Source organism: Passer domesticus, chromosome 3 (assembly GCF_036417665.1).
Source record: "Passer domesticus isolate bPasDom1 chromosome 3, bPasDom1.hap1, whole genome shotgun sequence".
NCBI classification, from domain to species: domain Eukaryota; kingdom Metazoa; phylum Chordata; class Aves; order Passeriformes; family Passeridae; genus Passer; species Passer domesticus.
The window spans coordinates 106799688-106935964 of NC_087476.1; the positions used below are offsets into that span (position 1 = coordinate 106799688).

Sequence of the window (136277 nt, forward strand, 5' to 3'; positions counted from 1 at the left end):
GGTACCTGGTGTCTCATCTGTGACTCCTCAGGCATCCTGTGTGCTATGGCAGCTTTTTTAATTTGCCTGCCCTCTCCTATCAGGGCAGCTGGCACTCACCAGCAGCTGCATTTGCCGTGTGTTTCCCTGATGAGAAAGAGACTGCAATATTTTCTACATGCTTCCCTCCTTATTTACTTATTTTGCACAGATGTCTCCTGCCAGCCGATCAAAGGGACTGAAATCCTTGCCTTAAAGGTACTTGCTGTCTAAGTTTTATACTACTCCAGCTCTCACTTCTTATTTTTCTCTTGGATCTTAAACATTTCACCCTTCATTCTTTCTGTTTCACTACTCCAACGTCCTTTTGCAAATGTCAGTCAGCCTTTTCTCTTATGTGTCTGTCCTCCCAAATAACCAACCTTTGATTTGTAGTAGAGAAGAACTGTAAGTTTTACCTGGCAGTTACACAGAAAGAATTGCTTTTGCAAACCTCTCTCATTCACATTTCATTTGTTTCCCCAGCCTTTTTATTTTGTCAATCAGCATAAATTAAGTCAGGGTGCAAGTGGAGTCAACCACTACTGGGACTTTATCAGAGGCACTGCAAAAGATTTTGATAGTTATGAACTGCTTTGTGGGCTTTTTTTTTCCCCATAGAAGTTTTAGCAAAGCAGCAGAACACCTTTTTAGACATATGTAGCAAACCAGAACGTATTTTGAATGTTTTTGATTTTTATCTAGTGATTTCCAGCACTTCCAAAAAGAGTTATCATGGAAAGCTCTATTTTCTGTGGTTCTGTAAACAGTTATCAACATGTTCATAAAACACCAGATATAAAACTCCCGACACCCTCTCATTCTTCAAGTGAAAAATTAAGCATTAGAAGTTGCAGAAATATCTTGAAGAACGTGGATCTTGATCCTATGACTTAATCATCAAATCATACTTTTCTGCTCTTAACTGCTTATGCTTAGTCTGTGTACTGAATAATCCTTGATGTAGCTGGAGCCAACAGACAATCAATGCCCAATCAATCAATCAATCAATCAGTTTGACAGCTGACAGTCAACAACAGTTAACAGAACAGTTAACCACCAAGAGAATAAAGGTCTTTTAGAGATTGAAAGTTATTTCCCATCTCATTAAGATAATGAACCTTATGGACTACCCCAGATATGGCACAGAGACGGGAGAAAGAATAAAAATATTACACCCAGAATAACCCTTAAGCAGCATAAAACCATCAATGAATGAAAATAAGCACTCCTTCTGATTTAAACTTCACACAGGATGTAGTTTGGGGTATATATTTTAATTGTTGCTTTTGATAAATTCTTTATGTATTTTTTTTAATGCAACTGGCTTATCTGAACAGTGTCAGAACATGACAGCTGATGCTTCTTAAGTAATTTTGGCCCTGCTACTTGGTCTACACAGATCTTGTGGATTCAAAATGAGCAGCTCACATAAATCTGCCAGCAGCTTCTGCCAATGAGCTGCAAGAATTTGAACATGTGAACAAAATCACTCTCCTAAGTAAGTAATGGGTCTTGAGCCATTACAAACAAATAATTACACTCAGGATCCTTGCCTTTCTCCTCTCAGCACATGGTGCCAATTGGTTGTTCTGTGGGAAAGATTTAGGTTTGGCTCTGTAATGACACTGAAAGTAAACATTAACAATTAATGCAATTCATTATCACAGGATTTTTAAATGGGTGCAAATTGATTTTTGAAGAGTATCCAAACCAATCTGTTTTAGAGTAACTGCTAACAGTAACTTACCTCTTTGTGGTGCTTAGCTTTTATTGAAATAAAAATGCACTATTCTAAAATTTATGAGAATTGATATCAATGTTTTAATGAACTTCTCAGAAAGTGCAAAAGTCCTTGGTGAGCTGCTTAGGATGGGCTTCTGACACCATAACTGATATTCAAGAGACAAATTTTATTCCAAGATAGTTATGATAGTCCAGCAAGGCCATTTGAAGGGCCTAAACAGTAGTGTGTAATTCAGTATGAATAAACATAAAAATCTGCTAGTATGAAGTGGTTTTCAGCTACCAGGAGCCTTGCTGTTCCTGTATTGAATCAAAAGCACTCAGAAGTTATGTCTACTATTTACAACTTCAAAATCAATTAGTGCATTATTACTGGGTAATGTGAGAGTTACAGGAAAGCAGTGATAAGGAAAAACAAATGGAAGCAGGAAATACACAATTATTGAAAGTCCCAGTCTGGATAATGGCTATTTCTTATTAAATATAAATGGATGAGAAATGTCTAGCTGTAATCCTCTTGACAGATCACCAAAGGGTAACAAAATAATAAATCATCTCCCACAGGCAAACAGTTTTTTGTGTAGGAAAGAAGCCAGATATTCAATTGACTTATTTGGATTCTGCTGAAGGAAAGGCATCTAAGTGAGTTTGAGAGACAAGAGAAATGAACCTGAACCCTGGTGACAGTTTACAGGAAATATGCAAAGAGCCAGATGAGAAAAATCATAATTTTATCATCCTGCTAAGAAGGTGAATGCTCTCCCTCTATTAAGTCATCAATATAATGAATTATATTGTAGGTTAACCTAATTGATTATACTGTTTGGACCTGGACATTTTGGTAGATTTTGATTTGAAAACATATAAACATGGACTTCTTGTTCCTGATAGTCAATGAGTTATCTACAAGGTGCAGAAGTTTACCATGTGGAGTTGGAACTTATTTAAAACAACATGTATTGGTCAGCAGGGACTGAGCTCCATCCAGAACAGTGTGTAGCAGAAGATAATTGGGTAACACACATCAACTAAATATGACAAGGTGGCACAAATATTCTTCCACACTACATCAAATTTGAAACTGAATAAGTAAACTTGTTATCTCACAGAAACAGACTCTAGATAAATGTCTTGTAGTTCTCTGGTCTTGCTAAGGAAAGCAATAATAAAGCCCCCCAAATTTAAAGCTTTTATAAATCTAGTAAAAGACAGTTGTTACAAGTCTGGTCAGTGTCATTCTGGTCACATTAATTTTTACTCAACATAAAAGCTTTAGCCATTCTATTTCTTCTGTTGTTTCCACATATTTATCTATTTTTAAAAAAGTAAATTATCCTCATGCACATTTTAGATTTATTCCTTTCATTCCAGCTTTATTATTTCTCACCTGGTCCCAATTGCCTTATTACATTTTTGTGTTGCTCTTGCCATCAAGCTGTTGGTGGCGATTACCACATCAAAAGTTAATATTCATGCTGGAACAGAAAAATATAATCTTCTTCAGCTTTTGGTAAAGTCCCCAGTACTGATTTCCAAAGAAGATGCCATCACCATGAATAGGAGTTTGACAGTGAAGGCACACAAGATAATGGTTGGAGGCCAGGACTGGAAAAAAAAGTCCTTAAATGTCTACGTTTGACTCCAGCACTTGCTCCAGTGTGAGTACTGCATGCCCTGACTCCCTGAATTTCCCAAAGGTGTTCTTTTTAGATTCTCTTGAAAATCTGTGATGCTACAGGTGCATCTGGACAGACCAGCGTGGGAGCTACAGGCAGGATAAGCTTTTCTATATGGTCATGTCTTTCTGTGGTTGAAGAACTATTGAGCTGCAGTAAGTGGCACTATGGGGACTCATAATCCTCCTTGGGGCCAAGACATGATGAAGCCTCCCTGGATTGCATTGAAACAGGCCCTGGTGCTTATTTACATCTTGAAAGCTGGAGGATGCTGACAGGTGAGGCAGGTGTGGAAACTGCACAGTTTGTACATCTGTCACTCCAGCTACAATGCAAGAAGCCAGCCTCACCTCCAAACTGAGCGCAGGCACTTCCAAGATCCTTCTACCGCTCAAAGGGTGACTCACAGTATTAGAAATCCTGTTGAAAACACTCTTGTACCCTTTGAATCAGGCCCTTTGTGAAATAAGTCACCTTTTACCCAAAGATATGTTTTTACATGCTATGTGAGTCCATCCCTTTACCCATTCCCAGCACAAGGAGAATCAATTTTTTCTTGCTTGACCTATAACTTTTTGTAAGCATTAAATTGTCCATGAGCAGAGGGTAAAATCAATTGAGCATTTATACCTGGTAAATGAGATTCAAATGCTGGACCTTTCTCAGTCACTATTAGTCACTGATGCTTATGTCACTCCCAGTTAGTTAAACCATGGATTTTTCTGGTATGATAAAAATTGAAATCCTGCTCCTAAACTGTAACTTGTTCCCTGGACCTGTGTGACAGAGAACTCAGCTGAAATCACATGTGAATCTGAAAAACATTACAGTTATTGTTCTAGTTAGCACATGCAAGCTACAGTCCCTGAACAGAAAAACACTTAATATGGGTTTTTAATTAGTGTGACTACAAGTAAGAGATCAAAGTGATAGAAGCTGGCTGCAGTTTTCACAGCATGTCTGTGGAGTTAACACCTGAACTGCTGTTTTCTGCAGCAAAATATCAGTGTCATGTTTCTTCTTAGCAGCACATGACAGATGATGGCTGCTTCTGACTCTTTCTGGAAACCAAAGGGACCAAAGCTCTTCCTAAAGTGCACTCTACAGAGCTCTATAGAGGGTCACATGTTAGAGTTTCATGTTTCCTGCAGCCTCCTTGCACATTTGCTATGTTATTTCCCCCTCTCTGTTGAAGTAATAAATCCTTTGGGTGGGGCAGAAGCCACCTCTCACTGTGGTATAGCACAGGTATTTGCTTCCAGTCTCAGTGGAGGCTTTTAGCTGTTACTGTAAGATAAATTAATAATAGCAGGTAACTACAACATAGATGCTCCGTGGTCTTCAGAAGAATCACCTGTCTGCAAAATTAGTGTTTCACATGTCTCACCTAAAGGTTATTTGTCTCTTGTTTATTTTTTAATTGAAAATACCTTGTGCCTAAAGGTAAAGGAATCAAAAATTATTAGTTTTCATTTGGAGGAACAGATGTAATTTTAACCACAGCTTTTTCATTGGCTACATTGGCAGACCCTCACACAGAGACAGAGCTTTTTGTTTTGGTCAAGTAACAGATCATTAAACACAGCACCAGGCAAACCCAGGGAACTAGGAAAATGTATAGAGAATGCCTCCAAAATAGGTCAGCTGCAAGTTAGGAGTTTGACAGTGAACCTTTCACTTGTTCACTCTGGCCCACTGACTCAAACAATAAATACACTGGGCAATTTAATAGGTAACTGATGCCAGACCTGTGGCTACAGATAGAAAATGTACTTGATGCTACAAAGAGCAAAGTTGGTAAATTTGCTGTAGGATCATAGAAAGAATCTTTCTCTTTAATAATTTCTAACTGACAGACCTCTTGCAAAATACACTTTAAAAAGCCTTTCTCATGAATTCAGGGTTCACAAGTGATAACAACATTATCAGCCCTGCAGCATGGGATGCACAAAACACATTCTTGAAAAACTGAAACTTGAGAAAACTTCCTATTTCCCAGCAGCTCCTCCTCTCCCATCACCTTCACAAAACATTAACCTTAAGGCTCACCCAGACTTCCATTTCTCAAACTGTGAATAAAGGAGAAGCCTCAGAATCTGAGACCCCAACAAGCAGAATGTAAAGGGGCAGTGATGGGACAAGATGGGAGGTCCTGCCCTCATTAGCTTCCCTCCAAAACAGAGGTTAGGGATATCCCTCCACCTGGAAAATGCTCCTGGGGAGGCAGTGGCAGTTCTGAATGCTACTCAGACCTACAGCAAATCTGGCTGCATTTGCACTGAAATTTTATTAGCCATTTCAAACAAAGAGAAGCATTTAGCTTGTTCTAATGTTTTACTAAATTTGAAAACCTGCAGGAGTTTTCCTGTGTGAAATGTCTTTAATTACTGCTGTTTTCTTTTAGCTTTAATTAGAGCATGGAACACCAGCTTTGACATTCATCTCAAGGCAAAATGCTGACACTGTGAATGGCAACATCATCAAAATACTCTGATATGTTTCATCATAGATACTTTTTTATTGCATTCTTTTAAAATGTAAAGAAAAATAAAACCACTTAAATATTCAATTTTTTTTTTAAAAAATGAGGAGTTGTTCTCATGAACTAAAATTCTGACAAAAACTTTGAGGAGCCATGACGTCCTGCAGCAATGAAGCCCACACAACTGCACAGTTTATGTGCAACAAGTCCTAGTATTTATTTCTCTCTTCCAGCAAAACTCACATCCCAAAATCAGCCAAATTTGGGTAGACGTTTTGCACACCTCTTAAGCTTGTAGATAGACAGCTGGGTAGAAAATCCACTTCTTTTGCAGAGTGTGTTACGTTTTCATGTTTTGTTTATGACATTATTCAGAGTGAGAACATTGTGCTGTGAGCTACTTTAATATGAGAAAAAAATAACTTTGTCACTGGAAAATGGATACAAACAATGTATTTTCCAAGTTTCTTTCCACAGGTTGTTATCTACAAACTTGTTTGTTTTCTGTCAGAGGGATGAAGTACACAAAACATCATCATAACCTGGACAGAAGAGGGATCCTGGCTTTGTAGGAGTAGAAAACAGTATCAGTAGTAGAGAAAAAGTTCCATATGAAGAGAGCATGATTTTGCTCCACACTCCTCTGCAGACTGACAGACAGCAGTGTATTTTGGTCACAATAATCCATCACAACACAGGTTCCCATTCCCCCAAATGATAAACCCATTTGAAAGTGCAATTAAAACCAATTTATGCCATGTTTCATGAGAGGTAGCCTAAGGCAGAGGGCTGCACAAGAAAAAAATCTGCTCCACAGCATACAGCACTTGGCTTTTGATATTTTTCTCATTAAACGAAAAGCCCTAGGATGGGTTAAACAAGTGACAGCACAGGAATGAGAAGCAGCAATGTCTCCCTGCAGTCAAGGGCAGCTGTACTCCCTCCTTCCATGCTGAAAAGCAGGGGAACAGCCTTCATTTACCTCCTCTACTGTTTATTTCATGCACTCTTAAAATACACATTCCTTTTGTCAATATTCACAAAAGAGGCAGCAGTCAGTGATGTCATGCATTTTGCGTAGAGAGAAATGTAAATTCTCTCACTTTGAAGCATAACCAAATTCTCACCTCCAGAAGTTAGTAGAAGACCTTTCTTAGAGAGCAATTTTTTGCATAAATGTACAGTTTCATTCTGACCATCTCCAGACCTGAGGATTAATAACTTGAAAGTAGGTAAAATATGTCAAACCAAAGGTCTGCAGAGGTCAGTATTCTCCCTCTAATTGTGAATATGGAGGCAGGCTGTTCTGTAGCCTGTTAATTATTGTTATTTGTTGTCCCTTGGTATCAGTTGTTTTCCCCCTTGTTTTTTTCACTTTTCTCTTTTTGCACTTTCATGCCCCATAGGACTTCATTGTTTCCTTAGGTTCATGCCTGGCCATATGAGGAGGATCCAGCTTGAAATGAATGGAAGAGCATGGGCACAGAGCAAGGAGTCAGACTTTTCCACACGGGATGGAATCCCAGCCTTCTCCTCCCACTGGGTTTGTGGCACTTGGGTTTACCCTTTTAAGCTGCAAAGCATAGACTTGTGCTGCTCTGCATTAAAACAAGAGTGAATACAGACTGCAAACCATGGCCTGAATCTATAATGGATGACTGCTGGAACTGTTCAGAGTTGCTCCATGAATATTTTGGTCAGAGATAGGTCAGCCTATGATTACAAAATACAGTTGCCTGTTACATGGCCAATGAACAGGTATAGAATGGTAAATCAAGAGCATTTGTTTCCATTTTTTCCAAAGAATGCCTGAACCTTCTTTGAAACCTTTGAATACATGTAAGAATTAAGTGTCTATACTCTGATAGGGCAGCTGTCAGAATATATACCCCACTAATTTCAGTGGGGTTGAGAGATCTTCAGGAAATCAAGTCTTACATGGGGTCTTGTATTTGAAATTTTTTCTTAATGTCTATAAACAAAAAAGCTTCATCTTAATCTACACAAACTATACTTTCTCTAATTTTTGTCTGGATATCATCAAAATCAAGGCTTGATTTATCAATATAAAGCAAAACCAGATGAAAATTTACAAACTATGTACATTGTTCCTAAAAATTAGAACAGGTGTAATATTTCTTTCCTACATAGCATACATACATACTACATAGTATCATCACTGGTAGAAGTATCAGTGTTTTGTGACTTCAGTTATTGAAAACTACAGGTAAAAAAATTTCTTCAGTACTTGAATTTTCAGTACTTCACTGGAAAATACTGCCTGAGGAACCAAGTAGAATGTGCATCTTACACTTGCATTCAGGAAATATTGTATATATTAATTTGAACACACTGAACTTACTCTAGAGCTAAGGAATTGATGACTGAAAGAAGTTATGAATACAAACTTTTCAACTATGAATAGAACAGATAAGTAATATTCATAATACAGAAAAATCTATAAAAATTAAATGGGATGAAGCTCTGACTTTTATCTTTTCCCTGTCTGTGGCTTTGGGTGTTCCCCAATGTCTTACAGAAAATATTTTTACATGGCACTTTAGACCTAGGAGCAATCTTCCAATCTATAAACTCCACACTTAATTTCTGCTGGCTTTCATTTGTCTCCTCAAAATTTATTCAGTAAATTATACTCCCTTAGTAACAAAAAGACACCTCTACAGTAGCTTCACTGAAGAGAGCAGGACAATCCCAGTCAGGACCTAGGTTACAACTTAGGATGTTCTTGTCAGTTGGCCCAGAGAAGTCAGGAAAGGTGGGTAAAACACAAATCTGACCTTTTGAACTGAAATCTTGCTCAGAGATTTGAGCTAGAAAGCATTCTCCCATTTTTCGTATTTGACCTAATAACGGGTCAAATGGGAGCTTCAGACAAGCCCTGCCATAGGCTAAGATTTTTGGCAGCAGCTTGAATTTAGGAAGCTCACACCTAAATCACTTCAGCCCACAAGCTGTCAAGAATGGTAGATGAGGTCTACTGTAAAATGCATTACTTACTGAATAGATAGGAGATTAAGATCAAAAGGCCTTAAACAGAGTTACTTATTACACAGTATAAAAGAACCACTAGCAGATTACATGAAACAGTGCACAAGATTAGGGTACCTATATTAAAGCTAGCAAAGAAACAGTTTAGATTAGAAATTTACCACTGAAATGGCAATAGCGTACATAGAGTCCTTCCACTCAATCCCCAGCAGAGTAAGCACAAAGAGCTAGTGTCACGACTTTGGGGAGAAAGGTCCACATGTTACCAGGGAATGTGCAGAAGATTTCTGCTTTGTGAAAGTTTGGTGTAGCTTTTACAGTTTTTAAAGTGAAGCATCTGTCAGTCAGAAATTCCAGCTTATCTTTCTACATGTGCTTCCACAGCAAGATGTTCAGTGTCACCTAAAAGCATCAATTCCATGGTGCTGAAATAACTCACTGCAAGGCAAAGTGTTTTGATTGAGTCATTGCACCAAGGCTTAGGTGAGCATATGTGAGATGCCCTGAGTTATTTCATCAGCTAATCAGCAACAGATATGCTCTCACGTGGTGGGGGAAGATGCCCTGCTACAGACCTTGCTGTGGACCTCACAAACTGAAAAAGCCAAGACAAGTGAGCTGTTGATCACAAGGATGGCTTTTGTTTACTCTAAAAATGTCGTGACCAAACAATGCTGCTGGTCAAATGCCAGTTTTGCATGCAGTAGCAGAGGTAAAGAGATGTTTTTACATTCTGGAAATCACAGCTGGAGGAAAGAGAGTTTAGTACCTTAAAAAGAGCAAAGTAAAGATGAGGCATTTACTTGTATAAATAAGTAAAAAATCTGCATCTTGAAGTCCATATTCCAAGTGTTTCACTTGACTGTTACCTCCACTTTCATATTCAGGAAAGCTGAAAGGACACAAGGAATATAAGCAACAAAATGTTCAAATTAAATAGAATCATATAATATGTAGCAAGTACTAAAGCTCAGAAAAAAAAATAAATCAGAATATGCCAATGTAATTGATATTCCTGTGGATTAAGACATAGCCTTTAAAAACATGATATTACTCTCTTTTATTTAAGAACTTTTTACATATCATTACTTTACTCTTCTCACTAAACACCTACAGACTCCAGACTAAATTACTTGTCTAGGGTGAATACAACACTAAAATTTTCCCTATTGGCACTCCATGCATTACTATAGAACTGCTTGAGGAAGTCATCAAGTTCATAAGTGGAAAGTCCAACATGAAAACTCAGGTCTGTCTGTTAGAACATGGTGTGAGTGACTATCTGTAGGGATAACTGGCATCTCCAGCACTCCACTGAGCTACTTTGAACAAGAAGGACACGTGTGAGTCTGCCAAGAGAGGAGCTGGTAGTGTCTGTCACTGGAAATGTAGGGGAAGGTCCAAGCAGCAGCTCTGACTGTGAGCCCATTTTGCCCCAAAGTACATGACAGACCATGCAGCAGTGGTGGCCCTCGGACAAAAAGCAGCAATCCAGAAGAACTTAAACAATATCCATTTGCCATCTGACTTCCAGGAGCCAGACACCTGCCCCCATGATGGCATCTTTGAAAATCTCTACAAAGCAATTTCTCAGAAGTCTGCAGTTACTAAGCTCCAGTGCCCCCCTTCACAATGCTAAGATGATGAAATGCATTATTTATGGATTCAAATGGTACACTCTTCTCCCAAAATAATTGTTGTATAATTGGGATAATGCCCTTGATTGTCTGCCTAAGTGAAACTTGGGTAGGAAATATATCTTGGCTTTCAGCCATTTGATCAGAGCTGACTGAAAACTTACCATCATGGCATTCAAGAATAATTAATCTCTTCAAATAAACAGAATATTTCACAGTAGTAGTCCTCTTCCTTAAAATATTTTATACTATTTTAGATCAAAATAATTTTAAAATTCCTTTTCCCCCTTCTAAAAATTCTTGCAATAATGTACAAAGCAATTACAACAATATTTTCCACCTTTTCTCCTCATCAACCTCTTCCCATCATCAATTCTCTTGTACAAGTAGATGACTGTCAAGATTGCAATAGGGAGTTATTACCTGTGTAGAGACAACAGGTCTAGTGTTCATGCCACTGCAGCCTTGGGAAGGTTTCAGAAGGAACTTAAGAAAAGGTCTCCAGATTCTGGAGAGCTTTTCAATGTGAAACAGGGGAAACTGAATCAATGCAGCATCTAAAAGAGAGGGTTAAGACTGCGATAAATTTACTGGATGTGTCCACATTCCTGTAGTGGAAGTAAATATACCCAAGTACCACAGTGGGATCTCTAGCTGTACAGCATCAGTAACATGTTTTTGGCATATTAATTAAGTCTGAGTTAATTATCCCTGAGTTAGTTAACTCAGGAGCTAACACAGCTTTCAGATCCAGTTTTGCAAAGAGCACTGAGTCTTGGTTTTGCTGAACTGAAGGAGCAGAGAACTCAAGAAGTTTGAAGCCATTTGCTACACTGGAAAGGATTTTTTCCTCTTGACTTCCATGTCTAATTTGGAGAGGTTCCACTTTTGATAAATCTATGAAAACTACCCTTCTGCCCTGCACTGAAAAATAAAATTTCATATTCGGTCCTTAAGACACCTTGCAGAACCAGACCCAAGGGCAGGAACTGCACCACTGAAATATCATAGATTATGATATATGGAATAGTTGTGAAACAACAGGTCAGCATCAACACAGCAACAGGGCACACCAGCACTGAGCACCTGTGTGAGGGCAAAGGGTCAGGCACCTGTGACTGCATACAGCTATACCTCTTCAGGCTCACCACCTCAGGCACCCTTGGAATATAACAAATCACTGCCTCTCACTGCAGGGTTTGCTTAATAGCATGCTCTCACCTCTTGGCAAATCCTGCACAGTTTCTCATTAGCAGAATTGCAAAGATATTTTCCCTTAAGTATCCAGCATTTCTACTGGCAGGGCTGAGCTCCAAACAAGAGCAGAATCATCTCCTATGAAGTTTTCAGTAACTCAAGGTATTTAACACCTTCTGTTTTAGTGCTCTTGAGCAGTGTGGATCTGTTGCTAGTTGTCTGTGTAGGCTGTATTTCCACATTTGTAGAACATGATTACAGCAATTCCTTGCATCACAGTGACATGACCTGACTAGATTTCAACAGAGTGAGCAGCTTTGTGTTTCAACGTGTTAGGAGAGATTTCCCCAGACAAAATGGTGATTTAAGTACGGAAAGATTCAATGACCAAAAGAACCCCTCAAAACCTAGTTCCATGGGTGATATTAAGGGGAGGCTAGAAGCTCCCTTTCTCCTCTCTTTAATATTTGAAGATGTTAAATGAGGGAGACTTGAGAGGAAGTAGCTAGCAAAAGTGCAAGAGAGAATTATACAAGAATCAAAATATGTGAATGGAGAGTAATTTTCTGAATCTAAATATCCACATATACAAAATGAAATTATTCCCAGAGAATTAAATCAGGATTAGAGATAAAGTAATTTGGTGAAGAAGCAGTAGTAACAGAACATCTATCTAGGTTAGGAACCTGGCTGTACTATTATGTATCAAATGATTGATATTTTTCAGTTCAATCTTCTGATCAAACCAGGAAGATAAACAAAATAAATTAAAAAAAAAAAGTAAATACACTTATTTGTAGCAAAGTATTTCTGTAGGTTTCTAAACTAGTAAGGAAACAGAGAGAGGGAGAGGAACAACTAATTAATGAAGTGTTGTTTTTTGCCTTCTGGTCAGCCAAGAAAAAAAAACCTACCTCATATATCAGATATAATTATTTATATACATTGAGAGTAATGATATTGGAAATTGTCATAAATTTTCCTTACTCTGATCTTTTGAAATGTTTAATACACTCAAATGCAATGGTAAAGTTGTTCTGGCAGGGCTGGGAGCTCAGTGATGAGCTCCCTTACTCCTGGTCCCCTCCACCTCATGTAGTAAAGCTGAGAACTCCTAAGTAAATAATGTAGTGACTGATACACAACCCTTTCTGAGCTGGGTTTTTTATTCCTACTGGGCATGAAAAAAGTTTATACACAATGAAATCACTAAGTGAAACTACAACCTGTATGTGACTTAAGCTTATTAACTTGCCTTTCTATTGGTTTTCCCAATTTTGATAAAACAGATTAATCACTGTAGAGTTCCTCCTTATTTGGAATAAAAGGGCTCAATATCCAGTCTTTTTTATTTCCTGATTTCTCATATTTGTCTTGTTAAACGAGCTCAATTGTTTGTAACCTTACCCCACTGATGTCACAGCAAATATCTATCAGGCAACCACTTTTCCTCAGAACTGCTCAGCCCACAAGATTAATAAAGGCAGACCACACGGACATCCAACACCCATTTCTTGGCACTCTAAAAAACCTCCTGCCCCAAAACACCCTCCAGTTGCTTCCTTTGTCTTCCTCCACTATTAATTTTTCTCCATTTCTGAGCATCATCCACCATCATCTTAGTTCACACATGCTGGTTTTTTCCTATGACTTTCCTGTGACTTCTTATGGTGGAATCATTCTCTTCCTTTTATAGGTGGGGGAACTGCAGCAGAATATGGTGTCAAGATGAGGAAAGGTATAGGCAGCTGTGGATCTCTTCCAAAGTACAGGAGGAAGAGAATGACAAACATTCAGATACAACAGAAAATTAGGAAAGAAAATAAAAGAAAAGAAAACAAAAAAACAATCCCAAAACAAACAAGCAAACAAACAAAAAAATCCCACAAAAACAAACAAACAAACAAAAAAAAAAAACCCAAAACACCCCCATCTAATTTGGCTTGGGCATTTGAGGAATCTAATGCTTTGAATACTTTCAGGGCATAAAAAGCATAAATTGCATAATCACTATTAATAGCTTTTCTGACATCTCAGTCATTCATGTTGAAGCTGTGCTTTATTTCACTAAATGGTAACCACAGAAGCCAGAAATCAAACAAAAAAGAGGTCTCAGTGATAGAAGCATGGTGATATGGCACAGAATGATACTTTCTGCCTTTGTCATCTGTGACCACCAGAAATACAGACAGAAAGAGAGAGAACACCAGGGTCACTTTAAGATGTGTATTAACTCTCAGGTTGTCAAAGCACAACACAGAAATACATCTGCAGCAAACTCCTGAAACAAAGAATTACCTTATGTGACAGCTTCAGAGGATGACACTGTATTTTTTTCTCCATAAATATAGCTTCATTATTTAGTCTCTCCTAAATGTTGAATATAAGTTGTCAGTAGATAGAAGGCTCTAGAAATTAAGTAGCTTTATGTGGTGAGCAGTCTGAAAGCTGCATGTACTTCTCGTGGCAGTGTCTAGCACATGCACAAGAGTCACCCAAAACAAGCCCTCCTGATCCCACAGCTAGCTGGAAAATATGGAAGAGTCGTGTATTCAGTGTATTCCTTAACCTCAACTTGCACAAATACAAACTTTTTTGTCCACTCATACATCAAACCTTTAGAGATAAAACCACCCAGATTTTTGCCGCTTTCTGGAGAGAAGAAACACAAGCAATGTAAGGGCTGCACATTAATTTTGTTTGGAGAAATGTTGATCCTTTTGCACTTCTCTGATTTGGAATAGGACAGTCACCAACAGGAACTATACTAAATAACCACAAAGAAATGTTTGTAACCTGGTTTAATTCCCATGCAGAGAGATTTACTTAACTTCTGTAACAGAGAGATTCCTCTAGCAGAGAGAAACCTTCTTAAATCGACAGATAATTCAGAGAAGCACTTTGAACTCGTGATTTAGTGGCTCCTGCACTCTCTCTTAGTGAGGTCTAAATTTCCCTGTATGTGTGGCAGGGGAGGTGATATCTGTTCACACACATTTGAAGTAAACGACTCAAATATTTTAAAATCTAAAGTACCATTGAAAAGCCAGCCTTGGTCAAGACCATCATACAGTTGTTACATTTTTTCTAGTTTGGTCAGTTTTGCTTTGGTTTGGTTTTGGGTTTTTTTGAGTTTTTTTAATATAAATTTATTTTCAGCAGAAAACGTCTCAACTAATTTTTATCTATTTTCAATTTACCTTTTTGCATTTCACTGCTGCCCTACAGCACTCCCATCTCATTTCAGGGATAATCTTACCTGACATCTTTAATCCTTCTCTCCAGACACAGTAATTATCAGCTCTGAGAGGTCAAGAAGGCAGATCCTCACAGAAACCTTAAGAATAAGTGATTTAAAAAATTGTATAACAAACTATTCTAGATACGATAATTAAATTTCCCCCTGAGCTACAAAGTTTGGGAGCTGAACATTTCTTTTTTACTGTTGAATAAAAAATTAGTTTCTGTTACAGATTTGTATAGAAAGTGCTCTGACAAATATGCTACAGATTTGTGCTGAAGTGATTTGGGTTGGCAGTGCAGCTCATTGCTTATTTTCTTTTCTAATTTCATACCCAGCCAAGATAACTAAAGTATAAAATCTTAAAGTAAGTTTTCTCAAGCACATGGCCTTAGCATGTGGTTCAGATAGACACACAGAATGTTTTCTGAAAACCCCATTTTCCTGATGCAAGATGAAGTGTCACATTAATGGGGATTGCTGCAGCTTAATGGGAATAAATGCCACATCTGTGGTAACCAATAACTTAACCAATGAATGGCTAAAATGCTTTTTAGCTCCTAATCTGGCACCTACTGTTTAGGGTCCCATCAATCCCAAGGATTTTTTTCCCCCACAGCTGAATCGAAAAAACATTTTTTCTATGGAAAGGTCTTATTTTACCTAGGTAAAAAATTGCTCTGTTCTTTTTTTCCTCTTTGAGAGTTTTCAAATTATGAAATCCCTCCTCTGTATTCCTCAGCCAAGAGAACAGAAGTGATATGATGCTGATACATTTCAGAAGGACGAGGCACTCAGAAGGGTGGGTGCTGCCAGCACCTGCCAAGTTGTCTCCCACGGAAAAACCAAGTCAGTGGGAGGGCTGGAAGCACAGGGCTGGAAGACAGCTGGAGAAACTCAAGCTGGCTTCACCCTGATTCAGGGTGTCTTTCATTTCAAAGGCAGAGAAGTTGGAAGGAAGTAACTTGGTTTTAAGAAGCTCATCAGAGACCCCAAGAAAAGATTAATGTTTTGAGGATAAATTGCATCATCAGTAAGCAAAAGGATTTTTTTTCCTAATTTTACACTTAGTTTTACAGAACTTTCAGACAAGCAACTCAGTACTTTATATGTTAATATTTCAGATTACACAGACACTGACTTTCCAGAATGCTGGAAACTCACTGATGTGTTCAGCAGCAGGGCTGAAGTGCAGACTTGTTCAACCACTGGCCTCAGCCTCTTCAGAGCCTATAGACAACCAGATACTGAAATATGCTAAATTAAAGCAACTTTAGGCAAAAATAATTGCTTTAGTTGCAAAGTTCAAGATGTCACCTGCAATTCAATTTCAAAAGAGTAGAAATCTTTTTAAAATCCTGTTCTGGCTTGGCCCTGACAGATTGAAAGTGAAGCTGAGAGTGGGGTTACCCTTTGCACAGGGCATGACATCACTGACTACAACAGTAACTCACAGGAAAAGAAGCAAACGCACGCAGTCAGGTTTCATGTAACTTTTTATTAATATAGTACCTACAAATAACACATCTTATGAAATTACAGAGTCTAATTTTAATTCCTAAATTTTACAGCTCAACATTAATATTGCAACATGCTTACAAATGGTATAAAACAAGTACATTTGGATCTTCAATACAATATAAACTTGTTTGATGGAACAAACTATCTTATATAGCTATAGAGAAGGCAATTTTTTTCCAAACAAGAGCTACAATTAAACCTAGCCACTACCTTAAACTAACTACTATCTAAATCTCCAAAACATAGAAATGGCTTCACATTAAACTATTCCATGAGAAATGGACCTAATCTACGTTACTACTATACTTTGTAATATTAATTATATTACTTATATTATATGGTATTGTATTGTATTATAAACATATACTACCACTACATTACATTATTATTATTATTATTATTATTATTATTATTACTATTATTATTATATAATAACATATATTACTAGAGATATCTATGTGCTGGATTGCAGCTGGCTCCGTATTTTAACATTAAACAGTTGCAGCATTGGAAAGCCCATAATGAAAGTCCATATTTTAAAATTGCAGTTGCTTTTAGGAATCCAGACGAGCTTTTTTCTTTGGTGATGCCTCATCATCTTCATCATCAGGATAACCAAATATTTCAAATATACCTCTCTGATAATTAGAAAAAGGAAAAAAAAATTATATTCTCACATTCAAAAACTACACACTGCACATCTGTTTTGCCCCTAAGTCTTAGGGGTGAACAATAAAATTATTGCCACAGTTTTCTATAGCTGCTCAGAAGCTAAGATTCAAGTAATGCTCAGCTGTAAAAGGCACAAAGGAGGTATCACTTCCTGCATTTTGTCTGCTTAAAAACACTTATTACTTCCCTGATGGGGAATGGATTCCAAAAAAGGCAAACTTATCTGTATATCACACAAACAGGGCACCAGCTGGGCAGGGAAGAAAGCCAAGGATTTTGATCACGCAGAAGAGGCAAAATGAACCTTTGCCCATCAGATGAACAACAGACTCCAGCCCACCTTATCCTCCTTGAACCTTAACCCAAACTAGCCAGGGTTTCACTCTTAGTGAAACCAGTCTGGGATTTGGGTGAATTTGTCCCTAACTAAGGTACCCTGTACAAAGCTATTGCTGACTGTGCCCCATTACACCCAGTAAAGCTCCACAAGGCTGCTCTGCTGTCCTACGTGAGGACAGGAGCTTCCATGAAAGTTCTCTCCTACCTTGGGGGATGTCACCACTGCGGTCAGGGTTGTGCTCGTTGGATGGGAGTCACTGGAGCTTGCTGGTGATGTTGGAGCTGCCTTCTCTTCACCTTCATCCTGTGAGACTACTGCTTTTTTGACAAGTGTCTCACCAGGCAATATGGAGACCCTGCAAGAGACATAGAACAAGTGATTGAAGCTTTGCCTGATGTTTCAGACTCAGACAGTTCATAAATGGCATCCAAAGATTTAGAATTATTTAAGTGACTTTGAGAAGGCAATCCAGCCCCATCCCTGCTTCCTCCTGCAGCATAAGCTTCACAAATACCAAGGTGTTAATGAGGCACAGTGAATCCTAACTCAGAAGAACAAAGCAAAATTATGCTCTTCATAATCTGAGAGTTTTCTGAACAGAACATCTAATCTACTGACCACATCAGCTCTACTCAAAAAAAGGTAGATGGGGGTTTACTCTAACCCAAGAAGTTTTCATCAAGAATGAAATCCAACCCCAATCCCAGCCACCTGCTTCTGCTGCTCTATGGGAAATTAAAAACCAACCAGAAGCCTGCAGAATGGCAGTCACTGACAGCCTCATAAGACAGAAACTGGGCCATACCTGTTCAGTTTCTCATGTTGCTCACATCTTGCTGCTTCTTGCTTTTTTGCTTGCTCATATTTTGTCTTCAGTTCCTCAAATGTGTGAACGTATTTGACAGATTCCAGTGCATCCGAGAAGTTTTCAACTATATGTGCAATAAGGAAATGCATATTCTCCTGAATAAGAACAAAACAGGGTTTCAGTCTCAAATGCTCACACACAGAAAGTCAGAAAGCTTTTAACTTTATTTTGGAAAGCAACTGATTCCTTGTCCAGAACCAAAATATTGTTGTCAAGAACAAACGGGAAGCAATCAGATTTACTCTTAGGAAAAAAGCTGAGATCTAAAAAGAATAATTAAACTTCCCTTAGAATTGGACTATAGACTCAGCAATGTCCCAGTTCCATTTGTGACCCTTCCAGTAAAACAGGATGTTTGCTATCTTGGAAAATTCTGCCTTTTGCCTCTTGCCCCACGAGGTCACGGAGGGGTTGGTGAGAGGCTGCTGCTGAACTCACCTGTTGGATGAATTCAAACAGCTCTATCGAGGCAGACATGAGCAGGTTGCAGCTATACTTGTTCTCCAGCACAGCATTTACAACTGGTTCAAACAGGTTTCCCACAGTGATGTATTGGTTATAAACGTTATCCTGCAGGCCAATTATCCTCCTCATAAAGCGAAGAACACCTGTGTCAAGAAAGACATTCAAGCATTCAACAACCACATGCCAGGCTCTCACCTTCTTGTGGAAGAATTGAAAAACCTGGTGTTACCCCAAAAGGAAGATGCATCCCCAAAGTGCAGATGCACATTCGTTGACAGGTCATCTTTCTTTCCCTTTTGGACTTTCCTGGGTATTTGAAGGTCATCAGGAACCATGGATTTCTTTCTCAAGTCCAATTTAGCTTCATGCAATGCATTCCAGCATGCATGAAGTTAAAATATTAACTCCTTGCTGTGCTTTTGTCCTTGTTCCCCTCCCAGAACAAGCCCTAAGTCTTTAAAGATCCTGGTTCACAGAATTTCATTCACTCTCCGTAAGGAGAACCGGATTTAAAACATCATTAAGAAAGGACACAATTTCCACTGAAATAAAGCAAGAAATCTTATTAAAAGGGATCCTGTCATGAAGACTTGAAAGGATCCCTGTAGACTTCAAAAGAGAAAACCATCCTCTTCCCACAACAAACTGCACTGGTCTGTGATTACAGACATCTGCTACCTCATTTTTTCCAAATTACTAAATTGCAGGCTGTAAAACACAGCAAATGAACAGGAATTCTGGTTCAAATGTACATTTGTACTGGTACATCTTCCACACAGGACAAACAAAGCCTTGAAAAAGGAAATCACAAAAGTTCTATACTCACACAAGGCCAGAAATCTGTGTCTGGTTTTCATCAAAACCAGTGTTCTTCTCAGGAGATCTTTCTTGATGACGAAATTCTTCATGTGATATTTGTGCCGTTCGACACAAAAAGACAACAGCTTCAAAACTGAGGCAAGTATTTCTGCTGTTTGATAATTATCTACAAGAAAAATTAATGCTGTAAGTTGTACAAAAAAACCCCAATAATGTACTGTCAAAGTACACTGGAGTCAGTTGCTATTGCAGTTCCTGACATATTTTTGGTGGACTTTTTGTTTTGCTGGATTGCTTTGGGAAGCAGGACATTGGGTCAGAGCAAAACAACAAACACACCTGTGGTTTTTTTGCCTTTACAGTAAATATTCTTTAAAATTAGACTAGTAAAACTACGGCGTTATTCTCAATACACATGAAGGAAGTGCATCTTTACAAAGTACCCCATCAAGCTATGTCATCATTCACAGCTTCAGGAAAGGGCTATGGAAAGTCCTGCCCCCAGAATCCCTGTCCCTGGAGGAACAGCAGCTTGCAGCAACTGTATTCCCAGCAGGCATCACAGGACCATTGCTGTTACCAGGATTGTAAGGCCCTTCAAGGGGAAAAAAAAATTTAAATTGCCATTACCTATGTCATTCCATTCTTCAGATGTATGAGCCAGAAGCGGCGCTATAAGAACTTCAATGTAACGGTCGTAGAAGATATCGAGAAATTCAAATACTTCTAAATGCTAAAACAACAATAAGTTCATTAAGCACTGGCATTCACATACAACCTTTTAAATAAAAAAAGAGTAGTAACAGAGGAAAGAGCCTACAAAGAATTCTACTGAGTTCTTTGGATCTGCAGCACTCTCTTCACACAAGATCAATTTCTTTATTTTGGGACAAACTTTTATTTCTTTTGTCTCCAAACAACCTACCTATCATTCAAATAATTCCCAGCATGGATGCATATATATACTGGAAAAAACATCCATGATTCAAAGTGCTTAACAAAGTGTCCTTAAACCATTCTGAAATGCGTGTAGTTTTGCCCATAACAACCTGTAAACCATTTTACAGGTATTCTGGTATGTAACAATGTATTAAAATCTTTCAAGATTTATCATCCAGATGTGAGAGCTATGGTCAGACAGTGCTATGGCACTGGCACATGGGATTGTGTGGTTTGATTGTCTGGCATGATGCCCCAGACACATACCTGTCATCAGCAAAATTAGCTTATCTTTTGTTTATTTAAAGTCGCTATCAGACTACACTTGACTCAATTTAAAAAAAAAAAACCTACAATTATTTATCCTCTGCCCACAATAATAGCAATAGAAAATATCAGGCTTTTAAGTTTGCCAAGACAGTATCATGTTTTCTGCCATTCATGTTCTCTTACACTAGCTACAGCCAGCATTTTTTGTGGATTGATCAAAGCACACAAAATCTCCATCAACTTATTATCTCCTCCAAATTCAGGGTCAGGACTACAGACTATCTGCTCAATGATCTCAGTGATGAGTTGGGTATCCTGCAAGAAAAAACCCAAAGAAAGAGATCACAAAATAATTACTCACAAGAATGGAATGAGTTCCCCGCTTTCTGAATGTTTGGGGTTTTTTTAATAGAAATTAAAACAAAACACAGAAATTTAGGTTTTATTTTGCTGGTTATTTTCCTGTTTGCCCTAAAACTTGTATATTCAACAAACTCGAAACCACTTTTACTTACATTCTCATTCTGCTTGGCCTCTTGCATTACAAATTGTTGGACAGTGGTTGGACTAAATTCTACTAGGTAACACAATATATCTGTAGCAGCAGATCTAACTTGCAGATCGTCCTTTTTCTTACAAAAAAAAAAAGAAAAAATTGTTAGAGTAAATAAAGTTTGGTACTTATTATCACGTGAAGCTGTAAAGAGGAAGGAGTTTAAAAAATGGAGAACATTTAGTTGCAAAAAATTTTCATGAGAAACACAGTAATATGTTTACAGAAAAACAACAAGGAACCAGGCAAATCCTTTCCCTACTATTTTCCTCCTTTAGAAAGGACACAAGGCTTCCTATGTGTTTGAGAGCCCTAACTTAGGCTGGAAACATTCACAATGTCCTACTTGCTTGAATATCTCACTGTATTGATATTCTAAGCCTGTTATCCACAATTTATTAATTTTGTACTGAGGGACCAACTGTACAGATCAGGGTGTACCACACATTCTGTGCCCATTTACAGGCAACAAGAATCCAGAACTTTCCTTAAGGGATATGATTTTGTCTGATAAAAAAACAACAATCAATCTTCCACATGAAAAAGTCTTTTTCAGCTTTTGACTACTTTGTCACAAGGACTTCATGGCCCTCAGACTTCTCCATCATGAAGTCTGAAAAGTAAAAATAGTACGAGCAGTGAAGCCAGGCTACTCCAGAGGAGAACTGTAGGCAGCTTTTGGATTCTGGACATTACCAGAAACCTCCACTCTCAGAAGAGCAAAACTCTCCATCAGACTTACAAAAAGGTGCTCAGCAGATTTTAAAAAAAAAAATTAAAAAAAGGCTATATGTCTGTGTGCTTTTCTAGTTTTATTACAACCAGTTCTGTCTTCACTTACCATTAACATTTCAAGAATTGGAAGAAATTTCAGCTTTGCTAGAGTTTGAAGAAATTCCTCTCTTTTCTTAGGTAACATGCAAGAAAAGGCACAGAATTCCTTGAAAAACTTCATCTGGTGCACAGGGAAAAAAAAAAAAAGTTGTGCGTATTTAAGTCAGAAAATTCTCTGAAAGGAGGAAACAGTTACAATTTGTACTGGGGGCTGTACTGCCTGATTCTCCAGAAGTATTTTTAAGACTGCAGAACTCTCAGGACAGTTTCACTTTCTACTTCATCCCTCTCATTTAAAGCCTCTGAGGAACCACCAAGACTGCTGACTTACCAATTCACATTGTTGTTCACCAGTTGTATCTTCATTTGTTAATCGTGCAAAAACTTCAGGCAAAAATTTCTGATCTTTCTGTGGAGCACACAAAAAGAACACAAATTACACAGTGCCTTCTGGAAAGTGAAAATATGATCTTTCTAGGATCCCACACTGCACAAAGTCAAACTTTCCACACTGCCATTATTTTTATCACAAAAAAGGCAAATTGTAGAGTACGCATCCAGCAGGATCATTTCCAGTCTTTCAGCACTCCTCCTGTGCAGCTGAAGCATCTCCAGGACACCAGAGCCACAGATAAAGCTGGGCACAGGGGATGATCCCTAAATTCGTCTCTACAGTGTGACATTTCCTTTCCTTCTCTGCTGTGCCACCCCTACGCTTTGCAGTTCTGCTAAACCCCACAGACTCCCTGAGGGATTTGTTACACCCTCACACACATCAAAGGGACAGAAAAAGGCAGTCCTAATTTGTTTCAGACTCTCTCACAGCACTCTGCACATCAACTGCTAGGGAAGCAACTGGTACACTTCTGATGTAAAAAGTGCTAACCAAGAGAAAACTTTGGCCCTACTGTACCTGCACCACTTGTACTACACTGTGAACATCCCAAGAGGATCAGTTTCCCTCTTTTGGATCTGCAGCATTGCAAAGCACCTTTTCAGTCCGTCTCTGTGAGGAGGACTTCATTGACAGATTGCAATTTGGCTGCAGCCTCATTCTCCCGAATCTTACTCGCAGTAAAACCAGCTCTCCCACATGCAGGCACTCTGCTTTGCCAAGATGGGAAACTTTTGTGACTATTATTTGCTTTTCAGATTCACATCCTCTACCGGTATAATATATTTAAGGATATATAGGACAATACTACACGTCTTGTAAAGCATTTAATTCTTTAGACTCCAAGAAACCCAGGAACATCATAATCTCTCAAGTGTTTTAGCACTTTCTGCCATATCTGTCCACCCATTTCTCTGCACCCCTTTACATGGAAAACAGTGTAATAAATGTCCCAGTGTAATAAATGAATTAAATACTGGGAGTTGCATGTTCCTTAAATACTGACACAAAACCAGCTCCAAAGATTTGCTTGGCAATCAAAGAGAAGGACTTTATTTTGTTACAGGCCATAAAAAGTACTAAGATAGTCACCTGAAAATTATCATTTTGAAAATACAAAAAATCAAGAGTATCAGAAAGAAGGGAAAGCATTCAAAACATTTTGCAAATGAAAGTGCCTGTGATTAACTTACACAGTATTCACCAGCTTTAAACCATTTCCAAACTACAGCCAGAGGGATCTCTACAGATCTAAGCCACAGTAAAAACACTTACCTGCAATGCCTGAAAAATCTTGTGTTTGCTGGAGCTGATGAAGGAATTGAGGGTAGAAAGAGAACCCCCTTTAAAATCCAATGGATTTGGATTGATGATGGCTTGAATGTAGTGTGCCCTGGATGTCTGCCGGATTTTTTGCCTGAGTTCAGGGTTTCTGACAGGAATAGCATCCTGAAGCTTTTCTTTTTTGGTCAAGAATTCCCTGTGCCATCCTGGCTGAGCCAAACGAGGATCATATTCAAGGCATCCGAGAACACCCAGAATATACTCATCAGAAAACATCATCTTAAACAGAATGGTTTTGTCCAAGCACAAAATTCCTTTCATTATCTCAAACAGAAGATGCAAGGCTTCCGTGTCCTTTGCACTCTCACAGACTTGGAAAAGCTGTAGCAGTTTTGGAATATAGCCTTCATTCTTCAAGGCCAGCGCTAGCTTTTTCGTACAGATGAGTGAGACGGGAACAGAAGACATTAGGTCTGCCAACTCCCCAAGACTGTGGAGTTCACAGGCGGGAAGGTCTATCAAATGTCTAATTCTACCCATGTTTTTAGGCATTCTTCTTCTGACTCAAGAAGGCCCTGGGTAACTTCCAGAGAACGGCACCAATACCCAAAGCGGACGAGAGAGAAGCAAGAGAGCAGCCAACTCTGCGCTGCCCTCCTGGTGCTCTGCCCCTCCAACTGCCTCAGGCGTTCTTCAGCCATTGTGATGTAACCTGCATCGGAGCCTGCTGATTGGTCCATCCCTCCAACTCCCACTTTCCAGAATGTTGGGCTCATGACCGTCCATGGTAACAGTAACCGACCAGTAGCTGCTGTCTGCTGCTGACCTCTTAGCATTCCTAGAGCCCCTTCCAGTACCTTCTGGGGCCTGTAAGAAGGCTGGAGAGGGCCTCTTCCCAAGGGCAGGGAGGGAAGAGGGGCAATAGCCTTAAGCTGTTTCTATTGGATATTAGGAAGAAGTGCTGAACAATAAGAGTGGTGAGGCACTGGCACAGGTTGCCCAGAGAGGTTGTGGCTGCCCCATCCCTGGAAGTGTTGAAGGCCAGGCTTGATGGGGCTTTGAGCTACATCGTCTAGTAGATGCCCCTGCCTATTGCAGGGGTGTTGGAACGAGATGAGACTTTAGGTCCCTTCCAAACCTAGCCATGATCAAATTGTCATCATGGAAGCAAGCTGGGACACTTCCCCACTGCACTGCAACTGAGGGCTATGGGTTTTTCAGAAGCAAGAGGCTAGAAAGGGGGTGGGGGGGGTTCAGTATTAAGGGAACTTCCCTGTCCAACCACCCAAGAGTCACTCTGGAGTCACTCTCACATCACCTTATGTGGGACCAAAGGCTTTCCCAGCTGTATCCTCCACTCTCACACAGTCAGACCACGTTTCCTTATCAGCTTAATCCCGGGTTTCCTATAGCAGAGTCTCAGATGCCCAGATCCTCAAAACAGTTTAATCATGATTCAGTAACTAAATAACAAAATAACAACTCAAGCTGGTGCCTAGAAATATAAAACCAGCAATAACTGTATCATGGCTCTTACTCGTGTTGGCTTGTTAACAGCAGCTGTTTTTGTCTTTTCAGTAAGCGCAAAGAATAATTCATGTTTGTGCAAGACCTTAGAAATTTCAAATGACATTCTAAGTGTTCTTTTCCTGTCAGTTACTTTAAACATGCTACATGTCCCTTCATACCACATTCACTAAGGGCCACACTGGCCCTTCCAGAAATACACATGCTGCAATATAGGCAGACATCAGTGACAATGAACAATTCCACTAGCCCATTAGGGCTGCAAAGCCTTTTGAAATCAGATGGCAATGAACAGGTCCAGTGCTCCACAATCAAGGGTATGTCCCAGATTCTTCTGCCCATGGTGATGCCTTAAAAAACCTATGACTATTTTAGAGGTGGAAAACTGACTGAAAGTCCCAGGTTTTGTCTCTTTATGTTGTCAGTGGGAAAGAAAAGAAGGTGTGGGGTGGAGGAGAAGTCCTCTACAGATTTATACTGATCTCTTATAATTTTTCTTTTCATTCTGTTAGTAAAGTTTTCTTTATACCCTTCAAAGTTTGAGCCTGCTTTGTCTTCCTCCTAATCCTATCTCACAGCAGGAAATAAGTAAATAATTCTAGTGGTGCACTGACGATTTGGCCAGCACTGAACCCACTCACAGGAGGGCAAGGTCTGACAATTCAATATCCAGCATTTTTTCACAATTTTTTTCCCATGCTGTGTTGGCACTCTATTTGTCAATAAATGGTTGGCTTTTTTCACTTTCATCTGCTAGTGTTAATCTCTCATTGGCAGAAATGGATTTTTGGAATCTGTTTTTTAGAGGAAACACTCATTCCAGAGTTTTTTCTCCTAAACTTGTCTCTAAACTGAGACACAAGCCAGGCATGATCACGAAGGAAGATCTGCTTACTACAATGGAAGCATTAGTTTTGCAAACTGCAACACTTTTTTTGTTTTCCATTTAACCCTTAAAACACTGTTTAAATGCACATCACCACAACCCAGAGTGGAGATGAGAGACACAAGCATTCCTGGGCTATATAGGTTTTCTATACTTCCAGGAATTTGGAGTCTCTGTTTGCAATTCATGAAAAGTGGAGGAGCTACAGGCTTAGCAGCAGTCCATAGGAAATGCTAGCTGTGGAGATGCATTAAAAAGCACCTCTCTTTCTCAAGAAGGAGAGCTTTGGTGCCTGACCTCAGTGCCCTGATTTCTGGAGGATGTACGACCCCAAACCTTACCCTGAGAAACAAGAACTGGAGTTAGGATTTTCAGCAGCTCTGGCTCTTTCCACTCTGGCAAAGAACTTTCAGTTCTGCTTATGAAAAAAGATATACTTCACTCAAGCACAGGCTGCAATTTAAAAGGTACTTCAGCAGCCAGCAGTCCAACTGCAAGACATTTTCTGATTTTTCCATCCCAGGTACCTGTTTAATGTCACAGTCTGTTCTATCCAAAATCATGGTGCTGTTGTCTTCTGGGACATCAGGGCCTGCTCCATCCACAAGACTTTAGTGCATAATCAGAGAATTAAAGAAAGTAAGTGGCTTCTCCAGAGTCCATTCCCCAGTTCTTGAATGTACTAATAGTCATGGAACTCTTCATTGGTGGAAACCAAGAGTACTGAAGAGAATACATGTTAAAGGAGTTGATATAAAGGTCATTGTTAAAAGAGTTAATATAAAGTTGCAATGTTGAATTTTCTATAGTTACATAAATCCCCCTTAGTTGTTTGTTGAATATTCTATAGTTGTACCAATCCCTCTTGCTTGTTTGTTAGATGTTTTGTAGTTATGTGAATCCCCCTTTCCGCTGGGTATTGCCCCCACTGCTCTCACTGTTATCTAAAATGGCAAAACCACCCAAAACCATAAAGAAGATTACATCATCTAGTAAGCAAATATGAAACTCCCATAAGACTTAGCAGAAAAGGATTACCTAGCGAGAGCCCCTAGAACAATGGACCACCACGCAGATAAAGAATTAAATTAACACCTCTGAGAGACAAAACACAAGACAACATTAAAACTCTGGTCAGAACTTTTTGCCTTCATCACTCTAACCAGAGTGAACCAAGAGGAGTATAAAGACTGTGAACCTGAACCAACAGGCATCTACTCAGAGACTTCTGTGAGAAGACCCAGCTCTGCCGGATGACAAAGCTGACATCCTCCTCGTCCATGCTATCTCGGGAGCAGTGGTGGTTTGTGCACACCCCCACGGGTCCTGTACCTAGACTGTTTCCAATAAAGCTAAAATCACTAGAGCTGGTCACCTGCTATTCATAACAGTCTCATCTCCCCAGTACTACCATTACAAAGAACACATTGATACAAACAACCCAGAAATGCGCTGAGGGTAGGGACAAGGAAAACAGATAGGTCATCTGTATGTTCTCTAAAGTTCTTTACTCCCCGAAAGCCAGGGACTGAAGGATATTGAATCAAGCCCATACACACCTACTTATAAACTGGGGAAGTCCCAGGGGAGGATACAATCTTTAGCCAATTGGGAGAAACTGGGGGTGGAATACAATGTTTAAACCAACAGAGGATTACAGGGGAGGAGAAAAACTTAAACCAATGGGGTTTCAAAGGATACAAAATTGATAGGGACGTTTCCAGAGAAACGGGCAGGCTTGGGGAGGGAGTGACCTTCAATGGAAGGAGGAACAGGGAACAAAAGGCCGGTCTTTGGGCAGATGGACAACTAGGGCAAAACCAACAACACAGGGGGGAAAGGAACAACCTATTGGTTATAAAATATGCTATAACAATACAAAAAATGATATAACAATGTAAATGCCCTGATGTTGCAGTACGTGGTTTTGATTGTAATTTGGTCCTAGTAGTCAGTTTTATAACCCAACTACTGACTAAGACCAGCCCTATCATTAGTATATTTTCCTTAGATATTTTCATATCTTCTCATTAGCTGTAATATTGTAGTTGTATAATTACCACAATTGAACTTTTTTACCCAGAATAAGAAACTCCAGAAACCCACACATTCCAGCCTCAAAAAAATCCCTTTCATGCCCTTTTTAGTCATCGTGATCTGAGCCCTGTATTAAAATCTAGCTACAAGCGTTTCTACATTGAAGTCCTTATTTATTAAATCTGCTGGATCTACAGTTTCTTCTTCTGCATTTTTGCAAATTTATAACAAAATGGAGTTGACAGAAAGAGACACAGGAAGCAAATGTTGGGGTAGATAGACTTTCAGGTGCATTCAGGCAAAAAACTCTCTCACTCCAGTCCAATGAAATTTCAAGTGCAAAAACCTGTGGCAAGGCTGGATAAGACCAGTAAAGCTCATTATTTTGTATTAAGCTATAGGACAATCAAATTTACTTTCTTGCAAAAAAGTGAACATGTCAAGATCCTGAACTGGCACAGAAAAATGAGTGAAAGTTACTGATATAGTAGAAAACAGAGCTAAGGAATGTGTACATTGCCAGAAAATTGTAGCTATCAATTTTGCCCCTAGCCTCAATGACAGTGGTTAAAAGCTTTCCGGGTTTGCGGCGGAAAAGGTTGGAATTAAAAAAAAAAAATTCAGTCTTGAAGCACCCTGTGTGTTACAGTCAAATGGCAGGATAGCCTTTGAGTATTAAACAGATTGAGAAGTTTTAAAGGTGGCATTTTTGGACAACTTTCATGTCACACTTTCTGCCTTTTGTATTTGAGTGGCATCTAGGAGCAGACTGAAGATGAAAAAGCTTTCATTTTAAAAAAAATCTATTTCAGTTTCATGGCTCCCTAGGAGAAGCATTATCTTCCTTAGAAATGAAAGGAATTTATGCTATACATTTATTTTCAGGACATAGCTGGGTTGTGAGCAGGACAACTGAAGGAAATTCATGTGGGATGCAGAGGGTATTCAGCCTCCATCAGTCCTAGCAAGCCAGTATTTAGGGGGAAATGATCAGAACAAAGTAAATTTAGCCTCTCTGCCTACATCAAAAAACCTTCCCAGAAGTACTAAAGTTTTAATTAAATTGCTGTTTTCAGCCATTCAATTTTAAAGACCAACTTGCCTTCTGGGAATTTTGTCTTTTAGCAACCCTAGTATATCAGAGCAGCATACTTTATATAATTAAACCAATCTCATAGCATATTCCAGATTGGCTGTGCATCGCAGCAGTCCCTGGGCAATCAGCACCTTGTTCAAAATCTGCTCTTGGCTTAGACTGTTCTTGGTAATGGTGCTTTGAGCCAGAGAAGGGACAGAAATCTGAAAATGCATCCTTTCCCAGCCATCTGAGCTTTCTGTGCTCCCTTTGAGGCAGCCTTGGGTGCAAATGCTACAGGATAAATATCACTCCCTCATTGGAGATGCATGAGGGTGGTTTACTAAAAATCATGCCCAACATGCAGGTGAAATAGCCCAGTTGTTCTGGGACTCCTGCACAACACAGTTGGAAATAATCAAAACAACTGCCTTGAAATGAACTAGAAGTACATCTATGTAGACAGCAACAAGGGATTTGGCCCCCCTGACTTAAACACTTTTCAGTTTATTTCCTTACTTCTCAAATTCAGAGAGACACCATTTAGATCAAATACTACATTTCAAATCATGTCCCTTCTTGATACTAAAGAAAACAAATCCCTGGCTGCTGTTTACATTTCAGTTCTTTTGCAGATACTACAGTCCTCATTATTCAAATATAATCCAAGGGGGGAAAACTAAGGTTCTTCATGTAATTATATTTCAAATATTTCACTTTCAGGTCATTAAATCTCTGGTATCTTCCTCCCACTCTGCAAGCATCCCCTTGTGTTGTTGCTTTTCAATGGCTGCTGCCTGTGTGACCAGCCTTCCCAGCTAAGGAGCCATTAATACTGCAAATATCACTATATTGCCATTAATGGAACACACAGTAAGGTGCCCAGACAGTTGAAATTACTTCTTCCAAACTGTCATCTCTTGTGTTTATTGACTATGAACTTGAAAGACACTTGCTATTGTGCTGCTTGTTCATTACTGCCAAGAAAGACCATCCCAGTTAAATCTTTCTCTTTAGAACACCTTTCCAGAAAATTATTTTTTTTTATCTTCCACCATTCCACTGCTCCTTTCTTCTTCTCTCCTAATATTCATGTGTAAGGAATTAATATCAAGATCATTGGCTCAAGGAAAGGTCAGGTCTGTGGTGAATGGACAGTAAGAGTGCAGAAATCTGAGTGCAGAAATCTCGCTGCCCTATCCCAAGGAACTACAGGAAGTCAGCACAAGTCACCTGAATTCTTCCATAAAATGAGGGAAAATGTTCCATACTCTGACTCCAGAGATCTTCTGGGAATCCCTCCAAGGAAAGTTTCAGTTCCAGAACATGAACTTTTTTTAAAAAGTAATTTTTCAGAAGTAAACTCCCAGAACATGACCATAGATAGAGATCAGGATGATTAGAACTATGAGGATCAAAACATCTATACTTCTGGGTTATTTTGCCAAAGAGTATTGATGTTCTTGTCCTGAGCTTTCATGGGTATCTTCCACTGTGGTGCTGATGAAGGACAACACAGAATTCCTCACAAGCACAATGCGACAATGGCAACTTCCCAGAACTGAGTGACATTTGATTTGTGCAGTCTTGTATAAGGAAGTCCTTCAAAGAATAGAATTAAAATATACAGGATAAAGAATGGGAGTAAAGGTGACTATTAAGATTTTAAGGTGTTGATACTGCATCTCTGAAGTGGCTTCTAAAACAAGGTGATTGCAAAGTGCCTGAATCCAAAGTAACATACCAAAAAGGTTTTGATTTGAGGGAGATTAGGACAGCATTCATGCAGGAGCAAACTTCCTGCCTGTTTAAGTGCACTATGCATTTCTGGAGGAATGGCTTCACTCTGGCAGTCCAGCTGTCAGTTTGTTTAAATAAACATGCATTCAGCCCAAACAATAATGTTTTCTTCCAAAAGTTGCTAAACATCTCCACTAAGTGGATCAAAATTACTCAGTCAGCAGTTTTCCTTGGTTGTTGATAAAACTCCAAAGTTGAGAGAACAATCAGCAGTTAAAGCACTGTGTCATGTTTGTGTGTGAAATTTGTGAAATCAGGGAGTATAGAAACAAAGTCTTCAAAAAATCAGGATTGTTTTGACTTTTGTTGATGAAAGATGATGCTCAGAAGAATTTGCATAGCTCCCCAGGAGCAGCCCTGATGTATTGGTTCTCTGCGAGTCAGCTCATTACGTCCTGAATGTCACTTGATTTCCTTTCTTCAAAATTAAGGATTGACAAATGTGAATGAAATGAGCTGAAATGTTCTCTAAAAGATGACAAAAACTGATCAAGAGTCTGTGAAAATCATTGTTCTGTACTTACTTTTAAAAAAAATTTGAATACTTACAAAACATTCTGGCCAGCTGTTGTTATTAGTCATAAAGTAGTTATCACGGTTATCACTGTTGTTATGATGAAAATGATAACGAGCTCCCTGATGTCAATACAAGGCTCAAAACAACATCTCCTGAAGTATGCAAAAAGTCTTGAATAAATATTTCTCTCTTTTAAAAAAAGCCATTATATATGAATAGTTAAAAAAAAATATACTGTAAATAGATCTGTATCTTAGCCATGCAAAATGTTGGATCTGTTTTGAAAATGTAGAAGTTTAGAGATTTTAATTTATAGAAAATATTAACAGAGATGCTTTGGTGCAAATATAAGAAGTGGATGTATGTTTAATATCAGCATGAAAGAATAGAAAATAGAGATCAAATGCATAAAATTACTGGAAAAATGAAAAACATTTATTGCCTGAACTTGGTTGCTTGGTTTTACTTCACTCTCTGTATCTGCTATACTGAGTGGTGACTGTTCATGCCATTAAGTTCAAGACAAAAAGAGAAATTCAACTCCTTTACATGTATCTCAGTAAACGTACTTTATTCTTCAGAGCAGGGATGTCGGAAATTACTAAAGCAACATTGCTGGGCTTTGGATTTCTGAGGTTCTCTTTGTTCAGGGAGGCTGATTAGCATTCTGCATTGCTCTGCAATTAAATTTATCTCAGTATACATTAAAAAAAATTCAAATTTGGAGTGTAGGGACTCAGGTTTACCCTAGCAGCAGTCAAGCTGCCACAGCAGAAAGCAGGGAAGTGATACCCAGGGAAAAGCATTGATCAGGATAATAAGAAAATAACTACAGTACTTGTAAGTTGTTTTAACTATAAATAAAGGCTGATTTCAACCATGTCGAGAAGCACTTTCTACAGACACTCAAACATTCGTGTAACTACCAACAACCAGCTGATAGCAACATTTTTTTTGCTTTTTTGCAATCTGGTTCCCAATCCTTAGTATGTTTGTAGGGGTGGCAAATTTATCCAAATAGAAATAAACTTCAGCTGGTTTGATTTTTCATCCCATATTTTGCCAGCTAGTCTGAAGAATTGCTCCATTTAAACCCTTCAGTTTACAGTGATCACTCAGTAATATCCCAAAAGCAAAACACTGGTCTTAACCACAGCCAACAGAGAACAAGGATTGGGACAAATTCTGCAACACACAAGACCACTCAAAGCCAATTTTGAGTAGTAACTGGTACCAGCACTGCACTTTCTTATCTTCTCTGCAGAACAAGGCATATTCAGTTGTGAACACAGGCTTTGGATAACTAGAGAGCAGGGACTGCCACACTGAGTTTCCTAAACTTGATCCTACTATTTTCCAAACCTCTCTGCTAGAAAATTACTTTTTCAAAGAACTGCGCAGGCCCAGCAAAAGGCAGAGCACTCCAGGATCTGGGCTGCTATAGTAGAGGCTGTGAGAATCCATTCTCAGCAGTAAAAAAAAAAACAAAAAAACGAACGAACCAAAACCCTTCTCAACAACTACACAAATTTGAAGATAAGACAAGATTCTCTTTCATTTATAGCAACTTAATCCCACTAACAGCAGAACAAAATTGATTCACCTTTACAACCAAGCCTTTTTATGGCAATCCATCACAATGAGGTTGTAATTTATAAAAGCCCCTGATAATACTGCAGTAGCAGAGAGTCCCTAGGGCCTGAGAATCAGATGATCAGATGTCATACACACATAAATAAGCACAAAATCCCCTCAAGTGCCAACATCTTTTTTATCATCCAAGTGTACAAAGAGATAGCAGGGATGAGTGAAAATAAAACCATGGTCAGTCTACAGCTATCAGGCTCATGGGTTTTGATCAGAAAAGCAACTGAGGTGCCTGAATATTTTTAAGAACTGACACCTAATCTTGATATATATGTGAGAATTGAGAGCAGAATTGGAGAAAACTTGATTTTAGCAAGGGGATGTGTTCAGCAATGGAAAATGTAATATTTGTGAACTTAAATGTCATGGGGTTGTCTTTAGACTAAAGTATGCTATGGCCCTATAAGCTGTGTTTTTTGAGAACTAAATTCATCACTGAAGTAGTGTTTTAATAGAAGCTTTTTGAAGAAGGATAATGAATATATTTTCTTAAATTACTAATCATATAAATAATTTGTCTTCTCACATGAGTAAAGGATTACAAGGAATGGTACCACCTGAGTTTTAGCCAGCGTTCAGAGCTCCTCCCGCATCCAGTGAGCAGTCAGGAAGGCCATAAGACTGAGAAGAGCAACATAGTGTCAACACTTGGCAAAAGAATCTACTAGTGGTAGGTTCAGGCAAATTATCTTGTGGCCACGCCTTATTCCAAAGGGAAAATTCTAGGCCAGATAACCTAGCTGTTACACATCACCCAAACTGTGCTAAATCTGCAGGGGTCAGAGGTGCTCCTGTGGCAGAAAGGGCAATTATGAAGCAGCACAAATTTTATAACTGGGTTTGCTCCCAAGTGATGTACACAGAGCAGCACAGACAACTTGGTAATTTTTTTTCCTTTTCTTTTATATAAATCAAAATTACACCATCCTTTGATTTATGATGTTGTTGGTGATTGGGTTTTTTTTAGTTTTGGTGTCTTGGGTCTTGGGAGGATTTCCTGTTTTCTTGTTGTTGTTGGGGTTTTGGGGTTTTTGGTTTGCCTTTTTTAAAGAATGTAGAAAGCTGAGAAGGAATATTAAATACTTCTTTCTATGAAATACAATTTTTTATTCAGAGGAATGAAAGGAAAGCCATAGCAAATAAACAATTTAGTGATTTCTTATCAAGGTCACAGGAATTTTCTTCATGTGGCCTGATACTGACTGCCAGAAAACCTCACAGTGACCTAATAAATTCAGCATCATTACAGTGCTGCCATCCAAGCATCCTAATACTGAGTCTGTCTGGCCTTAAGGAGGGTGACTAAAACAGAGGGAGGAAGTGAGCTTTTATCCCTGAGAAGAAAGTGGAAAAGCACTGGCAATCTTCATTTTGACTGTCATTTGAGTGGTATTTTTTTCTCTTTTTCGTTATTTTTAAAATAAAGCCATAGGTCTTTTGTTCAGTAGCTGTGATTCATCTTACATGTTGAAGCTCTATCTGAGGCCAAGGTCCCACTCTGGTATATCATCAAAAGCAAGCAAAATGAGGATTTGTTTGAGCTGTAGATGTTGAGGCAGCGTTAAAATATGGGAGCTGGTGTAGATTTCAGAAATAAACTGGCTGTTGCAATGTGCAGCTTGTGAGAAGCTGATTGAAAAGGTCTACATGAGCTCATCCCACTAGTAACACAGAATTTTTCCTCCAGCATCCTATGCTAAGAGTCTTAAGTATATTTGAGCAAAAGTCCCATGCACATCTCAACTAAAATAGAAAGGGATTAAAGCAGAAACAAGAGTGAGATAATCTGCTTATTTCCTGGATATACAGGGATCAAGGAACTAAAATAACAGAGTGCTGTCACCTAGCACGTTCCCTCCCCAGATGCAGCTGAAGTGGAATTAGCACTTCTAACAGGAACAAGGGTGTCTGAAGGCCATGCTCCTCAACATACTTGTCCCCCTCAGAAACTGCTGGTTGATGGGATTACAAGAATATTAGAAACAGAGATAGAAATCCCGAATTGGGACAAGTTTGTTACCACACTTCTGCACACAATCCTTACATTAACGTGTAGCAAAGGCTCCAGATTCTCACTCCCTGTTTGACAAGGCAGCAAAGCTTCAGGGACAAGAGCCAAGGACCACATGTGCATTTTTTTTTAGTGAGCAGGTTGTTAAGTCTCCACCTGACAAAAGCAAACACAATCTGAAAGAAACCATCCTGCATTACCTACCATTACTTTGTGGAACATCTGGCACAACAACAACACAGGCCTGTATGAGGTTATAGCACTCGAGCACTGCAAGGACAATCTTCTTGCTTCCATTGTATCCCTTCCAAGAATTTGAGAAATCATGTCATGGTAGAATTGCAGAATGGAGTGAAGTAGCAGCTAGCGAGGCCTGAGTAAGCAAATAGCCAACCTTAGATAGAAGGGGATTTCACATAAATGTAAGAATCACAGAATAATTTAGACTGGAAGGGACATCAGACCAATCCACTAGCCAAAGTAAGATGGTTTAAACCTAAATTGTAAGAGTTATGATAGATATGTTGTTGAAGACATACACGAAGACAAACAGAAATAGTATTGTACCTTTTCTCACCTCAGACAAACTCTTATAATGTATAAACAACACCCATAACCATCCACTTTGACAAAATCCATGTGCTGCTGTTACTAGAAACACTTACAGAAAGAATTCTTTTTTCACACAGATGTTCGTTTAAAAAGTGTAATTAGCATTTCTATACAAGCAATCTATTCACAATTATACTCTCAAATTTTTTGCTAAAACTATTATTCTTTCACTTGGAAATAGAAATAAATTCAGTCAATCTATCTGATAACTCATAAAATATCAAGTCTTGGAAAGAAAAAAGGTACAGCCTGCGTCAGATGTGGAAACTTGGAAGCGCTTGCATAAAATCTATTCACCCTGCCACCAGCACGTGGAAGAGGCCTTTATTCCCCTTTTGATGTACAAGTAAAGCCTGAGAAAGTGTTTCACATCGACTTTTACATCTCTATATGTATTTACTTGCAGTAATTCACACTGGCTGAAATGAGGATGAATCCAAATCTTGGTTGGTGCTTCTTTGATAAACATCTTACAGATTTCCCCCTTTAAATACACTCAGCCTTAAAAAGGCATGACTCATATCAAACAACTTGAAGACTACTGCTAGAAAGTAAAGGGGGAAAACCATTCCTCTTTCAGTACATTTCAGTATCATGTATAAAGGACCTTCACACTTCTAGAAACCTCCAGTAAATGAGAAGTATCAAGTGTTTTGGCCTAGACACCTGGAAATTACAATTTTTTTTTTTTTTTTGTTGGGATTTGAGCAATTTTTTGTAAAACAACATGAACACATCACTGAACTCCTTCATTACTCATTAGAACCATGCTTGCATTTTTTGCTGGAAGTACAGGCACTTCAGGATACAATAAATTATTTTCTAAAAGGACAAATACACCCTAACCAATCTTACCTTCTTTTCAAAGGCTGTTCCAATAATCTTGCCTGCAAAGTCTCTTGTTTCAGTGCTTCCCACAACTGTTTCTTGAGTGACAGCTTGGCACTGAGTGTTTGCTCTGGACCTGCCTTCAGCTGTGTTGCACTTTGCAGTTTTTCTGCTCTGATTCCACATGTACAGAGTAGGAACTCCTCAATGCCAATTTTAAAATAACAGGTGACTTTTTCCAGCGTTTCTTCTATATAGACACAAGAGAAATATGAAACTGGTGAGTTGTACTGCTGTCACTCAGACAGTGGAGGTGATAGTGAGAGAAACAATGCCAACAATTAATGTTTACAGTGGAAAAAGGCACATCAAGTTGACTTTTAATGGTCTGCTGTAGCATTATTTCTAATTGGCATCTCACTCTGTAATTAGATGATCATGCAGCATACTTGAGCAATAATGCAAAACTGGGTAATTTATGGGAGAAAAAAGACTAGACTGGGTAATCAACATGTGGTCTACACTGAAGTTTGCCACATCTCATTCATATTTTTAAAGATTCCTGAAATGTGCACATCATTACTGCCCTATTATGGGGGTGCCTCCCAGAAACCATCAGCCTTTCTGCCTCTACACTTGAACAGCTCCTGCCCTGAGGGGCTTTTCATAGCAGCTGTTCAATGAAAACAATCCCAAACAAATAAAACCACACATTCACGCATTCACACGTGCACCTCTGCCACAAAAACTCCACCAAGGTTTGGCCTTCTTCAGCACAACCCTCTCTAACTGGTCTCTCACAAAGTAGCTGTAATGGCAGCTGAAGACATCAGAAACAGGCCTTGCCCATGACTTTTCTGTACAGAATTTATCCACATATAGATGGCATAGAAAGACTTTATCAGAAGTGTAGGATTCCCTGGCTCCACTTTACAGTGACAGGTTTGTCAAGTTGTAATTTGGACTCCTTCTCTGCAAAGAACTCCGTGCTGTCAAAACCCCCCAAGTGTTGTCAATAAAAGTGTCTGTTAGAAATTAAACTGCTTTGAATTTGTATTTTCCCCCTGAGTTTCTACTTCCTCGCTGCTTCCCACCCTCCTCCAGCATCTATCATCCAGCAGGAGTCTAACAATGTTGTGAGCTGAACAGAGGGCATAAGCTGTCTTCATCTAAATGCAGGGTGCAACTGCTCCTGTAGTTCATGTGTGTTTCACAGTCATGAACTGCAGAGAAGATAAAAACTTCAATAAAATAACCTTAAATCTTCTCAGCATCGCCCTATGGTAACTCTTTGTCATGATGATAAAAGCTCATTAATTACACAGTCAAATAACTGCATTATATCATTCTCAATAAAAAGACATTAAGACTGAAATTCTTGGAAATAGCATGACAGCTACAATGAAGCTCATGCATCATTCCAACATTATTCATTCCAAATTGTAAGAGTTTCAGATCAGGGTGCTTCAGTGTGTTGAATGCCATCACCCTATAAATCCAGACAAAAGCTTGTGATATACTCCTTCCAATCTATCCTCACTAGTGACAATACAATGCAGGGACTGAATAGAAAAACTATTGTGGGAATAATTTTTTTAAAATTGTCTGCAACACCAAAAAATCTGTTTTAAAATCAAAATTTTGCTAATGATTAGAACGTCATCAGGAGTTACATTGTGCCACTGAATTTTCTTAGGCATTCCTAGGAAGAAGAGTTTCCTCAGGGCTGAGAATATTTGTTTTGCTTTCATCCTAACTAAGAAAAAAGAAAATTGCTTTTAAGACCACATGTACAGCATGGCAAACTCTGCTTAGAAAATCCTCGTGTCTGAACTTCCAACGGGCAGGACGTGAAATGTCTTTTTTGTCAAAGTCAGGATCCATAGAGAGTGTTCTGTGCTTTGCAGAATAGGCTCCTCAGTGCACAGGATCTGACTGACAACAACCTGAGAGGCACAATAACATCCCAGCAACTATAGGAGCATTTCAGCAGGTATATTTCTAGTTTTTTCCCAGGGGAAGCTACTCATAGCTGTTTTGCAACACCTCTGCAACACCCACGAAAGAGTCCTAAACACAAACATGAAAGCTCAACATTTCAAGGGTTTAAGGGTATATTTGAAAAGATGATATTTTCTTTCCCTTCCCCTACAAAAAAGAGAACCCACAGGAAACTCACAATTCCTCCCAGTCTCCCTCATCAAACAGCTCATTCTCCTAGTTCTTGTGTCCACAGTATATACAAATCTCAAAAGACAAATTCCAATTTGTCTGGCACAGACATAACTTCAAGGCTCTCTGCTTCTGAATATCAGATTAAGTGAAAATTTAAGCATCTGTTCTCACCTCAGGGAAAAGCAGATGCCTTTTCCAAATGCACAGGTTAGTTGTTAGTGTCTGTGCCCTTTGTAACAACCACAAGTAATGACAGCAATCAGATCAGTACAAGAAAGTGGGCTGGGTAAATAGGAAGTGCTGAGATTCAGCCTCCCTGGGAAAAACAAAGACACGTTGCCATTGATTTTGGGTGTTTTCTGTATGAAAAGAAATTATTCACCACCAATATACAACATCTGTATGGATTAAAGAGGAGTAAACACTGGATATTAACTGGTCCTTTCTGCACAATTCTTTGGAGACAAGAAGAGTGGCAAATAAACTCTTAAGAGTATCTATTAAATAATGTATCTTCATATAATTAAGTATATTCTAGTCAGAAGCCTTCAGCTCTTAGACTTTTTAGTCAATTTTCAGAATAATTATCTATTATTCATGGTCCCATTTGGACCATGCAACCAGCATGGATTTTAGTTTGTTTATTTTAAACTTATGACTGAGTAATTCTTATCCAATCAGGGCAAAATTATTTCTGAAACTTAAAGAGTAGTAAACTATCATGGTTTTCACTATTATACATATTTTTTTCACTGACTAAAACCTCACATTTCTACAGCCACAGGATTGTTTCTTTTACCAGGAAACTGACCCTGGCAATTTACTTTTTTTTTTTTCCCCACAAGTTTTGCAGAGCATACACTTGGGAGCTGTTGGAAATGTCATCCAGTTAAAAATGCCAAAACAGAGGCCAGTTCCTGGGAGCTTTGACAGTGAGGGAAAGACAGAAGAAACCATTGATGCAATGCCTGTGAGGCTGGTGTTCTGCTACTCCAGTGGCACTCATACATCCACAATTACAATGCCAATGTGGGTGCTGCCTTCCCCTTCTCCTAACTCTACTGCTGCTCCCTCAAACAGCCAGATTTCTCCTCACACCTCACAATCCCATCAGCAGTAACTGGACTAGGGATTATAACAGCCAGAAAAACCAAGCATGGAAAAGGTGGTATTAAGAAAGTTATTTACAGATTGAATCACCGCCTCTTTCAGGAATATCCTAGTTAAATTCACAGAGTCTAGCAGAAAAATGGGAATACTGGTGAATCACACCTGCTCCAACATTAACTATCTTAGGCCACATGAAGCGGTTTTCATAAATTTATTACCCCGTCAGTTTCAAAGCCAGGTAATAATTTGCAGGGCTTTCCATGCTTAAGGCACAAGCAATCCACATCAGCAGGCTCCAAAGAACATCTTTATTATGAAAGAGAAGAACAAATTAATGGTGATTTTCTTGCGACCAGACAAATGCACAGTAGGCAAGAGAACAAATTTCTACTTATTTTCATTATTTTTATCACAAAACTGGTGCCTCGAAGCATGAGATGTTCATTGCTCTGCTCAGCCAAGTGGAAATGGCTTAGAAGAGGCTCAGAGAGCCTGTGCTGATGCCACCTCCCAGGTACCCATGTGATTCCTGGGCCAGGATGCAGGGATTCCCCCATTCCTCCTGCAGGGCACGTCAGCCAGTCAAAGCTGCAGCAGTGCCCCGCTGGACACAGGAGCTATCCTGCAGGCTGCACAGATGCCAGAAATGCTAACAGAGTGTGCTGTGCCTACATCCAGCTGCGAAGAGGTTCCATCTGCACATCCTTTGCAATTTTCCACATCAGAAGAAAAGCAGATTCTAAAGGACTATCAAAGCTGTTCATAAAAATAACCCTTCTAACATGCAGCCTGCCTGCAATTTTATTTCCCCTCTAGCTTGTAGCTTAAGCATTACCATAGACAGAGAACTTCTTTCCTGCTATTTTGATGAATGAAAGAGTCACTGGCAGGACAAGTGCTATTGAAAAGTGATGTTCTGCAACTCACCTGCATCACCCGTAAACCCCAAACCTTCTTAAATAACTGCAGAATAAGGAAGACTTGTGCCCTTTGTGTCTAAAGATCTGGCTAAGCTCCAGTATTCTTTCTTATATCACAGATAAATCTGTTTTCCAAAAAAAACAAGAAGGCTCAGAAAACACAGGTCTGCCTTGAGTGCTGGTGCTCAACAATCACAATACCCCTGAAGCCTTAAGAACCTAAAAATGAAGCAACATACTTTCAAGATAATAAAGGAGGTAATATAAAGGTTGATCTTTTTTGGAGTCCTCCAGGGGTAGATATGAAAGATGTCCACAAAAGCCCACCCCCACAGGGGTGAATACAGTTTTATAGGTTTAGCAAATTGGCATATTCGACAAAAATCACCAATTAGGAGCACAAGTGGTGATGTAATTTCCCCCGCCAGTCCAAGCCCCTTCTAAATCCTTCCCCCTCATATAGGCCTAAACATTCTTGATGAAAATGTGTGTCAAGGAGCTGTTTCGTGGCCTTAGTTCCTAAGGAAAACCAAGATAGGATAAGGGCTTTGGAATATTTTGTCTTTCTGCCTATCAGTGTAGGGAAAAGTACTAGGAAAACTACCTATGAATGCAATAATGGACTACAAAGCTACGAATATATGTGTGAAGAATACAGAGGATATATAAAAGTAAAAAAAAAGACAAAAATCATTAGGCATCACCCTGAGCTGTCACTTTTCTGTGCTGAATTCAACCCTGCCAAAGAGGTATTCAGCCACAAGGCTGCAGAAGGAGAAGTGGTGAAGTTAATTCAGTTTTCTGCACTGCATCTCTGCAGCAGGGCAGAGATGCAGTGCTGCATCTCCACTTAAGACTGCTTCTTTGGTAGATACAGTGCCAACTGTGGGGCGGAGAGAGAAGAGCAAAAAACTTAGGGATATACAGATTTACAACTAATAACCAGTAAGATCACGAACATTAAGCTATTAAAATACAACTACTGGCCAGCTGTCCTCAGGGAGCTGTGTTGGAGTACAGATAAGAAGAACTTAGGTACAAAGACCTCATTTCAGAGCCAGTTAAAAAGTAGCTCAGCTGTGTTTCCAGTCTGGTGTTGAGATGAAGCTGGTGTACCAGAAATCCTTTGTCTTCCTGCCAGATGGCCTCTGAGAGACCCTGGATAAGAGAATTTAGGAGTTAGAAACTGGTGTTACCGGGACTCTCCTGTGGTCATGCAGGAAACTGAGGGATGCACTTCTCCTTAATGACCTTTCATCAACAGAGTCACAAATACAAGCCTCTCACATGTCGATCCTTAAAACTTGGGGGCAAAATCACAATCCAGCTTCTCAGCTATTTCATTCCTGCTCCTCCCTACCTCCTGTAGGAGTAAGCAGGCACAGAATTTCAGCCCTCCTGTATTTCTTTGGTGGTGGAAAGGCAAGTTTCAAACCTAATCAACAACTTCAAACTCCTCTTGCCAAGGAATCTGCTATGTGGAAGGGATGGAAATTTCAATTAGAGCTTATCTGAAGTGCAGGTCTTTGATTTTATTCTCAGGTAACATGGAACAGCACACACAGCTAAACTCCAAACATGCTACTTTGTTCTTTCAATTGAGCAAGTCTATAAAATCTGCATTATAAGTTCAGGGTGTAAGAACAGAACACTAAAGTAATCTATCACCAGTTATTTCTTTTAATAAAGATTGTATTTCTAATTGTTTCCTACCATTTTAAAGCAATTGGCCCTTCACTGAACTTCAACAAATGAGAGCTTTGAAAACACAGCTATTAAGAGAGATTAATAACAGCTTCTCATCTCTTGTCCCAGGAGCCCAAGATACTCTCCCATTATTGCTATTCCTCTCAACATGCAGAATTAAAGAAAAGGGCATGAGGACATGGAAGCCATTAGCAGTTCCCAATTGTAAAGATATGGCAAGACAGGCAATAACATTTTGTTTGAAAGCATAACCCATTTAGTCCAATGAAATTATTGTAGCCTCTAAAATCATAAATCCACTTAAAAGTAGAGGTCACTGAGCATCTAAGCTGCCATGCAGCACTAGCAGTCAGGTGCCTTCTGACACCTGCAAAGTGTGTTAAGAGATCTGTTCTCTAGTGCTTGTGTCTGGTTTCAATGCTCTCTTTCATGAGTATTTATTACTAACAAATATAACCCCTCTATACTGTTTGTGTAGCAACAGTATTTTGGGTAATCAAAGAGTTAGAATTTCCAAGTAAGATTCCTTCAGAGCCAGGTCAGAATAGTGCTAACACAACATAATTGCCCAGAATATATACAACTTCTTGCTGAAGTTGTATATATTCTGTATACAGATTCCTTTTATTGAGGAAGATAAACAGCGAGCAGTTATCAAGCACCTGTATCAGGTATTCCCATGTGAGATAAATACTGAGACTTAAATAGAGCCAGCTATCTGTTTTGGAGGTTACTTGATGTTTACACAGAAATCCTGATAATTTTTCTGTGTGCAGCAGCTAATGTTATACAGTACATCTATAAAGGAGAATGTTCAAAGCAAACTATCTCTCTTTGGTAACATAACTGCTTGTTATAAATCAAGACAAGATTTTCACCTCTTTTGGATCAAGGTTAATCTATTCATAGCCATTAAATTCAGACACATGCATTATGAAGGATCTATTTTACAGCTTCTCACTCTAATAATTTGAAGCGTTACCAGCTGAACATGACGTTTGCTATCGCAGATGCAGAAAAGCCAGAAAGGATTTGCACTGTTATGTCTAGCTTCCAGGCCATGCATTGAGATGTTCAGGAACAAAATCAGTAAGAAATTTTAGACAGGAAAACAAAGCTATATAAACATGGGAAACCAAGGTAGATTGTCCCACTGTTAGGATTTTTCCCCCAGCAGATGATGGAGAATATTTCTGCACAGCAACAGTGTTAACCTAGCGCCTCCAAAAGCCTAGGTAAAAGGTGACCAGGCTAAGCCACACCACTCCCAAAGGCTGGAAATTGATGCATGATGAAGCCCAGCCCATATTCTCCTTGCTAAAAAACTGCAGTTTTATTCCATTTAATAAACTTTGTTGCACTGACACATCTCTAATTAAAAGATACCACTTTTAAGTGTGAAAAATCCTGAACCACAAGGGAAAACCAGAGCCCTATTCCACTGTTCATATTTCCAGGAATTCCCTACAAAAAAAACTAGCAGTAGTAAAATCCATGTTTTGGTAAGAGTGGGCAGATTACTGTTTAGCTTTGCAAACTGAACAAATCAACAGCAGTTTTACACCACTTGTAGATTTATCCCTCTTTCTCCACCTTGCATGCTGCAAACAGCTGGGCACTGCAAATCTCTGCGAGCTCAAATGTCTAAGCAACAGCAATGATAAACACAAGGTAAATGCAAACTTGAAAACTGTTTCCTCCACAATCAAAGAGGACTGCTTTCAGGCATATGAAACCCACGCTAAGTGCATTTAATGACCCACAGCATTTGCTGCCAAAACCAGCTGGATTTGAAATGTTAGTCTCAGCTTTGATTAACTATCTAGTAATCTCTGAGGGCAGCTGCTCTAAGACACTAAACAGATGTATCTCTAAAAGGAAAGAAAAGTGTTTCCTCTGATTAAGTTTTGAAAAAAACTTGACATACACTTTTGCAAACAGTTGAGAGGTAGCAAATACAAAGATCAGACTATCAGGGAGATGAGTCACTGCCTTGTTTTTACAGGAGGAGTAAACACCAAATTTGTGACTAATTATCCCACTTTAATGTTACCAGAGGTATTACTGGTGCTTGACTGAACTCAGAGCAGAGGCACGTTTAGTATACGCATTACATTACTGAATGGAAAGCCAAAGTCAGAGGCTGAATAGTTTTTTTACATGTAATGAAACTCACAAGATCCTCCAAGATCCATCCTGCATGAAATGGCTGTACTGATTACGTGAGCATTCCCTGATCAATCCTGCATGAAATGGCTGTACTGACTACGTAAACATTCCCTGAGAGCACTCGTGTGGATGCAGAATGAACAGAGAGGCAATGAATTCACAGCACCAGGCCCTTGGAAAACTGAAATGTGCCTGTCACAAACAATCCACTAAATCAGGTTTAAAATGGGTTATAAAAGAGATTTCAGAGAACCAGAAGTTCCATGAGTGCATCCACTGACACGTGCTTTCCAAACAGGCATTTTCACAGATTAAAGCAGTGTCACCCACTTGAAATCAATTTCAATCTTCTCTAGTTTGAAAACAGCAGGAGTTCTTATCAGGGGAGTGCCCATTATGTCAGAATAACAAGAGGTGTGATTACCTGGCAGCAAATTAAACATTTTTGTTAAGGAAGATGACTGATGTTTTTTGTGAAGACAGGCATAGGCACCACACAGGGATGAAGGTAAAGTTTCTTAGATTCACAGTGAAAAACAATAGCACATTCAAACATTCCACATAATGCCTCACCTCCCACAGCCAAAGGACCCAGAATTTCCTCACAGGGACCTTGTGAACACAAACCCCCAGGAAAGATGAGGGAAAGCATGGGGGAGAACACATGGCCTCAGCACAGCTGGGAGCTCCAGAAAGGCTTCTCTTCCCAAGGAGGTTCTGCCCCTACTTCTTTCCCTTCTTACAGAAGACACTAAATGGACATGATTTGGAACCACACTTTCAGCCAGACATATTACAGCCCATGTGAAAGAATATATATGGAAATATATATTCTATATATATTTCCATATATATTCTTATATATCTGAAACTATATGGAAATACGTAACCCACATACCTGGCTTCCTTTTTGGAGTAGCTTTTCTGACATAATGGACACTTCCCTGAAAAGAACTCCTGCTGTTTTCAAACTAGAGAAGATTGGAATTGATTTCAAAAGATTCCCTGGGGCAATTTTTCCACAATTTCTCAATGCAAAATTTCCCCTTTACACTTTCTCTGCCAGTTGTGCGTTCATGGCACAGTCTTAACTTACTCTGGTGAAAGGACAACAGCAATAAAAAATATCCATCATTTAAAGCAAAAGCACAGATGACCAAGGCAATCAGATCTGTCCAGGTACTGTGGCAATATCTGTTCTTGTAGAGATGAATCTCAAAAAATTGGTGGTGCTTCCACCCACAAGTCTGCTGAGTGTCTAATTAGGCTGCGTTATAGCAGTAAATGCCAAACTCAAAAGAGGTGCATGGAGCTTTCCCTTCCAGTGGAATGTCTCTAAAAAATGAAGAGAGTATCTATGCAAATTCTACTCCCAGGCCAGAAAAGGAGCGGTGTCTAAGTGCAAATAGAGGTAAAGAAACTTGGACCAACCATATAGACCTACTCAGCATCAAGTGAGTCAACGTGACAGAGCTCTTGCTGTCTGACAGTCTGTTAAGAACGGCCATATACTCTGTCAAGATTTATCTTTAAAAGGATCCTAGTGTAGCGTGAAGTGAACTGCAGCACAAGTGTACTGATGAAGCTGAGGCAGGGATGAGAGCAGCAAGCTTTTCAGCCAGGAGGAAAGGACACAGCTGCACAGCCAGATGCCAGTAGGAACACCACAGTCACAATCAGGACACGTGGTCATCACAGGCCAGCCAGATGTCTAAGCACTATGGAAAGCACTTCATGGATATAATCATGTTATCAAAAGAGCACAAATCTTATTTTCTGCTTATCCCCATGAACTGGTTTGATGGCAAACCAGCAGGAGGAATTAACTCTGCACAAATATATTGTGAGAGATGCCAAGTCAGAACTACAATTTAATAGGAAAATTACAATAAAGGCAATAGCACAGAAACAGTGGCCTATACCAACAAAATCAGAATATGACCCAACACCCTGTTGGTCAGGGTGGTGGCAGCAGTCCTGTTGGAGTGATGGATGTGGTCCTGTTGAAGCAGTGATCCTGTAAAAAGGTCTGGTCCTTCTCTGGAAATCCAGTGGTGGTATTGTGGTGTCCCAAGTCCCAGATTATATACAGGTAGGAATGTTTGGTTCCTCTCCCAGGGCAGGGCATCTCACAATGGGATGATACAATTTTACGAGAAATTCTGGGAGGCCTTAATGGCCAATTAGCAGAGGTGGTCCCCCCAGGCTGGCTGCTGCTTTCCCAGGAGTGCAGGGCTGAGTCATACAGAAGGCAAAGAATACTGCCCACAGCTCATGTAGATGGCAGCAGAATACGTACTTTAGTTACACCTTACATTATAACCCAAGACACCTCATTTATCTGACCTTCATGAAGCTTTCTGAGCTGGCATTTATGCATACCCTAACATCTTTTAGTAACTAAGAGAATTTTAACCCATTTTTCTTAAATAGGCAGAGGGAGGTCAGATCTTCAGCACAGTTAATGCTCCCCTTATTTCCCTATCTCTATACCAACTATTTCAATCAGCCAGGCCCTCCTACAACATTCCTAATCACTGCTGCATGTTCAGAGTCAAAGCCTATTAATCTCAGAATCTGCAGTTCTGAAGGTAATATAGGTTGGAGAGAAGTAAAGTATTTTAAAAGACTAAAATAATGATGAGGGGTTAAATACCATTATCTGTCAGTATTATCTTAATTTTACTGTGTGCACACATAGGCACTGTAGGAATGCCTTTGCCCTTGGAAAGGATTGTAACTTGCCTTAACACTACAATTATTTTCTTAATCTTTCCTCAAAGTGCTGGAACAATCCTATTAATTTCCTGATTTATCTTGCAAATTAATTCTGAAAATACAGCTCTAGAGGCTGGTTCTCCCTATGCCTCTGCTCTGTTAATTTTGCTCAAGGAATAGCAGCAGCAGCTGAGGACAGAACGCTGCTGTTCCCTGCCAGGGAAGTGTTCACCATTCCTGCCAGCAGCAGAAAATGCACTGAGTGTGCCAAGACAAATAGGATCCAGCTGTTTTAACACACACCCACAAACCAGCTGGAGAGGGCACTACAAGTGGAGTGGCAGGTCCATATTGGGTTTTTTTTTTACCAATATTACTGAACAGCTCATGCCTTGACTTGTCTGCTGCTGAACCAAATAGCAGCACCTGAGGTCTTTTCCCCCCAGAAACACTATTTAGCTAGCTGTGGTCACAGCTGAGCACACAGAGACAAGTCCAAGTATGTCCCAAGCTTCAGTCTGAGGTCCAGTGCTTACGGCTGGGGCTTGCTGGTAGAAGAGGGCCACTCCTCACACCTCCCTGTGCTGAAGAAACCTTTTAAAGCGATGGTGAAGAAGGAGGTGGTCCTGATGGAGGGTTTAATACTTTTTTTTTTTTTTTCTGGGCCACATGACCTCCAAATACAATAACAACTACACCAGCACAGATTGTGCTTCCCTTTTAACCCAGGGGAGAGGAGAAGGGGGGGGAGCCAAGGACCACCAACCAGGTGTGGCAGGAGGCGGTCTCAGGTGAGAAGAAGGGCACCTGGATGGGCCAATGGCCCCCAGGGGGTGGAGAGCATCCTTTGAACCTGCCAATTACTCAATGTTCCCATGGAATTTCTGGGTTGATGGACAGTGCCCAGCAGGAGTCAGGATGGGGGGAAAGGGAGGTGATTGACACACCACCTGGGGAAGGAAACTTCAGGGAGAAACCAGGGAAGCTGAGGTATACCATGACAACACACCGCAACAGGTCCAGATACTTTTGTTCTCTAGATATTTCTAAATCTTGGAATAACTCATGGAGAAGAGGCAAATGTTGTTAGGTACCCCAGTTTGTCTGACAGTTTGGACCTTGGCAGAAACCCACATGACTAAAAGCTACAATCAGCAGCTTGGTATTGGACCATCCAGTCATTACATCTGGTCCCATCAGACACCATCCCTGTGAGAGCTATGGGCACTGTAGAAGCAAAGCATCTTTTATAACGCAGATTTCAAAGTCACCAGAAGTTTGACTGCAACTTCTGTTGCAGGTCGTCTGCCTCAAAGGGGTTACAGATTTGTAGTCTGTCCCATTTCCATCATACACAAAATATTCAATTGTCCACACTGATCTCCTGTGCAATACACCTGCTAACAAATCACCCTTTAATATTAGTGATGGTTAAACAACTTTCTCTCTACCTGCTCCCAGCAAAAGCAGATGACTTAATTTCTTCTGTGTATTCAGATTTTTTGACTGCCTGGCTCCAGTGAAGCTTTTACAGTCGCCTATAATTTTGCTTTTTTGGCAGTCCAGAAGGCAGAAACTAATGAGAGGAAAGATGTGTGTTAAGATGTCTTTACAAATACATTGATGGGGGAAGGTATGGCTGTTTTTGAAATGTCTTTGAAATGGGTCTTAATGTCTCTGCTGACTTTGGGCAGCAGGTTTCTTAGAGAGCCCAGACATCTTGGCTCCTGAAACAGACAAGGGAGCCTGCGCAAGGCTAAACTTTGGGATGAAACAGTAGGTTCAGGGGGAATATGTGGTACACGGTTCATGAGTTTAGGATAAAAGGAGGCTGCACCCTCCCAAACCCTGAGAGAGAAAAGCCCAGGGGCATGTGTCCTGGTGGACACTCTCCCTATATTTGAATAAAGGATTCCTCTGGTTCCTTTTTACACATACATCTCTGGTGTTTGTGGATTTTCCTGACAATTACAATAGCTGCCATTCTGCTTTTGGGTTTTTAATTGACTGAATGGCTGCTGAAAATATTTTTAGCTTCTTTGCCTGCTAAAAAGCATAAGATGAAACACTGAAATACACAGCTTGCTTTTTTTTCTGCCCCCTAAATATAAATAATTTTCTGTCAATACTCTTTCCCCAAAGGAAAAGAGAGCCCAACAAAGAATTAAGGTCTTGCGATAAATGAGTAATGAAATAGTTGACTCTCACAATTAAAAGGCAAATATTATGTATATGCTAAAAGAAGTTTTATAGGTTTATAGTTATGTTTCCTCCTTTTGCATTGTTCTCACGAGATGGCTGGGGAAGCTGGGGCATTTGGGAGGGCCGCTCATTACTATGGCAACACCTGACCTCCAGTCAAGGTGTCAGGAACTGATCTCCACAACTGGACAGCGAAGAAGGAGTCGATGGACAGAACTTTAGGAGGGGCCAAAGGGTTAAAAGGTGGAACATCCATTGTGTGGATGAGCACACGGGGGGAAAAAATCCTTTGCTCCCAGCACCATAATATTTTCTCTACTCAGTCTTCTGTTGTATTTTTGATAAGATTTTAATAAACCTTTTACATTTTTTGAAAGGGAATATAATTTCTCGCAGTCTGAAACATGAAAGCACAGCACCATATTTTGGAAAGCCATTTTTCTTATAGTGAGTAAATTAATATGAAGTATTGTCTTGGAGTGTGTGCATTCCATTATTCCATATATTCTTAGATAGTGTATTCCACAACCATCTGCCTTGAGCCAAAAAAATGGTTATTGTACCTTTGAGGCCAGGGACCAGTGTGTGTGGGGCCAGGGGGTGCATTCTGAAGCATCACTGCCCCAGCTAGTTCATGTCTCGGTCTTGTTTAGGTAAGGACTCTTTGTGTGAGGATACGAGGTTTGACTTTATTTTCATCAGAAGGTTGATTTATTATGTTATATATTATATTAAAATACTACATTACAACTATACTAAAAGAACAGAGAGAAGATCAGAAGGTTACTAAGACAAGAATAGAATAGCAATCAATAAAATCCTGTGACTGCTCACAGCCTTGGCACAGGTGGCTGTGGTTGGTCACTAATTGAAAACAATCCACATGGACCAATGGAAGATGCACCTGTGGCATTCCACAGCAGCAGATAGTTATTGTTTACATTTCTTTCTTGAGGCTCTCAACTCCTCAGGACAGGAAAAATCCTAGCAGAGGATTTTTCACTAAAATATCATGGCTACATCTTGGCAACGTGTTTTTTGCTTGACTGAAAAGCGCCTTTTTGGCCCAAGCTTTTCCTTGCCTTGGGGCAGAGAGGCTGCAGTGGTGAGCCCTAGACTGCCCTGAGGTGAGCTGCTGTGTCAGAGATGGGGACTCTGCACTGGCAGGAGCAAGTCGGCGCCTTGCTGGTCCAAAGCCCTGAGAGCTGGACACACTGAGCCTCCAGCCCAGATGTTTCTGTGGAGCCCTGCTGTGGGAAAGATCAATGCTGGACAAGCCACTGGGCTTGTTGCTGTCAAGGTGGTCATGACACAAAGCAGAGACCACAAGCAGTCTCAGATGGCAACTCTTTGTTATTGAACATTTCTGACCTTTTATATACTTCCTAATTGTTTATACTTCTTCTACCCTAACTATTGGCCACAATAAATCAACATAATACCATTGGTGAAAAGTTACAGTGACTTCAACTAACTTTCTAAAAATAATTCCAGCTGCAAAGTTCTCTTCTTATCTTTCTTCAGTTCCTCACTTCTCTTGGTCTCCTTGGTTACAGCCTTGGAGAGAGCTCCTTATCAGCTTCTTCTTGCTTCTCAGCTTCATCTCACTCCTTTGGCTAACAGGCTTGCTGTTAGCCCCTTCCACTGGGCTTACATCTGTTTTGCCATAGCCCCTGGTTGGCTTTTTCCTTTCCTCGAGAGAAAGGCCCCATCTTGCACCACGTGTTGTGAACGTGTATTTCTCTGGCCATTTGGGTCTTTTGTCCCAGTGTTTGTGAATGGGGTAAGGTCTGACAGTTTAATATCTAACAGTTATTACCGTCTTCTTTTTTTTTTTTTTTTTCCCATGGCTTGTGGGCATTCTGTTTCTTAATAAACCATTGGGGTTTTTTTCACTTTCATTTGCTGGTATTCCTTTCCTATTGTTGGAAATGGATTATTGGAGCCCTGTAGAGGAGATGACACTCATTCCAGTGTCCTCTTTTAAATTGTCTCTCAAACTCAGACAAGTGTAAAATTCAGAACAGAACTTGCCCCCAGTCACTAGCTCCTGTTTGCTCAGATTTTTCCTGGGGACAGCTGTAGCTCTCCTGTCAGCCACATTCCTACAGCTCTTTTGCAGATGAGTTATTTAATTTCTATGGTATTTTTAAAAGTTCCATGTGAATACTCTTTTCACAAAGAATAATCAGGGGCTTGGGGGGTGTGGGGGAAGATTATCTTTTGTGTGGACAATACAGTTGATCCATATTCTTCTAGATCAGTATGTCCTTGTGCCACATTTTCAGCCCTGACTTCTAATCCATGTAGTTGCTGTCTTCTCCAATAATTGTTCAAGAATTATGTTGTCAAATCATTGGCATTTACATCAGAGAATCTCAGCAACTTGTCATGCTATGAGGGGTTGAACAATGTTTCCTCTACAAGTATCCTGTCATTGCTTCACAACTCATTTAGGCTCATTGCAGAGGCCACTCATCTTTTCCTTAAGAAATTTCTTTGAAGGGCTATTTCAATAGAAAAATATAATTTGAAGCTTTGAGGGGCCATGAAGAACTTAAAGAAAACAGCTTCTGAAAATTTCCTTCCACAGTCTTTCAAAAGAAAAAGCAGTAACTTCTGCATATTGTGGGAACTGAACTCAATCTCAAGGATAGAATACTGTTATTATCCCAGGCAAAATGATTTTAGAGGGAAAAGTACCTGAAAGATTTAGAATCATACAATCATAGAATATCCTGAGTTGGAAAGGACCCACAGGGATTATCAAAGTCTCAAATCCTGGCTCTGCACATCAGTCCCAACAATCCCACCCTATGCCTGAGAGCATTGTCCAAATGCTCCTTGAACTCTGCCAAGCTTGTGCTGTGAGCACTTCCCTGGGGAACTTGTTCCAGTGCCCAACCACTCTCTGGGTAAAAAAAACCTACTCCTGATATGCCACCTAAACTCCTCCTGACACAACGTCAGGCTATTCCCTGGGGTGCTGTCACTGGACACCATAAAGAGATCAGTGCCTTCCCCTCACAGACACACAATGATGTCTCCTCTCAGTCTCCTCCAGGCTGAAGAGATCAAGTGACCTCAGCTGCTCCTCATGTGGCTTCCCCTCCAGACCCTTCACCACCTGCTGTGGTGCAAAACTATTAGAAAATAAATGTTAAATCAATTTCAGTGCTTGCTCCTGGTATGATCCAGGAATTGCCAAGCTAAGAGTTTACTGACGGATTCCTGTGTTGATCTGATTCAGGATATCATCCAACAATTGATACCTCCCTCTGTGATATTCCAGAGTAAAAACTGTGATATTCCAATCCAAAAGCTTCATTTGAATGATGGTCTCTCCAAGGCATTGCAAAATTTGACTTTGTTTCACTCAAGTCACTACTTCCCAGCTCATCTCTTGTGTCCTGTGGGTAATGGAAGTCAAACAGTACCCATCTGCACTCACACCAGACCAAGGGGTGCTCAGACCTCCCTTATTTTCCTCCACCAGCCACTGACTTGCAATGCAATTACCTAATTCCACGTTATTGTTGCCGCCTTCCCAATGCAAACTGGTCAGGCTCAGTCGCTCTCTAAACCCTGAACCTGTAAACCTCTCACTCCTAAATATTACCACCACTGGAATGGTCCTTGCATTTCAAAGAGAGAAAGCAGTAAAGTGTGTAAGTTAACCACAATTACCACTAAGTAAATAGCTAAGTCAACAGAACAGACGACTTCTAATTCCAGTCCCAAACTTTACATACAAGAACTCAGAGATTGTTGAAAATACAATTTCTGCAACCTTTAAATTTTAATACTAACAGCAGAACTAACAGCAAGGCCATCTGAGCCTCTGTCCCATGCCCTTGACCAGATACTGGTCAAGACATAAGAGTAGCATCATCAAGACACAGAGTAGCAGATTTTTTTAAACTTCCCCTTCCTTGTTATGCAGACTTTGAAATTCATTTGGGAGAAATTTTTGCCTCATACCAAAATTACATGCCAGATTACAAAAAACATAAAGTAATTTTGTATTACTGAGCTTCCTTTAAGATGTAATAATGGGTTTTTTAATATCTATCTTGAGACTAACTATTAATTTCAAAGCATCACAATTCTTTCATCAGAGACTTTTGTTACCCACCTATTTTAATACCATTCCTAAATCCAGAACATGGATATGATTTCACATTTGCTTGTCATTGTAGACATCAGACCAGAGAGCATAAGAAACTGCTTAGAAACGAAGTACTTGAAATTTCCTTGAGCCTGCAGTCAATGGAATCCAAATAAAATCCACTTTTCTAAAGTACACTTCTCAAAGCAAATGTTTTAGCAAGGGTGGTTTGCTCGACAAAAACTCAGGTCCATCCAGAGGAGGAGAGAGAGATCCTAAAGCAGGTCTGGAAATTAATATTTAATATATAGTGGAGGTTTGGAATTTTTCAGTCATTTATGTACAGTTCCATCCAATTCACTGAAATGATATGTCAGGAATTAAGTGGTATTATGACATAAAAAATAAAATTCGATCTTTAGGAAATAGATTTAAATCTTTGATCCAACATTGACAACTTGCAAAAACCTACAGAAAATTCAAGAGTTTGGAGGTTTTTTGCTGTTTGTAAATTTGGTCACATACAAAGCATCTGAGTCATTCCTGAAATCCATTGCTTAATATTTACTGGAAAAGAGTAGAAACGAATTTTCTCTAAATTCTAAAGCACATCAATTTTTTTGAAGACTGATCTTGTCTCTTGCTGTGGATGGGCACTATTTGAGGCTGTCATTGAGAGACAGTGAGAGCTTCAGTGTGGTTTGGAATACATCACTCCATCACATAAATTAAACCATGACAGACATCATGAGTGCTTCAAACAGAAGAGCCCCTTTCCACCTCCCTCTACCCACCCATCTTAACAGTGAATCTTTTGTCTGCCAGAGTGAGTTCTAGAGAGGTTCATCATCTCTGAGTGATCCCAGGCCATCCAATCAGTGTGATTAATTTTTAATCTTTTCCAATAGCTCAACTTTACAAAGCAAAAAAGATCAGTTTGAATGACTGGCAATTTCTACTGCCTGCCATTTCAATTGCAGGATTTGTCTCAAACTCTTGCCTGTCAGCATTGAGGCTCAAGCCTTAGACCACCCCAAGAGCACCAGGAGATGTTCTTTTAAAACCAGCAGGTCAACATGATCTTAGGGTGGCTTTGTTCTGAACAGACCTAAATAATAAGAAGTGGCTCTGGTTTTAGGACCTGTTATCGGTAGAGCTGAGAGTTCTCAATATTTTCTTGTCCTCTCCTGCTGCCTTGCCAGCCATACCTGCAGACTTTCCTATGGCTGATACAAATACAGCTGAAGAGGTGCTTCCATTCCAGAGAGCAGACTTGGCACACTTCCATGTGTCTGGTGTTAAATTTCCTGACTTAAATCTCTTTAGTCAGGTGTACAGGGGCTGGAAGATGCATTATCTTACTATAAAAGAAAAGCACACCCTGAAGACAACAGACACTTGAAGTCTTCTGGGTAGCACGGGTTCTTTGACTTTCAGAGCATGTTTTGGAATTGCTCTTCCTTAGCAGGAGACACAAATAGGTTCCTTGTATCCCAAAGGTAGCTTTTCTCACCATCTGTTGGTATCTTTCTCACTAAGTGGGCTGAAATAAATTTACACGTGCTAGTTTTCTGTGGGCTTTAGCAAATGACATCTTAATCAGCCAAACAGAACAAAAACAGAAACAAAAAAATGTTCCTTTGCTCAAGAAACCAATGCAGAAAGCTCAGAAGAATCCATTTGCCCTGTCAAAAAGAGCATTGCATAATATCCCTGAGTACTAGGGGGCAGGTGACTTTTGATCACCTTTATCTTTCCTTAAAGGCTGTCTCAGGTGCAGCAGAGGGCTACAGATCTGGGAGATGCAGCTGGGTCCAGAAGCAGCAAAAGAAAATAGTAAAATGGTAAAAATCTCCAGTGGTAAATAATAGATCAGCTATTGGATAGAAAAGAATCTGACATGATTTCAGATTGCATTTGCATGAGAAGTGAGAAAAAAACCTTTGGAATAGTACTCAAATATCCTCATATATCAAATATATGAGTCAGTCATTCTTTTCTCTTCCACATGAACTCCCTGCAGCAAAATTACCTAAATTGGGGCACACTAAATTAGGGTACTGGGAAACCATAATTTTTTATCTAGTGTCTTTACAAGTGCATTTCCTGATGACTAATGACAAAAAATCAGTTAATAAAGAATTTAATTTTAAAAGGCCAGCTAGGCTCAGATTAAATATTGCTTTTAGGAGAATTTCGCTCTTAAAATTCCAAGCTCACTTAAATAACAAGTTTGCTCAGAATAGTGGGAAAGAACAGGCTGTCTATCAGCAGGCCATCCTGCTGCATCCCACAGCCTGGGAGCTAACTCCCAGTCTGGAAGGGGGAATCTCCCTTGCCTCCCTCTGCAGTCATGTGGACAGAAACACCCCAAAGGCTCTCTCACAGCAGTTCAGTTATGCTCTGGTTCACAAACAGCATTAGATCCACTATCCTGGCCTTTGGGCATTATATTCCATGGGATCGCTTTTTCCGAGGAGAGGAGAGGAGAGGAGAGGAGAGGAGAGGAGAGGAGAGGAGAGGAGAGGAGAGGAGAGGAGAGGAGAGGAGAGGAGAGGAGAGGAGAGGAGAGGAGAGGAGAGGAGAGGAGAGGAGAGGAGAGGAGAGGAGAGGAGAGGAGAGGAGAGGAGAGGAGAGGAGAGGAGAGGAGAGGAACTAATTTACTTTGGGATCCGTAGTCAGGAGATACAAATGACCTCTGAACAGCTGAATTTCTTCCATGTGTTCTTGCTGATTCATCCATTGTCATGGTTTTGGCTGGGATAGAGCTCATTTTCATCTTGGCACCTGGTACACAGCTGTGTTTTGGATTGGGATGAGGACAATGTTGATAACACACTGTTTTGGTTGTTGCTGAGCACTGCTTGCCCTAAGTCAAGGTCTTCTCAGTGTCTCCTGCTCAGCCAGCGAGGAGCAGCACAAATGAGGGAGCACAGCCAGGACAGCTGACCAGAACTGGCCAAAGGGATATTCCATCCTACAGAGCATCATGCCCTGTAGACAAACTGGGGGAAGTTGGATGAGAGGGGCTGACCACTGCTCGAGGACTGGATGGGTTTGGTCAGCAAGTGAGTAGCTGTATTTCTTGGGATTTAGTTATCTATTCTTGCTGTTATTGTTATTATATTTAAGTTTGCTGCCATTATTAAACTGTTCTTATGTCAACCCACTAAGGCTTTTTTTTAATTTTCTTTCTGATTCTTCCCCGCTTCCCTCTGGGAGGGGGCAGGCCGTAAGTGAGTGTCTGCAAGGGGCTTTATTGCCAGCTGGGGTGAAACCATGACATCCCCAATGCTGAGAGATGTGACTTTGGGCTGAACAGCTCATTGCTCCTGAGCTACTTTTGTGGCACTGTGCCATAGACCCCGGGGTTTTTTTAAGATCACAATTAATGGGGTCTGATTTCAAAAGGGCAATTCCCTGCCAATTTACGTCTCTAACAAATAGAAACAATTTATAAGTAGGTCCCTTAGAAGAGGCTTGGACTTAGCATGCCTTTTATTCCTCAGGAACTTTGAATTCAGGAATTGAGGAATACCCATTCCCACACAGCTCTAGCCATGCCACATTCTCCTGTTGCCTCTAATTTGTCCACAGCATTTCTAAATATTCTGGGGAAAGCACCACCACTGCTTTGAGCCAGGAGGTGCTAATTCATTGTGATTCTAAGCAAGGCATTCAAACTTTGTACATTATCACCTAAAGTGCCTTTATTACAGCTAATATGACAAAAAGGAGAGCATGGATCATCTTCCCTGACTCAGGTGGGACCCCTGAGCTGTACCTTATTCAACAGGTCTGCAAGCACATCACCCTGATGGATATCCATAGGAAGGTTTCCCCACTTTAGTGTTTTGAGCTTTGACAGGATTTTCTCAAATCCTACTCATCAATCCTATGACTGAACAAAAGGGATTTTTACACAAGAACGTGTGGCTGCACTTTTAAAGACAAGAAACACGGGGGTATAACTGCCTGACAACTGTGACCACCAGCAGAGAGAAGAGAGGGTTTTCCTCCTCACCACTACCAAATGGTAAAGAGGTTCCTTTCACAGTGTGGGGGCTTTGTTATTCCTGCCCCAAAGTACTACACCAGTCTATGTATCACACCAGAAGGGGGGTCCTGAGCCCTTGGCTCTAACATCCATGCCCCTGATCTGTCCCTCTCAGAAAAACCAGCATTTGTCTCCTTTTGACCGTAAATAACCCATATTCCACAAGAGCCTGTTCCATCACTCTGCCAGCCACATGGCCAGCAGTCAGCCCTGGAGTGCCTGGGGGGACACAGACTCTACCCCAAAACATGGATGGACATCTTCTGGCATGGATTTGATTAATCTCCACCTAGTTTGGAGAGCATGGGCATGCCTTTTGTCTCCTGTCCCTTCTACAATGCTACTCTCAGTCTTCAAAAATAGGAGGAGGAGGAAGATGATGAAGTCCAGCACTTTTGACACCATATCAGAAGTACCACAAGGCCTTTTTTATGTTAGAAATTGGGTGACACCACCTTTTCATGACTCATCCTGATACCAAGATTATGTTTTCATGCTCTGGGTAGCCTCAAATGAAACCATCATTAAGCATTATTCTGTTGAATTAGAATTCAAGAAAATCTTGGAACCATTCTGTCTGCCATGGTGAAATACCAAATTGTCAATGACAAATAACAATGCCAAATTCACCACAATATTCCAAAGGGGAGACGTGAAGGAGCAGGACTCTGTCCGCAGCAAATTAACAGAAAGTAATGACCACTGAATACAAAGCAGAATAAAGATGCTGCAGTGATGATAATCACTTTGTTAACAGAAAACAGCAATGGCAAAGTGCTGAAAATTGAGCTTAAATTTGATACTGTAGCTGGAATGGATAACACTTAATTTTTTTAATTAATGCAGCATCCATTTTTTCCTACTTAGACCACCAAAGAAATTGGCAGGTTTTTGGAAGGATCTATCTCTTAGTGAGACACTTCAATTAAAAAGCTGGTTAATTTCCAAAAGCATTCCACAGCTCATAGTACCCACTAAAAGCAAAGAGGAACCAAGTGTGTCTCTGAGTAAAATCCAAAGTCAACAAAGACTGAAAATCCAAAGGAGTGATAAACCTGAGTGGGATATAGGACATATTAAGCTCCTTATGGATATTTCTAAATTCAAAAGCTTTTGAATATGGGGCCTTTATAAGCCTGAATAAACCTTGAGGAAGAGGCCAAATGCAGACTTTAGATCTAGATCAGATATAGTAAAATAAGGAATTTAAAATAGGACCACTAGTGTTCTATCTGATGCAGCTAAGAAACATTTAATAGTTTCATATAGAAGCTATAAGCTCTACATTAAAAAACTTATTTGCCATCAGGCCAGGACCGCATTTTTCACAAATTATTTGTTGTCTTGGTTTGAAAGACAGGTGTCTGCTAAGGAAGATAGGAGCCTCCCTTGGAATGGAAAATATGGCCCCCTTCCCTCCAAATTATTATAATTCTGAAATTAAGGGGCATTCAGGCAAAGATACGAGAAAAGGAAAACCATTTCTTTGGCAGTAACAAGGCAGACAAACAGCAGCAGTGGCAGCGACAGCAGAACCACAAACGCCATCGCGGCCTTCCCTTCCCCTGGATGCAGTTCTGCTCCCGGCCAGCGGGGGCGCTGCTGGCTCGCGGCCGGGCGGGGTGGGCGCGGTGATTCCTCCGCGCCTGCAGGGGGCGCTGCGGCGCCAGCTCGGCCGTGTCTCTGCCCACAGTGATGGTGGCACAGCCGGCAGGAAGGGATGGAGAAAAGGCTTCCTTTAGGAATCACAGGGGAGCCCTGTGCCCCTTCGGGACAGCAAAAGCTGGAACCTTGGAGTAGCAAGCTAGGAAGGCAGGGATCAGATGTATCAGAAAGGTCTTGGCAGGGCGGGAGGTGAGTGCTTACAGTGCAGCAAACACACCTCAGAGCAGAGGCAAGAAACGGTGGGGCTGGGCAGTGCCTGCCTGGCTCCCGAACAGGGCCAGCAGAGGCTCCCTTGGAGGGTGAAGGGGCTCGGAGATCCCGGGATGTCCCCTGAGGCACCCGGGGAGATGGTGAGGGCTCCTTTGTTCAGTGAGGTCAGGTGTTAATAAGGTCCCAGTGCATCGGCCGCTCTTATGAGCAGAGCTCTGCTCACGGTAGAAGGCAGCAGAGGACAGAATCCTGCCGTGGTGGTGAGCTGTTCCTCCAGCAACTGCAGCCTCCTTCCCCTCTGAATGCTGAGACCAAGAAGGAATGCTCCCTAGCAGCTGCCCCAGCCCCATTTTCCCCAGCCAAATTCTTTGGTATCTCTGCCCCTCCAAGAGAAACCCTCAGACAAGAGGAGTGCAGCCAGTGCCCTCTTCCTCTGAGCTTTTATCTCTCTTAAGTGCCCGGTCATTATTGTCTCCTAGCAATATGGGGGGAAATTCCCTGAGAGAAAGAATCCCCAACCCCAACATTTGTGTATATGTAACACAGCCCAGGAACAGCAGTACAGATTAGACAATAATCCTGAGGTTTATAACATTTGCCTTGCAGAGGCCTTCTGCTGAAGAGAAGGGTTTGTGCTAACAGACATTTGTTCTAAGGCAGGCAGATTTAAAAAAAACCCAAACACATAAAGCCTGAAAAATACATCCAAAACCCCCAAAGGAATAGTTAATAATTAAACAAAAAGTTGAATGTTTAAAGACTGAAATGTTTTTCTTGTGGTCACTCATGTCATATACTGTGGCATCAAGACTCATGCACAGTCCCTGGGCTGGTCCTTGTTTCCTGCCCTGCCCCAAATGCTATTATTTTTGCTTCTCTAGTGAGGGTGACAAGCAACAGTCAGAACACCAGCTTGTTAGAGATATTTTTACATATTTCATGCACTGTTGTTGAGGTCAGGAATCACAAAATTCCATGCTAAGCTCAAGTGAGCAAAATAAACATCATCTTCCTACACAATCACAAAAGGATGAACAAAGATTAACAAAGCAGGAAATAGACACTGTCAGAGAATTATAAAGTAGGGGAAAAAACCCAAGAGAAGTGAAAACAAAGGAGCTTCTACTTGGAAAAGAGCTGCTGATTGCCCCTGTGTCACCTTGAACACGAAGTGAGCCCTGAGCAGCCCAGCTAAATCTTGTGTCATTTGGCTGTGAGAGCCCCCGAATGGCCTTGTTCACAGAACCTCTGCTGCCCTGAAAGGAGAAGACCTTTGGGATGGAAGTGCCACATCTGCTGTTCCTGCAGTGCTGACAGCCATCCTGGCAGAGTGTCACTGTGGTTGTTGACAGCCTGCTTTATGGTTCCTTCACATGCCTTGTGCCTTTTCCCATGACACAAAGCGATGTACGCTCACAAAGGAAGCGGAAGAAGTGATAAAAGGAAACTAACATAGCGACATAATCCAGTAATAAAGTAAAATTCTTCTCTAGTCACTGCTTTCCAGGACATTTCCACATCCCAAGTTACCATTGGAACAGCTGAGTAGGGTAGGATTCCTTTGTTGTGCAAAGTATTTTTGCCAAACCCCATCCAAAAGTCACTTTCCTCTTGTGCCACAAGGCCCATTTCCATGTATTAAAAATATGTATATATATATTTATACCTGACTTTCTGCACGCAAATGTAGTGCTCATTAACACTAGTTACAGACTCTCAGACTGAGTAAAGCCCCTGGGCCAAATGCTGGGGATCCTGAGCAAAAATACACATGGTTGTAATCCATGTGTGCCTGCACCATTTGTTTGCTTGTTTTCCCAGAAAATCACAAGTCTGATGGCTTGTCCCACTTCACCGCCTGATTTAAATCAGCAACCTTTGGAAAACCCCAGCCATGCTTTATGCAAAGCTTAGGTAAGATTAATTACTTCACTCAGAGTCCAATTTATTTAACAATTAGGAAAAAATAGACAGTAACTGAGTTTGCTGTTTTGAAATGAAGGGCTTGAGTCCTCAGGTCTGCTCCCAGACTAAATTCTGGGTTTAGAACTTAATGATTTCAAAGTCTCAAAACAAGTACTTTACACTGCAGTGCAGATTTTCTTTAATCTATTATCACAGAGCCATTACCATCATCTCTATTTGGCCCAGTCTTGGCCAGCAGTGTGTCCATCTTCAGAACCATCAGTGATTGGCTCTGCTGGACATGGTGGAAGCTTCCAGCAGCTTCTCACAGAAGCCACCCCTGTGGCCCCCCCACTACCAAAAACCAGGCTGTACAGAACCAACACAGTATTTTCCATTATAGTTTTCAGTAGCAACTTTTCTTTCTCAGCCTGAATGTGTCACACTGGTAACACTGGTCCCAGGAAATGCCTTGTGATGCTGTGTTGAATGTTGTGACACCATTGGGGAATCATCAGTTAATGTTATTAAGAAGAAACCTTGTCCTCTGCAGAAATGGTGCACCCGAACCATGTGCATACACTTGATGCATATACCCCATGGCTTTAGAGCCCTTAGACTCCCACATCAGCCCTTGCTGCAGTGGGACAGGTGCTGGGACAGTCATTGAGGCTCCAGACCCACCCCTGAACTTCCGCTCTGCCCAAGGACAGTTCCCAGCCCCACTGGTTTTGTTCTCTATTCAGTGACTCCCAGTCAACAGCTACAAAGCACTGCCTTGCACAGCGTGTGTAAATCTCTTTCTTTCACAGTGCTACTGGAGTTCTCTGAGAAACAGCTTGACACATACAGCACAATTCCTTGGAGCACAGGAGACGAGCTACTGCTGTACAGAAGCTCTCACTGAGCACACAGTGCTCATCTGGAGTTACCAAGGCTCTGATGCAGACTTGCTTTGAGTCAATGGGGAGAGACATTTCTGCAGCAGATGAGGTTTTGGCCTAAAGGAATATAAATATCTGGATATCATATTGCTTGATTAGCTCACTAGATAATTTCATGTGAGACAGCTGAACAAAGTCTTAAAGAGATCACGAACATTCTGAATGCAAAGCTCCCTTTGGTGTATCAGCTTTTCTTCAGGGGCATTTAAGGTTTGTGTGGCCCATTTTAGGGATCATTTTTACATGGCTCTGATGTACACAGTTTCCTTTGCCTCTCTCTCCATATTTACTATATTTGCATTTTTTGTGACAGAATTTAACAGGTAGACTGGATTTGATTTCCTCATTGTTCATCTGGTTGCACCCTTTCAGGACATTAAAAATCCCCTAGTGTATTTTCAAGTATTAAACTGTCTGTTCAAAACAAAGCCAAGAAAAGTATTTGTTGTGAAATTCTTAATGCTCTCTGCTACCTGCAGACATTAGAGACTTTCCAATCTTCAAGTTTTCTGGAAGGAATGCCACAGGAGTGGCTCTTTTACCCCAGACATATTTTATATGCACAGGTTTCTTTCCTTACCTTCTTTTTCCAGAGCTCAGTGCCCACTAGCTCACAAGAGCCCAGCCTTGTGAATGTGCATTGGGGACACACAGTCTAAGTTTTCTGCAAGCCTCCTATGCCTTTCATGACCTTTGACAGCCTCTGATGGTCTCATCTGCTGGGGATTGTGTAATGTGTCCCCAAGGTGTCCATGCACCTTGGAAACTGTCAGCTAAGTGAATAAGTCTGGAGGTGAAGAAGACAGGTGATGTGCCACACTTTTCCTTTGCTTCTGGAGAACTGGAAAGCAAAAGAACTGTTCCATCAGATGTGAGTGCTTTAGAGCAGTGAGGAGGCAGCATTAGCAAAGGACACCAAGTCTTTAAGGATTCACTGCCACTTTCCTGCCCTGAGTAATTCCCTGAGAGGGCAAGGAAAGCTGTCAGGGGTCCTCTGATTTATGGCTATTCACTGCGTGTCCCTCCTGCTGGAGCTACTGCAGCTGCACTCCGAAAGACAATAGCCAGAGAGAGACACACGGAGAAAGGTTCCCGGGAAAGCACATCACCCTCCTTCCTCCCCCTCCTTTCCAGTGGGAGGTCTGTATTTTGCTTCTTGGGACATCAGGTGCAGGCTGCTGCTGCCCAGCACAAGCAAAACCGGAGAGCAAGGGCAGACCGGGGTTTGTATGTCCCATGCTCAGGCTTGCTAACAAAGACACTCTGCCAATTCCATGCATTCAGGGGGGTTAAGGCAGAGGAACCCCAAAAGGGCTGCGGTCTATTGTCTCCAGATCGTGCTGCCTCTTTAAAATCAGAAATGCACGGACAGCTTCAAGGTGCCTCCCACTGAGCAAAGGCTTTAGATGCAGGCACCGAGGCAGAGGAGCCATCCTCCCCTGAGCACAGGGCTAACCTAATGGGAGAGAAAGCAGCGCTCAGCGGAGTCCTTGGGCTACTTCCAGTGATCCTTTCTCTCCCCCAGTGACAGCAGCACGTGCAGAGGAGAAACCTGGCGACTCTCCACAGGGCACCTGAGACCTCCAAGAAGATGAGCACAACTGCAGGTACCCTTTGCTGATTGTGTTATGTCAGTTTGTAGACGGTTGTGTTGTCTGTATTTATTTTACAGCTCTTTTGGTATTTAGCAGTGGAATCTGACACAGATACTGCCCCTTGCTTTGGCCAACAGATTTTGCATCCACGTGTTTATTTAGCACTTTTCTTAAATGAATGTTTACCTTTCCAGGCAGCTGTGGAGGTGTCTCCTGAAGCAGTTCCTTGTCAGAACTGTTTTATTTCAGGCTCTGGCTTTCTGTTATTCTGTTCTGCAGTGCTCAGTTTAAAAAACAATGTGGTGACCAAAGTTGTAAAAGAGAGTTTCTGACAGATATTTGTTAAGCGTCGGTACATCAGGGTCTGAGGGTGGTTCCAGGGAAAGAAGGGAGCAACAGCTCCACTAGGCAGATAACCCTTTGTAGCTGTGACTGCTATTGTTCAGTAGCGTTTGACACCAGAGGACTTACTGCTTTAGTGCAGAAAAAGCAGTAATGCTCCCTGAGCCTCTGCTGGGATGAGGTGAGACTGTCCTGACAGCTAGGAGTCTGGTGTGAAGATTCCTAGATGGACCATGGGAAGATACAAGAAGATGCCCTCTCAGCATTTTGATACAGAGAGGCTAACATAAGGAGTAGATGAAATAGGGGTTTTCCCTATGTGTGGGAATTTTTATTTTTTTTTATATTTGGTACAATTGGCAGTACAAAGAGGGAAGCTTGCTCTTCCCCAGCATCAAAAATGCAAGGCACTCTGTCTTGCTCACAGAAGATTTTCGCTTTCACCTTTCACTCTCTGTGGAAACACTTTCCCTGTGAATGGCAGATTTGCCTTCACAGCTAAGCTCTACAAGTTGGTTCATGGGACAAAATTCTTGTCTCTGAAAATTGGCAGAGTCTCACCTGTTTGACAGAAGTGATAATGGATTATGCTGGCAGAAAAATTTTGTCCTTACTCAGTTAATGGCTGCCAAAAGGGAAGTGCTGGATTTAATATTTTCTTGGGTCTTTGCAATTCTTACTTCATTAAGAAATGTATTTGGAAGCAAGAACATCAGTTCTCTTTTCATTCTCCTCTACCACATCACTCTGAAACAACCAGAATAACCACATCACTCTGAAACAACCAGAATAAAGCACAAACTTTGTCCAAAGGCACATCAAATGCTTTACAGCACACTGAGTTGTCATTTTAGTGTCTTTTACCTTGCACAGCGATGACAGCATCATGAGCTTGCGGGCTGGTTGTTTTAAACTAGATTTTACATTCCTCCTAGACTGTCATTTCACTGGCTGGTGAAAATTTCATTGTTGGTAAATAAAACTGCTGCTGTAACAAACAGTGCATGAAGCAACTAGAAGCATTTATTCTGTGAGAACAGAAGCATCCCTTCACAGGGTATTTCTTCCTTCTGTGCACATGCAGCAACAGATCTGTGGGGCAATGAGGTGGATATTGCTTTCCTTCAAGATCAGTACTTTTGCTGTAATTTCCTTTCAGGTAACATCTTCCTCTTTTTGCTCCCACAGAAGGAGCCAAGTGAGGCTGTTGTCCTATAACCTTCTGGGGACAAAGACGACGTGACTCACTGCTCAAAAGGAAGCTTTGGGTGAGGTCTCTCGCCTGCCACTCTTGTGCCCTGCCACACTGTGGTAACACAACACCGAGGGCCAGCCAAGCTGCACATGCCAAAAGAAGACAGACATGGCCATGGAGCAAACTGAACATGACCTAAATGCTACTGCCCACCTCAACTTTGCTTCAATCTACAACATCCATGATGGGGATTTCACCTCTTTGAGAAACTTCTCTTTCCCTTTCAATTTCACTTACAGTGATTATGACCTGCCACTGGACAGTGAAGATGACATGACCAAAACCCGCACCTTCTTCACAGCCAAGATTGTGATCGGGGTTGCTCTGGCTGGCATCATGCTGGTCTGTGGCATTGGCAACTTCATCTTCATTGCTGCTCTCACCCGCTACAAGAAGCTGCGAAACCTCACCAACCTGCTGATTGCCAACCTGGCCATCTCAGACTTCATCGTGGCTATCGTGTGCTGCCCCTTTGAGATGGACTACTACGTGGTGCAGCAGCTGTCCTGGGAGCACGGCCATGTCCTCTGTGCCTCGGTCAACTACCTACGAACTGTCTCCCTCTACGTCTCGACCAATGCTCTCCTGGCTATAGCTGTTGACAGGTAAGTGGGGTGCTACAACTGCACAAAGATGCAGCCACAGCTTCCAAAGTTCTAAACCATGTCCTAAAGTGCCACATCCACATTTTTTGTGAACTATTCTGTGGGTAGCATGTTTTGATGCCTGACCACTCTTCCAGTGAAGAATTTTTTCCCAATTGTGCTGCAGTCCTGATAGACTGCCTGCCTTTTACTCCAGGAATTTTAACAATTTAATTTAATTGTATCCTTTCTCAAGACTCTTCTCTCAGCCTCGTGCACCATGGACTCTGACAAACCAAGGCACTGAGCATCAGTCTGGTGCTGACATAAGTCTGACATGACTGACTCACAGAAAGCCAGAGACTGGCTCAGTAAACCCTTTACAGAAGGGCCATCATCACAAGACCTCTTTCATGTACAAACACAATACACATCCCTGTAAACCCTTTGCACATACATATGTGATTCCCACTCTTCCTTCCTCTTCTTTCCCCCAGTTTCTCTCATGTGCCATTTCAAACTTTAATGTAGCATTGCAGTTTTCAGTCCCTGATGCAAAAGTCAGCTCAGGAGTAGTTAGCTCTGCTGAGGGCTGTGCAGATACAGCTTATGTATGGCTGAGTCAGCTGTTCCAGATGTGAATGGAAGTCTATGAAGAGACTCTGGAGAAGTTCAGAGATGTTCTCCCTGGTGTGGGCAAGGGGACGATCAGCTCCTACAAAACAAATCCTTAACAAGCATCTAACAGAATAGGCTTTCAACAGCAGCTGAGGACTCAGGGTAAAGCTTCTAAACACTACCATGTATGCATTACCATTTTCTATCAGTTTTTCAGCTTCTACAAGGTTTTCTTGGAAAGCTCTGCCAGTGCATCCCAGGCTGATGAAGTAACGGGTCATGGTGCCCTTATGTCTGCTAAGAAATCAGATTTATAGCATATCTTCCCACACATCTTTAAAAACAAGCCTGATTAACAAGATTAATCACCGAAGCTTGTTGTAAGAACATGCTGTTTTTGTTCATGGCTTTTCTTTTTTCTTTCTCTTTTTTTTGCAAGCTACTGGTTTAGTAAACAGAGAGAAACCCCATTGTTTACAATCACCTATTCCATGTTAGTTATGTCATGTGGATTGTTGACTTCTGTCTCTAAAAAGAATGGGCTCCTAACAAAAGTCTTCCCATGTTTAGATTGTTTAAAAGGAATCAGCTGTGTGAAGTGAGTAAGTCTGTCCCACTGAGGACTTTCTTTAGGGAGGGCTGTCTTTCTTCTTTGTCTGTGTCTATCCACATGAAAAAAATAGGAATTTCACATTTTTAAGGCCACCTACACTAGAAAAAATACATCAGAAGTGGAAGAGTGTGTGGTAAGGGTCTAATGTCCACACTACAAATATTTAGCTGGGTCTCCTGGACCAAACACCCATGGCCATTTGGTGTGTTTTATGTACACTTTAGGAGCACATCTTCCAGGATAGTTTCATCTGAATTCAGTTTGTGAACTACAGAACCACTCCAAGGTAACAGCCCAAGTGTGGTAAGCAATGATAGTCAGGAAATCCACCACAAAAGCTTCCTCTGGACTCTGTTGGACAGATTGATCCGATCCAGCCAAATGTTCTGCTGAGCAGATATGCACATTTATGAATGCATACATATACATTATGCCACAATTTACTTCCCCAGGACTTGATGTAAAAATGTTAACCTTCTGCTCCACAATGAGACTGACTCATTTTGCTGTCCCCTGACATTTACCCTGCACTATTAAGAGCCATGAACAATTTATCTGCTTCCAAGAACTGGCTGATGAAAAGTGCTGCTGACTTTCCATTTTACTTTAGAATAAATATATCTTATGGATGCTATTCTATGTATTAAATATATAGATGAAATAGACTCCAAAGGAATGAGAAATTCCACTTTTTGAAACAGTACTTTGGGTTAAATACAGTTGTACTGGGACCTCTGATAAAAATCTCCTTCTAGCAGGAATACTACAACCTTGCAGCTTTACAGTTTTAAGCAGTGATGTATTAGTTAGATATTTAAATATCTAACTCAAGTTTTCTTCTTTGCCATGTTACTTAATTCTGTATATTTAAGATGAATAAGCAATAGTCACCTCCAGAATACACACAAAAAGAATTTGCATGGGCAGAAAATAGACACACATTCTGTTGGTGGCTTAAAACCATGTTCACCTGTAAACATACATTAGCATCACCTTCAGGTCTTTGCACCCCACAGAATAACCACAGAAATGAGAAAAATACTGTGATGTATATTTCACCTCTTTGTAAAAAGATCTATTTAAGTAGCTCTCTGCCTAGGGAAAACATTTTCCTGATTCTACACGTTTGTGTTTTCTTCCCTGGACCTGACTAGATGTGTAATACTGCATTTTTCAAACTCTTGCTCCTGTTGAAAAAGAAAAGTTGTGATACAAAATTGTAACTCAGCTCCAGGCTGCTACTTCACAACATGTTCTTACAGATGATTATGTCCTTACAGACGAGTATGTTCAGGCTCTCCCCTCAGGAATGACAGCAATTTCCTCCTGCCCAATTCTGTTTGCTTGTATTTTGAAGTGTGTTCTGACCAACAGTGTTTTCAGACTTCATTTTGAATATATTTTTCTGTTGCAGGTATTTGGCCATTGTTCACCCACTGAAACCACGCATGAATTATCAAACAGCAACCTTCCTCATTGCCTTGGTCTGGGTCATCTCCATACTTGTAGCTATTCCATCTGCATACTTTGCTACTGAAACTGTGTTGTTTATAGTGAAAAATCAGAAGAAATTTTTCTGTGGCCAAATTTGGCCAGTTGACCAGCAGATATACTATAAATCATACTTTCTCTTCATCTTTGGCATTGAATTTGTAGCACCTGTGATTACAATGACCTTGTGTTACGCCAGGATCTCTCAGGAGCTTTGGTTTAAAACTGTCCCAGGATTTCAGACAAAACAAATCAGAAAGAAGCTTCAGTGCAGAAGGAAAACTGTTATGGTACTAATGTGCATTCTGATTGCTTATGTTCTCTGCTGGGCACCTTTCTATGGTTTCACAATTGTCCGGGATTTCTTCCCCACCCTCTTGGTGAAAGAGAAGCATTATCTTACTGCCTTTTACATAGTCAGGTGCATCGCCATGAGTAACAGCATGATAAACACCATGTGTTTCGTAGCCGTCAAAAACAACACCATGAAGTACTTCAAGAAGATCATGCTGCTCAGATGGAGGTCAACGTATAAGGGAAGCAAATCTAGCACAGATTTGGACCTGAGAACAAGTGCAATGCCAGTCACAGAGGAAGTAGACTGCATAAAACTACAATAAATTTTCTGAGGTTCTAATCTCACCTTTCTTGGAGAGGGAGTAAAGAGGAAATAATACCTTCTCAGAAGCTTCTTCCTTGTCTGTGGGAATATCCACCACTGGTGAGAGCCCTCAAAAAAGAAGCCTACTTTTCATTCCCACCAGAACTCTACTCACTGGACTGCTGGATAATCCTTAAGCTTGAACAGATGCTGTGCTTCAGTTCATACATCTGTCAATTTGGGATGTAGACACTAATTTTATAGTTGTTTAATAAGAACAAAGAAGTCTATAAATGCATTAGAGTGAACTACAATGATGGAAAAGTTGAGCGCTGACCCTAGCAGTGATGCTTTTTTGTTTCTTAAGAGAAACCTCTTAACACCTTTGAGCTTATGACTTGTACCTATTTGGTATTAAGCTATTTGGTGTCCTTTTCTTTCTGCTCAGAAGGATGCCAAAAAAGCCCATTTTGCTTCCTGTTATTCTCTAACCTCTCCGTTTACCCCTCCTAATGAAGCTTCTTGAAGACCACCAGCTTTCTCTTGTCATTGGACAATATGCACAGCATGTTTTTATGAAAGGCACATGCTCTGAGAGCCAAAATCTGCTTCACAGTCAAGTGAAAACCTCAAGTCTCTTCCTGTTACACCTTGTTTAAGAATGCTTTATCAATATTCCACTCTTTAGTTTTATGGAGAGTGTTACTGTTATGTATTTGGAAATGCCACAGATACATATGAAAAGGACCTACTCCCTCACCTCCAGGCACCCTGTGGCCAGCTTCTGCTGCCTTGAGATGCTGAGCTCCTCACAGAATCAATCACAAAATTGTAGAACTTGGGAATAACACCTCCACATTGTCTAGCCCATCCCTCTGCACACATTAGCCAGGATTGTGTCCAGCTAGGCTTTGACTGACTCCAGGGAATGCTGACAGTCTCCTTGGATCACCAGTGTCAGTGTTCCACAGCTCTCACGCAGTGAAAAAGTGTTTTCTTGTGTTCAGATGGAGTTTCATGTGTTTTACCTTGCTAGTCAGTGGGATCCATATAAACCTACAGCATGGTGGTGGGAAAAATCCAACCAGACATCTTACCAAGTCTGTGTGCACCTTCACGATAAAGGATAAGCAATGCCAAAACACCAAGGAGATCCTGAGATGATCCATCCATCTTTCTGGGAGCAGGACAGGCTTAGGCTTCAGTGAGCCAGCCACTGGTTGAGTTGAGAAGCTTGTTGTTTGCTCAGGCATGACACAACTCCAGATGAATTCTGCTTTTCCTTCCACAGTGCTTCTTTTGCTCTTCCGATTTAGTGCAACTCCAGTTTGGATGTTTCTTAACTGATAATTGTGGCAAAGCAGGTGACAGTAACAGTAATAGCTACTCATTTCAACTACATATATGATGTCATGGACTTCTGTGTATGGAAATAAAATCTTTTCTGTTGTGATGACAAATGCTTCCTGTTTTAAAGTATGTGGTTGTGCCTACTTTTGAAGTAAATTGTTTTGGTAAATAACTTGTCTATTTGTGAATTTAAAGTGAGCAGCAAACCCTGCAAATAAAACATGGCCTCAGTATAAGCATTCTGAATTAATTTTTGTCTTTTTCTCTTAGCCATCACTTTCTTACCCAGCTGAGTAATGTGAATGATCCCATTGCTGCTGAAGAAAAATTGACCAATTAAATTTAAGGGCAAAAGGATATTCCAATCCATTCAAATGCTCAAAGCCTCTCATCATTAGCTGCTCTTAAATATATGTTGAAGAGTATTTTGTCATTTGCTGTTAGGCAAAACAATAACTGAAATCATCCTTCAAAATGTCAGTTTTGAACAGGGGTAAGTAACTAAATCCATTTGTTTTCCAGCCTGCCACAGAAATTTAAAGGAGCAGAGAGTTGTAGTATTTCACTATCAAATGGCTTAGTCTTGTAATCTCACCTGAAATCTCATGGTACCTTCTGAAACATGCCTTAGTTGTAAGGGATTATCTAGCATTACTGCCTGTTATTAGGGTGTGTGATACTCCTTCCACCTGTTTTCCCTACATGGTTTTGGTGCAACAAAGTCAACTGTCAATTTCCACACTAGGGTAATCCATCTAAGGCCGAGTTAATAAAAAAACCACAATTTCTGCCAAGAAATACAGTACTGAACAAAATGTGGGGCAAAGAATTACATTAAAACTCTGGAAACCACCTCTAAGAGCTCCAAGAGAGCTCTTGTGGTCTGGCCTAACCACTGTTCTTATCCCTGTGCCTGCCAAGGGTATTAAAGCAGCATCCTTCACAGGCCCTGCTGAAGGTTTAGGTTTTGGGACTGCTGTATTTTTGACATTTTGAGGTCCTCCAAGCAAAAAAGCAGTGTTGCTGCCTGAACCTCTGGATAGGGCAGGAGAAGTCACGTTTTGCCCTCAACTGCATTTGTTGTGAGCTGCATCCACAGAGAGAGGGTGACTCCCACTGAGGAAGGGTGGCAGCTCTGTTCCCTGATCCAAGCACTAAGAAGTCACATTACCCTTAGCCTGCGTCAGCACTGACTCCAAACAGCCCAAAACAGGGCACTTTCAGAGACATAAACTGAGCTCCAGCAAGCAGAAGCCCAGGGCTTTGCATGGCGACCAAAAGTCACTTAAATACTCCTGAAGTGTGTAGACAGTGGGAACAGGCTGTGACCCAAGTGACCCAAGTGACCCAAGTGGGAACAGGCTGTGACCCCCTCAGGCAGGGGGGAGCAGGAGGGAAGGGTCTGAAGGAGAGGACGAGACCCCACATTCCCTAGGGCTTACAGGAGCTGTGCAGGGAAGAAAAGAACAAAAAGGCTTTTTTGTACCCTCACAACTTACTAAAGGACAACATTTAGAGAGGGAATTGAATATGGACTGCACCTACCTGGAGCTCTGCTTGTAAATAGAGAAAGACAAGCACAAGCTGGGAAGTGGGCAGCACCTGTCTCAGAGAAAGCTGTGCCTTTCCAGAACAACTCCTGCCTGCTGGAAGCTGCCTACTGTAAGCTCTAGGAAAACAGCTGCAATAAGGACTCCATCATGCAAGAATTGTGCCTTGTGTCATGGATGAGGAGTAGGTCGGACCAGAGATCTTTTGGCAGCGTTTAGATCGCCATGCAGTGAATCAACCAGATGCTAACATGTCTCGGTTGTGGCTAGTGTGGCAGCTAATTTATGCTGCCAAATGCACAACTGTGGTGCTAGCACACCAGATCACTGCTCAGCTGTCCTCCTGCAGCACAGCTCCATAGCCTCACTTCCTTCTACAGCAGCTTCTCCAGGGATAACTTGAGAGTAAAATCCAGTCTCTGCTCCTTCACGCTGAAAAACATAAACCCAGGTGCACCTGGAAGCTAAAATAGTGACCTGAAATGGCTAAGAGAGCATTAGGAGAAGAAAAAGCAGCTATTCTCAGCAACAGGCACTGAGAAAACAAAGGCTGTGTCATTAAAGCAACTGTTCCTCTACAAAAGGAGGGTGACCTGCAAGATCCCAGACCAGCGTACACCAAAGTAGCCAGCACAGAAAATTTCCCTTGAGACTGACTGACTCATTCAGGAGCTGAGACTTTGCTTTTATTCTTAGAGCCTTTCCCGTGGCAACAGCACCCTCCAGCTGCTGTCTTTGCAGCACAGTGTCACCACAAACTGCATCAGCTCACATCAAACACCATGGGAATGGCATCAAGCAGGTATTCCCAGGATTACTATGACTCCAAGAAGTAGCAACAAATACTTCAGCTTCTGACAGCTGGGTACCCAGGCACTCATCCAATGCTTGTAGTGTCTGCATTCTCCCTCTCCCTGTACTGGCAGGGCTGTGACAGATGCTGGGTGTTTGGGCTGTCCCCTTTCTAAATACTCCATACCACCTGTGCAGAAAAACACACACCATTGAGCAGAAAAAGAGCTGAGGCAAGATAGACACTTGTCCCTCAGACTCATGGAGATCTTGCTCTCTCATACACTCTGTTAGGATCCGGTCCTACAGGCTTTGCCAGGATAAGCCCTAACTCACAGACCCAATTATGTTGGAAAAGACCTCTGAGATCCCTGAGTCCAGCCCTTGGCCAAACACCAAATAGACCATGGCACTGAGTGCCGGTCTCTCCTGAAACACCTCCAGATACAGTGACTCCACTACCTCCATTCTAATGTCTAACCCTTTTTGTGAAGGAAATTCCTCCTAAAGTCCAACCAGAACCTCCTCTGGTGCAGTTTAAGACTATGTGCTCTTGTCCTGTTTCCTGGGAGAAGAGACTAACTCCCACCTGGCTACAACCTCCTTTCAGGTAGTTGTGGAGACTGGTAACATCACTGCTGAGACCCATCTTCTCCAGGCCAAACAGACCCAGCTACCTCAGCTGTTCCTCAAAACCACTGACAAGTCAGGAATTCCTGCAGCTTCAAAAGTGACCTTCGTAACACCAGCCAGAACAAAAGAACGTGGAACAAATCCCACTGTAAAAGTCACCAAATAATCATGGATAGTTAAGAAACACTGCTGAGCACAAAGTGTAAAGTCACTTTCTTCAAAACCAAGACTAAGTGACAGAAAACACTAAGATGGTAACACTTTCCTGGAGAAAGGCATCCCTGAGCTAAAAAGGAACACTAAAAGTCCATGAAAACTCCACCTGCTCATTTGCTGATTGCAGAAGAAAAAATGTGGAAGTTAACACATGGAAAGCAATCACTGGAAGCAAGAGGATCTGGGAGCACAGCACTCTGAAAGCACCAGGGGTGATGCACTGCTCCAGGATGGCTATGTAAAGTGCTCCAGTATATGGCAGGCACTGTAGAAATTAAGAAAAAAAAAAAAAACACAGGGTGAAACACCCCTGAAAGGCAGAGCTTCTGAAAAAGCCAAATAGGAAAACACTTCAAAAAACACCGAAAGAGGTGTGAAGAACTCCTCCAGGGCCATGTGGAGACACTCTCCAAAAAATACCAGGAGGAGGAAACTGGAAGAGTCAGTAAGCAATATGCAGTCAAGAACTCCTCTGTGAGGCTTTGATTAGCAACTCCAGTAAGAGTTAGGCAGCAGTGTAGTGAAGGAATCCAATAGAATTCAATATAAGATTCCAAAAAGAGCAGCATCTCGTGGCAAAGGAATCCTGAGGCTCGACAAAGAGAAGGGGCTGCAGGCTAAAGGGCTCCTGAGAGATGGCACCATGAAGGTTGACAAAGGGAAGAGGCTCCTAAGGGGTCTCAAAGAACTGGCTCCTGCAGGGTATAATGAGCACAAGACAATAAAGCCCTACACCACATACAGTGCAGAATACAACACAATACTGTATCATAGGCTACAACAGCTACACAGGAAACCATAATATAATGCAGTACATACTCTGCAACACATTCAAAGTATGTAAACTACACTAAACATGAATGACAGCACCATAATGAAAGAAATGAGAGGGATGTGTCTTTACAAACTGTGGGTCTGCTTGCAGATAAATAGGTGAAAGAAGCAAATTCCACAGGAATCCCACTGACACATCCCACAGACTGTTGCTTATCCAAGACCATTCTAAATTCCTGGACTTCGAGAAAAAGAACAGCAATACAAAGAAAAATGGAGGAATGGGGTGGGGGGTGCACATTAGAAGGGGTTCTGTATTAGGCTATTCAGGAAGTCTGTACCTCTCAAGTACCTCCGCCAAGGAGAGGAAAATGAAGCAGGGAAATGAGGACAAAGAGGAGGCTGCATCCTCCAGCAATTTGAGAGACCTAATGGGAAATGTCCCGTGGCCTCTCTCTTTATTCGAATAAAGTTGTAGGATTCCTCTGTCTCCTTTTAGGACATAAACCTCTGGCATTGTGGATAATTTTCCTAACAATAAAATACAGTAAAAACCACATGGTACTGTACACACTGTAACACAAAACCCACTTCTCAGCCTTTGAAGAAACCTGCTAGGCCCTCCTGCCCTGGAGAGCTCCTGTTTTACTGAGGATCTGCATCTGTGCTTCTCTGGTCACTCTCACCTCACCTTCCCTGTGTGCCCAACAAACAAGAGACACACAAGCAGCACAAATCCCATGGCAGCTTTTCCCCAATGCCAGATGCCACCACAAGGCCCTGACATGGCACTGTACCTAAGAGGCAGACAGGAATTCCTCACCCTACTGAGTGAATTCACCTTGTGGGAATGCCCTCCCTTTTGGCAGAGGGAAGGGGAACTGAAAGGAACCAATCTGACTTTTCTTTATGTCTCAGCACATGTTATACACAGGGTGAAAAATTACTACAGGGGCTGTTAGACATGCTGGGAGCCTTAACATGGACCACGTGATAAGGAGGCAGAAAATGGAGGTGTCAGGAAAATTAATCCACGATGTCAGAAGTTTATGTCTTTATGGTGGGATGCCCCTGTGTCCTGGCAGTAATGCTGTCCCTGTCTTCTATTGCTCCCTCCATCTCTCTTTCCCCCTCTCTGCTCTCTTTTCTATCCCCCTCTAGCTGGTTCCATACCCTTTCTTTACCAAGAAACAGTTCTCAGATATAATATTGCCACATTGACGCTTTATTTTTATCTGAGAAATCCATCAAAAAGAATGCTTCCCCTTTCAGCAGAATCTGTAAGGACCAAGATGACTCTACAAGAATGGAAGTTTTCAAGTGCCAAGGGGGAGTGTGTAATGAAGTTTTTTGAGGTAGAAACAGCCAGCAGCTGAGGTCCACAAGGTCCAGCAGCTGAGGTCCACAAGGTCCATCCCCAGTGCCCAGCCTCTGAACTGCAGGGACCTGAGGCTGCACAGCCCCATCTTGCAGCCTGGACCACACCTCTCCTGTGCCCCAGAGGAAAGCAGCTTGTCCTTCTGCCAGCATGAGGCTGGCTCCCCCTCCTGCTCTTCCTCCAGAGAGCACTGTTCCAGCCTGTGGCAGCTGCATGCACCTGCTTGTGGAGGTGCCTCCTGGGCAGGACTGAGCTCCTCTGAGACACAGCCCAGCTCAAGCCAGGTCTGTGCTCTCCTGCCTCCTGGCCATGAGGGCAGCTTCTCCTGAGGCCAGCAGCTTCCTTCACAGGGAAACTTTCCTGCCCAAGACAGCACAGCATGACTGATGGGAGCAGGAGATCTCAGGGCTGCTGAGAGCTGAGCCTGCACACAGCTCAACGCAGCAGCGGCAAGGCCCAGGCAAGACTTGATTTGATTCCCCCTTGGCAGTTTTTCCTGTAAGACGACCCTCTTCACAACAAGACAAGCACACAAGCTCAGTCAAAAACCAGGGCACTGGAGTTGTAGAGAGCACATCCACAAAGTCCTCCTGAAAAGTCCGTAAAACTAGCTGATGTGCATTTGGATGTCTACTTGAAGCCATACTAGAATGCTTCCCCTGCTGAACTTCAGGACTTTGACCAAAAAAGGTGCCAAATTCACAGGGCTCCAGTCATCTGTCCCAAAACATAGTAAAACCTTTCCAGGAAGCTCAGAGGAGTGATGAACACACTGAAGGCAAGATCTTCCAACATCTTTAGAAATCAGAGTCACGGTTATGTGCTTTTCCCACTGTATGTTACAGGTTTAAATGTGCAAAAATACAGACACCAAGACTTTGCTGAGAATTGGAAACAGTTCCAGTAATGTACACAAAAAGAGGCACTATTGTAATTAGAGCGAAGTGGTTCAATACATTGAGATCCTGTTCTCAAGTGATTTAGATAACCTGTATTTGACTACTGTACCCCAAGAGAACCAACAAAACAACACCTGGGAAAGACAGAAGAAGAATAATGAAGTTTTAAAACTGCACTAACTCAACAATAAAAATGGCTTAGGCTTTCCTACCAATATTTCTTTCAAGCACAGGAAGATGAAGTTTTAACAACCTTTAGAACTGTATTTCAAAATACAAGATACCAATGGCGTTGCAAAAAAAAAAAAAAAGAGAAAAACCTGAAAATTTTCAGAGCTTTATCCTCTGGATCCACAACTTAATAAAATAAACACCACAACAGTCCCAAAATAATACACATGGATAAGAAAGGCATTGCAGAATCCTCTCATCCCCATTATTATCTTCCTGTATTGCCTATATCATGAAGAAAAAAATTTTCAAACAATTCCTCTCCTTTGTGCAACCATGTTTTAACATAACCACACTGAACATTTATAAGGCTGTTCTCAGCAGCTATTTTTTGATCCTAACAAATCTACGTGTTTCTTGCACACGTGTGTCAACATCTTCGTTATCCTTTTCTTCTGAACTTGGTTCCCAGTCCGAGTCTTCATCAGTAGCTTCACACTCCTCCTCCTCCTCCTCATCTGTAAAGTGGTCATTGAGGTCACAGTCATTGGCTTCACCATCATTGACACTGTCCTTCTTCACAGCCCTTTTTCCTGTAGGGACAAAAATGTCATGTGTTCATGACTAATAAATGTAGAGTTCAAGACCCCTCCCAGAGCCCACATATTAAAGCATCTCTCCTCACAAGAAAGAATCACCTAAACAGTACATCTATCTTTCAGTTAAGCCTCTATTGCTAGGTGGCTACTCTGACCCTAAATTTTCTGCCTCCATCCATCCATCCATCCATCCATCCATCCATCCATCCATCCATCCGTTATATTCTTAGTCTTTGGAAGCTAACAGCTTCACATGAGAGAAGAAAATCTTCTAGATCACTCACCTCCTATGTTCTCCACTCGCCTTCATGCTGGATAGTCTGTGCTTCCCTTTTGAAAGTCATTTCCTTCAGAAATGCATCTGTGACACCTCTTTTGTTAAATTCCTAACTAGCCATGGTCTGTTAATATTCCAATTACGTCTTATTCTATCCTTAAGTCACATCTCTGAGTAAAATCATGTTCATACCTCTGCCTCCCACCCTCCCAGTTTTCCATTCTTACCTTATCTAGAAATAACCACACAATGATATTGGTCTAGATAACTTATCTGTTGAGCAGTTGTCACCAGCTTTCATATGAAACTATGAATATGGGTTTTTTTCTTTAGCTACAGACCACAGCCCAAATCCTAACTCTTTAAATTACCCATAAACAACTCTCAGCAAACTCTTGAAACCTCAGGTCAGAGCTCCAGACACAAACACCACCACCAGTACCTCACAGTCTCTTTTAGTAACACTTTTCTGTGAGTGGAAATGCTCCTGTTCCAGAATTACCTTCCTTCTTATGCTTGCTGGCTTGTTGTTTAACAGACTTCAGAGGAAATTAATCATGCCATAACTGGGAGGGCAAGCTCATTTCAGGATGTTTCCTCCCAGTTTGTCTTAAACCAGGACACTGTGTTAGCCCATAACCAGCAGAATTTCTTAGAATCACAGACTATAGTCCTTGCAAAATTAATTATGTCTTGGAGGTGAGTGGTCAAAATGAAGATGCTGAATAATGTAAGAAAAAAATCCCCCTTCTCAGACTAAGGTTATGAGAATAATATGCCCAAGAGCTGCTTATCAAAGGAAAGCCCTTTGCCACTTTCACAGCACTGTGAGTGGTATTTTACAACACAAGCAGGAATGCTGGCGAAATACTGACACCTTTCATATTCTTCTTACAAATATAAGAAGTGCATACTATGTTCTCCCTCCCCATATATCAACACTTTGATTTTAGCAGTGATACACTTCCTTTTATGCCTTTCCTCTCCACTTTCCACTGCAGTTTAATTCAGCCCTGCAGCCCCTAAAGCTGATGATTAAGTTCAATTCTGCCTTTTCTCTAGTAGCTGATCTATATAAAGATGACCTTGAAACTTTCTATGGAAGCATCTCCTTGATGTGGGGAAAAAGAAGCTTGCTGACTGCTCCTTCCAAAACATTCTATTTTGAAGTGAGCTTATCAGCTTGCTAGAAAACCTACACAAAAGTATGTAGGAGAATCCTGCATATTCCACGGCTACAGGGTGTTATTCATCTCAGCAGCAGCAACCCAGAGAAGTCATTCAGTAGTGACAATTTAACAGCAGCAGAACTCTGACTTTTTTTTTTTTCAATTCCTTCCTTATAATTATTCCCCAGTAATTTTCCTCAGATTGTTTTTCAAAACATTCTCTACAGGTAATTGTGGTAGCAATTAGACTTAAAAGCTAAACATGTTAACTGTCATGTGGAGGGCTCCCCTCTTCTCTTGGCTGGTGGAATTTAAATACACTTGCAGGGAATATAATCCTGCTGTGTCTAACGGTGCAGTTGTGCCAAATATGACAAAATAAAGTTTAATGGAGCCCTTACTGTCTGTTGACCCTGCAGGATGTGGTATGATGGCCTCTGGTATGAACTTGCTGAGCACCACCTTTTATAAACTTTGCCTTCCACAGAGCTAAGTAAACCAGTCAACAAAACATTACATTTTTTAAAAATAGTAAATATAAACAGAACTTAATAAATGAATTCCCTTCTTTCCTGAGTGTGCAGAATATCAATTCTTCCACAGTTCGTTCTTAGTAAGAAAAGCTAAATTTGACAGACTGAATTTCACTTCTGTGTGCAAGTTTTACATGCTACAAGAGCAGCCCTTCTTCCTTCAGTTACCCCTGCCTGACCATCAGCTGCACACACAGGGTGTGTGGTGTAGGGTGCACCCTACTATTTGGGTAAGGAATGTGGTTTTATGAGAGGCACAGCTGCAATTTAAAACCTTCAAGAACAGATCTGGACTTTTAGATATGCATACAGCCCAGCCTGCTTCATTCTGAAATCTTCACCACTCAGTGCATGCCTCAACCCTTTGCAACACAAATTTCTACCACAGACCTCTGATCAGGATGGGGCTGGTACTTGGATCACAGGATGCACTAAAGCACACAGGTGACAAACATGCGTCAGAATATGCTGGTGCACAGATATAAGCATAGCAAATATTTGGTGATAGCTAAAGTGCACACAAACTTGATAAGAAAACAGTATGGCAAAGAAATTTCTCAGTGGAAAGTTTAAAACAACTTCCTGCATTCACCCAGAAGAGAAACAGAGGCCAAAACACTTTGCCTAGAAAGCTAACTACAACTCTTTGCACTTTTATTTACTTTCTGTAGAAAGCAGATCTATTTTTAAAATTTCTTTAGGAAATTCCCAGCCACTCCTTGGTGATCTCGAAGAAGGCAAGCCAGTTCCCACTCCCACTCAAAATGCAACAGTTCTACACCCTTCTGCCTTACTCTGGCCACTGAAAGCAAAGACTGCACAGCATCAGACTTTCAGACTGCTCTTTAAAGCTCACTTCATTTTAGAAAGCATACGAAGAAGCTTCACATTTGGAAGACAATACACAAAAGAATCCTGGAAGCAGACCTAAGCATGTGTCCTGGGTTGGGTATTCTACTCCTATCTGTTAGAGGTGGGGTGGTTATCTTCTGTTAATTGGGCAGTTTTCTTTATCTGTTCCACAACCAATCCTCTCTCTGGGAAATATCTTCTCTTAATGGGCCATTGTGTCTCACTGCATGGCTGATAAAAATACATCATCCCACTGTGAAAAGCTCCACCCAGGGGGAGGAATCAAGCATTCCTACCTGGATATAATCTGAGATTTGGAACACCACAGGCAGCCTTTTCCCACTGCATTCCCAGAGGAGCAGCTTTCTTCTCCACTGCATTCCCAGAGGAAGACCAGGCCCATCTACACCACTACCAGGCCTTCAGAGGAAAACTGCACCCTTCTACTGGATGACTGCTCCAACAGAACCACATCTGTCACTGCAGGAGCACTGCAGCCACCATCCAACCGGACTGCTACCACCACCCTGACCCACAGAGTGTCAGGTCGTATTCTGACTCTGTCAGTGTTTTTTTCTTTGTACTACTGCATTTGTATTTTCAGTTTTCCTAGTAAAGAACTGTTCCTATCCCCGTGTCTTTGCCTGAGAGCCTTTTAATTTAAAATTATAATATTTCAGAGAGAGGGGGTTTATATTTTCCATTTCAAGGGAGGCTCCTGCCTTACTTAGAAGAAATCTGTCTTTTCGAACCAAGACAGCATGTTTAAAACTTGAGTCTGTGTGCCCCCAACATACAGAAACTTCTATACTTTGATCCTAACAAGCCCTGAAACATCAATACCTCACTGTAAGAGTAAGCAAGTTCATCAGCACGTGCAGATTATCACCCGGGAGTTATTTAAAGGTCAGAGGGAGTATCTCCATGCTGCAGGAGCAATCGCTCCTTACAAGGCAACCTTAACTAGCTGTGCATGAAATACTGGCTTCCTTTCACCCTATTATGGCTGCTGTGTAAAGAGTGAAGATAAAGAGTGAAGATGGAAGACACCATTTAGTCATATGTGTCTCTCCTTAAAAAACGTTTGTTTTCTTATCTGCTTCCAGGAAAAGACAGGTGTGATTATCCAGGAAGACTGGCACAAATGCAACTGAAGGAGTATTACTGGTAAGAAAACAAGAAAGATTTTACTAAAATAATGACTACTTTCTCCTCAGCTAAGTATTATCAAGCATCTCCAGCACTATTAAATGCCAAAAGAGCCACAGCAGACCAACTGTGTCCCAGGTTGATGTGCCCACTCATAACTACAGAATACACTCACCATTGCTTGAAGCTCGTTGCCGTGTTCCTCTTCCAGCTACTAAAGAAAGGGAAATTGTCAGTCAGGACAGAGGGAACCCTGCCATAAGGGTTATTCTTAAAACTGCTACAACAGGAAACTGACCTATGAAACAAATGCTGAAATGGTTGTGCTCTACTTATAGGTATAAAAGCTACTCTGATGCCCCAAAAATATCGTTTTTGTCTTGAATCATTCCCAAGAGATTACCCAGATAAATTGTTCTTAAAATTATTACCCCTGCCATCTGCAGACAAACGTCATCAATTCTGTTTTTAAGCAGGAAATTGGAATGTATTAGGGCATTTAAATATTTTACACTACTGTTTCCATAAATGCTATTTTTTCTTAATAATGTCATAGCCCTGAATCTTCAAAGTAAAATGCATTATCCTGACATATTCCTAAGTGTTCTGCTCTAAACTACTGTTTATCACACTGGGATTTCAGGTGGAAAAACTCCAATCCAATAATCAAGAGAAAGCACCCCAAAAAATAAAATCAAGAAGTATTTTTAAGAGCAGACAAAATGTAAACAGCACATTCCCCTGAGTTTTTTCACCAAATTGAGTTACTAGAATATAAAAAGACTACAAAGTGTTAGATTAGGAACTCAAATTCAGTTTTAGTTATATTCCCTGCAGGCCTCAAGAGAACATATATGCAAGAATTAGTTCTCACAGTAAGAAAATCACTGGTAAAAAAACCCAACACAAAAAGATGACAGATATGGTTGCAGTCTTTTGTTTAGAGCATCAGAATACTTTAAAATTTTATCTTACCTGAGAATTTCTGATTAAAAAAAAATCCCAGAAAAAAAAATAATCCTAATACAGAGGGAGCTATAAATGCAACTTTATTCCCTAACGGGAGATTAAAGCATTTTATTGACATGGACTTGATGGTCCTTGTGGGTCCCTTCAATTCAGAATTTTCTGTGATTCTGTAATATTGAACAAATTGGCCCACCTGGAGGTGCACTGTGCTTGTATTCTAGCTTGTGCTGGGGGTTCTTCCTGCAAAGAAGAAAACAGTAAAAGCTTGATTCCATCATCTTGTTCCACATTTTATGGATAATTTTCAAGACACAGCATTTAGATCAGTCAATTAATAGCCAACAGATAAGGACAACAAAATTAACACAAAACCCCTTCAAATTATATCTGTTGCTTCATCAAAATAATTATCAATTTTTCATGGGTGCCTCCTTTCCTCTATCTCCAAAGAATGAAACACAGATTAAGAAATTACCAACTAATGCAACACAGAGGTTGTCTCATCTGGAAGGAGAGCCAGTTTGGGGTTTAGATCCGTTGTACTCCTGAGAAGCACGTTGGCAATTTCAGTACTGATATAAGTCTGTAACGCTCAGCCTGAGATGGAAAATTCATCTCATAGGTGTTTTTAAGAGAACCACTTCTTCTGCATTAGCTGAGTATCACCAAGGCTTTTTCCTAAGAGCTGTCCTCATTTTGTTACATTTCATGGAGAAATGGTTTTTAGGACAACCACACTTTCCAGGACAAAATGTTTCTGTGCAGAAACAATCTTTAACAGAAGCCACCAGTTTCAATATTCTCCCATAGAAATGCTATTGCCTCAAAATATACCTTCTTGTCCATTGTGATAATTATGCAGTTCTGCTAAATATGTGAAACCTAAATACTGAAAAACAATGGAATACAACAATATTTCAAAGAAAATCAACAGTGCTTAAAAGAAACAGCAGTCAGCCACAAACTGTATTTTATTGCTGTTACCTCAATTATGCTTTGTAACAAGTCAAATACTGACTAAAATAGGTTTTTTTACAAAATCACAATAAATACATTACCAAAATCTAAACTAAAAGTTACAGATCAAGAACAGCATGTACCAATAAACTGCTTATATAAAAGAACAATTTACTGAATGTTGAACAGAGACACAGTGTTGATCTCCAGGTCACTGAATAGGCTCTTTGAACAGCCAAGTTTTCATCTCTGACAGCTGACATAACTACCAAAATAGTGATTTTTACTGTGTCAATGTTAAACATATGCACAGACTTGGGTGCTTTAAGGGTAGCAGTGTGACCTCAGTAAATTCTGGAAGGTTACAGCCAAAGTAAACATCAAGAATTAGTCATTATTTTACTGTCGTTCTGCAGCTGCAGGGGAGAACATTCTTAACCAAGAAGAGCCGTTTGGCATGTGTTTCTCACCTATAACAAGCTGTTCCATATGGACACTCAGGCCGGCTGTCATCGTCACCCTGAGCCACTATCCCCATGTCGTGATAGTCATCATCATTAGGATGACTGAACTGCTGGAAGTGAATGGGATTCTTCCTGCAAAAGACAAACACACACTGAAACTGACCCATTTCAACACAAAAGAGGACATATAAAACATGTTACTGAATCCTTGACAGCTCATTTTTCTGTGATTACATGAAGAGCAGCTTTTAATGTTTAACTTGATGCAGAATGTATGCCCTACTTTCAGGACAACAGAAGAAATTTTGTCTTAGCACCTGCTGCAACAGAGGTTAAACCAGGAATTTTCCTATTTCCTACTAAGTTTCAGACCTCCAACACATGCACAAAAGACTTTATTTGAATTACAAATTAGCATGTTAACATGAAGTTGTACCATAAGACACTAACAACTTCCTGTGTAGCTGACTCACACCAGTGTTAGTGAGGACAACACAAGACCATCATCCACAACTTCTTGCTTTGCAACACTTGAACCCGAGGTGAACGTGTAGGGAACACAAATTTATGCATCACTGAAAGAACATTTCTACCACTTCTAGGCAAGAGCGTTGCACACACACCACTCAAGACTAGGCAGTCATAAACATCACTTAAAGAAGAGTTGTCTTCTTTCTAGAACTGTTGTAAGTGGAGTTAAAAAGAACACAGAAAATCAAGTTCCCACTTCAGGAGAAATTCATGTGACAGATAAAACAGGCTAAAAAGATTATGTCAAAATCAACATACTAGTAGCAAAAGCAAATCTACTTTTTCCCTGTAATTTCTTGTAGACTTTTTTTCCAAGTGTAATACTGAGAAGCAAGAAATGTGAGATTTTAAATAAATTATTTTCTAAAAGACATCTGCAAAATACTTTATTGATTACCACAATCATTCCCAGAGCACATAACCTCTAGTATGTATGTGCAAATTATAAAAGTGAGCTGCCTGCCTCAAGCAGGAGGAATAACAACTTTCAGCTACAGAGTAGTTACTGCTTTAGCTTAGGCTTGCCACAGCTGCATTTAGAAGCAGGTATGGAATATGTCAAGGACATGTGCAGCCACCTCCATACACAGCAACTTCCTCACTGATCAGAGAAACTCCTTTAAACTCACAAGTACCTCTTCTGAACTTCATAGAGGAGAGTCAATATTCATTTCAGCATTTCAACTACTTCTATAACAAAAGAGCATTTGTTACAGCTTTTACAGAAGGATGACTTAAACACTGTGAACTCTGCTGGCCATTCAGACCTCCTTTTAGCATTGGAGAAATACCAGCTATTTAGTATTAATTATTTAAATCTCCATTTGCCAGACATCTTTCACTGAGGAAACTCCACAAGCAAGCTACAGATAAACTCTTCCATAAGCAACTTATCAAAAATTCAGTGTAACTTGGATCTACTTACATAGGTAAGTCCTGGTCTTTTGTTACTTCTATAAACTGTAGGATAATTGAATAATGTTTCACTAGAAACTACTGCAAGGTTGCAGTCTTTTATTCCATAACAAATTATCATGAAACATCACTTCTTGTGACAAATTCAGACTGGCTGCCTACTTCTTTCCCCATTAAAAATGGGACGAAACCAGATCATTTAGAGGCCATTTGCCACTTTGTTTTCTTAATGCACAGAACTAACATACTTGCAGTAATAGCAAGAATTCTCAGTCACATGAAATACAATTTATCTTCTGAAAGGGATACAGCAGCAACTGATGTTCTTTGAATTAATTTCAATCCTTATTCCTACATCAAGATACATAAAACATCATAGTTGCCATGGAAAGAAGGACTAATAAGACTAATTAGTCTAATAAGACTAATAAGAAGGACTAAGAAGGAGCTGTCAATTAGCAGATTTTTTGTATTTTAGGAGATATCAATTTCCTTTTAAAACATTGCTTCAAGACCTACTTAGACAACACCAAACAAACATTATTGAAGGGGCGGTGGGGGGGGGGTAAGAAAAAGAAGTAGGGGAGCAAGAAGGAAGAGCAACAGGAGAGTTATGATGTACAAGTCCTTGTCACTAGGCTTCAGGAGTCTTGGGCCAGTAGATGATGCTCCTCAAATTATACATTACCTGTGGAGCACCTCAAACATGTCCTATCTCTTGAATGTGTCCTACCTCAGATGCTCAGTAGAAACAGCCTATGTTAACTTAGCTTTACCTGGCTAATTTATACTTATTCTATGTGTAGTGCAACAATACCCTACAAACTAAAAGGAAGCAGAGAAGTGCATAGCTAATAACGAGGCATCTTCCCTTTTCTCAGAAAAACCCTAAGGCTTCTTCCTTAAAGGTTTTGTTTGGGGTTTTTTTATATTTGTAGACATAAGATATTTGAGTTAAAGGAGCACATCAATTACACTGTAAGCTGCACTCCAAAGTTAACTGTTTCACAGCAAAGTCTCAATGCACAGCATTGTGTTAATTCATTTGATCAAAACAAAAGCATTAGGCTTTACTTGTATGAAAAGTAACCAATTAAAAGCCTATTTTAATAAGAAAGTTTTATTACTGTTGCCTTCATATAAACATACTGACACAGTTACTGCAGTTTTGCTTTCACAGAAACTCTAAATTTGTGTACCCAAAACTTCATGATGCAGGAAACTATGTGAACTAAAACTATGCAAATAAAACTTTAAAACTTCTTCAGGATCAATGCAAACATCCTCAAGCAGAACTTGAGTATTGCTCAGTGAAATATTTAAGACAGTTATTCATCTGTGTAGCTATCAAAAGCAACTTTAAAAACTTTTTATAAATCAAATTTAACTGACCAGTTCAGAATCCCTGACTCCTCACAATCCCATGCAGAAGATCCCTTGCCATCTCATGGGCTCATTTCTTCAGCTACTGAAAGAACCTCCTAGTGAAAATGTAATGAATTACCAGCACTGCTTATAAAGCCATAGAATTCAAGCCTGAAATTATGCCATGACTGCACATAACATGTTTGTAAGTTCTATATTTTACCTCTTAATTAAAATATAGGAGACGGGACTAAAAAAAAAAAAAAAAAAGACAGATGCAGGTCTTTATCTGCCTGATTTACAAGCTTAAGAGTGAAAGGAAAAATACTTATTTTCATAAACAAACAACCAGCAAAGTATTTAGAAGACCCCACAAACAAATCCAAACACTGGTTGAGCATTCCCTGCTCTGACAGTTCTGGAGAGATTTACACACCCCCAGTCAGAATTGCAGAAGATTGTGAGTTCCAGTTTCAGAGATGAGAGTTTAGGTCTCCTATACCTCTTCTGTGGTGGCCCTTAAAAAGGGTGGTGGTGGTAGATTTGTAATTCCCTATTCTGCTAACTTCAGAAAAGCAAGCAGCAGACAAAAACACGTGACAGCATTCAGAGGGTGAGTTCCTTGACAACAAATAAAGGCAGCTACAACACACACAAAGCACTTTGTCTGCTAATGACAACAGCAGCTCCTTTGAATTTGGCCACCCCAGAAAGTGACACTGAACAAAGCTCACAAGAAGACTCCTTGATGCAAGAGGTGACCATCAAGTTTAACTCTTTCAAAAGCAGTGTTTTCAAATTCATAAATGAAGAAACTAAACTATAGGTTACACATTTACTTGCTAAATGTTTGCTACAGGCTAATAGAAATGCAGTCAAATAACTAGAACTAACATTTAATCTTTACTCTAACACACTTTTGCCACCACACAGAAACCATTACTTAGGGGCCTTAACTAAAAGCAAATACAAAGACAGACTACAAAGCATATTTCTTTTGCTGTAAGCAAACAAGTTGAGTTTCATAATATTTCCTGAAGATCAAAGCTGACATTTTGATTCTCCCTATTTACAAACTTCTCTGACAAAGTAAGACTGCTATTTATTTCAGAACATTCTTTTCTTTTTATAAAGCAATAGTTTCCAAAAGCATTACTGCCAAATGTTCCACAATCAAGAGATCCAGGAAGAAATGTGCACAGACTCCTGCTCCTATTACCAGTACCTAAGATTAGCCTTCCTAAAGATAAGGAATATTTCTTCATAGCAGAGCATTAAATCTCCTTAATACCCACACAGGGCAAAACCTGTCTCAGCAAAATTCAAAGTAGCTGGAGCAAACCAGAGGCTGCATTTGCAATACTGGATCAACAGAACTGTCTAATAAGACATGCTTTTGTCATAATCATTAAGGGGAAAAATGAGATATGTCAAAGTTACATGAAAACCACATTCATGCTCATGAACACAACAGCTCTACAATTTTGATATTCAGTTATCTCAGCATCAGGCCCACCAAATACACAGGAAGCCAGTCACTTGTTCTTGCTTGGTTCCTAATCAAACTCACTGCTTTTATTATTTCTGAAGCCCCTTGGGGGAAGATAAAAAAAGTCACAGGATCCGCTGTTTCCTGGATTAGCCTTGTCTTTTGTATTTATGAAGTACACAGGATTATCTAGAGCTCTCCTAAATGTAGTTCACAGGTCACTGGGCATTTTCTAGACTCACGAGCACCTCTAGATTTCAGCCTTCCCTTCAATATAACACCACAGGACACCACAGATTTTTTTCTGGGCAGAAAGAACTAGCAGGAGGCCAGGCACCCAGCATTGGTATTTTGGAACTTCTCTGGAACATTTGTATGACAAACCTTCTACCACGTCCATCTTGAAAGGATATGAATGAAAAGAAGAGGAAAAACCCCTGTTATTCCTCACTTGCAGTATTTCCAAAGACTGTCCAGATAAGGGTTAACCTTGAGTTCTAAGTCTGCTGTGTGCTGGTTTTAGGGGTGACTGAAAACTTTAAAAAAACTGCAGAAACACCAAGTTATAATAACAGAAATTCTTGCTTATTTATGGATGACAAATACTAAGTTTTTTAAACATTCAGATCACAAAGCAGGCAGTAACTTCAATAAACACAATAATCTTTCATCTAAGTCTCATCTGCTAAAAAAACAGACCTACAGGGTCTATGTTGGGCATTTGAACCTTTTCCATCTCTTCTCCCTGCTAGTACCTCACACCATACATACAGGTCTTTTATTTCTTTTCCTTTTATAATGGACCTTTATCTTTTTTATTTCCTGCAACACTTCATCTTTTAGTTTGCTTAAGTACTTCATCCCTTGTTTGGGTTGTATTAAGAGTTAGCAAGACATGCTGGTTCCTCCTTTTACCCTTCTAGAATTAATGTTCTGCTATTTGTTACTCATCAAACCCCTGTTCAACGACATATTTTTTTCACAATCAAAGCTTATAACAACTTTACAGTTTTCTCTTCCATAGCTAATACATTATTTCGGAATAACAAGCTAGACCAAGCTAGTATTAATTTTGTTTACCTGTAACAGCCACTTCCATACTTGCAAGGTATCCTCTTATGCTGCACCTGTTTGGAGCTTTCTGAAGCATCTGCACTTCTGGCTGAATCAGAAATCTCAGTGCTGCAGTCCAGATTTGCATCAGGCTCAAGAATCCCTTCCTGGGCACCAAGATATTGGGAAGTCCTGTCCCAGTGAGCTTGTCGGCTTGTAGAACCAGCAACGTGCTCTTTGTTTTCTGTTTCCTCAATTCTGTTGTCTTTACTGGAGATCTGACCTACTCTTTTGCTATGCAGCTGCCTATCTTTTTTTTCCAGAGAATCTCCAGGGTTCTTTGTTCCAATCTTGCCACTTCCTTCCATATCTCTCATGGTAGTCTCAAGAGGAAATCTAGATGTATTCTGTGGAACAAGGTTACATTTCAGAGAAATTGAAAATACACTCCTCAGAATGAAAAGCTTTGAAGTAAAACTGTGCCTCATCATCCCCGCTTTCAAAACCAGTCACAGAACAGCCCAAGTTAGAAAGGACCTTGAAAATTCATCTGATTTAGACTTTAAAAATCTTCTACTCCACTTCCTAAACTCAAGTTCATGCTAAACACAGCTGCTGAATGAAAACCGCAAGTTCAGAAAACACACAGAGAAAAACTTATCTTAAAAGAAAAACACATCTTAAAAGAAAAACTTCTCTAACAGCTTCCTTCCTCAGTTTCATTTCCCTCACATGACCTGTTCTCTCATCACCTCAGGTTGAGAACAGTTTAAATTAACTTACAATTTAAAGTACTGCTCCTGAAAAATTAATGGGGATTATAGAGGTGAAGATGTAGTAGACTGTAGAAGAATGTAGACTCCTACCCATGAATCAATTTAAATTATTAAGGAATCACTTACTAATTTAATGTGTTTCTTAATAATTTAAGCACCAAGATACATGGAGTATATATGTATTTATCCACATAGAAGATATATGGGAACTCAGGACACATACCCTGAGGTCAATCCCACACTGATACATCTTAAATGCTTCAGCTCATGACTCTAAATCACAACAGTCTGTCACAGACACCATTAAGCAAATATTTCAGCTTTGACACATACTGCATTTTAAATTTTGGAAAAAAAAAATGGTACATTTAAAATAAGAAATGTGTTCTTTAGAAAAAGAATTTGAGATACACAACTGAGGAAAAAACACTGTCCTGACAATTGAGGCATTACCTGGAAACATATTACATTCAAGGCTGAACTACTTTGATACATCATAGAACTATTCAAATGTCTGTGCTTTCTAAAGATTATTATCTATCTTTCCCCTCCAGTAAATTTATACTTAGTTTACACAGGTGTGTTTTGCAGAGCTTGAAAATCAACCAGTGATTTCCTACTTGATTTTGTTCCTTTCCAAGCAAGTCTCATAAAATGTTATCCAAAACCAATTACATTTGAGCAGCAACTTGATTAAGAAAGGGCAAAGTCAGCATTAACATCAGATGATCCTGACAGAAGTATATTTAGTGACTCAACTAGGAGACAAAGACAACTCCCAAAATACAGCTCAGCAATCAACTGCAATTTAAGAAATAAGCCTTCCTTTGCAAAAGAAAGCATAAATTACTGTTATTTGCCACTACCACTTCTGAGTTCCCTACCACATATTTCCACCCATTGCCTGTATTGTACATAAGGAGCCAGAAGGCACATGCTGAGTCCCTGGTTACACACCAGGCTGTGATCCAGGGAAACCAAAAGCCACCAGCTCTCAGCACTGGGACGGCCCCTGGTGGCTGCTGCCAACCACAACAATTCAGATATTTTTGCTTTCTTCTCTACAGAACATTTTCTCAATCTTCTTAAACACGACAGCAGGACCATGATTTAGGCTCTGATATCCAAATTACAGTCTTTCAGAGCTCTTTATGGTTACTACTCTTGCTTGCCCTAATACATCAGCTTCTCTGCCAAGTTCTGAAAGCAATTTCTTAAATTGTACTTGAAATTAAAATGATTTGTGAAATTATTAGGTGAAAATAAGTAAGGCTTCCTACTTACAAATTGCAAAATTGAATAATTCATTACATAGTCACTCATTTTATAACCTGGCAAAGAGAAAACAGCTCAGCAGCTGTTATTAATGGACCTAGTAGACCACTGTTACACCAAAACTACTACTACTACTTGGTCTCCATGCAGGCAGGGTTTGTTTCAATTAACCTTAAAACCAAAACCCCTTAATTTTCAGTGTCAGAAGCATTTTAAGTATTTTATCAGATCCTATAACACACCCAGGCAATTTTAATGCCAGTCATTAAAAAAACCTTCCCAAGTGGTTCACTTAAAGGAAACAAGTCAGTGAAACCCTCAGCTTGCTCTCACCAGAATATGCTTTGTTTGACTTCAGCAATACTTCTCTTTTCACCACTTGCAGGATGTTGTTAGTAAGGATTTAACTGCCTATAAATGCAGCTGTACTGTGAGATCACAGAGAGACTAGACCAGCTGGACCAAAGGGTCTGTTAACACATTGCCACAAATCATTCTGGGTTTCAGGTTACTTTTATTTCCCCTTTCCTTTTTTTGACTCAGATTTTGAGATGGTGGTATAAGCACACTCCATGCTACCTCCCTTTGAAACACAGCAGTTGCTGAGCCACACCATCCTCATCTGACCATAAACCTTCACCCAACAGAGTGCAATAGCTGGGGCAAAGCCCAGTGTTGCACTGCATCAGTTTCACACCATCACCCACCCAAGAAGATTCTCAGAAAAAAGCCACCAGCCACTCCCAGGAGCAGTGCTCTGGCCCATGTGCTCCTGCCTCTTGCTGCAAAGCTCTCAGTCTGGTACTTCCGTGGGACATTTGGGGCCCAAGTCCCAGATCCTTTGAAGGAAATGCAGAAAACCAAATCTCTGAGGCTTCCATGATCCTTGCTACAGAGCTATCCAATGGACTAGTATTTCAAAACAACAAATCATAATCAGAAGTCATAGAACAAAAAGTTATGTTGCAGACCCAACCTTCAACATGACATTACCAACTACATTCTCATTTTTTGCAATATCATGGTTCTGCCCTGAGCCAAAAAAGGTACCTGAGATGAAGGAACAGGGATGGAAAGGCAGCTTCTTTTCCCTTGATCTTGCTCTCCACCTTCAAAATCCTCTGTAGTTTCTTCAGAAGCTAATCTTTTCTTCTGCTGTACATGTACTTCTGATTTTAATGACTCTATATTACCTTCTCCCCTTCCTTGGCCTTTTTTCTTTCTACTACCTTAAAAAAAAAAGAAAAAGGGTATTTTGGAATGCAACTTTTTAGTGAAATCCTGACACTAGAAATCATTAAAGCAGAACACTGGGCACATGGCATGAGAAACAGCAGCAGTTGTGAAAAAGGCTTTTTAAACAGTTCCAATGTTTGCATGTACCCTCAGTTCCCTCAAGGTCAGGCCTTGAGATACATCTCACCCACACAGCTCCTAATCTCAACACAAACACAACCAAAGCATTCAGTCCTTGAAATAAACATTATATTCACACATATGGCAAACCTTATAGTACTGGCAGAGAAACAAACAAATAGACAAACAAACCCAACTCCCCCAAAAATACAAAACAAAAGCACAAACATAAGAAAACTATCACACCAGTAAGGACTCAACACCATGCAATTTTTATATAAATATGGCAGGAGGGAACAGTCTAGATTTAGAAGGGAGAAGAAAGAAAAAATACTGAAACACAGATTTTCTTTGTCATCTTATAATTTTTTTCCAAACTAGCCTTTGAGGAAAAGCATAGGCAGTGTGGTGGATGGCACATGACTGAGGTGTTTAAAGCCACAGCTGCCCTCATCAGTGCACACAGACACCTGTTTTTACAACAGGAGAGAATAAGCAACTGGTCAGACACTGCAAAACATACTCCTGTGGGCCTGCTTGGGTATGAAGAGCCAAATCCACAACAGCATCTCAGCAGAAACAGCAGCTGGAAAGAGTCAGTAGAGCAGAGCTGCTGCACACAGGGGAGCAGACACACACTCACCAGCCACAGTCCATACACTTGGACTGATCAGCAAAGGAAACTCAAGTCTGCACCCAAACCACTCCACACCTCCCCAAGAAGGGAAATCAGGGTGGGGTGTGCTGTGTTTGGCTCAGGGAATGACAGAAATACTTTCCCCCTCTCCCTTCTTTGGCCCTCCTGCTCCACCAATGAAAGTCCCAAGGGCAATAAATGCCATGTACAAAGTTTGTCTAATGGCAGTTTTAAAAGCTCCCAGGACCAAAGGCAGACAGATTAAAAAGCCTTCTTGAGCTTGTGCCAATGCATAGGCACCTTGTGTGTCCCACTGACTGACTGAACACAGCCTTCTGCTGCTGCCACTGCTGCTAGGCAGCAGCACATGACACATCCAGCAATTCCTCTTCCCACAAGAACAGGAGGGAATGCAACACTATTTTAGCCTTAAGTTGGTAAGAATCTATCAACTGTCATGAACTGCTCCTCTTAGAAATTAATTTTGGACTAAATAACCAAGTTTGATTCAGTCATGATTAAAAATCTAACATGCAACACCACCCAAATCCTTCTGCCTTTAAAACCTGTGAAATTAACAATCTACATTTAGAAGGGCAAAACATAAGTGACTTAGGTGTGGAGAATGCTAGGAATTAAGGAAAGAGAAACTACTTAGAATTTACATACAAAATAGGCAAGTTTATAGGAAAGGGCTCCTGAACACCCAACACTCAGCTGCACAAAGTTTATTATCTGGCAAAAACCAAAAAGAACAGAAAGAAAATTAACTGATGAAAAAGAGCTCTATCACACCCACAGGACTGATGACAAAGAAGACAACAGAAGTCAGTCTTTGTCAGCTGCCCCACACAGAGCATGGAAAGAGAAGTAGCAAATTAATACTTCCTACCACCACCATTATAATTAAAAAAATCATATCAAAGCACAGAAATGCATATTGGAATGCAATCATTATCACGCTGCAAACCTACCTCCTGTCATAACAGGCCTGGAAACCCTCTGCACCACAAGGTCTCTTTCCAGCATCCAAGATGGAAGCACTCTCTTTCTTTGAACAGATTTTGACTCTTTGCTTTCATTACCATGAGAAAGAGGAACCTGAAAGAACATTTCCTGTTTAGTGCCTTTATCCAGTTACAGAAGAGTGGTGGAAAACTAGACCACAGTTTGTACTCAGTTATGCCCTTCAAAAGCAGTCTGGGAAACCACCTACTTTTCCTATGGGGACCATTGCTCAAATATTTTACTTTTTTTTGAGTTTCCACCCACTCAGAAAGACTACATTTATAGGAACATTCATTCAGCAAAAAACAAAACAAAATATAACAGAACTTCTTAGATCTTTAGAATAAATATTTAAAAGGCTACAAACTGAAAGATTCATAGAAGAGCTTTACCACCACCTTGCTCTAGAGTTTCCCTACATAGATATATCAGAAAGAGCAAGTTTAACATAAGCCTACTTGTCCAAGAAAAAAAAACCCAAACCCCACAAACATAAAAGCCTTTCTTGCATTCCTACAGTTTATTTCTCCAGAAAGTAACCAGACTCTAAATCTCTAAAACAATGCAAATGCACCAAAGTCACATTCATTATTTACTGAAAACAACATTATCATTTTGAATTTCCTGAGCCAGTCCACCCTAGGGATCTCAACTACAGCAAAGGCTGACATTTCATTTGTATAGAGAACATAGCTTTCAGTACATGCTTACAAATATTAAACTTCATTAAAAACTTAATGACACCCACCACAAATCTGGAGGTAGCATCATTATTCCTCGTTTCTGTGGCTCCCTGTACCTCAGAGCTGGAACATTCCATTAATAACGGAATACAGGACATCTCAACAGCACGAACAGTTGGTGCTTCTGCATCAGCCTCCTGATGTTTTTCTGACAAAACAAAATCAATTTTGTCTACTCACACAACTACAAATATAAACATGCACTTTTGACTCAAACACAGAAGTTGGTATTTTGTTGTTAAAAGTTGTTAATGTTTGCCATTAACAAATGCAGTTTGAAACTGACTCTCAACATCCTCTTAACACAGCTTACAGAGGAAATAAATGCATCTTCCTTTTACCTCACACCTGAAGGCTTTTGAACAAAAGACTCTCTAATAACTGCTGACCACGACTGTGGTGTTTTGGGGCTTAAGTACATCATTTACACTGGCTGCTGCCATGACAAACTTCGAGAAAGCCGAAACTGCATCTTAGAATTTGCTTTATGGTAAATCTGCGCAACTCCCCAAAATCTGATCCTATCCTAAAAGTCAGGCAACAATTTTAAGATGGAGTTTTCAGGATCAGATGCCCAATGAATCAAGCACTTCCCAGCAAGTTCTCACTACAGGCTACAAGCCTGCAGCACTGAGGTGACACTAGATTCACAGGTGCTAGTTTCAAAAGTTGCAGTTCAGAGCCACTACATCTAAAAAGCTTTTTAGGTTTTGAAAGCACACCCAAACTTCAACTGTTTTTCCTTCAACACATTGCCCTTCCACTACTCAATTCACCAGCACAAATAATCAGGGAAAAACAAGTTTAACTGCTGCAGTATTCCCTGCACAGAGCACTGGGGAGTCTCTGCCAACCCTTCCAGAACTTTCTGCACTGCAGAGATGACACACTGACCAGCTGAGCTTTCTCTTTGTGGCCCTGTGAAGAGAAACACCAAGGGCTAAGCCCTCAGCCGGGGCTCACAAAAACCCCAGGATGGGTGAGGTTCAATGGGACCACCGGGGGTCATCTGGCCCCAGCTCCCTGCTCAAGAAGGGTCATCCCAGAACACACGGCACAGGATGGCGTCCACATGGTTCTGGAATATCCCCACTGAGGGACACTCCTGAACCTCTGCCGGCAATCTGTTCCATGTGCAACCACGGCACAGAAAGGAACTTCTTCGTTACAGTCAGGGGGAACTTCTGTGCATCAGTTTCTGCCCATTGCCTCCTGTCCTACAGTTCTGCACCAGTGGGCACAGCCTGGTCCACCCTTTTGGCACTCTTCTCATGACTGAGGTCCCCCCTCAGCCGTCTCTTCTCGAAGCTGGTCAGGCCCAGCTCCCCTAGCCTTGGCTCCTACGGGAGATGCTCCGCTCTCCCCATCATCCTCGCTGCCCTTCCCTGGAGCCGAGCTTTCCCTGCCCCTTCCACCCTCGGGGCTGCAGCGCTGCGCCTCGAACCCGCGGCTGCGGGCACGAACCGCGCGGGCCCTGGAGCGGGGGTCGCTCCCTGGGCCCGCGGCTCTGCGGGGCCGGCCCGGCCTCACCTCGGGCTTGCCGGAGCCGCCGGGACAGGGACAGGGACAGGCTCGGAGGTGGTGCCGAGCCCGGCAGGAGCCGCCGCCGCCGCCGCCTGATGACGCGCGGCCGCCCCGTGACGCGCGGCCTCCCCGGGCCGTGCCGCGGCGCCGCCTCCGCGGTCCCGAAACTGCGGAGATTCGCCCCGAAAGCAGCCCCGGGGACATGGCGGCAGGCAGGCACCCAGCACCCGGCCGGCCGCGCACAGAGAGGCCGCAGTGACGCCTCCCCAGCCCGGGGCCGCGGGGATGGACGCGGAGCGCGCCGCCGGCCGGGACAGCGCCGAGGGAGGGAGAGGAGCACTGGGTGACTTCGTGTCTGCCCTTCCTCCCGAGATCACCTCCCGGATTTTCAGCGGGCTGGATGTGGAGAGCCTGTGCCACGCGTCCGTGACGTGCAAGGGCTGGCACCGCGTCATCGAGAGCAACGAGCGGCTGTGGCGGCACCACTGCCTGGCCGTGCGCGCCGTCTGCCAGCGGGAGATCGACTGCGACCGAGGGCACGGCTACTCCTGGAAGGTAAATCCACCTCCAGCGCCTGAACACCGGCAGTGACACAAACGAGAATGCTGAGGGCCAATAGAAAATATAAGGAAATGACATCAGCCTGTCGCACCCATCCCGGGGTTGTGGGGGATCGGTGACAGCGTGGCGCGCTAGCGCATCCCGGCAGACGGACATCTGGTAAAATACACCGGGAGATAAAGCAAGGCTGTCCCTTTTCCTACCCAGGACACAACCTGTCCGGCTCGGCATTAGTCCTCCTGCTGCCCCGCACAGGCTCAGCGCTGACCTTCGTCACACACCAGCCCTAACACGGGACAAAGTTCCCGCAGATGGGGCCGGCAGGGACTGGGTAACAACTCCGATAGGCAGGGTGTGCTCTCCGGTTGTATTTTGTGGAAATAGATCTGCTGGTTAGGAATGACTTCCTGAAAAATCATCCTCGATAATGCTGTCTCAATACAGCTCAAGTGACACACATTCAGGAGGAAAAAAAAAATGGGGAATAGGAAAGGAAATGAGCAGGAGCTTTTATAAACTGTTTAGAAAATCTCCCCACAGACTGCTCTGAGGAGTTTGCAGCAGGTTCAGCTCCAGAACCTGCTGAATGATCTCTCCCCATTGAATCCAGCCTGGAAGTTAAGATAGATCAGGACTGATCAGGCAGACGAGGTAGCTGGTTCCACAGGTTACTCTGGGCCAGCTATGGGGTAATCTCTCACCTTATTTTAGCTGGTGTGCTTGGGAGCACTGGAGGGGTGAAGAGAGGAAAGCAGCAGCAAAAGAAACAAAAGTGGCCACTGGACTCTGACATTCCAGTAAAGTTTCTGCAATGTGAGACACAGACATGAGCAGATAGGGTTACCCTTTCAGTGTATAGATCTTGCTACCCTTGCACAGCAATTTCCAGAAATCCCCGCACTGATTGTCTGTTTTATCTGGAGGGCATTTGAAATAGAAGCTACAAACACATCAAGTCTGCATTTTCTTGCCCTTAAAGGCTGGCAGAAGAGAAGAACCCAGCCAGCCTCCAAACAAAAGAAAGGTCACAACCTAAATAGCAAGTGGAAGGTGCCTTTTTTAAAGAGTAAGAAATTCCTAGTTTGGGTTTTTCATCTTGACCACCAAAGAATTAAGGCAGGAACAGAAAAGTTGGAAGTAGAACATGTTCTGCTTCTCAGCAGCATTTCACCTTCCTGGACTTAAAGTCTAGATTTCCAAAGGCACATTCCAAATCCCTTTTCTAGCACTACTCCTCTAGTGTAAACTTGTTATATTGAATGCAGTTTAAATTGGTTCCTTTCTGAGATCTGACTATGTGTTTTTCCACCAGATTACGTTGTTGAGAAACTACTGGAAAAGCAAAGTGAAGAAAGAATGGCTTAGTGGGAAATACAGCAACATTCCTTCACAATTCAGTTTGCCAGAGAAAAGCATGTATCCAATGGATGTCGACACGTGGGGAGAAATCTTGGAAGCAGAACTTGAGAGATGATAAACCAGTGCTGATTCTTGCAACTCAGACAACTTTTACCAACAGCAGACACACTGTTCAGCAGTTGTGAAACTGATTTTGAGCTGATTATGAATTTATGATGACAACTTATCAAAAAAATTGATGGATGTATTTTTATTTGTATTTTACTGTATTAATTTTATGTAAAATTCTAAAGACAACTAAATATTTAGTTGTAATTTATATTTATAAATGTAATTTTCTACTGCACTGTCAAAAGTATGCTGATTATAATTTCAGTTTGCACTTTTTCCTTTGGAAGAGATGATTTTTATATTAAAAAAAAACAAAAAAAAACCCAACCCCCAAAAACCCTCAAGGTGTGTTTGACCTATTGACATAAGCATTATCATATCAGCAGCACATGAGAGCCCACAAAGGAAAGCTGGGGAAGGGACAAATCCAGACACCGGAAAGAATCCTCTGGGCAGCATCGCTCCGTTACCCTGACTAAGAGAGCTAGAAGTGCAAAAAGTACATCTAAGTTAATCAAGAAGATTAAACAAATTAAACAATACTAAGAGTACATTCTCATCACCTCAAAACTTCCCAGTTTTTTTAAATTATAACATAGGGAAACTGCACACTAATGGATCTAGTCCCTCACCTTTCTCATCCAGCTTTCTCTGTTACCTCCAGTCTGTAACTCTCTGACATATATCCCCTATTCCTGTTCCTTTCATGCCCTTATGCTGTAAGTTCTCATGTATTTGTCTCACGATACAGTTTGTAAACAGAATAATATTAGGTTTGAATCTAAAACAGTTACTTCCCTGGTTTATCATCTTAACTGTAGCTTTTCCCTATTCTCAAATAAGCATTAAGGGTCCCCAGTATCTGTTGTGTCTCTGCCTCTGTTCAGATCAGGTGGCTGTGCCATTTAAAAACAAGTAATTAAACATGCAGCTATGCAGTTACACAAGGCCTGCATCTTTAAAGCTGGAGTAACAGTGGTGTATGTTTCTTGTGAAAAATCTATTACTGAGAAAAAAAAAAGTATTTAAGTACAAATCTACATAAAACCAAACTTTTCTTCCTCTCCATACTCTGACTCCTTTAGGGGTTTTAATTTAAGGGTTTTAAGGGTTTTAATTCCCACTGGAAATTTCATTACATCAGTTCTGGTCATTTGTTCTACTCCTCTCTGCTCCTGCACCTTCTACTCAGCCTCCCATCTCTGCTGCAGGGTTGATGTGTTCCCTTCCCTTTAAAGACATCCCAGCATCATCCAGTGGTGCACTCCTTGCACCACCTGGTTTGGGCCCATCTCTTGCCCCTTCTGCCTGCCAACAAAAGCCACTGAAATGCCAGAAATAGGAAGATTGTACCAATGCCTGAATTAGCACTCATATGTGGGTGTCCTTCCCCAGAGAGCATGCTCAGCAGCTAAAACCACACATGTAAAGCTCACACCACCCAGGGCACGCATTAGCTACCCTCACACTTTGGCTGGTGAAACCCTTTTTCTGCTCCAGTGCTTACCTCTTACCCACACGTTTTTGCTGAAGTGCAAAGTTCTACTTTTGCAAACCCCACTGAACTTCCATTCTCATGCCATTTTTATGCCTCTGACACTTGGAAGGTGGCAGCTGCAGAAAGGTGCTCAAGGTGTCCATCACCTAGGCTTTCCACCTGTGATGCCTCAGGTTTTAGCTTTTCTATTTTTTGGATTCTTTAGAATGTACTTCTTTAGAGTGTACTTCTGAGCTTCATATTAGGGGATGGTAAGCTCTCTTCACAGAGCAGGTAGACAAAACAATTCCTTCTCTATCTGGGGACCAAGGACAAATGATCCAAATTTCAGGCCCAAGAGCATAAACAACGGTGGACTGAAGAGAGAAAAATAAGGATGGGACTTCATAACCTAGAGCTATAATTGAACAATTAGCTCCAATATGCTAATGGACCACAACTTAAAAAAGTGTGAGACCCCATGACCGCTCATCCATTTTGTGACCATTTTGGGTTCATCTTGGGTGTAGCCCTGGCTGGGCTCTTGTGCTGCCCAAGGTGTATCCATTGAGGCCTTGTAATAAACACCTACTTTATTCTTTAGCTCCATCTAGTCTCTGTTCTAGGTCAGCCTTTACAAGGCATCACCTGGCCTTCCTGCCATTCACCACCCTACCCACCTGGTTTTCCTAGAGCCCTTTGGAGAAAGCACATGAAGTTTTTGTGTGCAGAGCTGTTCGCAGATGTTTTCTGCCCACACAACTCAACTATGCAACAAAGCCTTAAACCAGCCAGGCTTCTATGAGAAAAAAAGGCTTCCCTCCAGCACGAAACCTTGTGAGGTGCTGCACAGCTTGATATCAAAAAGACCAGCACTGAAGCTCAGCTGGAGGGCCCCCCAGGTCAACATTTTATTTCTGCATTTCCAAAAACCACCTGTGGTGTTTATAATAACACCTGTTGGTGTTAGAACCTTCTTTGCAACTACTCCTTGCTGCAGTGCTCCATTTTTGAAGTGACTAGCTGACAGTGTGGCTTTATTTCATCATGGTGCAGGATGTGGCTTTGGGCCATCACCATTAACTGACTAAAGGAAAAAGTATGCACGAGATATTTGATCACCACAGGCTTTTAATCAGACCACTCAAATTTCAAGGCTAATTTTGTCAATTTGTTTCTGCCAATAGGCAGAAACGTGCAGATAGTCATGTCTCTATCCTGATCATCTTTGGAAGGTACCAAGTGACAAAGTTATCCCAACTGAAGGCAGAACAATTGAGATCAGAACTGGGATCAGATGTTTCAGCCCACCAGAACTGACAGGAAGACAATAAAAGCATACAGGTGGGAGGACTTAGGTGATGGTGGTTTTTTATGGTGATGGATTATTTTTTTATTTTCCCTCCAAATGAACTTGGGATGAGGTATATTGGGTTTCCAAGAGCACGTTGACACTTGGCAGTTGTTTTTCATCCTATTGCTTGTTCAGAAAAGCCCATCTCCAAAACCATAGAAGAAATCACCTGCTGCATTTAACACCTTAAGTCAGCAGCATCCTCTGATCAGCACAAAGCTAAAAATTGAGTGTAGGGGGGCCAGCGGGTCAAGGCCTCAGTATGAAGGGCTAAACCCACTTCTGCTATTCTGGTAAACCAAAAAACCCAAGCTACAACTGTGGGTTGAAAGGGAAGGAGGGAGGTGATGAACTGCAAACTCAGAGACCCTGGAGGACCTACCAAGATGAAACCCAAGAGGATAATTCTGTGTACTGGCACAGTTTGCTGCAGTCTCCCCCAGCCCCTCAGAATCACCCTGTCCAGCACTGCCAACCCATGCTCAGCAACTATGGATTTACAAAGCCAGAGGGGAATAAATCCAGCCTGCTAGAGCACACAAATTAGGTACAATGTTATCTGGTTTTAACTCACATTTAAAAATGTTGTTAAAGCTGCATTTTTAAAAACTTTAAAAACCTTAAGGGGCAAAGGAGCTGCTCTTTGCCAGTCCAGGAGTGCTGACTGCGTGGGCAGTTTTGTTGCTGAGATACCAGAGCTGTACACAAATGCTCCTCCAGATGCCACAGGACACCAGTGGCCATGAGGTAATGTGTCACTCATAGCACGAAATATTGGTTTTTAAACATTTCCATGGTCTCAGAATGCCAAAACCAAAAGCTGCTGTGAGCTGCCTATAGGATGATTCAGCTTGAAGACTTTAACTGAAGGTACAGTTTGAGCAAGCTGGGAACAGAGAGAAAACTTCAGTCAAATAAATCAGCCACCTTAAGCCTTTAATCCTTATTTGGGAAAAAGGAAAAGTTGAGAAAGAAAAAGTTGGGGGTTTTTTTCAGCAATAGTATCTAGCAACTAATAAATGAAATATTACAATGCCGCATAAGAGCTTTACTTGTCTGTTCCATTGAAGGAATATTTTCAATGGTTTCCACTGCTTTTCCATCACATTGCTAAAGAACAAGAGCACTGAACAAATATATGTGGGATATCCTAACACCTAGGTTTCACCAGGTACATTATATAGCCCTTTAACAGCATAGCCAATCACAAAAACATGCCAAAAGTCACCCAGTGTGGCTGACCAGACTAAATTGGCTTTTCTAATGCACCTTTATTTTTGAACATCACTGGTCTGCAGACAATTTGTTTCGCTAAGTTACACTGCTCCTTAAAGTAATTTTAATATGCAGCTCATCACTGTGTACTTAGAGATAACAACACCAGGGACCTGCTGAAACAGGGACCCAATACCCATAAAGGAGCTACATATCTATGTACAGCCCACAAGTATGAGGAGAAGAGAGGAAGTTTTTACTGTTTTAAGGACGTGACTAAAGAACACATGGTATGTTGTAGCAATTCTGAAATGACACTAGGCATTTATGTTTTCTCATCCAAGATCCATGGCTCTATGATGCCTGAAAGCAGAAACACCAGCTGTCTTTTAGGATGTTTAGGTCAAAATAGTTATAAGAAGAAGGATATGGGGGAGGGCAGAAGAGAAGAAAGGGAAAACTGAAGATGTAACTTGGGAAATAAATAATTTCTTTAAGTAAAAAATATTAATTAAGAGAAACTCAAACCAACAAACCAGTCTTATTTTACCAGTTGTATGCTAGAATAATTAAACACTTCCTTTTAGAAAAAAGCTACATAAGAGTATTAAAAGCCTGATCTAAATAACTCTTCCTATTATTCAAAAATATCTCACACATGTGCATCAATTTTGTTACTGTACTTTACCCATCGCATGCTTGGGAAACACAGCAACTTAGATACAATAAAGCAGAAGCAATGGAGGACAGAAGAGATGGTTTCTTGATTTTCTTTTGATATACTTTGGTGATTAAGAAAGGATTTTCAGACTTTTCCTTACAATATCAAAGCAGGTACATGAAAAGATTGATCATACATTGATTTACATAATTGATACTCCATCAGTCTGCAATAGGCTGTTCTAGTATATTTGATAAAGAAGGAGGCTAATGGCAATACTTTGAGAGTTCTCAATGTCCTTTTTATACCAGAGTTTGAGGATGTAGGAAGATTAGGGTGTCTAGTTATGTAGAATTTTTTTAATTAAACTAGTCAATCCCCAGGTCTCTTTCCTCTCCCTTGATCACTCCAGTTTATTAATATTCAGAAATGTGGTGAAAAACATACTGAAGGCAAATTTTAAATAATACTAACATAATCTCTCTCCCTTTCAATTGCCAGAAGCAAAATTCCATCCAGTTTTATCAGCATTTCCCTTTTATTATTTTCCTCCCTCCTGCTCAGTCATCTTTTAATGAGTTGAAGAAAAGGAGGGAAAGACACTGTCATCTTAAAACAAAGGCAGAGTCTATGAAGGAAAGAAAAGAGTTTTAATGCTGCCCATAAAATTTAACATGGAAGGCCAATGAAGCATGAAAAGCAGCATTTTATTCACCTTTCATACAATTTAAGTCTCCCTTTTACTGCACTGGAAGGAACTAAAAAATTAAGCAATCTACAAGAACCAGAAACAAAGTATGGAAAGCCACAGTTCTGGTTCTAAATGCAAAGCAGGAAGTGCTATGTTCTAATCAAAACCCCCCTCCCAAGCTTATTTTGAAGCCAAATAAAGAAGTTCTATTTCCAGAAGTCTGATGAGTAACAACAAAAGAAGAACTTTGTTTTCAGTCAGAGTTCACCTTGAGTGTAGAAAAAGCTCTATATATCAACAAGAATATCACAGCTCACAAACAAAAATTACCTATACTTTTCAAAACACAACTGTAGGCACCTACAGAAATACCAACAACCTGCAGAGGACTCTTACCTACTTGTTTTCCCTTTTCAAGTTCCTCCTATAGTCTCCTACAGTTTTAAAAGGTACAAACTGAAAAATAGCAACCAAAAAACCCAACCCATGTCCACCCCACTGCCCTCCCCCCAAAACTCCCACCCTACTTAAATGTTTATGGACCTCACCAAAAAGATTATTTAGGGAAATTTTTTCTGGATTTCAATGTTGCCCAAGCTTGAACTCAGAACAAATGGAGGAACACTTCAAACAGTGAAAAGCACTTATCAAGAGCCCTGTGAAGCAAGTAGTTTGAACTCAAAATAACTTCCCAAATATTTGAGAACAAATTATGGGGGGGAAATAGGTTTTTAATGTTTGTGGTAAAGTGAACTGTAAGCCAAAGACAGAAGAGATACTACTGCATTGAAGAGTTCTATGTAATATTGTGAGAATAAATGAAAATAAAAACTTTTCTAAAAGAGAGGTTTGACAGTAAACGTTAGATACCTCAGAGGCCTTAATTAGTTGGTTTTTTCTTTATGAAACAACTTTGATTAAATATTACTAAGTAAACTAGTTAGTTCTATTAATAAAACATTTTCAGTAGACATTTCACATTTTCTGTTAACTGTTCTGTCAAATAAAAAGCAAAGACAGCACACTGCAAAGAAAAGCACCAAAATAACTACACTTATCAAGAAAGTTATATCACCTTACCCTTCAGAAGAAAGCTGTGGGGCAGGGAAAGTAAACAGCTCTTTGAAAAAAATGATAGAGACATATTTAGTCCAAACTACAGCCCTATGTGTTATCTGTTGCATTATAAGAAGTACTAACACTGACTCAAGCTAGAAGCTTGTTGGGCTGGGGTTATTATTTTTACAGCATCTGTGTTTGTGGTTTGCTTCATACCATTTTCTTTTAAACTTCATTTTAAAATGGAAGTAGGAGTGGTGTGTCTGTGTGGGTGTTTTTATGGGTGCATGGTTAAGCAACATTTCCAAAAATCTGACTCTGACTGTAGTAGGCACGTAGGCAGTGTTCCAGGGGAGGGAAAATTGCTCAGTGCAAGTTGTGGCAAGACAAACATGAACTTAAGAGGATATTTATACGAGATTATATTATACAGGTCTTTCAGAAAGTGAAGATAATAAATATAATCCTTATCTACAATGGTTTGTTTATTTTGCTGTTTTTTAGACTAGGGCTTTCTTATAAAAAAGAAACCGATATTAATGTAGTAATTGCTGAGAGTGTGGTAGAAGTGTGATTTAAATAGTTAGAGGGTGAAAGTTAGAGGAAGCATGACACACATAGGTCTGCTGTTCTGTTTCCTCCCTTCTGTTTAGTAGTTCCTTTCACAAAGCTGTCTCTCTCTTTTTGTGCCAGTATTCAGGATCTGTGCCTCTTCCATGCCTTCTGAGTTACTGGGCTGGCATTATCATCTCTGATAGACATGTAGTTGCTTTTTAATTCTGAATTCCCTTGGACAAGATCTTCTCACTGCTGCCAAGAAGCAGAGGCACCTATAAACCCTCGCAATGTGTCTTCTGAAGTACTAGCTATGAGATTACAGACCCCATCAATATAGGATGGTACAAACGTAAGAGCTCTCCCCTAAATACACTATCATCCTCTGCCTGAGAAAACACCATTTATAGGTGGACAGCCATACCTTGGACTGGGCAAGTTTAAAATTATAAAGTCATGGACTGGTAAAACATTTTAATTTTTGTTTAATTTTGGCAGTCACATCCCTCCTTTAGTAAGCTGGACAAGTTTCTGTTATTTGGTTGTGTGGGGTGGTTCTTTTTCTCTTTTCCTGTGCCCTTGGGTATTTTTGGGTTAGTGAGCTCTGAAAGCAAAAATAAGCAGCAATTATCAAGAAAGCAGGCTGAGCAAAAAGTGGGTCTTTTTACCATGAGTCTTCCTTCCTCAGAATGACACATCAGACTTCAACGATCCTGATAGCTTGCATGAGAGACAGGAAATGCCTGCCAGAAGCTGATTTCTGCTGGTCAGCTGAACTGGACATGATGATGCAGTGTCTCAGCCTGCTGCTTCTGCAAGGCTGTATATACTTTGGGATAAGTAATGCAAGGCAACAGGGCTTCAGGCTCATTAGCTCAGCTACAGGTATAATTAAGCACAACTGGAGAGAAGCTTTAGCTCTGCATTTATTTTTAGTTGGAAGAGATCCCAATAAGAATTCTTAAGTATAAGGTACCTTATAAGATTTATCAACAAAGTTTTAAAGATTTTGAAGTCTCCTTCACTCAAACATCAGTCTGTACCAGGAACAGCCTACATGCACAGTCTAACATTAACTTGATTTTCAACTCCTCCTTAGAGTTTAAGACTTAGAAGTTTGTTTGATATACGGTCATACAAAAAGGCAAGGATTGATCAGGTGAACTGACCCTATCAAATAAAAATATTTCTTTCAGTTAAAAGCACAAGGTTTCTCTTATATTGCTAAGGCACAGAATCAAGGACTGAGTATGTTTATGTTGCTGGAGGTTAAAAAATGAAAACCTAATCAAAACCCCTTCAATCCATAGTTCAAGTAAACAACCCAGGCATCCTTTCCCTTCTCCTGCAAGATTCTTAATCCAAATAGAGTGCAGTATCTAACAGCCCAGCATCTGCTTTGTAGACCTAAATAAAGGGAAACAATGGTTCTGGCACGGATCCATGTGGAGAAATTTGGCAAGGTTTAAAATTGTGTGATATGGAGTTTGGAGTGAGATTGCTTTGTGTTTGAAATACTGTGAGAAGAGAGACTTTTCCTCATACTGCTGTCATGAAGTTATACTTGGTTCCACATGGTGTTTCCATAGTTGTCTGCATTCTTCTCTCTCTTAATGCTGCCAGATTGGAAAGGAGTGGATCAGGTTTCCAAATGAGTTCACTTCTTTTCCTTATATCTATGGCATTATTTGTGTGAGTGAACAAGCAGCAACAAGATCTGGTAAAGAAGAAAGTGTAAAAATTGTCTGGACAAGACTGAAATACATGAAAATCCTGAAACACATCACAGGCTGAAGAGGGTGATTAATTGAGGAACTCTCTGTCAGTGATGACTGTGTTCCCTGTTAATGGTGAGATTCCCACTATCAGCTGTGGCAACAGTAACACACTAATATGGCATGTTCTATGTTATAATTTAGTAAAATATTACCATAACACAAGTGGAAAATGTTAGTTTGTTAGTGCCCACTATAAAATTGAAACTTCCACTCAGTCCTCAATCTCAACACACAAGCCCTTTGGGATGATACTGCTTTCTCTTGGTGAAATGCTAAATTCGGTTTTGTCTGTCTTGTTGGAAGATCATCTTCATTTACCAGTCCTGGAAACTGACTGGATTGCTTTGATCCATTCTGTACGTTCTGTGGATGAGGCTGCTTGCAAGTAATAGTGGATTTCATTTGCTGTGATGATTTCAAAGAGAATGTTGTCATCATCATACTTCTTGGCTACAAGGAAAAAATAAGAAAGTCAGCTATGAGAGAAAAAAGTCTTGTACTTTCAGTATTTCCTCCTTTACACACTGTAAGGGAATCTCCTTTCTTTTTACAGCTGAGCCTGATCAGGACTTCACAAAGATTGGGTCCAAGAGATGAGCCTCTCTCTCAGTGAAACCACTCACAAATTTTTCACGTTTCACCCTCAGGAGTCACTGGTTTGTTGGTTCCAAATCATGGAAGGATCTGCAATCCTGCAGACAGATCATATTCCCCAAACCATCCCATGCCTTGCCAGCTACAAAAATAAGATGTTTGAGTTTATGTCATATTCATTTATTTTCTGAGATACCAAGAAACTTTCTTGCTGGATATGATAGCCAGCCTTTCCTATGGAGAGGAGAATGCATGAAATTAATGTTTCTTTGTCCTTGCAGCAACACCATTTCAGTTCCCCAACTTCTAGCTTTGGGAAGGAAGAGAAGGTGGACAGTAACAATTTGTCAGCATAACCATTTCTAACATGAAGCTTCCATCCCAAATTCATTAACTAAAGAGATCAAACTCGGCTTACTTTGCCTAAAGGCCAGTTCTCCTAACACAGGGTTTGTGTCATCCTTTTGACCAGCCTTACCCAAAGTACTGATATAGACAAGATTCCCTATTGCTACTTTTACCACAGTGTCTTCCCCCGTAGTTCAGACAGAAAAAGTGAGATCAGTTATTAGAATAACTGAATCATTGTACATATATTGCTTTGGAATAAAAAACACTTGTGATTTTAGGAAGATTGAAAGGGGGGTTTGTACCAAAAACTTATTAGAGAACTCATTCAATATGGTTCCTTACTGTCTGGCATATCTTCCACTGCTGTCACCACGCAGCCTCTCAAGTGAATTGCTCCCAGTGGTTCTTCTCCCTGGGGAGGACATGAAAACAAAATGAAATGCAACACTTCTGAAACCACTAGCATGTTAAGATATGGCTACATTTCCAGAATGGAGACAAAACCATTTGATTACTTAGTGTGTCTCACTTGAGAGCACAGGGGATCTTCAGTCTGTGTTGACATGGAGGATTGGGCGTGTGGTAAGAAAAAGGCTTACAAATAAATAGGGAATCTCTTGTGATTTAGAATTCAGGATCTGCAGAGTATTTAGTATGGGAATGGGCCCATTAGAAATACATAAGAAATAGGATGCTATGTCTCAGCCTAGCATGGCAAATACCTCAAATATAAACTGTAAAATTGCTGCATTGTGTTCATTTGCACTTAGGACCTAATTTGTTTTGATCAGGTGAGAGTACATATTAATTCTAATTAATCACAAATGAGATGTGAAAATACAGAGCAGTGTTACTTATTCCCAGGTCTGGGTGGCACTTGCCAGCCTGACTTGACAGCTCCAGAAACTATCCTTCACTCTGCTTTTCTAGAGGATGGCTAGGCCATGGAAGAACAGTCCCACTGCCCTGCCTGATCTTCCCTGTCACATTCTCATGCAAATACTCCATTCAGATACTTCTACAAGGCACTGGATTCAAAACAAACAGGGAAATAAACCAAATCTCTCTTACTCCAGCAGGATCATAATAGTGAAGATATGCAGGATCATCTCTTAAAACAAACTTTCTCACTTTCCAGTTCTTCCTCCGATGTCCCTAGGAAATTTCAAAACAGTAATGTCACACAGCTGCTTTGCCTGCATGCAAATCTTAATCACACATGAGAGGACAGGCAAATGCAAAAGGGAAAAAACCTGAATATTCTGGACAGGAAATATTCACTGGAGTAGGACTTGAATCTGTCTTTTCTGCATTCCAATCTTTTGCACAAGAACTGGGCTATCAAACTGCTTTCTCTCTCTCTCTTTTTTTTTCTTTTTTTTCTTTTTTTTTTTTTTTTAGTGCAAAACAGAGGAGCTTCAACACTGGAGATTCCCCTAAACATATCACACAGTCTGGTAATTATGACATTCACATGAGGTCTGTAAGAACTGGGTTTAACTGCTTGCTAGAAAACATAGCTGCAAAGTGCCTTGCAGGAAGGTAGCTTGAATTATTGACAAGGATAAGCTGAAAGCCTTTCTGTGCCTGCAAAGATAACAAAAAAAATGCTTATCTGGCTTAAACACCCTGGAAGGCTCATGACTGAGAAGCTCAGGCAGAAATATGGATATAGGTGCCTCACATCTCGTTTTCATGACTGAAAAGCATGGGTGTGGAAGCATTTTCAGCAGAAGCAGTGACTCTACCAGGCAATGACCCACAACTCACTGAAGGCTAACTAAGTGCAGACTAACACTGGTGGAAGATTGTCATGAATCACTTCCTCTGGCATTTCAAAATACAAGTTTCTCAATTAGCTCCTGTTTGCATGGAAGCTCTTACTAACTTAGTAAGAATGTGACAGAGTAAAAGAGCAGCAAGGTGTGGGTCTAATTTCTTCCACCGAGTAAACTGATTAAACAAGAGAAATACTTTTTAGCACCACCAAAAAGTTCTTAGGCCCTCAAAGACTATTTTAACCGTGCAGGTTCAGACTCAATATTAGGAAACATTTCTTTAGAGAGAGGGTGGTCAAACAGTGCAACAGGCTACCTAGATCAATTCACCATGTCTGTCAATGTGTAAGAAGCTTTTGGACAACAAAACCCTTAACAATGTGCTTTAAGCCTTGGTCAGCCCTGAAGTAGTCAGGTGGTTGAACCAGAGGATAGTTGCAGGTCCCTTCCACCTGACCCATTTTATTCATTGAAGAATCCTGATTTTGCCTTCGGTTCACTAATGTCTGCTTGCAATGGCCTTGGAAACATGACATTCACTGCATTGCTTAAAGTTTTGCTGGAAATGAAGGTATCCAGTTATCTGCTGTCTTACACATCAAATATTAGTGACTGAAACAACTCCTTTGCTCAAGCACACTGAAAAAGTCCATGAAAACTGGCAACTGAATCCAGTTGTGTGTCCAGAGAGACACAGGAGTGGCAGTTTTTTTACTGGAGGTCAGTTTTGCATTGTACCAATGACTTGTTACATCTTCTGTGTCAGGACTCTTTCCTAATTAAAGCTATCAACTGCTTTATTTTGTGGTAAGAGCAATTAACCTTGTAATATTTGTCCAGAGTCCTGCTGCAGCAAGTGTTCCTTGTGCAAAGTCAGGAAAGGCAGAGATGAAATTTGCCAAGTGTGGAAATACTATCATAGGGTAGTTTCTCTCTTACCTAAAGCTTTTAAGTGTAAAAGAGTAATCTTGCACCCATGTAACATCACCCTAGTGACAGGAAGGAACATGGGCAACACTGACCTGTTTCAGCAAACATCCTTGTTTGACAATTGTGCCTCTGAATTCTTCTTTTAGGACCACATCATCATCACTGGAATATCCCTCACAGAAAAATCCACTGTCTGGCTGCAAGACCACAAGAGAAATGGTACAGAAGTTACACAGTTGCTGCATGCTTATGTACAATGACCAATCTGGCATCTTTTGGCTGTTTTTTGCCACCCCCCCAAAAAATATTATTATTGTTGTGGTTATAGTTATTGTTAAATTATCTAACCTTTTATTGGAAGAGCCTCCCAGTGAAGTTGAGGAGCTCTCCAATTCACCATGGACACATTTTAATGTGAGTTGGAACTACACTTCTATGATACCAAGTCAAGACATTGACTTTCTGCAGCCTCCTCACACCACACTGGTATTGAATTAATCTAAAAATAATCCAAAAACAAGCAGGGTACACATGGGCTGTACAAGAAGCATCCCAGGAGGCCACAAGGCTGCCTTTACCAGGAGTGTCTCTGCTGAACAGGTAAAGTCTCCCTAGCACAAACTATTTAGGAAAACAAATGAGTAGTGGGAGAGTAATTTTGCTAAAGCCAAGTGATTCCATGTGGTAAATATAAACAGAATTGTAATGCCCATTTACTTGTTTTCACTTTATAGAAAGCATACTTTTTTGTTAGCATAAGTCCATAAGCCAAATATCTTTCAAACATTATTTGATTGTGATATTTCAAGTTCTTCAAATCAGGCCACAGAATATGAAGTAATAAAGGGAGAAGGCTGGGTATGACACCCAGAACAGGTTACTGGGGGATATTAAAAACTTTTACTTCTTTGCTCACGGGCAAGCTGTGTGTGTGCACATTCACACTGAGTCACATTTGATGTCTCTGCATAAAAATGGGTTTGTAGCTTCTGCCACTCTGTGAAGCCCTGTGATAATGATTTACTCTCTTCTACTGAATCAACAGGGAAACAGATGGTTAAATTCTGGTCACCAGTACAATTACCAGGAACAAAATCTAAGTTAAAAAGAACCCAGCTTAAAGATGCATACTATGGGGGCCTTCTATCAGGCTTTGAGAATTCTCTACAAATTCATTTCCCACACTTAGTCTCAGCACTCAGTTCACACCTAGAAAGTGCCAGAAAAAAAAAAGAAAATCTGTTCTGGTCAAAACTGTTAAAGTGAGCAGGCTCATTCTGAGCATCACAGGAAAAAAACAATTAAGACAGAATTCTCCATTTCAATACACTCAGAATACAATGCTCACAAAGTAATAGTAGGCATCACTGAGATCCAGGAAGGGGGTGTCAGACAGTCCCTCAGCAGCTGCCTTGGACGTGTCCCCAGCAGGCTGTAGGTAGCCTTCACTCAAGAGGGAGGAGGCAAGCAGGAGACCTTCTTTGCGATTTCGGACAGAGCTGCTGGACACCAGCCAGTCAATCACGCAGGTGCCTGTTACAAAGGAACAAAATATCAGCCACAAACCAAGACAGACATGAAGAAGCCTAAAAGTACAGAGGAAACAAGCCTAATCCATGTATTCATCAATCTCCTGAAAAATGTTCGTAGCAACAAGATGCGGAGCTAATCTAGGGAGGTTCCTGGCCATCCAGTAAGGTACAGCCTTTCCAGCTGATGGCAGGGGCCAGGATAGCTCTCAAACACCATTCCTGATGGAGAAGGGAGCTGGGAGGGGATGCAGGGCTGAGCTGGGAATCCTCAAAGACAGAGACTGGGGATGCACAGAGGACAGCCAAGCCTGGATCCAGGCTGCTATGCTACTAACACAAGCTGTTGGAAATCACTAAGTTTGGAAAATACCTCCAAGATAATCAGTCCAACCATTAACCCAACACTGCCATGTCCACCCCTAAGCAATGTCCTCAAGTGCTACATCTGTGTGCTTTTGAGCACAAACACAGATTTGACTTTGAGAGAAACAGTAATTACAATGGGACACCCTTCAGTGATGAAAAATCCAGAATTGAATAATTCTTCTGTATTTAAGTGTTTCACACTACAATCTACTCAAAAGATTACTACAATCTTTCTGACACTGCTAAAATGTCATCCTTCTCCTTTGTTTACCATGGCCATAACTGAACACTTTTCCAAGATACATCCTTTGAGCATCTCCTGGGTTAGTCAAGAAAATAGCAAACTTCTCTGTGCTCTACAGAGCTTAGAGCTGTTTCACCTCTTTAGTTTTTCAACTCTGTGCTGCCTTTATTTTATAGAATAGAGGGACAGGAGCTCCTTACCTGTAAAGCAGTGATTAAACACTCTTTTATCTTTTTCCAGCTTCAACTCCTTTATTCCCTTTTCAGGATCTTTCATTGAGAGGTACAAAGCACTGTGCACAAAAAGAACCACAGAAACTGTTAGCAAATAAAAAGGTTTTGCCGGTTTGTACAACAATGTCATTGTCATTTATGGGGGCTTCCTGTTCAGCTCTCTGCAGAGCTGTAACTTGGCTTAGTTTCATCTCCTGCATCTCCTGAAAAATTCAAGTTGCAAAGCCTGGAGATCTCATGACATTACCTCACAGCTGTGGGAGCAGAGGGCGGAGTGCACAAAGGGCTCACCACATCACCCTATTTTGAGAATGCAACTACTTGTGGTGACTATAGCATGAAGAGAGGAACACCCACTGCTGAGGCACCTTCACAGGGCCCCACAGCCCCAGCAGGAGGGTTCACTGCTGTGCTCTGCATTCACCCAAAGGTCCTGGGCTGAGCAGAAAACCTGTCCCTGTCCCAAAGTTTGCATGCTCTCAGATGATCTAGGCACTGTGCAGTTTTGCTGTCTTATAAGAACTTCAGGTTCATTTTTATCTTGGCATTTACAGCTCAGAGGCAGAAAACAAGTCATCCTTGATTTTGGAAAGTACTAACAGATTGCTTCCCTTTATCTCTTCTTCTCCCTTTGCCAATTTCATATTCTTTGGCAGGCACCACAGTCCCCTCACCATCCAAAAACTAGGCTAACATCAGCATTTCTTTGGAGAGTAAACAAAAGGTCTAAAATATTTTTTGTAATAAATGATTTATTGTATAAAATTCTTATCCTGGAAGAGCCATACTTTGGCTGGCACATCCTCTTGCACTCCATTATGCCCAGAAATCTCTTTATCAGCAAAAAATCTTTGATAAACAAGCATGTTTTGGTAAATGATAATACATTCAAAAAAATCTTCCCAGTTCTGATTGCCAGCTCATTTCTGACACATTGTACAAACTGAAATTTTTAGTCATGCAGAAAGGGCTGTGAGAGAATCCATGGACAGACAGGCTCATTGTTCTTCCTGACCAAGGTTACATGTCTGACACACTGACTGCAGAAGGAAGTAAATGGGGGAGCAGAGCCATGAGAACAAACCTCATATTGATTGTTTCAGGCAATCTGATAGACTTCCTTGTGGATTTTCTGGCAAACCTTTGGCCTCCATCTAAGTGGTGAATTGCTTTCTTGATATCCCGCACCCAGGCATCTCTCTCCTCCAGGTAGGCAGCTTGAAAAAAGTGGTCCTGCTGCTTGGCCACAGTGAGCTTGAAGACAAACTGGAATAATAAATTACAGGAGGTGTTTGGGTTTTTTTTAAGTTGCTTTGGTGTAGCCAGTTGGGCACAATTAAGGTAGTACTACCACAACATACAACCTACCTATGCCTAAGGACTATGGAAAGTGTCTAGGAGACACAGTAAAATGACAGAAACTGAAAAAAAAAATATGAATAAGCACTGCACATAACTGAATCCTTTTGTTACTTCACCATCACTGATCCTGGCATCATCAGCACATCCAAGGCGTGCTGTGGAGGCAGTTCTCTGGTCATAGGGAGAAACAGACAACTTTCCCAGGCATTGTTCTGGAAAAGGCTGTGAGAAGCTCAGAGAGAAGAATTATAAACAATTCTTGTCTTAACTTGCTGCACCTGGTATTGTGAACATGTGGAATGTGTTATGGAGCTATGTTTACCAAAAGGGTGGTTTCTTAATTAGCCGATGGTGATGGTGTTTTAATTAAAGGACCAATCAGGTCCACTTATAGCACACTAGGGTACAAAAGGAATGGGGTTTCTTAATAAAGTGACTTAGTCTTCTGTGAATGCATGGGGCGTGGCACTCATTTATCTGTGTCGTTTCTGGCTCAATAGCAATAGTCTGTGGCACCAATACAGCTGCTGATTCTAACTTTTGCTGGGAAGTTCAACGCAGCTGAAAGGCTGAAGTGATTCCTTGGAGTGGCTACCTGGAACAGAGGCTAGACAAGATTAAGAGAATAAAAGTGGGTATTTATTAAAGGCCTTCAATAGGTACACCTTGGGCAGTCAGAAGCTTCCGAGGGGCTACACCCAAGATGGACAACGGTCATGAGTTTTTCAGGCAGATATAAGTTTGGTCCATTTACATATCAGGGGTTAATATTCCAATTACAGCTTCAGGTAATGAAGTCATGTATCCCCAGTTTGCTTCCCCCCCAACTCACTTTTGTTTATACTTTCAGGGCCTGGGACAGTGAGGTGTCCTTGAGCTTCAGGCCTAGAGGAATCATTTTGTCTGACCAAAATGTGATGACAGTAGCTAACACTCTATATGGAGTTTTAGAGTTATACACTAAAGCAGTACAGGATTTGAAAAATATAAAAATTAAAATCCTAAGGCATTAGAAGCACCCAGCCTGCAGGTTTACAATGGATATAAATTTGTTTTAATGTTTAGAGACATGTGAACAGTCTGAAGACGAAAAATACCCCACATCATATTTCTCACAAGGAGAAAAAAGGTCACACACTGGAGAGTACCTGAGTATATTTGCAGCCTAATAAACCTTTAATGCCTTGGTAGGGAGATGATACACCCAATCCTTGGCTACACCTTAGGATCACCTATCTAAATGCACTAGCAACAATGGAAAGGCTGTATTTCCCAAAAAATGAGAATAGATCATCTAGAGGTAGTTGTAAACAGAAGAAATAACAATGACCTTAAAAAACCCCAAACCAGAACAAAAAAAAAAAAAAACCCCCAAAACCATTCAACAAAGTTCACACTGTTTGAACTCATTTCCATCCAGTCATCTTCTGGATAGAAAATCTGGATCTAATTATTCACGTTTCCACTTCCTCTAAAATATAGCTCCCCATGAGTGACACTAATTTGTTCTGTAGTTGTATTATAATAAATATCACAGATTCTGACTCAGCAGGTGTCTAAAAATGCCAAGCTAAGCCACAAGCCAACAGCACAACTTGATTAAGGCAAAGAAAGCAAAGGCTACTGTCAAAGAGAAGCAAATTTACATCAGTGAAATCAACACACTGAATGAGTCTGCCCACATTTGTAAATGATACATTTCTGAGCATCCCTCACAAGCATTTTACAAACTATGGCCAAAAGGAAAAAATCTGACACCCTGAAATTGTGCAGAAGTCAAACTGAATTTCATGGAAGATACATTTCAAACTTATAAAGCAACAAGTCCTCAAAGTCCATCTCAGATAGAAAAGTTGCCTTTTCTTATCTGATACTGTTCATATTTCCAGCAATACTCACCTTTTCTGTTATGCAGGAAAGACTTACACACTGAAAATCAATGTACAGTGTATGACAAAAGCAATCAGACAGATCCACCCAATATTCAACAGTCAAGCTAACACCCCAGATTAATAGAATGAAATACCAAAGCATTGACGAGATTACCAAAGGAAAAAAATAGCCTTCTCAAAGAGTTGAGAAGCAACCTAGAGTGAAATGCTAAGAGTTTTCATTTTCAGCACATGGAAAAGACTGGCAAAGCCGTTTCTTTTTAGCATTTACAAGTTAGGCCAGTAAGTTAAATAGACTTCAGGGCTTCCTCTGAAACTGGTAAAGAGGTTGAGTCTCCAATCCTAGATGTGACCAAGCCTCCCTCTGATGATGTATATCTGGTTGTGTTTCTGTGAAAATTAGACCATTAGATTAAACTAAATACCAACATTTTACATATTTAAATTGGGAGAGATGAATCTTACTATGAGCAACCAAACAGGATAATGCTGTCCACACGAAAAGCATGGGGGAAATGGAAAAAGCTGAAGAGCATCAGAATTTATGTTACAATAAACAATGATCAAACATCAAATCAAGGACAGCAGCCAGTGGTTAATGTATTTTGAAATATAATCTCAAAATATGCAGTTGCAGCCCCTTCTGAACAGCCTTTATCTGTGCTTAACAAATCCACAATTGCTTCTTTTCCCCTCAGCACCTGTATTTTGCAATTGATGTAGAAAACAAAGCATGTCGGTGATGTGCTCTGAGCTTTCAAATGAAGTCCTGGTGCAGATACACAAGCTGATTCAAAAATTTAACCAGAGAAATATAGAAATTTGTTTGTGGCCCAATAGTCCCTGCTCCAAACTGGGCTCAGACAGATGAGACTGTCCTTAAAACTGACCCAATAAAAATTCTCCCACTATTCACCATACAGAATTCCCGTCCTAAAAATATACTTTCATTTCTAGCCATATAAACTTAATAACCAGAGTAATTCCCGGAAGAGGCATAACCGTATGCTTTGACATGTAAGTAGTGAGAAGCCAGAACAGAATGCAGAAATATTGAATTCAGCAGTACAGTAAAGCTGTAAAATATAAGATGTAAAAATGAAGATACTACGTTTTCAAGGAATACATGTAGGAACTTAGGTTTAATCATATTGGTCAATACTTGTAAGAACAACCCTGGTGATAGCTTTGCTCATATGAATGAACATGTTCAATTTTTGGCTATATGAAATTTTAAGAGAAAATCCTACTCCAGGGCTACTGGTTTATGGACTTGCAGAACAATCTCACCACCTCAATATGAAGGATCTGCTCCAATGCCTGCTGAAGTAATTTGGATTATTTCCACTGACTTCAGCAAACCCTGCAGTAAATCTCATTTATCAAAAGCTATTTTGCGTGCCTCAACCACTGGCTCTCTCTTTGTCTTTATTATCCCTCAGAAAAGACCCCAGGAACTAAAATTAAACATAATGTAAAGCTCATTATGTAAACACCCAATGTAAAATGAAGCATAACATAAAACCAGTGCAGGCAAAGGAATGATCTTCAGAGGCTGTCACCCTTCCATAAAGATACACTGCACCTCCTGGAGACTGGTGCATCCCAAAGGAGCCCTTTGGGCAGGTAAGGATCTCTCTCACTCTGCCTTCAGCAGACATCAGATACTTCAGACCTCTTTGCCTGCTTTGTTGAATGCACATATGCTGGTGAATTCTTTTTCCTTTATTGTAAATATGTTACTGACATTTTCAAGCAACTATTGTGAAACAATGTTGATGGCAGTGCCTTTCAGAGTTAAAGGAAAAAGCCAAAACACAACACAAAATTGTTTGGAGAAGAATGTTTTGTGAGAAAAACTTAATTTCTACCAATGTAATCTAGGTCTGTGATACTCTTGCACAGTACACTCTCTCATGTATAGTACCCTTCTCTTTCATGTATAGAGTAAGAAGTGTTGGGCTGAGACTTCTTAAATAAGATAATGAGCACAGGATTAACAGCAATCTTTATTCTCTGCCCCATCCTTTTTCTATACTGTCTCAAAGACAGCTTGGAAGTTAACAGGCCCTTTCTCTTGACAGATGTAAGTCTAAAAAGACTTAGTAAGAATCAGGGTGGGTTTTTTCATATAAATATGGGTTCCTCAACAACAATAACAACAACAACAAAAACAACACCACACTCCCCCCACCCAAAAAAAAAAAAAAAAAAAAAAAAAGGAAAAGGAAAGAAAGAAAGCAGAAGAAAGAAAAGAAGGAAAAAACAAAGCCAGCAGGTCCAAATGTGACACAAGGGATCCTGATTCCACTTACTACAAAACCTAAGGACAGGTTTAAGTATCCCCACTTTACTCATATGAAAAAGTAAACTGTCTCAGCCATGTCTCACACTTTCTATTTTTCTAATACTCTCACAGAGACTTCTGTCTTTAGTCAGGTATCCCTATGGTAAATTTCTTTAAACTGTCGTGGAATAATGTTCCAGATTCTGGGAGACCCCTTTGTCAGAGGAACTAATGGGGATGTCGTGCCTATTTGATGAAACTGAGTTGACAAAATAATAAATGACTAATGATATGATTCTTTGCTCATATGAGAAATCCTGTTTTACCAACTATTTTTCTGGAACCCTGTAACAAAATATGTGTGACATAGCATTTATCTCCTTCCTGTCTGAGCAAGCCAGTTGTTCCTTGATAAAAAATAAATGCTTCTCCTGCTCACAAAATATTTTCCCACAGCTTTATTCTGTGACACTTAGAGTTATATTTAATACACGAGTTGTTGCTATTCATCTGCAAAATATCTTACACCAATAAAATTTAATTCTGCTCTCTGAGAGTCTCAGAAGTTTAACAAAAACCAACCAACCAACCCCCCAAATGCTTTCTAAATTAATCCTCTTGAAGTGTTCTGAATTCAAATAGTGCACAATTCCAAGCCTGCTTGTGACCTCCTAAGGCAAATGCGAATTGCCACTAGAATGAGTGACAGGAATTTGCAGCTACCACCCTTTTGCCTTTTCAGCGCTTCCAGAAGTATAAGTATACTGTCAATTCTTTTTATAAAAAAGTACATACCATTCTTTTGCCAAAATCTTGGCATGGGCTCTGAATAGAGCTTCCTTTTAGTGGGATCATCCCTTTGGGACTGTTATCAGCCTTCCGCTTGTAGAATTCAATTCCATCTTCTAAGAGCACAACCCACATTGGCTTCCAGGTATTAAACATGCTGCCCTGCATCAATAAATCACATATTATGTTCAATGAAGAGCCCTTCATGTGATACCCAAGGAAGATATGAGCTTCCGTGGAATGTCTGACTGGTGCTAAAATAACTGAAGTTTGTGTTTCAAGAGGAACATGCCACAACCTCACCCATCATACTATGCAGTTAAATATCATTGTTATTTTTCTTACCACCATTTATTTCCCCTTGTAGTTGCTCTGCCAGTGGAAGCCACTGTGTATTTAAATAAAAGTAAAGGCTTTATCCTATGGGCTGTACTACAAAAGACTCCAAAGCAGAGGTTGCTGTGGAGCAGCAACTGCCTTCCCAAAGACTGAATGTGCCTGTGTCCCCACACACTGTCTCGAGGTCAAGGTGATGTGACCTCTTTAATCTCACTAGTCTTCCTTTATGTTTAACCCAGCTGAGTAGGCTGTGGCTCTTTCCTGTTGCCTCTTTGCCAAGATTCCACAGTATGTTTCCCTACATCTTCCCAACCTGTTCAGAGTTAGTTTTCTCTTCCTCTCAGTCCAAAACGACCCCACTTACCTTCTTAACCAAGTAGCCCTCCCTTATGTGCATCGGCTCTCGCTCCATGGCTTGGGCAATCCTGCTCTGGGCTCTGTCAGTGCTGGCTGTCAAGTTCCTCTGGCAGTAAAGTCTGTGGGATGGTGGTTTTTTACAGTACAGCTGTGTCATTTCACAAGTTCCTCTCAATGCTAATCGCAAGCCCATTTCCTCTTACAGAGTGAGAGATAGGGAAATGGAGAACTACGTGTGTATTTATAGTGCTCCTCTGACAGCACAGACAACAGCCTGACAAAACAATCCATCATCTCAAATACAGCTAGCCTGGATGACAGAGTCCTGGGAAGTTAAACAAGCACTTCAGTCATAAGAAACTGGGCCTGCTCTGCAAATACACGAGCTCTACCAAAACACACAGGGCATGGTGCTGCTGCTGCCTGGCTTGTGCCAAGTTATCTCAGAGACAGATTTGCAACACATCAGTGCTTTCACTTCACCCTGTCTGCCAACCCTGGCTCCCTGAGAGCAAGCCTGTGGAGTCTGGCAGGAAGGTGAAGGATCCTCTCTCTTGGCTGACGAGGATGCGCCCTCTGCTGACATAAGAAATTTGTGTATCAGATGTGATCAGGATTTGGATTTGATACCGACGCCTCCCAAAGCTGTCAAATAGGAACAAATGGATTAGACCCGTGCATTACATAAAGCACCAACCACAAAATGCTTTCTACAATCATCTTTTACTTGCTGCAAAGCTTGTTTGGCTTTATTTGGGAAAAGACAAGGTAAACCCATAGTTTTTTATAAATACCAGAGTCACAATCCCTCTTCCCCATATAGAAGAAAGTGGGGGTATATGGGAAGCAATAAGAGGCTGCTTCATGGTGCCTTGAAGCAGCCTCTTGTGTTCTTCCAAGCACAAGATTCCAGGTCACTATTGCAGCTAAACTCATTCAGATAAATGTTGATTGAGCCCAGGGTGACTCCATCTGTCACCTTTGCCAAGCATAAAGATCCCTAAACAGGGACTTTTTTCACAGACAGAAATTCCTGTTCTCCATATGACTCTGTCTCAGCCTTTACTCTGAAGGAAGTCTTACTCAGAGGTCTGACCAGGTCTGTGATAGAGGACCAGAGGGTTAGCAGAGCCCTCAGAGACCTTTCCTAGACATTCCTCACTGATGCCTATTTAGTGGTATTCTCACAGATGAGACTCCACTCCTTCCTTGGTTATCTGTATCAATGTTTCACTATCCGAACTGCTGGGTGTTTTTCTTCAATGTCTGAATGGAGATTTTCCTTTTCCGGGTCTTTCTCAATGAGTTGCTGCTCAAATGACACATCCAGTCTCTCTGCAGGCAGAGCACCTGTCTGTGCCACCTGTTTCAGGTTAAACACTTTAACCTGAAACATTCTGGTTATGTCATGGTGCATTCTTTCCAAAGCATACCTTTTTGTGATGATTTAATCTATCACTATGTTGTTTTGGGTTTCTAAAACCTGCAGTCTCAGTACATTGTTCCTTTGCTCATATAAGTCATACTGTTGTAAGGATCTTATTGCTGTTAGAGGGACTAGTTGCTGATGAAGCCAATCATCCATCAGTTTGCAAATGAAAGACTCCATGTATTCTCTAGCTGTGAAGCATACTTGAATTCAACAAATAGATTTTGAAATTATTAGAGACAGAAACTCAAACAGACCTAATAAAACTTCATGGTCCTTGAAACTAAAACTAAAAATTTACCACTAAAAAGTGATCAAAAACCTTGTCTAACATTTACAGTAGAAAATTTGCCTACCAGGTCCAAGACTTGGAATGAACTGAAGATGCTCTGGATTCCCAGAGCAGTGATGATCTAACTGGATTTCTGAGTTATATTTCTTTGGAGGTTCTCTTCATCCCCCATAAATCTTAAAAGGATGTTTGATGGACTGAGTAGCTTGTAGAATCCTCCAGTACAATGTCTTTTTTGGTCACTAATTGTTTTTGCTTTAAGAAGGTGAATTGTTTCCTTCCCTTTCATTTCTGTGGTTCTATCTTCATGAAAAGATACTTTTTTTCCTTTTCTCCAATTAGATAAACCAAAAATACTGGTCACAGACAACAGTAACTCTTAAAGTGTAATTTGGAAGTCAAATTATCCCTTTATTATCTGCCTTGAGGACATAATGCTTCAGAGCTTGGAGCTGTGATTAAAGATCAAGAACAGGATCACAGTTATCTCTTCCTTTTGTCTCTACTTTGCTTCCACCACCTCGGGTCTGAGGAAAGGAAGCACCATCCCGAGCTGGAAGGCTTTATGGGGAACAAAGGCAAAAGAACCTGCCAGGATTTCCCTCCCTGCAGGCATCCTTTGTGCAGGTTTTCCTGCACACCTGCTCCTGCTGACTCAGTGTTTGTGCTGAGTCAGGATGACAGGGCCCTACACAATAAATTGGTGATATGAGATGACCAAGGACAGGTACTCCTCAATAGAATATCTATATATCCCTATACTAACAAATGGTTTAATGAAAACAGGATGCTGACTCCGCTATTTCACAAAAGCTCTTTTTTCTCATTTACCTGCATGAAAAGCCTTTGGAGGTATGAAATGTAAATCTAAACACAGTGGCACCTAGCCAAAGGCTCCAGAATTTACCACTACTTCTTATGCTACTCAGTGTCAAAACACAAAATAACTTCCATGTAATGTTAGCTAAAGGCATCCACTCTCATAACACTTCTCTATATTGTTTCTACTTCATCCTCAAAGCTCAGCTGGTCCTTTTGCTGTTCCACTTTACAAGTCTCATACAATCCTGTTCTTTAATGCTGAGGTTTGGTTTCATTTACCACACACCACTGCAGCGAAACCAGCACTTCATCCCCCTCAGACAGGAACATGCTGATGTGGCTGAATCATTCATGTGAGGCAAAATGGTCCTTAAACACACAGTAGCTGTGGCAGGTGCAAGGGAGTGTGGACTGTGGATGTGGGTCTTTGTCCAGCCATTCCTAAAGAGCAGCACCAGGCACAAGAGAGAGGAAGAGCTGCATTTCTTTTACCTCTCCACAAAGGGGAGGAAGATCTTTGTCAGAAAGAGAAGATAACCTGCAGTGTGGAAATCTGCTATAACTTACCATGTCCTCTCCATTTCTGTCTCAAGTAGGTAAAGGTGCATGATGTCAGATGAGCAGAATTTGTCACAATATCACAATCTGCAGCAGAGCTGAATATGTTAGCTCAGTTTACTCTTCTTGTACAGGAGAATTTACTGCTACATTTCTTCAGAAAATTCTTCTTTATTTCTGCTACTTCAGAATACAAGTTCCTGCAAGCACTGGAAAAAAAATTGATCAACGACATTTATCTAAGCAATAAATGCTTAGCAAGAGCAATAAATCTAAGCAAGAGGGACTAAGACATGTTTATACCAAAAATTGGAACCATACAGCAGCTGCAAGGAAGGCAAAATTCTCAGTTACACCCACTCCATTGCTCCACAAGCCCTTGCAGAGATGGTTCTAACATGTTTGCTGCACTGTAAATGCCACAAACCACGTAATCTGCTGCAAAACACATGACCTATGCATAAATATATGTCACTACAGCAAATCAAGCTGCATTTGCAGGGGAAATTATAACAAATGTTTTGTGTTCAAAATGATTGTCTGTATGGGAAAGATGATACACTGAAGTGATTTCCAAACAAGATAAAGACTGTCCAGCTGATATTTCAGTAAAAAAACACTTCTCATTCTGCACAGAGGCAGAGGGCTCAAAAGAATCAAAGTTTTAAATTGAGAGCTGGCAGGTGCAAGCCTTAGCACAATTCCCTACCTACAGAATCACACATATGGCTATTTTTAGAGCATGAGAGATTGTGGTTTTGCATGCCCTTCTTGGAAAGAAACCCCAAACCACAACATTTCCAAATTTAGCACTGTGTTAAGAAATTAATCAAAGAGGGGCAAGCATAAAAACGCTAATACAGATATCACATGTCACCTTAGAATCTAAATGCTGTGGTTTGGCCACCTTAAATGAACCATCCTGTTCTGCCTCAAGGTACATTTTTCAAATTTAATGATTGTTAATCCTTTGCAGCAGGATTAATGCATTAGTGAGAAGGTCTGCATAAATGTTAATACTTGAAAGCTTATGCATTTGACATATCATGCCTAGAGAGATCATATTGAGTAGGTGCAATCAAGAGACCAAACACATCTCTCCAAAATGTTTTCTAGATAATTTAGACCTGCATAAAGTATAGGTCATGGTTCATCTGCATGTTATCTCAGCTTTCATTGAACACATCCACCCTCACCTCTCCAGTAGCTCCCCATCAGTGACACATGCAGGTTATGCTGGTGCAGCAGGGAAGGTCTGTGCACAAGAAAGAGGTCTTGGAGGATGCAGCTTGTACGGAGCTCACACATCTTGCAGGATGTGTGAGACTTTCATAGACTTAGGGAGAAAAGGAGGTATAGAACTGCTGCGTATGACTCACTCACCACTCCCTTCAAAAGCACTGAGGCATCTGCCAGGGCACAGGTGAGTGCTCCAATCTTCCTACTCAAGGGAAGGGAATTAGCTTAATGTACCTTGCTGACTCCACACAACAGACTGGAGCTGTTTCCCTCAGCTGCCAGGGGAACAAAAAGTAGATTTGAAGGACTGAAAAAAACCAAACCAAAACACAGACACACACAAAAAGAACCCAAAGACCCCCCCACCCTGTCCCAACAAACAAACAAAAAACCAGAAAAAGTTTTGTAGTTTAGAAATATATTAAATATTGTAGCCCCACCCCTCAAATATAGGTGTAGAGAATGGAGAAATTGACACAACTTTATCTTTTTGTTCCCAGAAGTAAATTGCTGCTGTGGCTTAGGAGAAATAGGACTTTGTCCTAAGTCTATAATGATTTATTTAGCTTTGAATCTTGTAAATGTCAGCATGTTTACTCTGTGCTCCTGGAAAAACCACACTAACTCTTCTTCCTTCAGATATTTTGCTTCCCACAGAAGATCAAGTGATTAACATCAGGTAATGTAGCAGCCTGAGATCTGGGACCCATACAAGATCCCCATGGGGACTGGAAGGGCTTGTTTTCTCTAGCCAGGGCCCATCCCACAGCATCAAGCACCTCCATCCTTGGGCTGAGGTCAAGCCAGGTACTCAACATGCAGGGCGAGGTCAGGAGCATCCATGGGTGGAGATGTCTGTGGCGGAGCTGGAGAACAGCTGCCCTAAGCATAATTCAGGAAGGGTATGGGAACCAAAACTAAACTAAAAATAAACCATGGGCAGCCTCAGGTGATGCTGGTCAGGGTCATCAAGGTGGGCAGCAACAAAACTAATCTCCCAGAAGGACTTAGCAAAGGCAACCCCTCCCTTGATCTATACTGATAAAGGGCATCTGGTGGGATCAGATAAGTAAATGTATTAACACAAGTGAAATTATTAGATCAATCAAAAGAAAGTCATTGCCTAAATTAAGAATTTCTTCTTCAGAAATGTTCTACTCTCACCATGCTACACTTGCATATGGTAAGACAGTTACTATGCATACACATTCCATAATATGATGCTTTTTTATTTATCCCTCATGTTTTCCCAATACTGGTCAGGGATAAAGTCCCAATCTGAGCTGTGTCCATAGAAAGATAATCATTCAGGCAGAAATGATGAGAGAAAAAAAACCCTCTCGTTATAGATCTGACCTCTCATGTACTTAGGAAGCTAATTGCAATCAATGTCTTCAGCTACACACAATTTACTACAACATATTATGTCTGGCCCATGAAGCATATAAATCTGATCCCTGGCCATTACTCTTCACACACCACTTTAAGTGATAGTATCAGATCCTCCACAGGTTAGGCCTCTGTGATTTCATATGGAATTACATTTAAACTTACAGAAAGGGCATTTACTGCCAGAAAAACTGCCAAGAAGCCACAAAATAGAGCAGTTTCTGCAGAATGCAGTGCAAAATGAGTGATGAAAAGAGATAAGGAGAAATGCACCAGGGCTGGGTATTGTTTATTTTTGTTTTGTTTGTTTAGTATTTTTGCAGAGCTAAATTTTGTTTAGTATTTTGCAGTTCTGAGAGGCAGGGATCATATCCTGCTCCTATCTTTGTGGAAACCTGAATGGCTGAACACACTATAAAGTCTATGTTTAGCTGGGCTCTAAACAAGGGATATTCAGTAGGATTTGGGGTTTTTTTTTCAGAGTTTTTCAGCAGAATGTATTATTTTGCTTAAAGTTCATAATAAAAGTAAATCACTGAATGCATGCATAAAAAAATGCAGCTGGGCAATGCTGTATCTACAATTTACTTTGTTTACATTACACCACCACATATACATCCCAGCCTTAGAGAAACAAAGAACAGGTTAGGTCCAGTGCAACATGGATTAACCTAGATTCTCCTAACAAAATCATTAACTCTGCCATAATATCCAGGCAAAAAAAATTACTTGTGGCCCAAAGAAATTACTTATGTCAGACATAAGGGTGCTACAGTTTTAACAGCAAACAAGAACGAATAAAAAAGAATTGAAAAGAGGCACAAACCTGCCTGGGTTAAAAGTAATCTCTTTAGAGATGGGAATGAGACAGGCTGAGAGTTGAATTATGGTAAATTGTTCAGTTTCAAAGATCTTTGTTGTTGAACAAAGAGCACCAGCCATGTGTAAACAGTAGTATTGGACTTCAAGACAAGAGTCTGATCTTATAGTGCAGTTACAGTGTAGGGTTTTTTTTTTTTCCTATTTAAATAAGAGGATTGCCATGCAGTGATTAAAATAATCCCAAGAGAAACCTTGGCCTGCTGATGTTGACTGTTGACCTCAGGGAGCAAGACAGTGACCCTCAGTCCAGGCATGGTGACTCTGACAGTCAAGAAAGTGACCCTCAGCCCAGGCACAGTGACTCAACAAAACCTTTTGCTGCACTGGGAGAGAGAAGAACCAGAAAACCACGTCTTTGCTGCCCACCCTCCCCTCTCTCTCGGGCAGCTCTGGCTCCTCCGTGCTGCCACACAGATGTTTCAGCCCACCCCAGAGGGCTCCATCCACCCTCAGGAGGCCTTTCCAGGATGGGATATTGGAGGGTGATTTGGGGGGGCTCCCCCCAGATGAGGGGGTCGGGGGTGGTTTGGCGGTCTCCCCCCAGGTGAGGGGTCGGGGGATGGTTTGGTTGGGTGTCACAGACATATTTTATGAAAAATCCTTTTGCCGGGATCTTTTCTCCTGAGAAGCTGGAAAGCTTCAGCTTCTGCATGTTTTGCTGCTTTGGAATGTGATTTAGAGAATTGTTTACCCAGCATGTGAAATTGTTTTTACTTGATGACCAATGACAGCCACCTGTGTCAAGGCTGTGAGCAGTCACAAGGTTTTGTTATTCATTCCTTTCTATTCCTTTCCTTTCCAGCCTTCTGATGAATCCTTTCTCTCTATTCTTTTTAGTATAGCATTGTAATATAATATAATGATATAATAAGTCAGCCTTCTGAAACATGGAGTCAAGATTCTCTTCTCTCATCCTGGGACCCTTGAAAACAACCTTAGGGAGGCTCCCCTTAGGTGATGGGTTGGGGGGTAGTTTGGGGGAGCTCCCCCCAAGTGAGGGGTCGGAGGGTGATTTGGGGGGCTCCCCTCAGATGAGGGGCTCGGGGGGTAATTGGGGGGGCTCCCCCTAGATGAGGGCTCGGGGGTGGTTTGGGGACTCCCCTCAGATGACGGGTCAGGGGTGATTTGGGGGGGCTCTCCCCACATGAGGGCTCGGGGGTGGTTTGGGGGCTCCCCCAGGTGAGGAGTCGGGGGTGATTTGGGGGCGACTCTCCCCACATGAGGGCTCGGGGGTGGTTTGGGGACTCTCCTCAGATGACGGGTCAGGGGTGATTTCGGGGGGCTCCCCCCACATGAGGGCTCGGGGGTGGTTTGGGGGCTCCCCTCAGCCGGGACCCCAGGCGGAGCCCGCGGGCCCTGCCGGCCCTTGCCGCTGTCCGCGCCCGTGGTGCTGAACGGCGGAGCCCGGCCCGGGCCCGTCTCGTTTCCTCCGGGACGAATTGCGGGATTAAGGCTGCAGTAATCGGGGCCGGATTAACTCCCTGGAAACCGGCAGCAATCTGAGCAGCTGCAAATGTCCCCCCAAACCGGGATATGGGGCGGGGTGATGAAGTGGAGGCGAGAGGGGGGGGAGAAGAGGGGGGAAAGACATCAACCTCCCAGATGCTACGTCGCGATTAATGGGAGGGAAAATAACCAAGTGTCTCATCCGCTGCTTTTGGGAAGGGCTGGGCTGGCTGGAATCCGGCAGCCCCTCCTCTTCCTTCTCCCTCCTCCTCCTCCTCCTCCCCCTCGCTCCCGGCCAGCCGCCTTTCCTCGGAGGGGCGAGACGCGCGCAGAGCCCGCAGGCCCCTCCGGCCGCAAGCGATGGGCGACATCCCCGGCCTCGTGAAAATCAGCGTCTCGCTCAAAATCCAGCCCAACGACGGGGCCGTGTATTTCAAGGTGGACGGGCAGCGCTTCGGTCAGAACCGCACCATCAAGCTGCTGACAGGGGCCAAGTACAAGATCGAGGTGTCCCTCCGACCCGGCACCGTCCAGGCCACGTAAGTGCGGCTGTCCTCCTCAGGGCGGCTCCCCCGGCCCTGCTCTCCCTCCCCGCTGCTTTATTTTTAGGCGTTTAATGTTTTTTCCTGGCAGGCTGACAGCGCGGGGTTTCCGTGATTTCTCCCTCCCCGCCCTTTTCCTTCGGTGGCCCCGTTTCTGGGTCCCTCTCCAGCTGTCCCCTGTGCTCCGCCTGGCTGGCCGGGGGGGAGGCCACGGTGGGGAATCGCTGCCTGCCCTCTCGCTCCCCACCTTCTCCCGGAGATTTTTCAAGCCCAGCTCCTTTTCTCCCTCCTTCCCCGCGGCTTTCGCTGGAGGAAGAAGCCCCACCTACACAATGCCCAAGCCTCTCTGCGGCGTGGCAGAGCAGAGACAGGGACCAGATGGGGAACCAGCTCTGGGTGGAGGGGCAGCCCCGCCGAAGAGATTCGACCAGCCTCTCCCTGCCCATTCGGAATCAGATCCCGCCTGCCTCTCCTTTCTACTCCTTCCCTGGGTGGCTGCAGAGCCCTGGCATATTTCAGTAGCCCCAATGAGTCAGCAGCACATGCAGGTCTGCTAAAACCCCTGAGGCTTTTCCCCAGCACAGAGGCTACCAGGCTGCAAACCCGTGTGCTGGCTCCAAACTGCCAAGGAAGGGGGAATTCGGGGCTATGAAAGGCTGGATCCTGTCTTTTTGTAGGACCATGGGCATCGGCGGTGTTAATGTCCCACTGGAAGAAAAATCACGGGATGCACAAGTGGCCTCTTACACAGGGATCTATGACACAGAAGGGGTGCCCCATACCAAAAGTGGGGAGAGACAGCCCATCCAAGTCAACATGCAGGTATGTGGTTCTCCAAGCCTGGCATGACAGGATGTGGGAGGGCAGCAGGGGGTTAACTCCCAGAGAGAGCGTGGTGAAATATTCCAGGGCAAAGTCTGGTCACAGCTGCTGCCTTCCTCTTTGCTTTATGTCACTAAGGTTGCTGGCCAGAACATAGCTGGAAAATACAAATCCTGCTGCCTTCTCTCCCAAGAAAACAGCAAGGGCCAGGAGGAGGAATAAGGTTTTCTAGAGATTTGCAAAACCCTTTGGGGTGCTGCAGCAGGAAGAATTGTGAGCTGATCCCACCCCTTCTATAGGACATACTATACATATCAGGAAGCTCCCATCGAGGTTCTTGGCTAGCAATCCAATCCCTTGGCATACAGGGACTCTCTTTTTCCTGGCAGCACCAATTTTTTTTGGCACAGAGCATGCCCCAAGCACAAGGGGTGATGGCTCTCCCCTTCTATCTGTCACCTGAGGACTTGCCACAGACTAGAAGCATGCAGGAGGACACCCAAGGCTGTCTTCTCTCTTTTCCCATATGTTTCCATCAACTGCACCCACAAACCTAAGTTTCATATTTAAGCGGCTCTTCACCCCAGTCTTAAAGAGAGGCTCCATGACCCCAAAGTGAGATGACAAAAGCTCCAGCCCACAAGACAGCAGAGCTGCCAGAAGACATGAAGAGCAGCAGGCAGATTTTCACAGCACTCTTTGAGTGGTATGCTCAGTTTTGGCAGGTTTTTTTTTCCTTCTCCTGATTATAGCTATGAGGGATTCCTGCTGTTTATTCCATGTCTTCTCTACCAAAAAAAGGAATCAAAGCAGTAAACCATCTTCATCTGAAGCTCTCTTAAGAGTCTGTTTCAGCTTAAACAAGCCCACCAGATTTCAGAATTTTATGACATTTGCTTACTGTGCACAAGATTTCATATTGCTCTCCAGTATTTTTTTTCTGGAATCATAGTTCAGCATAGTAATCCCCTTCTGAATAAGAACTGTAACATCTCCATTTGGTGTTTCTAATAATTACAGTGTGCCTAACTTAATTTTGGAGACCCACATCACATTACTATTTCACAGTCTTAGGTTATTAAGACTAATATGGAGTATTACATTAATCACTTTTATATACAGCCACCTCCTTTCAAAACCCAGGAAAACCAAACACAGTATTATTTCACAACAAGCTGAACATAGCTGCTGGATACCACTGTTGATCATTGTAGTTATAGTTCACTTTGCACCAGGAGGAGGAAGGACAGCATTCCCAAAAAAGCCATCTGCTTTGACTAAGCCATCCCTGTTTGCTGGTCACCTTTACCCTTAAGTGCAGCACTGATGTGAACTCTGAAAATCTAGAAGTTTAACTTTTCCTTTGGAGAAAACCAAGTCAAATTATGAATTAAATGTAAGGGGGGGTCTGACTTTTAGTTACAAGCTCTGACATGGTTTGTTGCAGCATCAGAATGAGTAGCCACAATATTTGCCCAAAGAGCTGCTTTTACAGATCAGATCCTGGGATATTAACCATGAAGCTAATAAGATTTTCAAGCATTAAGCAGGTCCTTAATTCCTTTTAGGAACGGATCTTGATAGATAGGTTCATCAGTACAGAATTAGATACCCACAAATGATACTTTTAAGTATTAAATATAGGCAACTCAATGGGGATTTACATGTTTAACTCATCATTTAGCTGCTTAGCCAAGCACAGCTGTAATAGATTTAGGGAACAAGCCTCAGATACCCCAGTCTGAAAACTGCTTTGGATTCCTACTTCCTGAATCTTCAAAACTGAGCTTGTTGCAAACAGCTTTATTTTCCTATTTCCTATTTCCTTCAACTATGAGGAACTTCTGCCTCCACTTCCTTTTCTAGTACAGACAAAATCCCGATGCCTCCTATGGCGATAAGGACACTATTTCAGGCACAAAAACTAAATTCACATCAGAAATACATTGTGAGATCAGTCCTGCAGTCAAAAACAAGTCTGATACAGCCAATCTAGTGTCTGAATGACTTAAAAGTCCATTAAAATCTATAAGAACTTATTATCTGCTTTGAAACTTTAAACAAATAATTCTTTGTGTTGCTGCTTTAACTGGCTAGTAGACATCTGACCCATGACAGCCAGAGTTTATACATCTTAAACAGCAATCCTGTTTCTGAATTCCAGACTCTGATTATATGTTTCTGTTACCTGACTGGTCAATCATGCACACTATCCAGAAACTGCTAAACTGTCTGGCAAATGGTGCAAACTAAGTTAGAAGCCTGCCTTTGGGCCTCATTTTATTCTTGATCAGACTAGTCTAAGATTGAATAAAGAAGCTAGAACTGTATCCACAGTAATAACTATAAAATCATTTCAGCATGCAAATGTAGCGGGAGTGATTAAATAACTATTTACTCCTGCAGCACCAGATGACAGAGAAGAGCAGACAGGGAAATACACTTAGCCTGAAGCCTGAGCTGCAAAGAGCAGGGCTATTCTTCCTCCCTGTAAGCTCAGTGGAGTTGGCAGGATTCAACTGTAGGAGCTGTGGGAATTCAGGGGAGCTCTGAGGATGCAGAATGTTCATTATTCCACAGAGCTTCTGCATGTGCTAACTACCAGGCTGGAGGAGCCACATGGTAGTAGAAAAGCTCTGCTATTAATTTTTTCCTTCTCCTGGAAACCCAGAGCAGTCAAACTGCTCAGGGTAGCTCAGCAAACTGGGTCACTGAAGGAAAATTAAATTTGTTTTCTTCATCTATCTTTTTGAAATTCAGATCCTTCATACATGAATGAAATGAAATTATACTCTTGTGTCATATCACCTTCTACAAATGCTACTAGAAATACCTTTTCTTCCTTAGTTTCCACACTGAGGGTGGCTGATTCTCCTCTCTGATAAATTTTGTGGGCTGTGCACAGTAATATCCAATGTGCTTAACCTTTACTGTCTTGCATTATGAGTGTAACAGGACTACTATCAAAGATGATTGATTAAAAAAAATCCTTAATTAAGGTTTTAGTTGCTGGAAGAGATAAAATAGCCTGTACATCTGATTCTTTCTTAGTCAAAGGAAGTGGCAGAAATGTTTCAGTTACTCCTTCAAGGTAACACTTGTAATTGGAGCCGAATAAAACCCCTCCACTTACAGCACACAGCAACTTCTGCTATTATCAAGGCTAAATTTAACTTACCACTGTGGGTGGAGGGAAAGTTTAAAGTAATGGCTGGTACACAGCAGCACCTCACAAACCACATCTTGAATTTCAAAAAAAACAACAATTGTGTCCTTCTGAAAAATGTGGATACAGAAGACTCTGCTTGTAAATCAGGAACAATTTCTCTGTAAAAGGGCTTTCCTACTGACTTTGCAAGTGTGATTATAGCAGGCAGGTGATCAAAGATCAGCTCCCAGGCACATGATAAGAATGGAAAACAGTCAAGTGAAGAAGCTGTCATTAAAGTGAGTGATGGAAATACTGAAAGGGAAAAAATACTGAAGAATGGTGCCATTCAGTAGCATTAAATTCACTATCTAGTATCTTCCAACAACATAACACAATCAAAAAGCCATACTGGCTTAGGACAAATTGCAATACATACAGGCTTCACACCCACACTTGAGATTCTCTGCTATGTCTTAAGGCATAGGAACTCAAATTTTCCATTACCATTAAAACTGAAATCAGAATTTATGCTTGAAAGCCTCACTGAGGTTTTTCTAAAGTTGTACAGGTGTCTAGGAATGACTTAAAAAAAATTATTTTTCAGAATTTTTTATTATAGCCATAGAACTTTTATTTCAGCCACAGTCTCATTCACTTCAAAGCTGCGTGCACAGACAATTTAAAGTCAATGTCTCACTACTTTGCTGTATTAGACACTTATCTGCTAAACGGGCTGAGTATCTCTTTATTACCTCCTATTACTCAGCTGCTGTAGCTATGATATTGTATGGAAAATCCTCTGCTAGGATTTTCCCTCCTGAGAGCTGAGGGCCTCAGGAAAGAAATGTAAACAATAACTATCTGCTGCTGTGGAATGCAACAGGTGCATCTTCCATTGGTCCATGTGGATTGTTTTCAATTGATGACCAATCTCATCCAACTGTGCCCAGGCTACGAGCAGTCACAGGATTTTGTTATGCATTCTATTCTATTCTTGTTCTTTGTAGCCTTCTGAGCATCTTTTTTCTCTGTTCTTTTAGTATAGTTTTAATGTAGTATTTTAATATAATATATAACATAATAAATCAGCCTTCTGAGAAAATGGAGTCAAGCCTCGTGTCCCCACACATGGAGTATCCACCGCAACAAGCTGCACTATCACAATCCAACTAGCAGTTACAGATATCCACACAGAAATTCTCTTGCTGAAGTCTCATTTAAAATGTGGAATAGAATCCCAGGAAAGTAGTAAGTGGTGTGCAAGAGCAGCACATCTCAGTCAATACAGTACAAATACAAGACTCCAAAATACAGACAAAATTAAAGTTTCAGACTGAGGAAAAGAAGAATCTTCCCAATCCGAACTGCAGCCTCTAGGTAAGGTATAAAGGTAAAGTGATGGTCTGTATCACTGCAGATCACTGGTACATGATCTACAGTGTATACAAGCTGTGTCATCTTAAGAAAGATTATGGCTTTGATTCTTGTTGTTAGTAACATTTATCCATGTGGCAACTTGTACATTTTTCCTCCCTCGCCTATCCCAAATGTGAGTACAAGAGGACAGTACATGCAGGATCTGAGCCTTCAGGTATTATGTATGACTAAACATTTCTGATTGCTAGAGCAGGTTTCACAGGTCTTCAATGTATTGATCTGAGGAACAATGATCCTTATACCAGGTGTTTTATGTTCTGCAGCTTCACAAGTGTTATTTCTCAGGATGAGAGAGAAACCAACCAAATAATCAGCTCACTAACACTGGTATTCCCTCTTCCTCGCAGTTTAATGACATTGGCGTTTTTGAGACAGTCTGGCAAGTCAAATTCTACAACTACCACAAGCGGGATCATTGCCAGTGGGGAAACAGCTTTGGCAGTATTGAGTACGAATGCAAACCAAACGAAACACGCAGCCTCATGTGGATCAATAAAGAGACCTTCCACTGAAGAGATGGGAAACCAATACTGCTGGACAATCTCCCTAAAGAAAAATCTACCTTTTTAAACCAGCAAGAAGCCTTAACAAAGGCATACTGTAACACTGCTTTGTCCATAAGGTTCCAGCAACTACATTGTATATACAGGTGGTGCCACTAAAATGTTTGCCTATTACTGTTTATTTAAGTTTACCATGGCATCTGCAACATTCTTTATCTGTCACCCTGAGAATACTGAAAGGTTCATGGTAAAGGATTATCTGATAGCTTGGTAGGAAGTCATATCATAATACTGTTGTAAGTATTTGGATTATTCTGACTAGATGTAACAACTTTTGTGAAGTGTTTTGCTTCATTGCTTAGAATTTGGATTAACATCACATTGGTGATTTCTGTATTTACATTTGTGTTTGCTCCAAAATTGGTGTGTTCCTTCAAGCATTTTGTTGTACTGTCCTCCCTGTGGACACCAAAAATTAAAAATATGGTTACTTGTAGGTTTAGCTAAATGGCAGCTAATGCACTGTTGGTATTGTGCTTTCATACCAAGGGATTTGGGAACTCATTCTCCCCTTTGTTAAGTGCTGTAAGAT

At 41.1% G+C, this 136277-nt stretch overlaps 5 protein-coding genes and 1 long non-coding RNA gene across 15 annotated transcripts in view; 3 read left to right on the forward strand and 3 right to left on the reverse strand.

Annotated features, from left to right (window-relative positions):
- Positions 1-16484: 16484 nt before the first annotated feature.
- Positions 16485-24756, reverse strand: LOC135297395 (serine/threonine-protein phosphatase 4 regulatory subunit 3B-like). The gene is given in 12 exon segments (XM_064414895.1): positions 16485-17165; positions 17744-17894; positions 18345-18502; positions 18846-19015; positions 19699-19857; positions 20322-20424; positions 21084-21215; positions 21416-21532; positions 22295-22408; positions 22619-22696; positions 23957-24489; positions 24492-24756. Coding segments are annotated over 12 exon segments (2049 nt in total). The 5' UTR covers positions 24742-24756; the 3' UTR covers positions 16485-17081.
- Positions 24740-27749, forward strand: LOC135297396 (uncharacterized). 2 transcript variants are annotated; one of them, XR_010359403.1, is made up of 3 exons: positions 24740-25809; positions 26902-27017; positions 27545-27749. It is a non-coding gene; the product is annotated as an uncharacterized LOC135297396 (long non-coding RNA). The 2 variants fall into 2 exon arrangements; XR_010359404.1 differs by having other exon boundaries at positions 27589-27749.
- A 31996-nt stretch (positions 27750-59745) lies between these two features.
- PROKR1 (prokineticin receptor 1) lies at positions 59746-71483 on the forward strand. Of its 5 annotated transcripts, XM_064414905.1 has the most exons (5): positions 59746-59925; positions 61768-61860; positions 63389-64402; positions 65921-66592; positions 69217-71483. In XM_064414905.1, exons 4-5 carry the CDS (start codon positions 66096-66098, stop codon positions 69911-69913), a joined length of 1194 nt encoding a protein of 397 aa, XP_064270975.1. In that variant the 5' UTR covers positions 59746-59925; positions 61768-61860; positions 63389-64402; positions 65921-66095; the 3' UTR covers positions 69914-71483. The 5 variants fall into 5 exon arrangements, with proteins under 5 accessions (XP_064270975.1, XP_064270973.1, XP_064270974.1 ...); XM_064414903.1 differs by having other exon boundaries at positions 61768-64402; XM_064414904.1 differs by lacking the exon at positions 61768-61860 and having other exon boundaries at positions 62664-64402.
- A 4930-nt stretch (positions 71484-76413) lies between these two features.
- On the reverse strand, positions 76414-106677 carry APLF (aprataxin and PNKP like factor). Of its 5 annotated transcripts, none has more exons than XM_064414899.1 (9): positions 105808-106677; positions 95780-95922; positions 94994-95124; positions 93081-93255; positions 90007-90386; positions 84633-84758; positions 83399-83445; positions 82412-82450; positions 76414-78250 (listed from the first exon to the last, which is right to left on the reverse strand). In XM_064414899.1, exons 1-9 carry the CDS (start codon positions 105869-105871, stop codon positions 78042-78044), a joined length of 1314 nt encoding a protein of 437 aa, XP_064270969.1. In that variant the 5' UTR covers positions 105872-106677; the 3' UTR covers positions 76414-78041. The 5 variants fall into 5 exon arrangements, with proteins under 5 accessions (XP_064270969.1, XP_064270970.1, XP_064270968.1 ...); XM_064414900.1 differs by lacking the exon at positions 105808-106677 and adding an exon at positions 98063-98105; XM_064414898.1 differs by lacking the exon at positions 105808-106677 and adding an exon at positions 97676-98016 and having other exon boundaries at positions 82412-82447.
- Positions 106678-106809: 132 nt separating this feature from the next.
- Positions 106810-121672, reverse strand: PLEK (pleckstrin). Its single transcript, XM_064414902.1, has 9 exons — positions 121181-121672; positions 120484-120639; positions 115232-115413; positions 114115-114206; positions 113121-113305; positions 111865-111969; positions 110136-110219; positions 109407-109476; positions 106810-108569 (listed from the first exon to the last, which is right to left on the reverse strand). Exons 1-9 carry the CDS (start codon positions 121364-121366, stop codon positions 108430-108432), a joined length of 1200 nt encoding a protein of 399 aa, XP_064270972.1. The 5' UTR covers positions 121367-121672; the 3' UTR covers positions 106810-108429.
- A 7813-nt stretch (positions 121673-129485) lies between these two features.
- Positions 129486-136277, forward strand: part of CNRIP1 (cannabinoid receptor interacting protein 1) — a 7487-nt gene continuing 695 nt past the window's right edge. The window contains exons 1-3 of the mRNA XM_064414909.1: positions 129486-129769; positions 130450-130594; positions 135530-136277. The exon at positions 135530-136277 is cut by the window's right edge and continues 695 nt beyond it. Of these exons, the coding sequence (XP_064270979.1) occupies positions 129591-129769; positions 130450-130594; positions 135530-135694 (489 nt within the window). The 5' untranslated portion in view covers positions 129486-129590 and the 3' untranslated portion in view covers positions 135695-136277. The remainder of the gene's footprint in view (positions 129770-130449; positions 130595-135529) is intronic.

Coding starts and splice junctions, on each gene's coding strand:
- APLF (XM_064414897.1), bottom strand. CDS start 98,015: ATGTCCGTCTGCCGGGATGCGCTAGCGCGCCACGCTGTCACCGATCCC. Junction 95,923..97,675: donor GCCCGCTGAAAATCCGGGAG/GTGATCTCGGGA, acceptor TTGTTTTGTCAG/AAAAACATCAGGAGGCTGAT. Junction 84,759..90,006: donor TATGGAAGTGGCTGTTACAG/GTAAACAAAATT, acceptor TGTCTTTTGCAG/GAAGAATCCCATTCACTTCC.
- PROKR1 (XM_064414903.1), top strand. CDS start 66,096: ATGGCCATGGAGCAAACTGAACATGACCTAAATGCTACTGCCCACCTC. Junction 66,593..69,216: donor CTGGCTATAGCTGTTGACAG/GTAAGTGGGGTG, acceptor TTTCTGTTGCAG/GTATTTGGCCATTGTTCACC.
- PLEK (XM_064414902.1), bottom strand. CDS start 121,366: ATGGGCTTGCGATTAGCATTGAGAGGAACTTGTGAAATGACACAGCTG. Junction 111,970..113,120: donor GTGATGCCTACTATTACTTT/GTGAGCATTGTA, acceptor GTGGTCTTGCAG/CCAGACAGTGGATTTTTCTG. Junction 108,570..109,406: donor AGTGGAAGATATGCCAGACA/GTAAGGAACCAT, acceptor TTTTCCTTGTAG/CCAAGAAGTATGATGATGAC.